At 34.8% G+C, this 140,125-nt stretch overlaps 17 protein-coding genes and 1 pseudogene across 35 annotated transcripts; 8 read left to right on the top strand and 10 right to left on the bottom strand.

Annotated features, from left to right (window-relative positions):
- Positions 1-1,222: 1,222 nt before the first annotated feature.
- LOC129301236 (uncharacterized) lies at positions 1,223-8,675 on the top strand. Of its 9 annotated transcripts, XR_008590939.1 has the most exons (20): positions 1,292-1,414; positions 1,537-1,761; positions 1,927-2,061; positions 2,520-2,836; positions 3,093-3,170; positions 3,306-3,526; positions 3,894-3,986; positions 4,206-4,289; positions 4,645-4,755; positions 5,206-5,320; positions 5,404-5,463; positions 5,596-5,649; positions 5,886-5,943; positions 6,244-6,320; positions 6,439-6,509; positions 6,585-6,645; positions 6,726-6,785; positions 6,899-6,961; positions 7,146-7,934; positions 8,018-8,675. XR_008590939.1 is itself a non-coding variant. In XM_054939829.1 (19 exons), exons 4-19 carry the CDS (start codon positions 2,549-2,551, stop codon positions 7,287-7,289), a joined length of 1,638 nt encoding a protein of 545 aa, XP_054795804.1. In that variant the 5' UTR covers positions 1,289-1,414; positions 1,563-1,761; positions 1,927-2,061; positions 2,520-2,548; the 3' UTR covers positions 7,290-8,675. The 9 variants fall into 9 exon arrangements, 8 of the variants coding, with proteins under 8 accessions (XP_054795821.1, XP_054795804.1, XP_054795794.1 ...); XM_054939829.1 differs by having other exon boundaries at positions 1,289-1,414; positions 1,563-1,761; positions 7,146-8,675; XM_054939851.1 differs by having other exon boundaries at positions 5,215-5,320; positions 7,146-8,675.
- Positions 8,042-12,528, bottom strand: LOC129301220 (probable LRR receptor-like serine/threonine-protein kinase At2g16250). Of its 2 annotated transcripts, XM_054939794.1 has the most exons (6): positions 12,131-12,528; positions 11,845-11,898; positions 9,772-11,751; positions 9,531-9,656; positions 8,982-9,004; positions 8,042-8,792 (listed from the first exon to the last, which is right to left on the bottom strand). In XM_054939794.1, the coding sequence occupies exons 3-6, from the start codon at positions 11,628-11,630 to the stop codon at positions 8,188-8,190; spliced, it is 2,613 nt and encodes an 870-aa protein (XP_054795769.1). In that variant the 5' UTR covers positions 11,631-11,751; positions 11,845-11,898; positions 12,131-12,528; the 3' UTR covers positions 8,042-8,187. The 2 variants fall into 2 exon arrangements, with proteins under 2 accessions (XP_054795769.1, XP_054795778.1); XM_054939803.1 differs by lacking the exon at positions 11,845-11,898.
- Positions 12,529-20,718: 8,190 nt separating this feature from the next.
- On the top strand, positions 20,719-21,387 carry LOC129303787 (protein RADIALIS-like 5). The gene is made up of 2 exons (XM_054943305.1): positions 20,719-20,986; positions 21,077-21,387. The coding sequence occupies exon 1, from the start codon at positions 20,734-20,736 to the stop codon at positions 20,977-20,979; it is 246 nt and encodes an 81-aa protein (XP_054799280.1). The 5' UTR covers positions 20,719-20,733; the 3' UTR covers positions 20,980-20,986; positions 21,077-21,387.
- Positions 21,388-21,531: 144 nt separating this feature from the next.
- Positions 21,532-26,414, top strand: LOC129303785 (uncharacterized). 4 transcript variants are annotated; one of them, XM_054943301.1, is made up of 10 exons: positions 21,532-21,706; positions 21,910-21,981; positions 22,051-22,125; positions 22,518-22,601; positions 23,656-23,736; positions 24,556-24,625; positions 24,786-24,877; positions 25,273-25,314; positions 25,837-25,917; positions 26,134-26,414. In XM_054943301.1, the coding sequence occupies exons 1-10, from the start codon at positions 21,680-21,682 to the stop codon at positions 26,203-26,205; spliced, it is 696 nt and encodes a 231-aa protein (XP_054799276.1). In that variant the 5' UTR covers positions 21,532-21,679; the 3' UTR covers positions 26,206-26,414. The 4 variants fall into 4 exon arrangements, with proteins under 4 accessions (XP_054799276.1, XP_054799277.1, XP_054799279.1 ...); XM_054943302.1 differs by having other exon boundaries at positions 26,052-26,189; XM_054943304.1 differs by lacking the exon at positions 22,518-22,601.
- Positions 26,415-27,697: 1,283 nt separating this feature from the next.
- LOC129301361 (probable U3 small nucleolar RNA-associated protein 7) lies at positions 27,698-32,815 on the bottom strand. Its single transcript, XM_054939928.1, has 8 exons — positions 32,515-32,815; positions 31,599-31,664; positions 31,426-31,515; positions 30,730-30,862; positions 30,107-30,225; positions 29,746-29,813; positions 29,289-29,337; positions 27,698-28,939 (listed from the first exon to the last, which is right to left on the bottom strand). The coding sequence occupies exons 1-8, from the start codon at positions 32,575-32,577 to the stop codon at positions 27,917-27,919; spliced, it is 1,611 nt and encodes a 536-aa protein (XP_054795903.1). The 5' UTR covers positions 32,578-32,815; the 3' UTR covers positions 27,698-27,916.
- A 5,608-nt stretch (positions 32,816-38,423) lies between these two features.
- LOC129302848 (sugar transporter ERD6-like 6) lies at positions 38,424-44,369 on the bottom strand. Its single transcript, XM_054941710.1, has 18 exons — positions 43,896-44,369; positions 43,610-43,672; positions 43,435-43,524; positions 43,286-43,345; positions 43,112-43,177; positions 42,961-43,026; positions 42,802-42,877; positions 42,032-42,096; positions 41,854-41,946; positions 41,672-41,752; positions 41,475-41,559; positions 40,666-40,712; positions 40,516-40,578; positions 40,167-40,226; positions 39,898-39,963; positions 39,754-39,813; positions 38,820-38,934; positions 38,424-38,724 (listed from the first exon to the last, which is right to left on the bottom strand). The coding sequence occupies exons 1-18, from the start codon at positions 44,076-44,078 to the stop codon at positions 38,612-38,614; spliced, it is 1,452 nt and encodes a 483-aa protein (XP_054797685.1). The 5' UTR covers positions 44,079-44,369; the 3' UTR covers positions 38,424-38,611.
- Positions 44,370-59,755: 15,386 nt separating this feature from the next.
- Positions 59,756-64,004, top strand: LOC129303571 (DNA-3-methyladenine glycosylase 1-like). Of its 2 annotated transcripts, XM_054942969.1 has the most exons (3): positions 59,756-59,912; positions 60,073-61,283; positions 63,601-64,004. In XM_054942969.1, the coding sequence occupies exons 2-3, from the start codon at positions 60,142-60,144 to the stop codon at positions 63,623-63,625; spliced, it is 1,167 nt and encodes a 388-aa protein (XP_054798944.1). In that variant the 5' UTR covers positions 59,756-59,912; positions 60,073-60,141; the 3' UTR covers positions 63,626-64,004. The 2 variants fall into 2 exon arrangements, with proteins under 2 accessions (XP_054798944.1, XP_054798943.1); XM_054942968.1 differs by having other exon boundaries at positions 59,756-61,283.
- A 1,555-nt stretch (positions 64,005-65,559) lies between these two features.
- On the top strand, positions 65,560-67,419 carry LOC129301787 (uncharacterized). The gene has a single exon (XM_054940377.1). The coding sequence runs from the start codon at positions 65,560-65,562 to the stop codon at positions 67,417-67,419; it is 1,860 nt and encodes a 619-aa protein (XP_054796352.1).
- Positions 67,420-68,353: 934 nt separating this feature from the next.
- On the bottom strand, positions 68,354-68,851 carry LOC129301785 (RING-H2 finger protein ATL2-like). The gene has a single exon (XM_054940375.1). The coding sequence runs from the start codon at positions 68,849-68,851 to the stop codon at positions 68,354-68,356; it is 498 nt and encodes a 165-aa protein (XP_054796350.1).
- A 1,297-nt stretch (positions 68,852-70,148) lies between these two features.
- Positions 70,149-71,413, bottom strand: LOC129302296 (uncharacterized). The gene is made up of 2 exons (XM_054941070.1): positions 71,140-71,413; positions 70,149-71,022 (listed from the first exon to the last, which is right to left on the bottom strand). Exons 1-2 carry the CDS (start codon positions 71,358-71,360, stop codon positions 70,542-70,544), a joined length of 702 nt encoding a protein of 233 aa, XP_054797045.1. The 5' UTR covers positions 71,361-71,413; the 3' UTR covers positions 70,149-70,541.
- A 2,105-nt stretch (positions 71,414-73,518) lies between these two features.
- On the bottom strand, positions 73,519-75,753 carry LOC129302297 (CBS domain-containing protein CBSX3, mitochondrial). Of its 3 annotated transcripts, none has more exons than XR_008591241.1 (6): positions 75,268-75,728; positions 75,106-75,181; positions 74,921-74,994; positions 74,747-74,807; positions 74,357-74,662; positions 73,519-73,570 (listed from the first exon to the last, which is right to left on the bottom strand). XR_008591241.1 is itself a non-coding variant. In XM_054941072.1 (6 exons), the coding sequence occupies exons 2-6, from the start codon at positions 75,523-75,525 to the stop codon at positions 74,520-74,522; spliced, it is 612 nt and encodes a 203-aa protein (XP_054797047.1). In that variant the 5' UTR covers positions 75,526-75,538; positions 75,619-75,753; the 3' UTR covers positions 74,286-74,519. The 3 variants fall into 3 exon arrangements, 2 of the variants coding, with proteins under 2 accessions (XP_054797047.1, XP_054797046.1); XM_054941072.1 differs by lacking the exon at positions 73,519-73,570 and having other exon boundaries at positions 74,286-74,662; positions 75,268-75,538; positions 75,619-75,753; XM_054941071.1 differs by lacking the exon at positions 73,519-73,570 and having other exon boundaries at positions 74,286-74,662.
- Positions 75,754-76,720: 967 nt separating this feature from the next.
- LOC129301880 (tubby-like F-box protein 5) lies at positions 76,721-79,306 on the bottom strand. Its single transcript, XM_054940505.1, is given in 7 exon segments — positions 76,721-77,134; positions 77,137-77,732; positions 77,815-77,852; positions 77,854-77,948; positions 78,465-78,552; positions 78,659-79,028; positions 79,118-79,306. Coding segments are annotated over 7 exon segments (1,440 nt in total). The 5' UTR covers positions 79,297-79,306; the 3' UTR covers positions 76,721-77,060.
- Positions 79,307-82,380: 3,074 nt separating this feature from the next.
- Positions 82,381-84,057, top strand: LOC129301775 (uncharacterized; annotated as a pseudogene).
- A 6,345-nt stretch (positions 84,058-90,402) lies between these two features.
- Positions 90,403-99,454, bottom strand: LOC129304046 (protein RER1B-like). Its single transcript, XM_054943671.1, has 4 exons — positions 99,105-99,454; positions 91,852-92,032; positions 90,958-91,737; positions 90,403-90,823 (listed from the first exon to the last, which is right to left on the bottom strand). The coding sequence occupies exons 1-3, from the start codon at positions 99,452-99,454 to the stop codon at positions 91,717-91,719; spliced, it is 552 nt and encodes a 183-aa protein (XP_054799646.1). The 3' UTR covers positions 90,403-90,823; positions 90,958-91,716.
- Positions 99,455-100,196: 742 nt separating this feature from the next.
- Positions 100,197-104,126, top strand: LOC129304028 (gamma carbonic anhydrase 1, mitochondrial). 2 transcript variants are annotated; one of them, XM_054943649.1, is made up of 5 exons: positions 100,197-100,484; positions 101,457-101,600; positions 101,874-101,999; positions 102,079-102,230; positions 103,408-104,126. In XM_054943649.1, exons 1-5 carry the CDS (start codon positions 100,370-100,372, stop codon positions 103,684-103,686), a joined length of 816 nt encoding a protein of 271 aa, XP_054799624.1. In that variant the 5' UTR covers positions 100,197-100,369; the 3' UTR covers positions 103,687-104,126. The 2 variants fall into 2 exon arrangements, with proteins under 2 accessions (XP_054799624.1, XP_054799625.1); XM_054943650.1 differs by lacking the exon at positions 100,197-100,484 and adding an exon at positions 100,540-100,838.
- A 2,558-nt stretch (positions 104,127-106,684) lies between these two features.
- Positions 106,685-110,822, top strand: LOC129301616 (uncharacterized). 3 transcript variants are annotated; one of them, XM_054940170.1, is made up of 9 exons: positions 106,685-106,820; positions 107,950-108,207; positions 108,296-108,367; positions 108,553-108,626; positions 108,708-108,786; positions 108,923-109,030; positions 109,324-109,421; positions 109,571-109,682; positions 110,249-110,822. In XM_054940170.1, exons 1-9 carry the CDS (start codon positions 106,704-106,706, stop codon positions 110,501-110,503), a joined length of 1,173 nt encoding a protein of 390 aa, XP_054796145.1. In that variant the 5' UTR covers positions 106,685-106,703; the 3' UTR covers positions 110,504-110,822. The 3 variants fall into 3 exon arrangements, with proteins under 3 accessions (XP_054796145.1, XP_054796144.1, XP_054796146.1); XM_054940169.1 differs by lacking the exon at positions 106,685-106,820 and adding an exon at positions 107,137-107,421; XM_054940171.1 differs by lacking the exons at positions 106,685-106,820; positions 108,708-108,786 and adding an exon at positions 107,142-107,421 and having other exon boundaries at positions 108,553-108,591.
- A 1,105-nt stretch (positions 110,823-111,927) lies between these two features.
- LOC129300689 (proteasome subunit alpha type-1-B-like) lies at positions 111,928-114,822 on the bottom strand. Its single transcript, XM_054939267.1, has 2 exons — positions 114,274-114,822; positions 111,928-112,770 (listed from the first exon to the last, which is right to left on the bottom strand). The coding sequence occupies exons 1-2, from the start codon at positions 114,622-114,624 to the stop codon at positions 112,279-112,281; spliced, it is 843 nt and encodes a 280-aa protein (XP_054795242.1). The 5' UTR covers positions 114,625-114,822; the 3' UTR covers positions 111,928-112,278.
- Positions 114,823-132,050: 17,228 nt separating this feature from the next.
- Positions 132,051-134,896, bottom strand: LOC129303142 (dihydroflavonol 4-reductase-like). The gene is made up of 6 exons (XM_054942237.1): positions 134,597-134,896; positions 134,334-134,503; positions 133,226-133,417; positions 132,881-133,040; positions 132,599-132,791; positions 132,051-132,492 (listed from the first exon to the last, which is right to left on the bottom strand). The coding sequence occupies exons 1-6, from the start codon at positions 134,712-134,714 to the stop codon at positions 132,306-132,308; spliced, it is 1,020 nt and encodes a 339-aa protein (XP_054798212.1). The 5' UTR covers positions 134,715-134,896; the 3' UTR covers positions 132,051-132,305.
- Between the last annotated feature and the right edge of the window lie 5,229 nt (positions 134,897-140,125).

Genomic DNA, 140,125 nt, shown 5'->3' with positions numbered 1-140,125 from the left:
AAATATATGGCTTTTACAAATTTATTAAAAACACATCCTAATAATGTTTATAAATAAAATATATAGAGAATAGAAATGAGAAGAAAGAAGAGAAGATGAAGAAAGAATATAAGTAATAGGAATGAGTATAAATTTTCTTCCATCATTTATAATACAAATAACATGCCATATTTATATGCATGATCTTACATCAAATATTAATAAAAAATAAAAAATAATCAATACTCATAGAATGATAAAAGTTTTATAAAGAAGATAGAAGGGTGAGGAAAATAAATATTCACATGACTCTTAATATTTATAATATGGATAAACATTTTATTGAGAGTCTTCAATTTTTCCCCCCCTCTTTGGAGCCCTCAGTATCTTCCTCCCAAAAAGCAACATGATGTCCGCGTTAATGAATAAAATATTATTAGTTTATAATCGACACGAGACAAAGCGTCAATGTTGCAAGAAAAAAAAATTAGAAGAATGGTAATGAAAAAATGGCGTGATGCGGGCGCAGCGCGACTTATCGTCGCCTGAATTCAGGAAGAGAAGGGAATAAAAAGGCCAAGCACTCGTCATCTAAACGCGCCACAGCTTCTTCATCCTTTAACCAAAACGATTGGTTGGACCTTGTAAGTTCAATTCCAGCGTGACTTGGTAAATAAAGGTTAAAGCCCAGTCATGTTCCTATATTTTTGGATGTTAAATATTTTTAATAATATCATTATTTTTTTTAAAGTGTCTATATCAATAAATGATTTTATATTTATTATAAAATATTTAATAAAAATAAATATAAAAATATATGGTTAATCTATAAATAAATAACTACTTTATTAAAAGATAATATTTAATTCAAAATATTTTACATTTTTAAATAAAATAAATATTAAAAAATATTAATATAAATTTTTTTTTTCGATGTCAGTTGTACAATTTATTTTAAATTAATAACAATTTTTTTAAATTTTTTATTTATATTCTAACAACAACAAGTTTTTCACTGATGTAACGTTTTTCTACCCGTACTTTGTTGCTATTTTCCCGATTATATTATCCAAATTCCAACTCTAACCGCGCCACCTTTCAACTTAAAGATGGCGGGTTAGATGTCAATTGCTTTTACATCTCGTAACGCTCATCATTATATATTGTACATTTTGCAGGGCATCCGATTCGCTCCACGTCCCCCCCCCCCCCCCCCAAAAAAAAAAAAAACACCCCTCCCTTGTCACTGCTTCCACCATCACCACGCCTATTTAATGACAAACGCAATGCAAGTGCCTAAGAGGTCAGTCTTGTTTCTCTCTGGCTTTTACCCTGAACTCGGACCACTTTCATCTTTCCTCCCTCCCCCTTCCCTTCCCTTTACTCTACGTACATTCGCAGCCTCATCGTTTCTCGCTCACCATTTTCCCAGGAGGTTCGTTTAGCCTCCTACTTTTTCACCTCTTCCACACTCGGTTTCTTCTTCGCCCCCGCTTTTCTTTTGCTTCGTGTGTACTGGTTTTCTTGTTCTTTAAGCTTTTAACTTTTCGCGGGCAGTTACTCTGTTTGTGGCTGTGCTGTAGATTGTTTTGGGACCCTTTCTCATTTTTTAGGCCTAATTAAAGTAACAGAGTGAGATGGTTGAGAATATTGCGAAGTACGGATTTGGATTGCTCTTCTTGATTGGGAAGTTGAACTTTTGGGTATTTCTTAGAGCGTGGCCTGGGCAATTCTCAGAGTCGGAACAGAGTCCAGTATATTGTGCACCGTTGTTGATTCAATGTAAACGTCATAATAAGATATCCAGGTTTTTCTTTCAAGCAGCGGGTTATTCCTTGAGAAAATATGTTTGATAAACAATTTAACTTTTTGCTGTGTTCATATGTTCATTGTTTCTGCTTGCTCTTAATCACGCTTGATTAATAACAAGAGAAAATCGGGTTGCAGGGCTGGCCAAAGTACCGAATTTGTGTGTGTTTCCCGGGTAAACGTACCAAATTTCTGTTGAATTGTGAACTATCTGTCCACTTTATTTGCGAGAAAGGTTGAACTTCAACAACCACCATGGCTCATTTCTTCATGGTACGGAAGTTTGATCATTTGCCAATTATCTGTAATCTTCCATATAGGCAGAAACTCTTTGCCTTAATTGTTCAATATTGGTCTGCGCGCGCGCGCACCCGTCTGCATGATATGCATGTAGCCGCTTTGTTTAAGTGTTAAGCCCTAATTGTTGTTGTTAGTGGGTCTCGTTGGGAATATTATTCAATAATGGATCTAAGCATCTCCAATGATTTGAAATCAATGAAGTAATGGCATATTTTTATCTTGAATTTGGACAAATGTCCAAAGTAATTTGCCTTTTTTGGGTTTGGTGACACTTGCGGAATCTCATATCTAGGTACCGTGAGTTACACTCCTCATTCATTAACACTTAATGCTGTCAAGATGCGTATTCAAGTAATTCCTAATTATTCTTGGGATATATTTTTGTCATATTCAGTTTTTCGTATTCATTTTGTGAATCATATATTTATCAGGAGGTAATCAGTAGCATACGCAATATTCAATGGACAAAAGCCATGAAATCAGTGTACAAGATCAAATACCATTGTACTTGCCTGGCAATGATAGTGGCAAAGATACTTGCACATGGTCATCATCTCCTGAGCCTGATCAGAAAATTGATATAGGCAAGCAGATATTTTGCAATCGGTCTCTGAATATGAAGAACATTGTTGCTGTGGGATTTGATATGGATTATACTCTTGCACAATATAAGCCCGAAACTTTTGAGACTCTTGCCTATCAAGGCACCATTAAAAAGCTGGTTTCTGATTTGGGATACCCTAAAGAGGTTTGTTTGTCCATTTAATTACCACGTCCAATCAGTCTTTGCTATTCTTGTTCTTGCATATTTAAATTGCTAGTTTGTTGTGGTTCATGATATGCGCTTACGGTAATTTCCATGCACACCACTCTCTCTCCATAAATTATTTCTCCAATATAATATTTTGTGATCTTATGAAGTTTTATGTATTGTCATTTTATTCATACACATAGACAATTTGTACCATGCTGTACTTGGCTTAAAGAAAGTTTATCTTCTGCAGTTGCTAAAGTGGTCGTTTGACTGGAAGTACATGGTCAGGGGCTTGGTCCTTGACAAAAAAAGAGGAAACATCTTGAAGGTTAAGGCTGAATTAATTTCTTTTCTTTCTCTGCCACCTCCATGAGAGAGAGAGAGAGAGAGAGAAAGGTGGGGGAGGTTTAATCATATTTAACTTTTTGTGTCTAATTGCTGGATTTCTGCTTATGCCTATTAGATGGATCGCCACAAGTATGTGAAAGTAGCTTATCATGGATTTAATGAGTTGTCGAAAGTAGATAAAGTTGGGACCTATGGAAATACTTTAGTACGCAATTCTTTTGACGAGCCAAACTACGCACTCATTGATACGCTCTTTTCACTTGCTGAAGCCTATTTGTTTGCTCAACTGGTTGATTTTAAGGACAATCATCCTGGAGAAATTCCGGAGCACGTTGAGTAAGTATTATTCATGTTGCATAGTGAACACTTGCATGTTTAGTATCAAGTGGGAGGAAAAGTTGGTTATCTTTTAAAATGGGGTGTTTGTAAATTATCCTTTATCAATGATGTATGCTGTTGAACCAGCTTATAGGAAGTCCAATGCAGTAGCTAGCTTGCTACTATGGTGCCATGGTAATAGCAGGCTGGTGAAATACAAGCAGTATTTATTTACTTAGAGCAGGGCAATAATACTTTTGCACTAGAATATTTTGTTAGTGTTGAAATAAAGCCAAAGGCTTATAAAAGGCCATTATCTGTAACATAATTGCATGGCTATTTGAACGAGCAATATATCAATATTCTTTATGAAATACCCTTCCAGTTATGCTCGCATGTACAAAGATGTTCGAGCTGCTGTGGACATGTGCCACAGAGATGGGACATTGAAGCAAATGGTGGCAAAAGATCCTAAAAGGTATGGTTAAACAAGAAATGGTACCATATCGAAGTAAAAGTAGGATTGTGGTGGAAATATAAGTTGTAAAAATTAAACAACCGAATATGAGTTATTAATGAGATTAAGTTGGTGGAAAATACTGCTGTTCCTGAGAAGTTAGACCTCCTTTCTTGAATATCATATATCATCTTTGGATGCTCGATGAACATTTTCTGACTTGTTCATTTTCCATGCAAGGTATATTAATGAAGACCCTTCAATAGTGCCCATTCTTCAAATGCTCAGAGCTTCTGGACGAGCTGTATTTTTGGTGACAAATAGGTAGTTATGGCTTTTCACCAGTTAAGTGGGAAAAAGGGGGGAAAATTATATTCCAACTGTTTTGTGTTTATTAAATGATGGAACAAGTTAGATGTATCACATTGTTAATGATACAAATCCATGTCTTTGCAATTAGGAATTCCTAAAATGTTAATACCTTTCGAATTGTCCGAACAATATAGAAGGCAAAATTGTCACACGTTGCAAAATTTCAAGATTGTAATCAAGAAGTATTTTTAAATTTGTCACGAGTGATCTCGTGGCAAATATTGGAAATCTGGAATGAATTATCTCAGAACATACTCATACTATTGGCTCAACTAATATTTTACGCGTTCACATATATCATTTGCAGTTTTTGGGACTATACAAACATTGTGATGAATTTTCTCTGTGGCTACCCTATGGTAGATGGCAGAACCATTTTTGGTTGGCTTCAATATTTTGATGTGGTCATCACGGGCAGGTCATGTTAATTTCTCAACGTCAAGATCTCTACTTTGTTCCAAAACTTGTACTGGTTTGATCCCAGGATCTGGAGTGAATTTCTTAATATTCTTGACTCTTTTTTTTTTTCGGGATTTGGTATGTGATTGCAAGTCGAACTCATGAATAGACCAATGAAAATATAACACTCTCACCTGCAAAACACAGGACCAATTGGCTAATACCCTTGACTCTTTAATTTAACTAATTGGCTGAGCCATTGTCCAGTGGATTGGTTTCGCAGTTTCATTCAGCCAGGACTTTTAAACATCAATTATGCATCATTCAGTTCATTTACAAACTTAGGTAGAAGCATCCAGTAAAATTATTTCCATTTTGCAGTTTTTTAAGCTTGAAAAATAATTTTTTGGGCTTCCACCTGTATGCATTAATGTAACTTAGTTTCATAATAAACTGAAAAAGTGTGTAGTCCATGCAGTGCAAAGCCAAGCTTTTTCCATGAGGAAAATCGTGCCAACCTATTTGAGGTTGAGCCTGAGACTGGAATGCTAATTAATACGGATAATGGCTCTCCTATGCCTCAGGTAAGCACCGCATCACATTAAATCATTTTATTGTTTCCTATGATAATCTTGTTTTATTATCTGTCTTGCCATTCTTGGAGAAGGTGGGTGATATCATGGCTAGATTATTGCCAGAAGACAAGGGTGTTCATAAAATTTTCCAGGTACATTTGGATAGCTTTATGCTAAACAATTTGAAGAAGCTTATAAATACCTGGTCTGAATCATATTAATATATTTATGGTTCAGCATATCACTATTTGTAAATTTAATATGGTTATGAACTTCTGTTTTAGGGGGGCAGTGTTGGTCATCTGCATAAATTACTTTCAGTAGCATCAAGCTCACAGGTGACTCTCTTCTTCTTCTTCTTCTTCTTTTTGGTATGGCATCATCTATGATTCCATGATTAGATTGTAGTAATTTATATTATAAACTATGTTGTCCTATTAGATGCTGATTACTTTCATATTTAAACGTTAAAGCTGTTGATTTAGGAATGTCAATACCTATATTGCCCAAAAAAAAAAAGGCATGTCAATACCTTGCAACGTTTCTTGAAATGTCTTGTGCTATGTTTGTGTAGGTTCTGTATGTTGGAGATCACATTTATGGAGATATATTACGCAGCAAAAAAGTTCTTGGTACATCATATAAATCCCCAATGCTGTCTTCTAAATAATTTTTCTTTTTATTTTTTATTTTTTTTTACTCGAAAGCTTTTGCATTTTTTATGATTGAAAGTTAAATTCCCGGGAGGAATATGAAACAGATATTACATTCCGTTAAGCTTTTACAGCCGAGTCCAAGTGCTATATCTTGTATGTAGTCGGCTGCTTGCCTGAGTAAAAGCTCCAATCTTTCAATTTTATTATGTATATTGGTAAAATTTCACTATTTTTAATGGTTTAATGAGGTTGTGATTTAAAGCGTTAAACGTGCAGGATGGAGAACAATGCTTGTTGTCCCAGAACTTGAGAAGGAAGTTAAACTCCTCTGGGAATCAAGAAATACCCGCAAGGTGCTCGTTTGTTGTTTTACTTCTGATCATCGTCATCGTTTGACATTTGATAATTATCTCAGCCTACTATTTCTAAATTTTTAGTGAGGTTTAGTTTAGGGTTCTGATAGTCTTGCAGGAACTTCAATTCTTGAGGAGTGAGCGCGATCGCATTGAGGATGAAATACATCGTTTGAAGTGGTCTCTCAAGTTAGTATAATTCTCTACCGTCTATTCTTCGCTTTAGAATTTGTGTGCAGTTTTAGTAAATCACACTTTGTTCAGATCCAAGAATCCAAATGACTATGTAGACCCAAAGATATCTTCAGAACTTGATGAATTGGAGGTTAGGCCTCTTTTCTCATGGCCTCATGTCAGGCACGGTAGTTCAATTTCATACCTAATCACGTGCGATATTTTTGACAGCTTGAAAGAGACAAGGTGCGTTCAAGTCATCAAGATGCTCAAAGAAAATTACACCAGAGGGTAATATATATTTTTTTATTTTCTTAATTTATCTTGCCAGCAGTATGGTATATTATAATGATATATTCAACTCTGTAAAAGAAATCTTCACCGTTTATAGTGAAACTTTGCAGTTCCATAAGGTATGGGGCCAGCTTATGAAGACCGGCTATCAAAACTCTCGTTTCGCTCATCAGGTAAAGCCCGACTTTCCTTATTGGGCAGTCAGTATATATGCAACCATTCTTGCACGAGTAATGATATTTTTGAAAATGAACGGACATTCTTCAAATGCTTGTTCAGATGGTAACAGATTAAATTGATTTTTTTTTTTTCCGGGTGTGGGTGACACTTCTTGTCATTGACTTGTGCATTATGCAGGTTGAGAGATTTGCCTGTCTGTATACTAGCCAAGTTTCAAACTTGGGGCTGTGCTCTCCAGACAAGTACTACAGGACCAGTGAGGACTTCATGCCGCATGAATTTAACATTGTAGCTTACGAGCTTCGGGACATGGAGATGTAGGAATTTGAGGAATCTTTGATTTTGGTTTGGGAATCTGAAACCTTCCCATCTGCCCTCGACCCCTAAACATAGCTTGGGTTAGAAATATTGAACTCGTAACTGTGATGTTCCAATTTTGGAACATCTGCTGGGACGTGTGAAAGCTGGCTAGGTTATACACGTTGTCCAACATAATATCTTCCTTTTACTGGGCAAATATACGTTCAGATTACATTACAGTCTACAGGCGGCCAAAGTAATTGCTAGAACATGAGCTGCTGTGCTGACGTCGCTTTGTCGAGGAAGTCAAGCTGCTGCAAGTGGCAAACCAACACCCGATTGCATGTGGTAAAATACTACACGTAATTAAAGGAGGCATTTACTTTTTCGAAAAAAAGAAATCACTGTGAAAAGTCGGTTGGTTTAGTAATTATTTTTTATTAAATTCCTTTTCCCCTTTTTTAAAGTCTTTATAAAATTATTATATAATTCCGTTGTTAATAATATATATGTTCGCTTTCATATCGGGCGAGCTCTCCATATAACATACTCGGGAAATTACAATAAAGACATAAGAAAATCCTCGTACTCCCAAATCCCAGCCAAACGCACATGTAGGTTTGTGACCCTGCGGAATGGGGACTTCTTCTCGAAAGGGGAAATGAAGTGAGTTCGAGAAAAATTTAACTGTGTCATTGTAAAATCGTAAATTTTCAAAACTAAATTTGTGTTTCGTTGTTGTTAATTAGCGGAAAAATAGTGACTCTCGGAAGTGAGAAGACAAGAGGTTGATTGCGTCAAGAGTCCTTTTGTGTAAGTAGCATGATTTACATTGCTTAGACAACGGCGATCCGGAAAATAAGCTATACGCGGAAAGCCTAACCAAAGGAGAATCACCAAATCCACCTTTAATGGATGCTTATTTTGCGCCCCCAGTTTCCACCTCTTGAATTTCCAATGGTTCAGGGAAAACTTCACTGGACAACCTTTTGTGGGAAGAAGAGTGATCATTTCCACCACTACCCTGAGACCCTACTCTTCCTGTTTGTTTAAAACCACTGGCAGTAATAACCTCTTTGTTCGCAGTTGCAGTGGCACTTTCTGACGAGCTCTGTCTCCAGCTACCGAAGAATGCTGTGCTCCAAGATCTCCTGGATGAAGTTGTTCTCAACCTGGCTGAGCTACTATTATATTCTTCCCTCACTATCTTCAAAGGATTTTCCAGTGCTTTTAGGACATGCCCTATTAGAGGGCGTTTAAAAGGCTTGGGGTTGAGGCATGATCTGGCCACAATTGCCATAGCCCATACCTCTTCCAACAGGTCCTCATCCACAATAAGAGATGGGTCTACCATCTTTGTCATCTGTTCCTTGTCATGTATGCTTATATAAGACAATGTTTGCTCTATCCACTCTCTTGTGTTGGCATCATTTGTCTTGCTAATTCCAAGCTTACCGGTAACGAGCTCAAGCAGGACCTTCCCAAAACAGTATACATCATAAGCACATGCCGCAGATGATGAACCTGTTCATAATTTTACGCCAAACAGAGAATATTATGTCAGATACTCAAATGAGTGCATGTTTCCTTTTAAATCACCAATTAGATTCAGCGTAAAAGGCTTGAAGATCATGTTTCGTGGATGAGCTGTTAAGAGTCCACATGGAATGTGATTAAAGTGATAACCCCAACATGGTTACGCAATTTACTCACCTGAATTGTTTTGATCAAAAGATCTGCAAGCCACAGGAAAAAAACAAAATGATTAAAATGAACTATAAAGAAGTTTGAACATCAACAGTGGATACAGGTCACTGAATGAATAGGAATTGACAAATTTGATGCCTTCATTTTGACAGACTTAATTGCCAGAGATATTGATCAAATCATGTAAACTGCATTAATCACTAGCTACGCTGATTTTCATTGGCATAAATAAATGAGATATTGTGTTTTGATTGAGGAGGGCAAACGGCAAGGATGATATAATTTTCATCTATACGATAAGTGCCAGTAAAAAGGCATATGACTGACCTACCAAGCTATTCTTGCCTGTAGGTACATCCAAACCCTGTGTTTTTTAATCATTGTGTTCAAACCATTCAAGGCTTCAACAAGTGCTGAAGTCTTGTAGCATTCTCCTCTTGTTTAATATTCATTCATTTTTTTAACAGCCATACTTTACAATTATGTGATACAGATATGACATTGATTTTTTTGGGTGAAATGTGGTATAACATTGTCAATGAATTCAACACTTACTGTGACTTGCGAAATAACCTTGTGATGACATTCTGGTGAAGATCTCCCTGGACAGTAACCTCACTCAAACTTCCAAGTCTAACTTCAAATTTATCATCAAGAAGTATACTACTTGCTTGGACATCTCTTCAAAAAGCAAAAGTAAAATTCAGTTCCAAGGAATAATCATATTTTGCCAATTATATTGAAGAGAGAGTCATAAAACACTCGATATTCTATAATAGATTACATGTGACAGTACCTATGGACAAGGGGAGGGCTACACTCATGCATGTAATATAGGCCTTCAGCAGCTCCTATTGCAATTTTCAACCTGGTGATCCAATCCAGGGGCGGTTCTTTATCATCAGAGCCACTCACTCTGTGCAAACAAGTAGCCAAATCTCTATTTGGCATATACTTGTAAACTAAAAATTTCTCATTCTCATTCTCCAAGCAGTGCCCCAGCAGCGGCACCAATCTTTTATGCGAAACCTTGCTTAGCAATTCCAATTCCAATTTGAACGATTCTCCCTTGACTAAGTTCAAGTCTACCTTTTTCACAACCACGCTCACTTCACCTTCCAGGGTTCCCTTAAAAAGGTCTCCGGAATGACCATGCTTGATGATATTAGCTTCAGCAAAATTACCAGTCAAATAGAGTATTTGCTCATAACTAAATGATTCTCCCATTTCGCTGTCTAACATAGGATTCTTAGGAGGCATAGGACTTTCCCCTTCTTGAACGGGTCCCTCTTTTGCTTCCCTTTTTCGAGTTTCAGTGCTATTACCACATTTTCCTAGAAGCAATACCGGGACCAATGCTAGAATTACAATAAACACAAGCCCACCAAATGTGCCTGCCAAAATGAATGTCACTCGTTTGTTGTTTCTGGACTCTGCTTCGACCAAAGGTGACGGCGCTGGTTCTTGAGCACCAAAAAAGATTAGGCTTCTCTGAGCATAAAACAGTCTACAATCTCTAGAAATCCTTTGTTTCGGACTCATTATTAGGCAATTTGTATCAAGAATAATATTACTTGAGCCATGATCAGGCACCTTACCTTGGAAATAATTACTGGACAAATCAATGATCCTAAATTTCTTAAACGAAGTATTAAGATATCCATAGAACAAATTGCTTGAGAGGTTGAAGATGGCACCGGTAGATTTAACATTTGTTCCAAATTTCGGCAGGGTGCCAGTAAGGTTGTTGCTGGATACATCAAGGAAGAACAGGTGGCTCATTGACCACAATGCAGGAGAAGGAAAGCCATCAAAAGCATTCCTACTCAGAGACAGGCTTCGTAGGAGAGTAAGATTAGAAAACAAATCACGTGGCAATGGCCCAGACAAAGAATTCTTGCTTAGATCAAGCTTAATTAACTGAGAAAGATTACCCAGTTGGTAAGGTATTGAGGCGATGAAGTTATTATCGGAAAGATTCAAAAACTGAAGCCTACTAAGGTTACCAAGATGGGCTGGAATGGAACCAGACAAAAAATTAGAAGAAAGGTCAAGGCTTGTGAGATTGACAAGAGACGAGAAAGAGTTGGGTATTGATCCAGTAAGCGAATTTCCTGAGAGATTCAGAACCGATAAGCTGGATAATTGCCCCAATGTGGAAGACATTCTCCCAGTGAGACTATTATCTGCTAGAATCAGATACTTCAACCCACTCAAATTCCCAAGCGACGGAGGAATGAGACCCGTGACTGAGCAAGAACTTAGATCGAGCCTTTGGAGTGTCCGCAGGCGCTGTCCGAACCAGTCAGGAATGGACCCATTTAGCACGAACCCAGAAGCTTCGAATGACTCTAAGAGTGTGAAATTGACAAGAGAATCCACCGCGAAACGAGCATGGTGAAGCCCGAGTCGTGTTCGTCTTAAACCGGATAAGTTGATCCCAACGACTTGCCCGTTCTGGCACCGAACCCCGGTCCAGTTCCTGCACGGTTCCGCTTTTATGGGCCAGTACTTGCTGCGAATTCCCAACGACGAGCGAAGCTGACGCAGCGCGACCCTTTCGATTCCGAAGCTCGAAGATATTCCTCGAGCTAGGCCAAACTGAATAAAGAGCAAGATAAAAGTTGTCTTCAGTAATACTAGCCGCAATTCCATGGCTATGTTTGAGAAACTGAGGCTTCCTTTAATTATCTTCTTGTTGCTCTGGGGAGTTTCATCTTCTACCTCCTCACCAACTTGACCTGTTGGTGAAGTTAACGTCTCGATGCATTTGCAACTGCGAATGTGAATTGATCAAACTTAGCGTATATCCCAGAAAAGACTAGTGACAGAAATCATACTAATTGCCTAGCTATTTAAATTCTCGCACCCAATCACTGGCTCTGATTCCGCATTAATGGTGCTGTGCTGCCTCTTGTAAACTCTGATCCAATCCAAGGAAAGAATTTAGTTTTCGAAAATATTTTTTAAAAAAAGGGTGGAATTAAGCTACTACGATATTTGAAGTAGTAGAAAAGTGTCAATTAAAGCGATATCTGACTCGTTTAAGTGCCCTATAAACAGAGAAGGGGCAGGAAGAACATAAATGAGAGAGATGGGAGTGGGTGAAGGCCTCTGAAGTACTGAGTGTGTGTGTGGGTCGTTTTCAAACTCACCGGACTTATTAATGCGCTTGGGAGGTGGTGAACAGTGTTGGCTTCCCCTTCAAGCCCTTCGAAAGTTGTGACGTAGTTATGGTGACTCTGGTTTTCGCTGCTTGCCGGCCTGCAGAGAGGCTCTGTTTCAGTCAGCTCATTTGAGGCAGAAAAGCTTGTTATGCTTGGTGAGAATATATGATTAATCAACTGTAAACCGTCCGATTCTCCGAGAAGTTTCGCGGAATTAGACAATCAACCGAGTTTTGAATTTTCTTTCTGTGATTGTGGTGTGCTCCAGGGATCAGATGACGACGATGGAATTGTCTCTTCACTCAGCATCATTCTGCTTTTCCGCGTACAATTTCCAAATGACGACGATGGAAATGTCATGCTTCGGTACAGACAAAAATCAGAACAGCAGCCTAGTACTCGGTCCAAGATATGGATGTGCATGCATGTCCTCATTTCTGGTATTCAGCCAATACTTTATCTAAGGCCAGAGCTGATAAACTATATTATCTTAGTTCCAGCAATTCCACAAATATTGCATGTATACAATACCTCAAAATTAAACTGATATTTGTGTATGCTATTATTTGTCCGACTTTCCTTTTCAGCGGGTACGGTCCTTTACATGTATCCATACATAAACTTATCAAGTGTATGGCTAGTTTTATCTTGAACGAAGTCTTTTGGTTGCTTTCATTGAAAGGTGGTTTTGACACTACTCATTATGAGACCAAACACATGTTTAGTGTAGCATTTGTAACTGCCGATAAAAGCTATGGATACCATCTATTAGATGTGGAAGTAATATTTCGAGATCCAGGGTATACTGGTAAGGATAGTCCAAAGTGATGATAATTATGCCTGTTTTTTTTTTTAAAAAAAAAAAACCATCCTGATCCCACACATGGTCACTATTTAGTTATTCATTTTCAACATAACGTGATCAGCATGATATAGTAAAGTAGCAAATCATTTAACGGTGTCATCGTCACTGCAGGAAACTCTTCTGAGCAAAGTTAGCAACACCTATCAAGTTGAGCTAGCAAGTCTGACCGTATACGTTTTTATGAATTATGAGCATTTTGGACAGAGCTAAGTTCATAGGAACATTGATTGAAAATATCTTACTCCAATATTTTTAAAAAAATACGGGGAAGAGGTGGTTCTGTAATAGTAATAAAAGAAGGTGATTTCGTTGCAATAAAGAATTTTAGCTAGGGAAATAGACATCAGCTTTTGATATTTTGAGTTGAATTGGTCAAGCATCCCGTAAAGTTCCTATCCAACAATTAATAATTGCGGGAGAGGCTTTGTTCCAAACAGCGAGCGTGATATAAATACACACACTTATGACTAGCCGACGTGGCAGGTACTTCCGCGTCGTCCTACGTGGAGTAGTTAGATGATTCTTAGTTATATTTGAGGGCTGGCCTTTCTAAGTTTTATTCCCCTTCAGCCCCTCTCCCTCTTCGATCGTTACATGCTACACAGATGAACTATGGTGACTTTAAAACATGGGTACGATTCTTAAATTTTACACCTTATTGCGATTCTTTTATTTTATATTGATTATTGATTATTGATATTAACACTGATGTGTCATTATCGTCGATTGCCATTGGACGATATTTAGATTTTGTCACGGTGCAGGCATTGCCATCCGGCATAATTATCTAATTTCCCCTGTTTATACATTGTATGGAATATTAAATTCATAGAGAATTAATTGATTTTAAAAACGCCTGATTTTATTGAAAAGTATGGTCTCAATTTGAAGGGAAAGGCCTCCTTTGCACTTTCTGTGGTGGCTGTTCTTTTTGTCAAAAACCGCAGTTAAAAAACTTTGAACTGACCTTTCTTGAATCTTATCAGGTTAAGGGATGTTTAACTCCATGGCTTCTTTATTTTATAACCAAAATAAATTTAGAAGATACCCTTGATCATGTCATCCACCAGACCACCACCTTGAAGTCCCCTCTGTTTCGGCAAAACAGAAAATGATGTTTTTTTTTTCATTTGCATTATTATTATTATTATTATTATTATTATTATTATTATTATTATTACTGATTTCGACGTCTCGTGATTATTATCAGTGGCACAGTTACTTGCAAGTGACAATGGCAAAATGGCCCACTTATTTTTAAAAAGAAAAAAAATTAAAAGAATATGTGCGGGGCATGCTGTGTTTTTATACTTGACCTCTGCTGGTTTTAGTATCTTGAATATACTAAATTTAAACAAGGGAAATTAAATTACTGTCGATTACGTGGGGTCCTAAGTTGACCACCAGTTATTAATCTTTTACTCTTCTCAATTTTATTTTTAATTACTTCTCATGTTCTAAATCCTAGCACAAGGTCGATTTAAGAATTTTGAGATAACTATAGATATAAGATCTCTCTCTCTCTCTCTTTGTCCCTTGTGTTAATTTTTTCTCTCCCATGATACCAATATTTATTAAAGTATTTTTATCTCCACACATTAACTTATAATCGCTAAATAATAAAGGATTTTTGAATCATAAATTCTGTATACACTATTAACCACAAACAACCATCTTAACTACTTTTTCCCCTATAAATTAGTCAAGAGAAGGTTATGCTCAATAAGACGGGAGGGAAGAAGAGTACTCTGAAAAAAAAGTTGAAGCGTTTGTTGAGTTATTTTTTTAAAAGCTGAAGATAACATTAATTAAAAAAAACATATAAAATGATTGGCACAGAAGAAAAGATGAGATGACATGTAATGTAAAGGAGGAGAAAAACGAGAGGGATGATAAGGCCCACTGGAAAAGAAGATGTGTGGAATGTGGACGTAGTGGATGTCGGCAACGTGGGAAAAAGACCGGAAGGAGCAGGCAGGCACTGACCCAGTCTCCCAAGCAGCCATTGTCCCACACGAGTCACTCTAATTGCTACTATTGCGTCTTCGTGCATGAATGCATCCACACACTCCTGAGCTGACGCTGTGTTTCATCCATTCTCACGCTTCAATTATTCAGCTCTTGAAAGCTACTCTTGCGCTCTCCTTTCCTTTCACTTGTCCTCTTCTCCTTTTTCCATTCCCCGCTCCATCCTTTCTTCCTCTCATCCCTCCGTGCATTTCCACCCAACTGAAGCAACCTCTCCTGCTGCATACAACTTTGAAACGTGTGGCCCCAGCTCCAGAGCCCTCTTATCCTTAAAATGCATGGTTTTTTTTTTTCAAGCTTTACTTTTATTTATCAGGCTCAAGCCCCCCGACCCGATAATCTTATTTTATTTTTCTTAAAAAATAAAGTTGCCATTATATCATAAATTAAAATGTTCTTGAATTTAAAAAAAAAGGTAATACATATTCTAATTTTAAGAGTAGAAACACATATTTTAACATTTAAATATAAGTTTAAGTAGCTTCAAAGAGCTGGGCTTACAATACAAGCCATTTTGTCAAAAAAACATTTCATTTTTTAAAGCTCGAACTGAAACAACAGTTTTAAACAGGTAACTCGATGGCACTATCTGTTTTCTCGATTATGCCCTGCACCCACCCCTCCTTTTTCATGCTCACATCTCTCCCCACGCGTTTAGACCATCAGATCTCCACACTGTACGAAAACTCAACCAATAAATTGTATTCTCTCCGTTAGAACAATGTAAAGTATGTTTTGGAGGGTTGATAAATTATTTTATATTTATTTTTATGTAAAATATCTTATTAAATCAATATAATTATGAAAGTTGTGTTAGTTTCGAAATAATTAATAAATTTATTGAAAGGTAACGTTTAGTTAAAAATATTTTATATTTTTTAAATTAAGAGAGTATAATTAATAACTTATGAATAATGCATTTGTTATATACACACTACAACTTTGGCCTTCCTTTGCGTTGGAACTATTCATTGTATTTTAATGATTCGATAATCATGTGATTTTAATGCAAACTACTCATTATATTTTTCTCCCAAAGCTTATCGGATGACACCATCATTAATTATTCATATCATATGCATGAATGGTAGTCGTAGATGAAGATAATTTGCTTGCTCATCTCCATCCGCTTTGAAGACGCCATAGCCTGGGAAAAAAGGCATTAATGACTGAGAAGTCAACCAAAAGTTTCGCAATAATGCGTAAGAATTGAATTAGAGTCGTTCTGATCAATTCGGCAATCGGCATCAGTCTGACAACGATTGGGGGCAAAGCCTTTTGTTTTTCTGGGCTCATTAATTGAGGCCCATACTAACATTGGCCAGCCCAGTAATCCTGCCATGCTCCAAATCCTCATGACCCCAATAAGGCAATAACTATTAGGGAAAAGATCAATAAAATCTTTTTAAATTATATAAACAATAATGTGATATTTTAAAATATAATAATTTTACTAAAATATTTAAAGATCTCTTTGTCAAAAAATTTTCAATTGAGAAGATTATTTGATCTTTTTCGCTGAATTATAGAACATCTTTGTGGTGTATCCAGAAACTATGTATGAGTGTCTTAATGATATTGACTTGCATGCTTTGACAGCTTCTAAGCTATACTGTCTGTTAGTGTTCATCACACATCTTTCTAAATGCATTTTTAGAAAAACAGAAACATCTATTCCTTGTGCACTTTTGTTTAATATATTCCCTTCCTCTTAAACTAAATTGATCAGGTGATGTGTGTTTGCTTCATTATTTGTGGTGTAACGTAAGAGGAAAAAATTTCTGCTCTCATTGCAAATGTCAAGCATGTTTGGCATGGGTGATGATTTCGGTGAGGATGCATTACTTGGGAAGCTTGAAGGCATGAAAGTTGTAGTTAAAAAAGTTGACATGCAATTCAAGGATCCAATAAGCCAAGAAGTTTTCTTCATTTCGTTGCCGTTTAGCTTTGAATATGTGAATTGATTTTCATATTCTCTAAATTATAACTTGTATTCTTAGATATTTTAAAATCTAGAAGATATTCCATGTGTTGTTGTTGTTGTTGTTGTTGTTAAACTTTCTGGCAAGAATAGCAACTGGCTAAATAGAATGAACCAAATCGCTGAAATAGGGTGCATGATATCAATTGAATCTCAGTGGAATGAGGTTAGGGAATATATTCAGGAATAGCTGATGAAATCAAAGTAAAAGGAAAAGATTTCGAAGAAGTGGAAGAACATCGAGGGTACATGAATAGAAGGCTTCTATTGCTGTAAATGTTGTTTCTATTATTAATGTACATTTGTAATTAGTCACATAGTTGTTGGTACGATATGATTTTGAGTGCCAGCACACAAGATGGTCTTGCTGGTTGCTCTGGCAAGTGACCCAAGTGAGGGAAGAGACCATTTGGGGAAAGGTTGATATTTAATCTTAATGACTAAGATATGTGTGTATTTAATATTTCATCTAAAACTGTCATAACTTTTGTCAAATACTTCAATACAATAATTTCACAAATTTTTTGATTTTTTTTTTTGCAAAAGATTTAAGTAATAATTTTACCATTACAAGATGAAACGTTGTTAGAGGAAAATTCTGTAATTAATTTTGCTTACCGTCATAACATTTCGAATGAAATTACCTTTTTTCAAAGTGTCGTTAAACTATTTGCTCTTTTTTTTGTTGTTGCTAATTTTAAGTCTTTGCAAAACACGAGATTAATTCTAGTTACTACTATACATTTTGTGTGTCTAATTACTATCATAAATTTCGTAAAGGCAATTACAAGTTCAACTTGAGAGTTCATCACTTGTGGTGTTTGTTAGGGTGATGAAATTTGGATCATTCAAATCTTTGTCTTAAAAATGATATTCCAAATTTAAAAGTTTTTATTTTTAATTTTATTTTATATTTATTAAAATAAAAAATATAAAAATTATGAAAAAAGTATATAAATCTATTCTTTATCAATTTGAACATATTTAATCTATATGATGTAATTTAATATTGTTATAAATTAATTATCCAGACTTATTATGGACATTTCAGATTTAAAATTTTTAAATCGCAATATTTAAAAAAATATTTTTTAAAATTTTCCCATTAGGAGAGTAACTTTATTTTTAATATTTTATTTATCAAAGTAAAAATTATAAAAAATTAATATTAAATATGGATTGTTCAAAATACATCCAGACAATTAATTTATAAAAATTAAATAAATTAATATTAAATTGAATCACTTAAATTAAATTAATACTGCTAAGATTAATGATGAACATATATATTAAAAAATATGGGCCATCCAAATTAATCTTACTGGTGAAAATTTTTTTAGGCTAATGAGACGGTGCGCAGCTATGAAAAGGCAAACCAGTTGATTACCATTAGGCTACTACAAGAAGGAAAAAATGCACGTTAAAGCCTCTGGGCAGCGGCGGGAGCACATTTCGTGCTTATCAGTTATCACATCACCTATCATATAATTTAGACGGTCTAAAATTACAAATTTTTTATTATTAAAATAAAAAATTTATTAATCTGATTGTTTAGATTGTCCAAATTTAATGTTAATTTTTATAAATTGATTATTCGACTTTATTCTCAACAGTTTAGGTTTAATGTTAATTTTTTTTATAATTTTTCATTTTAATGAATACAATATTAAAAATAAAGATAATCTCCCAACTCAATCTTCCCAAATTTTTTTTAAATTACAAGTTAAAAGTATTGGTTTTAAATTGTCCAAAATAAATCTATATGATTAATTTATAAAAAATATAAAAATTAATATTAAATTTAGACTAACTTATTAAATATGAACTGTACATATTGATAATTAATAAATTTATTAAAAAATTCATAAATTTTTATTTTAATAAAATAAAATAAAATAATAAAAATGAAAATATTTAAATCTTAATTTGAATAGTGCTGATGCTCATCACCTCAGTTGACCACCTAATGAGTGAATGTGCTCCCGGGCAATGGGTGCGAGATAGCGCACCAATTTTCAACCTACTGTAAATATGTTACTCCTTTCGTCTAAAAAATATTTTTTAAGAAATTAAATATTTTAAAATATAAAATATTTTTAATCTTTTAAAATATAATAATTATTATTTTTTTAAAAGTATCCTTATTAAATATATCATTTTATATTTTGAAAAAACTAATCATTTAGTCCTTATAATTTGACCTGATTGTAACTCAATCTATGAACTTTGACTCGTTATAATTCAGTCTTTGAAGTTTTGACTCGATGATAAATCCACCCCTGAACTTTGCTTCTTGTAATTTAATTATTAAAATTTTAACATCTTAAACATTGATTCCTATATTTTAAAAAAAATTATAAAGATTAAAATGGTTTAATAATTTAAAATATTATTAATAAATTTTAAATATTTTAAATATTTTTAATTTTATTTTTTAAAATATAGGGACTAATATTTAAAAGGTTGAAACTTCAGAGATTAAATTACAAAAGGCAAAGTTCAGAGACTGATTTATAACTGAGTTAAAACTTTAGGAACTCAGTTATAATGAGTTAAAGTGTAGGGATTGAGTTACAACTAAGTCAAAACTATAAGAATCAAAAGATTAATTTTCTCTTATATTTTAAATACAAATAAATATGAATTAATTTAAAAATAAGTAAGTACTTTATTAGAGGATAAAATTTATTTAATTTTTTTTTATATTTTTGAACGGAATGAGTAATTAAATTCTAACAAATGCAAAGTTCTTTCAATTTTGACGTTGTCTATGCGTTTGTATTTCAAATTTTCAACTTGCAGTAGAAGAAATAAAGTAGTATAACTGTACAAACTTAATTAGTAGTTAAGTTATTTTTTTTTTAGGGCTGTTTGGTTGGGTAGGAGGGGAGAAAAAATTTTAAACCTTTCCCTTAGGGATCCATCCCTCCTCTCCTCTCACCTCCTTTTTCCTCCCCTCAAACCAAACGAAACCTTAATTTATCTGAACGAAATAGAACATTTGTTATCGGTTACCTTCGGTCGCTCAAATTGCAAGATGTAACGTTATTCCCCAGCTCGTACATCACTCACGCACACAATAACTGAGCAATCAGGAAGTTAAGCATATTTGAAGCAATCAGAAGTTAAAAATGAAGGGAATTTACTAACCCACACTGTACCGAGTTCTGCTTCCCTACAATTTCAAATATCAATCAGAATGCAGCACAAAAGATAAAAGCCATACGTGAAGCACTTCTCAATACAGGTGAAATCAAACAAATATTTCTTTGAAGTTTTTGTTTTTTAAAAAAAAAACAGATTTCACATTGCTAGCAGTTGGCAGCTGGTGGGCGCGAGACAACTGTGTCAGAATCAGTTTGCGAGTCACGATCTACGAGGATATAGAAACGGCCCCTGATGAGATGACATTTAAAAATGCAGAAGCAGAAACGGAAGGTTTGGAAAGCATGCATGTGAGAAACTACTAGAATGCAGATAGAAATAAAAATGAGGGACTAGCTTTCTCGGACATGAGAAAGTCGGCTTGGATATTTCGGGGATATCAACCGTAAGCTTCATTCGCAAGTTAAAACCCACGAGGAATTGTACTATTTTGGTTGGAAAGCCACATGCATTCTAGCATGAGCCGCGAGTTCTGCGCTCTCTAATCTCTTGACTAGTATAAAAAGGGGATCCATGGAAGCCTTCTGCTATAACACCGCATAGCGTACATCAATGGCATCAAGCTCGAGTAATTGGACGACGAGGCAAAACCAAAGGTTCGAGAATGCTCTGGCAATCTACGATGAGGGCACACCAGAAAGATGGCAGAAGCTGGCGATGGCCGTGGGAGGGAAGACAGTGGACGAAGTAAAGAGGCACTATGACAGCCTCGTGCATGACCTCAAGCAGATCGAGGAAGGTCAAGTGCCTTTGCCCAAATACACAATGCCTGGCTATACCCTTCATCTACGTGGATGAACAAAAGGTTCTTTGATTATTTAGTTTTCATTTTCACAGTTTCAGAGTGTTTATGCCTCGGCGTGTAAAATATGTCTGGGTCTGATGTTGATGGCAGAATGAAGGCTTTGAAACTGAAGTGAAGTGTGACTACTGACAGCAGCAGAAGCGGCGGTGGGGAAGATAACTGATGACCAAAATGCATTCACCTAACTAGTCAGCTCCTTTTCTACATATTCTCAAATGTAATTTGGTTTCGTTTTACAAGAAAGGATTGAAGATCCAATTCCCTCCATTCCAGAATAATTGTTCTCTTTGGATATTGACTGTTTCAAAACAATTGCCCTTATAATAAATAAAATTGTTTTAGTAAAATATTTAAAATTCAAACTATATATTTATTAGTTTTTTTAGTCAATATGTATAACTTTAAAATGATTAATTATAATGTGATTGAGGGCTGCAATCCCAACCCTATGTATTTAGTTGGACAAATAGACAAAAATACCTCAGAAATTATTAGTTAAAAGCATCTAATAATCTGAAATGGGGAAAAAAAAAATTGGTCGGGTAAGACCTGTATATTGCTCTCGAGTCTTGGCTCGCAATCAACAGTCACAAAGGCTGTATCCAGTATCTAGTCGCAGCGGTGCCCTGCTCCATTGCTTTGGTTCCCGCTTCCTCTATTTTTCAACTCTGCTGATATACGTGAGAGCTTGCAATGGAAGCTGACACTTCGTCATACAAGGTACTGAAATTATAATCTAGGGTTCCACGACTTACTTTCGCCCTGCCTGTTTGTGTTGTTGAATTGTTTCCTCCAAAATAAACACATTATTGGCATGTTCCCTCTTTCCGGTTTTAGTTCAGTTCTTTGTCTTTTAGTTAGTTCTTAATGAATTCCTAATTCACCAAACCATTGTTATTCTGACATTTTTTGGCCATGTGCAGATTATACTGGGCTCATCTTCTATTGCACGCCGGAAGATATTAGCTGAAATGGGTTACCGATTCACGACAATGGTATATACCTGATTGGGTATTTCTTGGCCGACATCTCTCTGGTATTTGTGTTAATCTTCTTGTGCTTAGACTGCAGATATTGATGAGAAAAGCATCCGAAAGGAAACTCCAGAAGAGTTGGTCATGGCTTTAGCTGAAGCCAAGGTCTGTATTGTTTGCTAATATTTGTTATTTGCTTCTGTAAAGTGAAAATACTGATAATACCTGATTCAATTCTTTGGTTGATACTTGAAACGTAGCTTTATCGGTTTATAGATTTTCCCTCCTGGTGACTGGCCAAATTATGAAGGGACATTGTCGTTAGAGCTCAAGTGAAGGAATCTTGATGCGAGTCAGACGTGGGATACTTTTTTATTTTGTATAGGAGATCTTAAGGAGATATGTTATCTCATCTTCATGGAGTCACCTGAATTACTGTTTGTTCTGTTTCTGCCTTGTTTGTTTGCTTGTTCATTTCACTTTTACTTTCCAGACCCTAATGGAAGAACGTGTTTAGATAAAGTATTCTCTGATTCTGGATGTGAATTACATGTCAGGCTGATGCCATCATCTCAAAACTCCAAACAACCAATAGTCAAGAGGCTGTTGATGAATCAACAATTTTAATTGCAGCAGACACAGTATGTCTTGTTTCTTTGTCTCTGATGACCTTGGATTTAGTGTTGCGGCTATTAGGATGGTTTTCACCAAGGCCATTTATGAATCAAGGATCTATGATTTCCTTGTAGAGGATACATTGCATGCCAGTTTCTACTTAACAGAGCTTGCTTTTTTTTTTGGGCATCCGATGGGGAGACACAAATACTTCATTCCTGTTGCATAATTAATGATCCAAATGTCCTCTTGTTGACCTTATTATTTAGGACTGACGAAGCCTGATGAAAGCTAGAATTGTACTGACAGTAAAATGTTCTTCTTTTATTGAATTGGTATAAGATAAGATAGAACCATGTTACATTCAGAGGAGTGGATGAAGCTGGATGCACAACTCAACTGGAATATAAGACAGAAAAATATAAGCTACAAAGAAAAATAAAATGCTCCCCTAATAGCGTCCCCCCCCCCCCCCCACTCGCACATGTGTGTGCACCTCACCTGACTCGTGAGTTGTGATGCATGTAACAACCCTCAGTTCCCTCTTTTTTCCGTCAAGCCACCTTATCACAAATAATGCAGCCATGGTCAGCCCCAGCATATTATCTTTGATCTTCATCTTCTTCACGTTGTTCTTGAACCTCCCTGGCCCAAAAGTTGTGGGTCTAATGGAGCCTCTCTGGTCTTTTATCATTATCACCCTCCCCCCATTGCACCTTTTTCTTCTTCAACTCCCTTATCAGAAGCTTGATGGGATTGATAAAATGTCACCTGAAATTCTGAATTGTGCTAAAACTTGCTACTTCCTTGATAATGGAATGCAAATGGCAGATTATGCAGTTTATCCATACTTTTTTGGTTTGGGTTCTGTATGTGTATTTGTTCTTTATTTTAAGTCAGTGTGCATTTTTATACCCTGTTTTCAGTGCTTGCATGGATTCACTTCTTTTTTTTCTCTCTTGTTGCTCTTAACTGACAATTTCATATGATCATCAACTTCCTGCAAAATCCTATTCTTAGGCAGTTGTCCTGCAGCTAATCCTCAAGCACTTACTTTAACTGATCATAATTTTTACATAGGCAGAAGCTATTTTAAAGAGGCTCCCCGTTGATGATCACATAAAGGATGCTGAGCCGACATTATTAATTACTTCTGATCAAGTACACATCATATCTTCTGATTAATTCTTTTCTGGATCATCCTTATGCATCTTCTGCTCATCAATGTTCATAAATTATCATAACCTTGGGAATGGGATTTTCTTAGGGAAGAATTGCAATAGTGGTATATTTATTTTGCATAAATTGGCCAATTGGCTGAAAAATATCTCGTGCCCAGAAATTATGGATCAAATTTTTAAAAATTTGAGAGCGTGGCGAATTCACATTGATATACATGGAGTTTAGCATTGGTATACAGTTGATATATATATAATGGGTTTATTATCAAAAAATTGAAAATTTACAAGGATTTATCATTGATATACAACAGTATATCATTGACAAATATAATAAATCAGTTATAATGCAAAATATAATAAATGTTATAGGTTGTTTGCTTGACTTGGTTCTATAACATAGGCTATATCTGCAAAAGTCCCATTTATTTTTTGCCATTGCAATAATGCAATCATAAAATACTGTCAGCTGTGTCATTGCATTTTTTGATTACTTCCTGATTTCTTTTACCTCTCCTTTTATGCTTTTTTTGCCAATTTGGTGTATCATATAATATTAGTGTCATTACCAGCCCAAAAATATTTAAGACTCTTAAATTAATTTGTATATCCTGGTATTTTGGCTACAATCCTAACTAACCTCCATTTTCAAGTGCCCAAACCTGCACTTCTATGCTCTGTATCCTCATAAATAAAAGGCCAACTGGTGACAACCTCTTGCAACATAAGAATTGCAACTTTCTTTTCTTTCTCTGAGACAAAGCTTGCATATGTCTAACATGTGTTGTTAAATGGTTTCGAGGTGGTGGTCTATGAAGGCGTGATAAGGGAAAAGCCATCGAACAAAGATGAAGCTCGGCAATTCTTGAAAGGTTTGCTCAATGTCATGTTCTCTTCATTTATCAACAACGAGGAATGACCACTGTTCCTTCCAACTCCCTCTTTCTCACTCACGTCCTCCTGTGGCTCTCATTTGGAATTCTAATGACCTCCTTTATATATATATTTTAATGATTCTGTGCATGTCTTCAGATTATTCTGGAAAGTGTGCAGCAACTGTGGGATCTGTACTAGTTACAAACCTCAAAACAGGGTTCAGAAAAGGAGGATGGGATCGTGTGGAGGTATTGTTTTTGCCCCACAGTTTATCATTTCAGAAACAGGGTCCTGCCAAAAAATATTGACAGGAACAGAATATTCATTCCCTAATGACTTGCTACTAATGATTCTTTGTTGGGGTCACAATGAATATGCAGTTGGTCACAGTTGATTACATGACATTGGGATAAATCTATGATTCACTATATTTGAGGATAAAATTTCTTAGATAGGCTAAAGTAAGTCCTCATTAAACTGACCCAGGTAGCTTTGGTTTCTACTCATTTGCTTAAGTCAACAAATGTAGGGACTTTCCGTCAGTTTTCTATTTGCTTATACATAGATGTGCACCTTTTTCTTGTTCGCTCTCCCTCTGTTCTCTTACCCTATGTGGAAACTGATTTTGTTTTGTGATTTACAGATCTATTTCAATGAAATACCAGACGAGATCATCGAGCAGCTGGTAATCAATTCTTTTATGATGTGTTTGGATTAATAAGGATTTGAATTTGAATTTGAATTTGAACCAAATCTCTTATTTGGATACACAAACATTTATTAATCTAGATTTGGTTCAAATCTAAATTCATTTCAAATTATGATTTCTTTGTTGTAATTACAAATCCTCTCTGTATTTTAGTCATTTAAAATTTTAATTATTTAAACATTTTGTTCTTTTTGCATTTTTACTATTTATATTTTTATGACCCTTGTATCTTTTTTCATCTCTTGTTGATTGAAAAATAGAAATAAACTCATTATTTTTAATTTTTTTATTTTCATTTCAAATCTTAATTCATCTCTCCTTTTCATTTGAAATTTTTTATACTCTTTAAATGAAGGATTTTAAATATATTGATTTCAAATGTGAGATTTGAAATCTATAAATTCAAGTGGTGCTTGAATAAATTGCTCCGTCATCTTCAATTGCTGTGCAAAGTAAGTTGATGCGCATAAATATTTTTTTTCTTTTTCTTTTTTTTAGATTGACGAGGGAGTTACACTCAACGTTGCTGGGGGTCTTATAATTGAGCATCCTTTAATATTGCCATTGGTCAAAGAAGTGGTAGGTTAGCTCATCTTATATGATTTATTAATTAGCAATCGCAATGCGAAATAACTGATGGCCTGGACGACATCACAAAGTGTCGTGGCCTGTCCTTAGCTATGTTCATGTGCTAAATGGTTGCTTTTTTGCAGGTATGAAGGTTTTTGGTAGTCTCGCCTTCCTATTCCTACAGTCGGGAGTGCATTCTAAGCGTTGGTTTGTATGTATTTGCAGGTTGGGACAACTGATAGTGTGATGGGACTTCCTAAAGCTCTGACTGAAAATCTCTTAAAGCAGGCTCTGTAGCCGTTGCTGCCCTTTCCCCTTGGCAGACTTGTTTATTAACATGCTATGAATCCACATACCGCATTTTCTAAGAACACAATTTTTTTTGACTGAAGGAAGTGTGTGTCATTAATGGCCTGAGGACGCTATATTCTGCCGGAACGAATTGGCAGTTATTTCTGGGCTTGCTTCATTCCTATTTTTATTTATATTATAATTTTAAAATATTCCATGCTCATTCATATTTATTTTTTTTAATTGAATTGGTTTGTTAAATAATTAAATAAATAACTTTAAGCATCTCCATATCTATAACTTCATTTTTTTTAAAGAAAAAGTATACTAATAAAAATGAACTCTCCTACTCATGTGAACTCTTAACATTGATTTTGACAGCAACAAAAAAAAAAATTGTAAGCTAATAAAAAATTGGCTAAAGTATTCATTTAATTCTTTAATTTTATTTTTTGTATCTTTTTAGTTCTATAATCCTAATATTGCTAGCTTCATTTCAATAAATTTTTACAGTAAATTTTTAAATATTAACAAAATAGTTTTAAATGTTGATATATTAAGTTTAATTTTTTTTAATAACAATGATTGACATAAAATATAATCATTTAAAATTAATAATGTTAAGGTTAAAAAATTAAAAAAAATACCTTATAGGATTAAGGGGTTAAATTAAAATTTTTTATAAAATTAGAGAATTAAAATTATATTTTAACCTAAAAAATTTACGTATTTCAACTCTAATATTTGAAATTTATGTATTTAAAATTATTTATTTCAACAGCAAAATAATTTACACTAAAAGTTAACTCTCCTACTTGCTTGAATCACATAATTGAACTATAAGTCCAACAGTAAATGAGCTAATACTTAATAATCTTTTTAACAATATAAACTTAAATTAACAAAATAATCATTTATAATAAAAAAATATTTAAATTTAAATATATACTCCCTTCATCTTAACTTATAAAATAAAGTTGAAAAAGATCGTGCATATTAATAAAATATAATAATGACATTTTACAAACTTTAAAATAAAATTATAAACTTTTAAAAATACTCCTACACATATAATCATTATATGATAATATTAAAAAAATTTTATTAATAAAATTTTATTTTTTTAAAATATCTTTTATTTTAAGACAATAACACACCCCTAACTTTATCTTATAATTTAAAATTAAAATGAAGGAAACATTCTGTAGCCGTTGATAATCTTGAACTTTCATCCAGTGTGTGTGCGTGTTAAAATACATATATATGTGCACGTTTCTTTCATGTATGTTTATTTGTCTTCCTTTCTCAATTAGGCATGCATAAATCATAACTTATAAACATCAATTAAAATTTTAAAAAATGATATTAAAATACTGTGATTACCTCGACCATTTGAAGTACCGGTTTCACTGATTCTGACCAATTCACTGCTGATTCTCTCCCATACAAGTCTAATCAATTGAATTGATTGGTGCCGTACAATTCTCAGAATATTCGATTTATAAACTCAAATTTTGAAATTTGATGACTAATCAATGTTCTCCTGAATTTGATTTTTTTGGCCTTTTCTCCTGTTACTCTTTAAATTACAATCCTCTTGTCGAAACGAAACATAAATGAACGAAATTTGGCGACAAACACCTAATGAAAGGCCAGAAATCACAATGCAAAAACAAATTTTTCAGATATGAATAAAATAAAGATCTAGGATTTACGATCATGTCGCTGGTTTTCTACCAGCAAACCTCTTTAAAGATTTTGGTAAACTACCTTCCTCGTCGATTTTTTGTTTCTTTCTGGAAATTGCTTCCTCCTTAATTTTTTCTTCCAAGAAAGGCCTTTTCACTTTCTCAATTGCTTCCTTCTTCTTCTTCACCATCTTGCTTGGTTTACTTCTTCCTTTAGTTTTTTTCTTCATTTTAATGTCCTTGGCAGCTTCAACAGCAGCTTCCATCTCTGCCCCCATATCCTTTGTCAGCTTCTCTTTCTTTGTGGGCTTTACTGTACCAATTTTGCTTGGGTCCAGCATGATCGTCTCAGGCGGCAGCTTATCCAGAAGTGAGCGAACTTCTTTCTCTCTCCTCTGTTTAGATGTTTCAAATGGATTGGCCACCCACGTATCAAAGTTAGGTTCTCCTGATCCTGGAATAAGAATGCTGGACCAACCCATGGAATGCCCTATGCCTAGAACATCTTCATATGGTCGAAACATTAACTTTGCTATTTGGTAACCTTTAACCATGGAATGAGTCATATACCTAGAGTAATTCTGAGAACCAGAAAGATCACCCAGAACCTGTATAAAAGATCCAGTACCACATGCAAGTAATCCTTTTTGACTAAAATCCAAGGTGTTGGCATGGCCATGTAGTGTCTGGAGAACCTCAAATTTCCTCAAGTCCCAAAGCTTTATTTTTTTGTCCTTTCCAGCTGTGGCCATTAAGTGGCCATTTGAGTGAAATGCCAGAGCTGAGAGAGGACCATGATGACACAACATCTTGACAAGAGGAGCTGAGCTTGCTGGCTTCCACATTGTGACTGTACCGCTTGAATGACCCAAAGCAACAACCCCGTTGAAGGGGTTCACTTGCATCACATCAGTACGACCTAAACCAGTCCGAATATTTCCAACCATTGCACCCATCGTAACATCCTGATAATGCAGCTGCCCAAACTTGTTTATTGAAGCCAGGAGGAAGTGGTTTTTTAGAAACTGAAGCCTTAACACAGCACCATGTTCCTGTAACAAGGGAAGGGAAGCAATCAGCCGCATAAGGATGCATCTCATACTAATTACTTTCAGCAGATTGTGAATGGAAAAACCAATAAAATTTTTCTCTGCACGAAGCAGAAGAACACCCTTGCAAGGGATGGACATACGTGATAGCGCCAGCAAATGCAAAGCCATTTTGAGTCAATAAAAGCAACCAGTAGGGCACTTATGTTCCAGTTAGGAAGAGTTCAAGGTAACAAAAACCAAATATTGAATTCAAGTGACAATCTTCAAAATAATTGTTAGCCATATGCAAGAGATTATCAGAGAAGCTGACGGGCTCAAATTCAACATATTACAAAAGCAATATACGAACCTCAAGGCAATGAAGCTCAGTGCCATCACGGTTATAGATGTAAGGGTACCTGTAAAATTCAAGAATTTTCAAGTTATATATCACCTGAACAAGAGTACACACTCAAAAAAAAAAAAAAATTAATGACTCCATTTGGCAAGAAATAAATCTCTGAACAAGAGTACATACTAAAAAATAGATTTTTAATGACTTAATTTGCTAGGAAATAAATCTAAACAAATTCTCCAAATGGTAGATTTCGCACAAAAACAATCACATAACATCTTGAGCCTCTTACCGCATGGAATTTTGTCCAAATGAGCAGAAAATTAAGCATGGGAATAAGTGATAATTAAACCAAATCAACTAATCATATGAATAGGATCAATTAGCCATGTGAAAATAAGATGCAAAAATTTTTGTAAAAAAATTTACAATCTACAAGCAAACAATTAAGTACTAACTCAGAAAAAATTACTTTTTCTGCGCAGCAGCAAAAAACAGCTCATTATGTAAGAATGTCACATCACGGACTGTTTCTCTAACCTGGAAAAGACAACCACCAAAAAAAAAAAATCAGAAACTGGATATAATTTGAGACAAACAGTAAGAATTTCTCTCTAGTTTGATAATCATGAGCTTTCAACAAGAAGATACAATTACTAGGAGCATGTTTCAAAGAGTCCCCCTCAGGCGAATTAGCACTAAACCATGCCTTACAAAGATGCACACGTGTGCACCATGGCATGCCTTAACAAGATGCAAGAAAACATATGATTAACAAACAACAAAGATGATGTTTAGGATCGTGCTATAGTGCAGAAGTATAGAGAGAATACCTGAAACTCTCTGATTAGGCTCATATTCATCAAGTCCACAATTCCCAAATGACCCTTACGCCCTCCAACAGCCATATGCCGGCCACTTGAAGTAAATTGCAAAGTGTATGGACCAAGTTCTGCAAAAATAAAATATACCGAGTAAATAGCAAAAAAAGGATGAAGGTCAAGGTAAATAATTTTTTTTGCAGAGTTATGGGATAGTGTCTATTTTCATCAACTTTTAGGAGAAAGTATTTCAAAACTTTATGACTACCTTTTCTATTATAGAGGACATCCAAAGCTTTAGACCAAGCCTAAGTTTGCCTCATGTTACTTTTTCAAGATTTAATTATGATTTTTCCAAGCTGGATGTAAAATAAGGAAAAAGTGAAATGCAAGCAAAAAGAAAATTGCAATTCTACATTTTATTACTACAATCAAATTCCTACTTGATTAATGATTAAAAATTATATGAAAAAATATTGAATGAAGTAAGATATTACAGGGATGCACAAAGAAAGATTTAAATTTGACTTAAGATAATTATAACTCCGACCCCACCTAACAGGATAAAGGCTTGCTGTTGTTGTTGTTGTTGCTGTTAAGATAATAATTATAGCTAGCAAACAGTTGAAAAGAACCTGGTAAAATAATATCATATTGGTTTCTTGAGCTTAAGATATCTACGTCTTTAGCTATTGCCTCTTGTTTGATCCTCCATGTCTTCTCTATGCCTTCAGCCTCTAGATAACCTCCCTCACTGGGCACAAGCCACTGCATATATGAAATTAAGGATCAGGGAAAATATGAAGGTCGAACCCTGTAATTGTATCATTGTACCCACAATAACTAACATCTTAAACTAAGTTGCTAACATCCTTCAAATTTGATTTAAAAGTCCCCAATAACTCTCGATTCTCAATATGAATTCAATCTATAAACATATGTGACTCAATATCGAATAATAATGATCCAGATATCTTGAAGATGAAGATCCGTTTAAAAATGATCCGTGTATTTTTGATGTCTAGCTCATACTTTTAACTCTACAGAATAACAAGGGTAATAATAGTCCATCAGGAATGGTCAGAGAGCATAAGGATTCTTTTAATTGGAAAAAGAAAAGAGATGAACACGCTTTGTTTGTAGAAAATAGATAATGATTGCAAACATTCTAAATAAAGATGTTATTATGACAAGTTATACAAATTTCATTTCAGATGAATCACAGCTTTCCCCTCTGGTACTATTCTTCAGAGGCGCTGAGGGGAAAAATGTCAACTCAGCCTCTGGAGGGACCGAAGAGGAGCTTTCTAAAGAAAAAATAAAAAACTAACCTTATCCGCCTTGGCAGCAACTTTAGCAGATTTACTATATAACTCTTCTCTAACAGAAAGTAGACCCTTCAGTTTTTTGTCTTTCAAAACCTGCAATTTATAGTTCACAATGATGATAAGATGACATTATCAAACATCTATGTCTAGATTCTTGAAATCCAAATTGTTCATACCTCCAAATTCGCACCTTCTCCTCTCAGATACTTCTTTATTTTCAGATCTAACTCATCAGAAATATCCTGCAAAGCAATATCATGTATCAATAATAAAAATTTAAAATACAATGCAGAAGATATAGAAGAAGCAATCAGTATTTCCAAACTAAAAGATTTGAATAATATCCTGGTGAATGTAATCTAAAATGTCATTATTAAAACCGACACCTATTTCTTTCGGGAGAACCAAAGCTATTGCTTAGTTACGACTTAACACCATTTTCTGTCAAAAAAATTAACTTCAGGACGGGTGAAAATGCAAGGACGTCCTTGAAATATCCTACTCCTGCACTTGTTGTTCTCTTCCTTTTTATTTTTCTACAAAATCTTGTTTAAAAACGGATCTTTAAGTTCTCGACCACCCTTGGGTTTCGCTAAATGGTTTTTAACGGCCCTGAACACCATAGATTTATGAGGGTATTGATGTACTGGAAAGAACTTTTGAGATAGTCTTAGTTTAAGTTTTTTATACGAAATTAGGGAGGCTTCCTCGTTGCTCTGCACTTGTATTGCCTTCTCTGACCATTCCAATATCATTTTTTCTAGTTAAAAGCTGACTAAGTATCATATACATAAAACGTTGCCAGAGAACTTCAACAGAAAAACTTCAACTCTTTGCAGATACTTCATAATAACTTTGATCGCCTCCCATTGGCAAGCCTTCAATTAAGAAATTCAGTACAAAAACATATAAAATGGAAAAATCACGAACACTTAATATACAAACACAGTCATGACAAAAAAAATATCCAAATACGGTCTCAGTGACACCAACTAGTCTTCATATTGAGCCAAAAAAGAAATAACTAAATGAACGCAGTGAATCCCCTTTTTGTCCATTCGACTCGATAAATAGCAGCTATTTAACTTGTACCAGATCAGTGGAAGGCTTGACCCCTTCAAGAGTGTCATTGTGTAGCCCCTCCCCCTCAGCCATCTTGGCAGGAAACTGAACTAATGGCGGCAGAGGGCACCGACGGCTAAAATCGAATATCCTCTTCCCGCCACGGCGTTGGTTCAGCTTCAAACGTTGATAGTGGAGACAGACTAGAGAAAACTTTTGCAGAGACGGCGGACGAGAAGAAGGCAGGGAAAACGTAACGCAATGGAGGACGGTAGAAGACGACGTCTTTTGGCCCTTGTGAGGACTTGCGAGGGTATGTTTGGGGTTTGGGTTTCTTCATTTTTTGCAGTTTAATTTTTTTTCCTATATCTTGGCCCAATATTCTCGACCCTATTTCTTCGTTCCACTTTTCCCCCGTTCATCTGGGCTGTGGCTCTGGGTGGGTGGCGAACTGATCAAAAAGGAATAACTCCTTTTAAATGTCTTGACACTTGAGTCTCAGGTCTCAGCATATAATTTTAGTTTAAAAAAACAAAAAGTTACCGTAGGTTTCAAAAATCGAAAGGTATATTCTGTGAACTTTTCTTTGTACTACAAGGTAAATTACAAATACATTTGCTTAATTAGGATATATATTATGTATAGAATTTTGTGAATATTTTATTATGAATGTTTGATATCTATTAAAATAAGTGTTAAGGGCCATTTATGTTCCTGAACTATATGCAAAAGGTCATTAATATTTTTAAAGTTAATTATGGGATCAATTTTGTTTCTCAACTTTAATGATTCTCTTCGTCATCATCTTAACATGAAAAACACTTAACGTCCGTTCATTATCAGTAGATCTCACTATTTTTTAATATTTTTTATTAGGTTAAGGGTAAATTTTACCCCTTAACTTCTATTAAAAAAGTTATTTTTACCCCTCAACACAAATATTTTATAATAAAAAAACATAGTATGGGGCTTACTAATAGTGAAAAAATGGTCATAATAAAAAAAATATTTAAAGTTGAAGGACAAAATTGATCCATAGTTGAGTTTAAAAACATTTATGATCTTTCGTGTATAGTTCAAAAATAAAAATGACTCTTAACTTTTAAAATAATATTCATTATTAGCTTGTCAGCTTGTCCAACTAGAACATTTCAACCAAGGTTGATATTGTGTGTAGAAATCTTAATGATGATGCTCTCTGAAAATGAGATCTTTCATGTGTGTTGAAAATGGCAATTTGCATAGCTACAGAATGCAGATATGGTGTTAAAGACCAAGGGGTCCTTTTTGAGTTTGATTGACTCTTTTTTAAGATAATCCTGTGAATAGATTGCGTCCCTGAATTAGGTGGCAATATGCTACCCCCGTGAATGGCATTTTCGTTAAATATGTTGCGTCAGTCTAGATCTGTTGCTCGAAAACTGAGTCCAAGTTCTTAAAGATATATTTTATAACGCAACGGCTGAGCTGGAGCTGTATCTCCTATTCCTTTTCTAGTCTTGGTTATGATTAAGCTGAGAAAATTAAGTTGAACTTAAAATTAATTCATTTAATCCATTAAACTTAATAGGTTGGATTAGGCCAAATTGATCTGTTTTTTAAAACGACTAAGCTAGCCCAACTTATAAAAATAGTAGGCTAACCCACAGGCTAGCATATTTTTTAAAAATAATTTTTAAATTTTTTAATCATATTATATATTTTTTAAATTTATAATAACAATAATATTTTTTAAATATATAATTTATGACTCTCAAATATGTTCTTTACATTTGAAAGATAATGTAAATCTTTCTTACAATTTACAAATAAAATTTTTGTTATAGTTTGTAAATCGATTATTTATTAATTTTTATAGAAATATTTTGAATATATATTATTTGATAATCTCATAAAATTTATTGATTGAAATCACAAATATAAATTCATTTATAAAAATTATATGAATTTATATTCAAATTTTCTTTCTCAATGAGAAAGATAACACACATAGGCAAGAAGATGATTAATAATAAAAATCTAGTAAAATAATTTATATGAATTTATATTCAAATTATATGAATTCTATATTTATTTTATTTATTTATGTTTTTAATTGCTAATTTATTTTAAAATGTAAAATAAATATATATATTTATATTATATAAATTTTAAATTATTAAAAAAATTCAAATAACTTTTTATAGGCTAGCCAGCCCATTAAAAAATGGGTTGGGTTGAGTTTTTCAACTCGTTTTATCTGGTGGGCTAGCTTAACCTAACCCGTAAAAATGCCAACTTGCATAGGCTGGCCCATAGCCTTTTTGCCCAGTGCTAGTTATGATGCAAGTAGTTACCAGCATGGTGCACAGAGTAATAATAAATTAATAAATAATAATGCGGCTTTCCATGAGATGTTTTCATAAATTGATAAATATAATAATAATAATTAATATAGGGGGATGTGCGTCATACTAAGCTTTCTCTATTATGTCATGACCCTAGTTGGTGCTCATTTCCTAGAGTCCCGGACCCTCAGCAGGTGTTTTCATAAATAAATCTTGAAACTTGAATGAATGAATATGGAGTTCTACTGCTCTGTCTCCACTCTCAATCTCAAGTGCCGACACCCCCTCTCGCCTCGTGAAGTGAATCACGATCCTTTCTCCTTTCAACTCTCAGCGTGCATCTTGTTTGTTATTTACTTCTTGCCCACTTCTTTGCTTTGTATGAGAGGTTATAGGATTAAATCATAGGAGTACGTGTTATGTCAAACCTTTAAAAATTTGATCATTAGGAAGGATGTACTACCAGCATTACAACGTACCTTGTCCTGAGTAAATTGGGCTCAAAAGGGTCTTACTTTTCGCCCTACCAAGGACACTCAGGGGATAAACTCTAAGAAAAAGGAGAGCGAACAGGGAGTTTTCCTTAAGGAGAGGAGTAGAAGTTGAAAATCCACATGATATAGCTGCCATTTGGAGCTTGACAACTTGCCTTTATTTATTTGTCCCACTTGTTAATCGAGGGACCCAAACCTAACTAGTTTCTATCAGTTCATGAAAAAGGTTAGCTTAGAAGCATGACACCCCATGGTTGTTGGTGTTTGAGAAACAATAACTATAAATGAATGTAGTAACCTTGGCTAGGCAATTTCTCACAAGTGCAAGAATTAGATAGGATGATTTTAAGGACAAAATCCACTAATTAGCCAACGATTTCATGTCAAAAGAATCAGGAGAATATAAAGATGTCAGTAACTGTGCATATAATATTATGACAACATGGTCAACATTATTATGGTCCTGCATTTTATATTGAGGGCATATGGTTGTTAATGTCATGACCCTTTTATATTATTATTATTATCATATCACATGATTGTACGTATTATGATGATAATTGATGTGATGCTCATGGTTGTGATAAATATGTGAACACGTGTTAAATTGAATATGCTACTTGCATCATTATGATTGATTAACATTCATTTGCATAGATTATATTAATCTTCATTATTGTGTGATTGTACTTACCATCTTTCTTCAATATTTACAAATCTTAGCTCAAGCCAAGACAAGGGAACAGTACTAAAGGCTTAGGGCACTAGTTTCTAATTTATAGGCATCTTTTGTCAATAAGTGTATTTTGATTAGACAATTGCCAACTAGAAAAATTATATTATTTTGACTCACTTGCACTATATAATGATTTGTGTTTTGTTTATTTTAAGCCCTAAGTGGTTTGTATATTGAATGTTGATTTATAGACAGGGTCAAAATATTAATGCAAGTATAACATTAATGATGTGAATGACCGTAAAGGAGTATTTTGACATTTTATAGTAAATTGGCTCCCTTTCATGTTTTTGTAATTAAGGGTTGAGCATTAAAATTATGAATTATAAGTTATTGTATTGTCGTGGTGTATTGCATTGATATGTTGTAGTTTATTAAGTGTGATCTTAATATTGATACGAGCTTTTGGCACTTGGATATGAAACTTGACACCTTAGTTGTGTTTGGATTGAAAAAGGAGTAAGTTATGCAAATGGGTATCTAACTTTTTAATGAAATATAATATGTGGGTGAAATAAGTGACATTAGCTAGTGCTCTGAAAGAGTTTTTATAGACATCTAAATCATCTTAATTGAATGTCAAACGAAAAATAGGATGCGTTAAAAATTTACCATAGGGGTTGTCATTTGACAACAATTTTACTATCATGATTTGTGCAATGTGCTGTGGCTTATGGCACAGAAAAGATGTGTCACAGAGCACCTATGTCTATTACACTGAAATGATATTTTTCAGTCTTTATGTAGATGCTTTGATGCAAATCGAAATCCCATACTTTTATAAAAGCATTTCACTTTGATTTTCATTTATGAAATGATTTTAAAACATTTGATGAGTTCAAGAACTTAAAAACCCATTTATGTGAATTTTACAAACTTACTAGTCCAATTGGATTAGTCTTATGATTACCTTGACAATTGGAGGTAATTGTATTGGTAAAGGAGACTTTACAACTACTCAATCGTTCACAATATTCAAATCTATTAATTTGTTGTAATCTAAACAAGCTCAATCACTAATCATAATAATCAACATTTGTATGGAAGGCCTTTCTCCCAAAACACAAAGGCCTACAATAAAAATTACCCAAGTCTACAAATAGAGCTCACATGTAAATGATCTATAATTCAACATATACAAAAATATGTCTAATCCTACTATTGTAAAAATAATCTCAATTATGCATAAGTCAACTAGAGACTTTACGAAATAAGATGTAGGTTTTTGGCATCGATGCTCTCCCTTTCCCTTAGCATTATTCTCTCTTAGAAAGATATAACAAATGAGAATGAGATTAAACAATCTTAATAACTAAGAAACTTAATTAAAGTATATTAAAGTGTGACAGTTACAAGCAAAATAGACAAACTATATTACATAGGAACAACCACACATTAATCACATTATAACATAAGATATTATGCCGCATGATCAATACAATCTCCTTATATCCTTTCTCATATCTTCTAGTCGAACTCATAGTCTAACAACTCATATAGATCTAGTTCGGGTAACTAGATTAGCCTTGCTTTTCAATTGTGAGGGATTACCGGTCAAAAATTTCCATACTCACTCTCGAACAATTAATTCTCATTGGTTGGATTTCAAGGTGTCATAAGTGCTTAACCCACACCGTCTAATCTAAGATCGATGATATTGAGCATCATGCTAGTCCCATGCTACACCCATAAGTTATTAGTAATATTAAGCACATTAATAATGCAATACATGAACCACTGTGTGCAAACTAAGTGGAGGCTACATCACGTAAATTTCAAATACAGTTTACGTTAAGATTTAGGAATTATATGGAATCACTCATTTTTTTGATTTATCTCGTGTATTTTAAAATGTGTTGTGTTTATATTGTCATAAAAAAAATATTTTTTAAATTAAAAATTGAAATTGATATTAAAAAGGAAAAAAATAAGTTTAAAAAGTAGGTGTTAAAATCAAGCTTGATTATATAAACTTTTTATATGTTTGAATAATTCAAGTTCAATTTAAATAAATTTAACTTGAATGAACCTGTCTTACTTAAATTACTACCTCTACAAATGAAGTGCCGGTTCCTTGCATTAAAAAAGAAAGGGGGGGGGGATTGAAGGTGCAGGACCAAGGCTAGAACTTAAAAGCAACGTAGGAACTCCTCAAATTTTCCCCTCAAAGCCATTTGCTGTAGTAGTGCAAAAAATACATTTTAACATTCAATACTTGGTTCCCGTTTAAAAAAAAAAAACATTCAATACCTGGAAACTACTATTATTCAATTTGGAACTTTTGGCCATCCTTCCTTTTCTATCCTCTTGTTTTTCATCAATCATAACCCATAAGTGCAACTGGATTTGGTTGTTATAATCTAATTGATTTCCATTCCGATCAAACCCAGAACTTTAATGAATTGAACCATTGAGGGAAGGTCACAAGATCCAACAAAGCTTTCCAACTTTCAAGCAAACGACTCAAATAAGATTACATGCACCACTCAAAAATTTGCGAAATGGTGGAAAACGGGATTCCTGAAATCAGTTTCTGACAAAATAAAACAGAAGCTCGCTAAGAAGAAAGTTCATCTGAAAGCCCATTGAATTTCTTCAAGGGTTTTCCCTTTTGTCTCTGGGACCCAAATGGTGACAAATATCACAGTGAAAGCACATACAACCGCATATATAGTGAAGGTCCCTGCAAACAAAGTTCCTTTTGGTTAATAAAAAAATATGAACCTCAAAAAAACAGAGAGAGAGAGAGAGAGAGAGATCAAGGGACAGCATACTGACCTCCAGAGCTCCAGTCCAAGAGCCAATTTGCCGTCAATGTAACCAACCAGGCACAGAACCAATTAGCAAGGGTAGCAACACTTCCGGCAAGGCCTTTAATGTTGAGTGGAAGAATCTACAATACCATTTTTACAATGCATTAGATCTCACTGAAAATGCAACCAGTAACAAAGACTATTATTTTACTTTTGCAAACTGTAGCATGCCAACAACGAAGCACCATCCCAGGAACTAGAAGTATAATCTTGCACTGAACAAGAAAATTAAGTTAAAAAGTATGATACATGCAATTTTTCTTTTTTAGCAAAGGACATGTTCTGCAAAGAAATTCAAACAGCATCAACGTGTTAGTGAAAAAAACACTAGTTAATCCTCAAGATCCCAGTATTGGAGTAGCTAGAAGCATATATGTAGGTTCACAGAGATTCTTGATTCCACTATTCAAAATACATGAGTGTAGGAAACTACGCCTGTTTGGTTTCCGTTCTTATTTTTTATTTTTAAAAACTGTTTTCCAATATAGTTTTTAAAATTGTTTTTAAAAAAATAAAATAAAAATCCATCTGGTTACATCAATTAAAAATTTTAGAATTAAAAAATTGATTGATATAGGCAGTTAATGGTGGTAATTAATAAAAAAAATTGGTCAAGGTAAATATAATTTCTAATAATCAAATGTAGTATACTTTAAAAATAAGAAAAATAAAATGAAAACAACTTAAAGTTGTTTCCATTTTTTTGTTTTTTAAAAACAAAAAATGAAAATAATTTTGGAAATAACTAAATGAAAAACACTCATTCAAACAAATTTTTTAATTTTTTTTTGTTATCAAAAACAAAAAACAGTTTTTAAAACAGAAAACAAACAGGTTCTAAAACTTTTTCCAGGGAAAGAATCACTATTTCTATTAAGGAAAATCACAAAATGCAGTACCTCAGACATTATAATCCACGGAATGGCTCCCACTCCCACAGAGAAAGCAGCAACCATAGCCTGAAATGACAGGAGGTTTAAAGTAAAATACTTGAATTAAGCATCTTAAAGGTTTTTTGTCTGACACGTGAATATTTCACATACCACAACTCCAACCACTGCTATGATGCTTAATATCTTATATAAAGAAGACTCATCTGATAAAAAATCCTGAGAACAATGAAGGAAAAATTACTGGTCACAGGAAAATATTCAGTAACGTAAAGGACATTGTCTAAGCTGTTCATAGAGTGCTTGTGATTTCATTCTCTGAATTAACAGCTAATATATAGGCACACATGCCAGAATACACAGATACTTGAAGTAGATAATGTATCTTATATGAATCACAATAAAGTTAGCTATGTTATCACCTTTATATAGAATGAGACAGCAACAACTATGAGACTAATGGTCATTCCAGCAGAAGAGACCTGCAATAGAAACATGAATAATCAAAATCTTATCCGCCAAGCAGATACATATTAGATTCAATTACTAATTTAGTCCCCAAAACATCACGCTTCTCTCCATTTGGTACTCCAAATACATGTTGGTAGACTTTGTCTTTGGATGACCAAATTGAGAAAAGAGTGAAAGTTCAGGGACTAAATAAAGAGGCTCTGCCTCAAAGGACCTAATTGAAAGGACAGTTTTTTGAAGGATTAAATCATTAATTTACCCCATATGTTGTTAAACATGATGAAAAAAATTCAGACTCACAATAAGAAGCAACCTGCGACCAGATTTGTCAGCCAACCACAGAGTTACACAGGTGGCAAGAACCTAAATCACATGCATATATAATCAGATCGTGATTCTAGGGTAAAAAGAAAATAGTAAACCATGTTACAAGTTTTCTTTCAGCTAAACCTGAACAGCACCAAGGCCACATGTGGCTACATTACTTGAACTTATCCCTGTTTAAAATATGTTAAAATGACGAGTTAAAGCATTTTATATTGAACAGGACTAGAAATGGAAATATCCTAATAATATCCTGATGCTGTGAATTTGGGGAACTCAGACAAATTGTTTGTTCTTAAAACTAGAAAAACGTTAAGATTATTATAGGGGAATAGCCATTACCAGACACCCGATGGGTGCATTACATAATTGTCCTGAAATTTGAACTAAGCAGTTGATAGAAAATATGGGAAGCATTATTCTAGGAAAAAAAAAAGTTTTCTTTATGTTATTTTAATGTTTTGTAAGATGGGAAATCTGAAACCTAGCTTTATATGGATATGGTATTAAGGTTTCTTTTTGTGTTATTTTGTTAGAAGGGAAATCTGAACATTAGCTTTCTTTGGACAAGTGATTAAGATTTCCTTAATAGGTAGGAAAGTTAGTTTAAATAGACTAGCTTGAATTTGTATTGGGACACCTCGATGAATGTAATATTTGATTGAGATTTCTGATAACTCTTCTCTCCCTCTCTTGCTTCCCTACTGTTCTGTTCTTCGTTCTCATTTCTCCCTCTCTCTGTTTCTATTTCTCCCTACTCTCTCCCTTTGTTCAGATCTGTGCAAGTGTGTGTTACATCAGCAGTTCACTGAATTGTACAGGGTTTGCTTTAGGCCAAACAACCACGAGATACTTATATCTGGTAAAAAAGAGCCATGGTTTAATTATATTGCACCAATGGTCTTCGTATGATAATTAAAAATAGTCTAACCTACCAGCGCTTTCAAAGATGGTGCTGGCATAGAACAGAACGCCATTAATTCCAGAAAGCTGTTGCAGAATGAGAAGTCCAATTCCAATCTATAAGAGACGAGTCAGAAGAAAATGTTTAGTCTCTAATAACTCATCCTTCCACAAACTAACTGTTGGGTAGATGGATCGAAACCAATGCTTTTAGACAGATAGTAAATACCATTAATGGAAGCCAATATCTTCGTTGCTTGAGTTCTGCAAATCGAATTGTAGTTCTTCTGCTAGCAGATGCAACAGCCCTCTATAACATAGCTCCCAAATACAATTTAGCCCTATGACCCAGTAGATGCACACTGGAATGTGGAAATGTAAGGATCACACCAGATTGTAAATTCATATTACCTTAATTTCACTAACTTCAACAGAGATATCAGTATCAAACCCTCGGAGCACTTGTAAAGAAGTTTCAAATTCTTCTGTCATGCCCATTTTTGCCTGCACTTGGAAAACAAAATACAGATCAAGAATGCATGATGTTATGTCAGATGACACTAAGAAAACTTTGATTTGAGAAGCTTACCAGCCATCTAGGAGATTCGGGAATGAAAAATAAACCGGGTATTAATATTGTGCAGGGCAGAATTCCTGTAGGAGTAAGTGCATAAAATTCCTTAATTTGAATTTTCTTAATTTTTTTTTCTTTTTTCAGTGCAAAGATCTTTTTTTTCCTTTTTTCACTTTGCATGTGAGTCAAAATTATGTTGTAATGCCATTCTCCTTTCGGAAGAATAAGCGAGGATATTTAATTGTCATAAACTAAGATTCTATAACAGCATGGATATGCTTATCTACATTGGCTCATTTTCACCCTTTCAACCAGTCTGAGCTTCAACCAAACCAAGATGCAGAAAGATCGTGATTATAAGTTTATAACACACTAGCATGAAAGTAAGCTCAAGTTATAGAGTTAAACGTTCAGTGTAAACATATATGTATAGAAATCAGAAAAAAATAGGCAAAATGTTGTTTTCAAATTAGAAAGCGATTATAGTAAAACATGTCTTTTGGAGCTACAATATTAAATGAGAAAATTAATAAAACAATTTTGTCGAGAAGAAATGCCCCAAATTTTTATATTTTTATGCTAGTAAACCAATGAATGAAACAGATGAGGAAATATCAAGTACATCGATGATGAGCCATTACTGTTTCTCACAATCCAGTAGGTAAAGAATATCAAGATTTACCAAAACTCCACAACTTTGGTGTGTCAAAATATGGTTACAAAAACCACATCCATTCCAATGAAGTGGACAATTCACCAAACCACTAAATCTTTCAGGGGTTTACCAAGTACAGCAAGTATTCTCCATTGAACAAAAAGCCCCAGCAAATAAGCCAGCATAATTCCAATGGTGACAGAGAGCTATGAAGAAACGAGAATACCCTTCGCATGAGTTATCCGTCACCAAAACATCAATACAGTAACTCTAGGTGATATTAACCAACCTGGTTGACCGAAACGAGACCTCCCCTCAAGTTTTGAGGTGATATTTCAGCTATATATACTGGTACCTGTGATTTTTAGCAAGAATAGGCACTCAAGAATTCTGTCTCACACAATGCCACAACCATACTAGAGAGAAAACACTTGAGTTACCGTATAAGATATTACTCCGACACCAAATCCTTCCAACAGCCTTCCTAGATAGAGAAAAGAAGAATCCTGCAGGAGGATTAATAAGTAAAGAAGATAAACTGACGTCTGCAGTTTAGTTGGCTTTAGATTACCCATATGAAATAAAACCAGAAAACTTAGATGAAAAATACTTACTTTTGCAAATGAGATTATCAGCCAACCAATTATATTAGGAACCGAAGCAATCATTAAAGCCTGTAATTTAATGCAACGAAGTCATTATTAACCCAAGATAGTAGCCACCAAAATCTGAAAGGAAATGATCTCACAGAAAAGATTCCTACCCCTTTTCGCCCTATGTACTCAGCCAGCTGGCCACTAGTTATTGCTCCGACCATGGCACCTACATTGGATAAAGAACCAAACAAAGAAAACTGCACAGGAAATATCAGTAAGGACCTAGAAAGCTAATATTTTACAGACTCGGGTGGAGTGGAATCAATCGACAGGGATTCAAACCTCAGAGATTGAAAGCCTGAGATCTTTGATGATAGCAGATTGGATGGGGGATGTATAACCCGCCTGAGAGAAGTACCAAAGTCAAAAGCAAGCACCAATGGATTTTAACATTATTGTTGGGAATGGTCATAAACAGGGAAAAAGGTCAAACCAGAATCAACGAACACTTGTTCTTATAAATCTAACAAAATAAATGGTGCGAAGCTCAGTTGTCTGGGTAGGCAGTTGCTTTTCTAGCGTGAAATTAAGCTGCATCAACGAAAATTACGGGCATAGAAATTTATACCGTAAAACCAAACTGAATAGGACCCAAAGCAACGATCAGAACGCATGCCATGACGGAGATGGCGCTGTCGCGAATGGCCTGAGAAGAACCCATCAAACTGGATTGCCTCGAACTCATTCGGTACCAGCTTCCCGTGTGGAGGAATGGTTTCCTGAGATCTCTTGCTTCATCGGAGTCACTCATGTTTCTGTCTGATAAACTCCTGATCAAAGAAGCCCGAATGGATTTGTTCAAGTCAAGTTCGCCCAGAGGCGAGGAAAGAGTTTATATGGATGAGTAGGGGGCAATTCTTTTTTCCCTTTTGGACCATGAATTGGAGTAGTTCAAGCAACAATTTAATACTGAATTCAATCTCCGACAGAAGAAAGAAGCAAGGAGAGCTATAGTAAAACAAGCAACTTTCGTACGAGGGGATCAGCTGCCAACCCTTCTTCCCCATCTGATATTCTCAACCATGGCTCTGTAAAATAGTAAAATTCACTATATTCAACCAGAGTCCCCCATCTGTTTTTTTTTTTTTTTAATAAAATAAAATCAAGGAGCCCCATCTGTTATTCTCAACTGTGTTTCCGTAAAATTTACTGTGTGCAACCCTCCGGTCTACTTCCACCATGTATACAACCAAAAAGGTTCAATATTATTACCAAAAAAAAAAGTGGGGGGTTCAATATGTTCAACCTTACGGTCTTTGGTCAAAATATCAAAACCCTACGGTCTACTTCCACCAAAAATGGTCAGTTAAGGTGATGTTGGGGTAACATGTTTTTTTTTTTTTTGGGCCAAAAGTTCTAGGCTCTCGCCTCTCATGTTTCATTCTTTTTGTAACAAGACACTTTGTTTAGCGAAGTACAAAATTCGCCGTTACTCCAGCCGCCGTTGGCCTTCTTCAGCTGAAAACTTGTCCAAAAAACAAAAACAGATGGAGAAAAGCATATTTTTTGACCCCACGCTTTTGCTTGTATTTTATTATAAATTTTTATATATATATTTTTTATGTTCTAGACTTTACACTTTTATTTTTTAATATTTTAAATTAAATAAAGTATAGGAATCATGAATAAATATAAAACACAAAAAAATTTAAAAATTTATAACAAAATACAAACAAAATGCAAAAATTAAAATATATTTTTTCCAAAAAAAATGTTGAAGAGCAAGATTCTCGTGTATCACATTCTTTCTTTCTATTAGGAAAAGATAAAAAATGGGGTGGGTTGTGTTGCGTATCAGAAATATTGAATCTCAAAAAGATAAAAGAATTTAACTTCTAATGGCAAAAAACTTGGAATCTTTTACCACAGTTTACTCAAATATAAGAATACGAAGTAAAAAAAATTAATGTAAATGTAGGAAAGTATAGATACATTAAATAAAGAAAGAGGTGGCAGGCTATATCGGCCGCACAATAAAAAATAAAGATTAAAACTACATGATAAAAGAAAAAATAAAATAAAATAGTAGATTTGAAGTCTAAGAATTTAATTGATAGTTTGTTGATGATGATTCTTATTGAGAGATGACTCATCTATTTATAAATAATTCTGACTTGATGCCTAAATCCATAATCCTCACTTTTATTGAATTTAGGATATACTTTCTCTATCATGATCATTCATTATTGATGGAGTGTGAATGATCTTGACTTGATAGTTAAAATTTCATAAATATTCTTTTTTTAATTATTTTAAAATTAATTAAGTTGAGTTGAGCTTGTACTTTAAATTTATAATTTTGGTTTTTTTTTGGGCTGAACTCGTGTGTCATTTTCAGATTATCACATTCAGGCGCAATTTGGCGGCATTTTCTTTTTTTGAATGGCAACACATTTGTTTCTTTGGTTTCATCTATCTGTGCTGTCTGACTTGGTTGTTCGTTGTTTCTTTTTCTATTGATAAAACCATCGAGCCATTTATTAGATTTTGCTGAAATGTTTAAATGGACACGTGATTCTTGATACCATTCGAGAAAATATTATTTCATTCTTTTTTATATAAATGACTAATTCTCAGCAATCGTCTGTAGCCATGTTTTTTTTAATAATTTACTAAAACAAATATACCTTAGTTTGCTAGTTTCTTTTTTTTGCTGGTTGTTACTTTGTGGATTTATGCCTTTTTTTTAATGTGTGTTTATGCGTGTTGAATGCAATTAGATTTATGCGAGTTTTGTATCATTAGCTGAGATTCAAGAGTTTTATGTCTTTGTGGGGGATTTTTTGCCGTTTGATTGGAGGTTAAGGGGAGAAAGAAATTTTTTTATGATTTCAGTTTTAAAAAAATAATTAATAAAGTTATGAAGTTTTAATAAAGAGAGTATGTAAATTACAATAACAAGGAAAATTAATTAATTTTCTTAGAATTATTGGGCAATACTTATGTATTTAGTTCTGTATATTTGATATATTTTAATCCAATCAAATTAAAATAAATAAATTTTAATATGTTAATAATATTAATAATAATAATTTATTTTAAAATAAATAATATATAAACAATTATTGTCTTAATTTAATTGAAAATAAATATTTTTAATATATAAAGTTAAGTATATAATTTTTTTCTCTACTTTTTTAAAAAACCATCAAATCTATCTGATATTTTGATATCAAAAAAAGCATAACTTGTTAATCTATGTCTTATCTCCCTCCATCTAAAAATAAAAAAATTTTAATTAAATTTTATTTCTTAATAAAATAATTACTTGTCTTTAAATTAATCCTATCTATCCATATTTATTATTATTTAATACAATATTTTATATTAAAATGAATATAAAGTAATTTATTTAGAGCTAGAGAAACACGTAAGCTCGAACCTTATGGGCCTACCCTTAGGGACTTACCTGATTTTTCACTTTTTTATTTTTTTAGGCCTGGTTTTTATTTAAAGAATTTAAAGCGGGGCTCGTAAGCCCTATTTTAAAAAATAAAAAATTAAAATAAAATTAAATACTATAAATTAATTAAAATATTTTAAAATTTTAAAAAATAAAAGTGCTTATAATTTTTTAGAAATTAAATAAGACAAATTTAGAAGTTTAGTAAAAAAATTTAAATCTTGATTAAAAAATTATTTTTTATAAATATAAAAACATAATAATTATAGAAAAATAAAAAATATTAAAAAAATTATATTGTACACTAATATTTATTAAATTATATTAAATTAATTTTAAAATAATTTAAAATTAATAATAATATAATTCAGGTAGGATCAAGGTTCGAGATGAGCAGGTTCTTCTTGACATCAAATACGTGTTTCACAAAAAAAAATTAATAATAATATAATAAAATTTAAAGGGCTGCCGAGCTCCAGCCTTTTTTTGATAAAGCTTATCAAGACTAGGCCTTCAAGTTCTATTACTTTAAAAGAATTAATCTAAATTTTTATTTAAATAAAACCTTGAAGATCGACTCTAAATTTATTTAATGGGAACATTTTTAAAAAAATTAATAATTATATTTTAAAATATTAAAAATAACTTATATTTTTTACTATTCAACTTTTAAAATGCTTTAATAAAAGGAGCATTGTATACGAGTTATAATAACAGGTTTGGATTAAATTAAATGTTATCGAAGCCACCTTCAACCGCGACATGAAATGATCGGCTTGCAATTATTGTAGCGACTTTACATTTCCACAGGTGATTGAGTGACTTCTTTCAATTTCCGTGCCCGGATGTGCAGGTAAAATCCTTTACCATACGAACTAGACTGATTCCCAAGCTTTGCACGAGAATGTTTTAGCATCTAAAGGAAAAATAATACCTGGTGCTGGGATCAATTAATTTGGCTTAGCCAAGTATTTTGAGTTTAGTGAGAAAAAATGCCCTCCCTTCATTTTTAAATGTAAAATATTTTTTAAGGAGAGTTAAATATTAAAAAATATAAGTTATTGTGAGCCTTTTAATATGTAATCATTTTTTTAGAAAGTAACCGTATTAAATATATTACTTTATTATTTTTAGGGTGAAACACCTCATTAAATAAAAATAAATATAAAAAATAAAGTTAATTTTAAAATAAGTAACTATTTTATTTAAAGTAAGATTTAATTAATAATGTCATATATTTTTAAATGAAGGGGTAATGTAAGTTGTCAACCAAATCAATCAAAATCCCCAAGCTTGGAGGTCACACAAAAAATGAAAAAAAAAATTGAAAGTTTAAACTTTATATTAAAATATATAAGATTTTTCTAAATTTTAAGACAATTGTATAAAAATTCTTCATATTTAAAAGTTTAAAATTAATCTCTCTAACCTTTTTTCACCACAGACTCTCTCCTATTATTATTATTATTATTTAGTTATCTTAGTAACAAAAGTTGTTATATTATATTCAAAAGAAAAACACATAATAGCTTGTGAGGCTTTCAATGAAAGTTAATAATGATTTTATAAAAAATTTATCCATATTTTTCTATTATGATTAGCCTTTATCAAATGCCACATAAGCTACTATTTGTTTTCTTTCAAATGTGTCATAACAACTTCTATTCGTAAAATAGTTGATAAATAATAATTGTAGAGTTCATGATAAAAAAAATAAAAGGTTAAGGGGTTAATTTTAAACTTTTAAAGATGTAGGGGTTCTATGTATCTATCTTAAAATTTAATAAATTTATACTCTCTTTGTTAAAAAATATAAGGCATTTTTAACAGAATCATACTCCCAATAAAATAGTTACTCACTTTTAAACTAGCTTTATTTTTTCATATTTACTCCTATTAAACATCCTACAATAAATATAAAGCTACAATAAATATAAAGTCATTCATCAATAGGAGCACTTTAAAGAAAAAACAATGATTACACTTTGAAAGACTAAAAATACCTTACATTTTTTTAACATTCAATTTTTCAAATTAGCCTTTATTTTAAGGATAAATTAGCCCATTGACAACAAAAAAAAAATCTTATGCCTAGAAAATAGAGAGCAAATTTTTGAAAATTTAAGAGTATAGCCAATTCATATTGATATATATAAGGGAATTATCATTTATATACAAATAATTTATTATTGAAAATTTAAAAAATTATAAGAGGTTTTTATTGATATACAATAGTATATCATTGATAAATATAACAAATAAGTTACAATGCAAGATATAATGAATATAAGGTTATTCGCTTGGTTTGCTCTTATAATACTCCCTCTGTTAAAAAATGTGAGGCATTTTTAACTGAATCTCACTCTCAATAAAGTAGTTACTTACGTTTAAACAAATCTTATCTTTTCATATTTACTCATATTAAATGTAGAATCTCACTCTATTAAACACAATTGACTAATAAAAATTTATGGTAATTAAAAGATTAACTCATAAAAGCAATTATCAAGTTTTAGTTCAATTTTAAAGGATCTCAAGTTTTCTTAATTAGAATGAGTTAAAAAAATCATAAACTCTTATATTAGGGTAAAAATAAGTTATGAAAGCATGAAATACCTCAGAGGAACGAAAGAAATTGAAAATGGTTGAAAAACAACTCATGTGCTATGAAACAAGGCATTACGCCGTGGCATGTTGCTTTTTGTGCCACGCATTATGGTTCAGACACCATGCACCACAGCATGTTGCATAAAAATATTAGCAAATTCTGCTATCACTTGACAACAAAATTAGGAAACCTTTAACGCGTCCCGATTCTCCATTCGACATCAAAATGATGTGATTTAGATGTTTATGGAAATCTCTTTACATGAACTAGCTAATGGCATAGATTTCACTTCTAAAATAAGTCACATCAAAAAGTTGGACACCTAAACATATTTTGACTACTTTTCACAACTTTCACATAAAAAGAGTGTTCAAAACCTTTAATAAGTATTAAAAGTTTTTCTTAACACCTAGACCATGTTCATTAAATCTAAGACTATTAGTATAACACGTCTCAAGCACTAAAACACAAGTATAGCCTAAATTCACTCCTCAACCTTATTTCACCAAAAATAAAAAGGGGAGGCATTTTTAATTGCATTACATCCCAACCAAATAAAACATATTCAACACAACATTCCTATACTTGCAATACTATTTTTGCCATATCTATAAATCTATATAATCATACATAATTACTCAGGACCTAAAATACAAATCAGACATTTGCAACAATACAATAGTGCAAGTGTGATGGCAAGCAACATAGAATTGGCAATCATATTCTATTACAAAAATAAGTAGATACAAGAGGCATACTAAAAGAATACACGAATTCTTAAGCCTTAGTAGCTTTATCCCTCTCAACATCAAAGCTAGAGCCTAAAAAATGTTAAATAAAAAGGGTGAGTTTAACCACTCAATGACCAAGGTAAAACCTATCCCATGCAGTTATATATCAATTATAAACCAAGTACATGCATATGAAATCAAGTGCTTAAAACATGTTCACACACGTCATAACTCATCATTTCTCATTTACTAACATATTTATCTCACATATACTAGGTACATTATTACAATACTCTCAGATATGTCATTATAACCCATTATTCACGTGACTTACCACAACTCAACATGTGTGACACGTCATAAGTTTATATAAGTAATGATCAACCAATCTTATACCTTCCTTATTTTTTTAGATTGAAATTATGGGCTATAACACTGAATAAAGCTATGCCAGTATGACTGGACTATCTAAGTTCACCAATTGTGAGGTGTGACCTAGTTAAAGATTACACGACTCACTCTCAGACCATAGTTTTCCTCATTCTTGATTTTTTAAGGTGTCTCATACCTTAAGATATTCTCCTCGTTAAATTGGTGGAGAAAGCTAGGTTATAGTCTCTCAACAAACTATGGGATAGTTTTTGAACAAACTATGGGAGGAGGCTACACTCCCGTGCACCGAAAGGCATCCTAAATATCATATGAATTTTTTCTACTCATAATTCCTAGATAAACTCTCGCCCACTAATCATGCTATAATCAATACTCATTCATTTTTACATTTTCATTTATTAAAAATCAATCAACACGTTGGGCTCATGACCGTGCGCTACCTAAGTGAGCAAAAAATTTCATTCTCCATTATAACATATAAACACCTCACTTTTAACCTCTTATATTCCTCTTTAATATATTCATCATCAATCACTCATTCACAACACATTGGTAAGGGAAATGATTTTCAAACACCACATTTACTACTTCAAAACCCATTTTGAAACACCTTTCATTTGTTTAATACACACCACACAATTATAAAAACACCAAATTTCAATGCATGTAACCCAATTTCACAAATCATAACTTTTATGATAAACACACAATTCACATTACAATTAATATACAACTACCTAAAGCAGGGCTTCCTCGGTTACCTCAATCCTTTAAGAGGTCAAAGGTTTATCCATTAAGCTAAATAGGTGTCTAAGAGCCAAAACTATAATCAATCAAGTTGATCTCCATTAATATAGCTAAACTTAAGCATTCAACTCTCATTTCCACTTTTAAATTGTCCAATGTTCACTCTACCTGAGTTTGAGTATGTCCTTGGATTTATTGATTATCTTTAATCCTCAATATCATTAATGAGCCATTGAACTCCTAATAATAGCATCACACTCTTCCAACCACTTGTATTAGATGCAAATTCGGATATTTATGGTGCCCAACAATTCAAAACACCAAAATTTATTATACCTATGTCTAAATACTCTAAACAACTTTCATTAACTCCATTTGAATCAACAGGTTCAGACCCATAACTTATATAGACCGAAATCACTATCCTCATCCAAAACCTAACTCAAATGCTTAAGACAATGAAGGAGGAAAGGAAAAAAGGGTTTAAGAATCTTATCTTGGATGATTTGAAGCTTCAGACATTCTTAAATCCTCCCCTAGATCGTGCTTTAGCATAGCTTGGTACGTCTTTTCTGTTTTCTTCTTTCTTCCTCTCTATTTTTGTCTCATTTTCATGATTGATATTTATAAAATTTGCACTATGCACCACGGCATGTTGTACAGAGAAGGTGTAACCTCCTAAAGATTAAACTGTAATTGATTTCAAATCATGGTAACCTAGCGTTTAACCCTCAAAGGATTACCAAATTATAAAGTTTTATAAAAGAAATTTCTCAAAATTCTTTTAAATGAATCTCAATCTTAACATTTCAAATTTTAAATATTATTTAATAAGTGCGTATCAGAGTTTAAAATAAAGTGGAAGCTTGAAAATCAATTGAGACTCAAAATAATGAGTTTTAAAACTCAAAAACAGATTTTGTGTTGAAAGTGTCACACGCGCCGCGACTTACGACATGTGCGCCACAGTGTGTCTTCTCTATGCCATGCACCACAGCGTAAGGTACCGTGCGCCTCGACGTATTGTATAAAATTTGACAATATCAGTACTGTCATTTATCAGCACAGGGAGTGAAATTTTGATACGACCTAAATCTCGATCTAACGTTCAATTAAGGTGGTTTTAGTATCTACACGAAACTTTCTCCTAATTCTAACTAATGGCATCGGTTTTACACTCAAACTTATTTTCTATAAAAAGTTGGACACCAAAATACATTTTGATCACTTTTTCACAAAATTCACAAATGGGGTGTCCCAACTCAATCACACGTGCCAATAGCTCACACTAAACATCCAACCATACTCGATGAACTCCTGCAGACTCGGCAATACACCACACACATAATCAAAAATACTTATCTCTTAAAATTACCACTCAACCTCAAATTTCACAAAACAAAAAGGGAAAGGAAAAGTTACACAAAATTAATAATTTCATTTCAAATTTTTCAAAATATATATGTTTCTACTTGCATAAGTATTTTATCCTTATTCATAGGTTCATAATCAAAACTCACTAACCCAGGACATAAAATACACTAGTTATACACAAAATCATGTAAGTAGTGCATAAATTATGTCAAATAATCCTAGTCGGCAATTACATTAACAAATACACATGAAAGTAATAAAAGTGAGGCATATAAAGGATTACTCCGTAATCCTAAACCTTTGTATGTTTTCCTCGACTCGAATCTAATGAGCTAGTTTTTGAAAATATTGAGAATTGAGGAATGAGTACAACTACTCAATGACCAAGTTTTACTTAACCCATACAGTTATATATTAATTGTAAATAGATGCAATTAGACAATTAAGCACAAATAACATGTAACACTTAGCCACGGTTCACAAAACTAACAACTATATGATCGAGCTTGCCACAAAACACTTTATCATATTATTTAGCAAAAACATAACACAGGCTCATAAAAATAACAACCATGCGCCCTCAATACATGCCGAACCACAAAACTAATAACTATGTAGCCGGACTTATATGCATAATTATATGTCAACCTTATATCCTTCTGTTACATCCAACACAAAACCGATGGCTACGTCATTCACGGACTAACCCAACTTCTACTTGTGAGAAGCTACCAGGTCAGGGTGAACTCACTCACTTATGTAATCTAGTTTTCCTTAATACTAATAACCATGGGGTGTCGTACCTCTAATCTAGCCTCCTCATGAATCGGTGGACACTAGTTAGGTTTGACTCCCTCATATAATAAGTGAGATATTCCTGAATCAATCATAGGATAAGGGCTTCCTCTAAATTCCAACGGTCAGTGCAAAGGCTAGTTTCCAATTCCAACAGTTACTGCCAATACCACGTGGATTCCAACCCATCTACTCCTCTCCTTAGATAAATTTTCGCCAATGATCATGCTATGCACATTTCTCATATAATATACATTTTAACAATCAATTTATAATACATGAACTCATATAACTCAATACTTCACAATTCAACATATAATATATAACAATTCTCTACCTATAGTAATAAATTATAATCAATTTCATAAAACACCAAGGGCGGCAAAATCAAGATTTTCTTTCCAAAAACCATTTTATAAATCAAATACTTTGCCAATATGCATTATTAATTTAACTCACAATTCACATTTTACAAACACAATTAACATTCAATTATAAATATTAAGTTTTTCTTAGTTACCTCAAACTTTTGAGAGGTCAAAAGTTTACCCTTCGTTATACCAACTTTTTAAAATTTGAACAAGTTCGAATGATGCCAAAAATGAACTTCATTGCATCCATACCAAAAGAATATTATCATTATCTAACTCTTAAAATTTTATCAACATATAACTCCACACACTCTACTTTATTAACTTATAGTCATTACCCATTCATACCTAATAGGCTCATTAAATTTCATTGATGTACATTATCACTAATAATACCTCAAACCATCATTAATGCACATTAACATCTCCTAACTACCATATTTATGTTAATTTTTGGATAATAAATGCTTTCATGGACCAATCACTTTTAAAATCATCAATGTAGTGTTTCAATACATTAAACAACTCTCATTGTACTTATTTGAACCGATGAAATCGGACCTATACTCTTATGAACTGAAAATCCATTTATCAAGTCAAACCCTACCATAAATCATCATACATGAGAGAGAGAAAGGAAGGCGAAAGCATTATAAACTTACCTTGGGTGTTTGGAAGCTTCAATCTATCAACAATAGAACCCAATGTTGTCTTTAGTGGAGCCAAAGTTGAGCCTTTTGTTTTCTTCTTCTTTTTCTCTTATGTTTTCACACAGTAAACGAACTGATTTATTAGAAATTTTACACCAAGGCGCATACTGCCCTCTGCCACGACGCATGGCATAAAGGAGCTCATTATTTAAATTTATCTTTGTTTGTCGTAGTAGACCAATCACGCACCACGGCGAGGGCACAAAGAATAGTTTTTTATTTTTTCTTCCTCTTTCCTTACCGAGTGGCCCACCATTGATTCGGACCCATTTTAGGGCTGAAATTACAACAATTACGCCAAGTTAAGTCCCTCTGGCCACACATCTCATTAACTCACTAATTACTCTCATTAGGTTAATAAATTAGGGTTAAATTTTTTCAGATGTTACATGTGGCAACTCTCATTTTGTGGCCTTGTAACACACCAAATTTTTTTTTAAATAATTTAACTCAACCATAGTTGGGTTACAGCCACCCAACATATTTTTTTATATCAATAATTTCAATATAAAATATTTTATAATTGGCTTCAACTCACACAATATAACATTTTAGATAAATTTTTACCTCCTACATGCCACTAGGCTAAATCACATTTGTCCATCTTATACTCCCAACAAGTAAAATAAACAATTTAGTCAATTTTCAACACAAGCCAGTTATTTGGCCTCATAATCATGCCATTTTAACTAATCCAAAGTAAATCAAATATTAAAATTACAGTCATCCAAAATATACCAAAAATAGAAATAGTTTGAAAGGCATGATTACATTTATATATTCATATAATTGTCAATAAACAAACAACCCTAATATTGGCAATATAACACATTATAAATCATAAATCAAATACCTAAAAGAGACAGTGGATCTATGCCACTAAGCCTTTGGGACTCCTCCACGTGTCACTCGTGGCTCTTCTCCTAAAAATTGTTAACCGCATAATGAGACTTAAAAGTCCCAGTAACAAAGACAATTTATGATAGTGTGTACAAACAGTTAAGTGTTTGCTTACTAAGTGGGAATCAAAAATAATATAATTCCAACAAAATATAAGAAATATTACAATACACACAAACAACCATCCTTATATCCCTTCATTAACCTCGAGCCGTAGCCTCACTCGGTGTTAAATTACCCAGCCAAAGGTAGATTAGCCCGAGCCCTTACAAGCCACCTATTGAGCTCCAATAGGGGCGTACACGTGGCACATAAATACAACAACAATAGCAAGTCTCCCAACACCTCTCACAATAATCAAACAAATTCATAATAATATTGCACAATTATAAATATTACAAAATTCATAATTTTCTCAATAATCACCCAATTAACATGAAGTAACACTAATCACAAATTAAAAGCATGGTTACCTTGTGGCTTTTTCAATAAATTATTCCTTAAAATTTTTCTCTCACCACAATCTTCACCAGTAATACAATCTACAAATAACATATTATTTATAAATATTAGTTTCAATTTTTGAAACTAATAAAATAATTCTAATAATAAAATTAAAAATATAACATAATTCCTAATCTTAATCTTAATACAAATCTATAGTTAATACTATTAAGTAAAATTTTTAACTCCTCTTTTAATTATCAATAAACATTAATAATCTAAAAATTAAATTTTAAACTAATTTCTATTATCAATTTTTTTTATCTTATAAATTCGCACCTAAAATACCCAAAAATTAAAAATTGAGTCTCTAGCTTAGAATCATAATCCTATAGCCATAATAATTCATTTCCCATCCCAAATAATCATCTAAACCTTAATAAATCAACATATATTTTCAGATCTAGTTTAGAATTTGATCCATAAGCCACAAATTCAAAGATCATCAATAAATTTATACTCTAGAACATTTATTATACTACTAACAACCTCAAAAACCATATTTATTCAACATAAATTCATCCCTCTTCCAGATCTTAAATTTTTTACCACTACAAACTCAGAAACCAAAGAAGAAGGATGACTAAAAAATTTTTTTAGAACACTTACTTAGTCTTGAAAAGCTTAAAATCACATCCTAAATATCCTATTAAAAACTCTTACCTTAAAAACTTAGATCTCCGCACCGACAACTCACGCTCACTCTGCCTCAGCTCGCGCACAAAGGAATGAATGAAGAGACGAAGGAACATGTGAGTTTTTATAAAAATTCAGTGGGTCTCACATTTTTTTTATTATTTCTTCTTTCCTCTCTCTCCCTTTTTTATTATTATAATATATACGTAATGATTGCACCGAAAGCCGATTGCGTTTTCTTCTTTCCTTCCTTCCTTCCTCTTTCTCATACCTTTTCTCTTTCTTTCTTTTTATAATAATAATAATAATTTAATAATATTTATTTATGTATTTTAATTAATTAATATTTTTTTAATAATTTTTTTAATTTAAAATTATATCCTAAATTAGATTTAATAATCATTTTCTACTAATTTGCTTACCTCTAAATATTTTTTAAAATTTCTATTAACCAAAAATTAACTATTAAAATTTAAATTGAGATGTTACAAGCCTTTTGTGCCATAGCACACCACGCATGCATCACGACATGTAGTATAAAGGCTTTTTCAACTTTTTTTTTTCACTTTTTGGTCACCAAGTGACTCAAATTCACTTTGGACCTAAATTATACATGAAATTTCAACTAAAAACACTTATTATTCTCCTTTAACCACATACGCTTACTTAATTATTCTAATTAAGCTTAGTAAATCATAGAATTAAAAATTGAGATATTACATTAAACACCTTACAATAAATATAAAGTCATTATTAATAGGGGCACTTTTGAAAAAAAGGCAATTATTATGTCTCGAAAGACTAAAAATACCTTATTTTTTTTAACATTCAACTCCTCGAAAAATGCCTTATATTTTTTAATGGAGTGAGTATGAATTATATTTGCAAAACCCCCATATTTTAATATATCCTTTACTATAGAAGGATAACTTTTTCCATACATCATGCTCAAACTTAATATCTTAAATCAAACAAGTGTCACATTATGTATGAACAAAGTATCATTAGATGTACTGTAATGCAAAATTAATCAGCAATCTTTATAATTTTTTAAAGTAAGCATCATACCATCAGGCCACTAGAAAAAAAAATTATTATGTGTGTTTTTACATGCATATATTTCAGTCAACATTCAACATAAGACAAATTTAATTAATTTTGTATTTATTAAAAAAGTAATAGTTATGTTATCCAAATATTATGTAACTTTTAATTTCATCATTTGTTCCAATTAACAATCATAAAAAATTGCTCCTATAAATTCAAACAATAATAAATAAACAATGGGTAAAATTTTAAAAATTAATTACTTTATCTTTATCTTATGTCAAGGACAAAAAAAAATAAAACTTGCTCTATACCAAGGAAAAAAGGAGTATATTTATAATAGTTTATCATGCATAAAATTTCTTCAAGCACTGCATAAAAATTGAAAAAATGAGCTTTTTTTTAGGGTGATTGAAAAATGAGTCTTTTGTTTGTTTACAAAGGTATGCAGTTATGAATTATATGTCTTACAAGATGCCTTGCATCATTGTCGCTAAGATCAAAAGCCTTGTTTGAAGGGAAGATTGACGTGGCTGATAAGGTTGTAAGAGAAGCTCCTCCTAATCCTATGTCTCTAGATAGACCTTTTTCATTATAACTCCATGAGTGAGTAATTAATAGGGGTTGAGTTTAATGAAAAGGGTCAGTCTCTTATAACATAACAAATTGGTGTTTAAATTTTCATTAGAAGGGGTGTCTTCGTTTAGTATTCAATTGTATTGAGACATAATTGTTTTCAAAGGAAGCATATTTGTGAGAGAGAGAAAAAATCACAAGTGAATTCTATATATTCGAGGTAAAGAAAGACTAAATTCTATATAGCGTTAAAGTGCAAATTTACCCTAAACTCTTTTAGGAGGTACAATTGATATCCTAAAGTCTTAAAAAGTGCAATGTCCCCCTTGTATTTTCAAAACTAGAGCAATGTCACCCAATTTTAACATATTAAAATTGTTGACCATTGGTTGACTTTATCATGATTACCTAGCATGCCACATAGAGTCTGCCTTATTTGAACAACATCTGTATATGCTTTCTTTTCCCTCAGCTTCATTTCAGCTTTGTTATCCCAGTAAAGGATCCTCCATGAAAACAATGTAAAGCTTTTTTGTCCTTCTAGACACATGACATTAGTTGCTTTTCTTTGAGAAGGATAGCCAACTTGAATAACTACTTAGACTCGAAATCTAACATTTGATCCTCATCTTATGCCTCAATATCAGTCATAAAAGCAAATGTTTTTTTATTACTGGAAACCTATTTTTACTGAAATCAAACCAGTTGAGGGAGGGAATAGAGGTTTTCCAACTTGAAAATTAATTCTTGTTTTATTATTTGGTTTTTTTATTATCTGGTTTTTCAAAGATTGATTTTTTTTGAAACCCATCTCTACTGAAATCATATAGATTGAAGAAGAAGAAGAAGAATAGTAGAAAGCATGCCTCGGCTTTTAAGACCCATTTCTAAAAGATGGATCTTTTTTGAAACTCATATTTGAAACCAAATCTTCACTAAAATCAAATAGGTTAAAGCAGGAAATGCAGGTTATGGATCTCAAAGAGCTAGGAATCGACTATCGAAGTCTGTGCTCTACTATGATTGAACACTCATCCTTCTCAACCTCTTAAACTCACAATCTCCTTCACCGTCAGCCACGCTCGTCCTCCTCTATCATCGACCCTGAATCTCCCCTTCTCAACTCACTCACTTCACCACCGAGCCCTTCTACTCCGTTGAATCTTCTACTCAAGTCCATTACATTGATGGCACACATTAAAAGAAAAGGTGACCTGCATCATGGGAAAAAGAAAGCATGTGTGAATTTTTTTCAAATGGGGCAGACAACACGTGGCATGCCATATAATCATAATAAAGTCAACTAACAATTAACAATTTGAATATGTTACAATTGGATGACATTGCTCTGACTTTGAGAGTATAGGGAAACATTATATTTTTTAAAACTTTAATATATCAATTGTGCCTCTTAAAAGATTTCAAAAATAAATTTATACTTTAACTCTTTTATACATTACCCGAGAAAAATAAATTCTATATGAGGATGCGGGGGAGCCTTGTGACCCAGACAAAGCCCAAGGTCCAGCCATCAACGATAACTCTTCAAGTATTGGGCTTGTGTCCAGGCAACTAGACTCGATGGGAACAGGTCACGTGTAACACGCGCTGCGAGGTGGCGTTGGAGGAGAGGAGACCACCCAATTGGTGGAGGAATTTGGTGTAGGGCGAGAAGCCGCGCACCGAGCTACGTTCAAGGCTTCAAGCTAGTGAGAAGAGAAAGAGAGGGGAAGGGGGATTGGATTAGAATTGAATTTGCACGAGGGATTACATCAGAAGTTTCCGAATTTGTAACTTCTCGTTATTGCTCACACTCTGAATTCAATCACGTCATCATCTCGCATATCCTTTTTTTTTTTTGGGTATCGCTAACCCTTGTCTTTGTTTTGACATCGCCGACGTCGCCGTCGCCGTCGCCGTTACCGTCACTGTCACCGCCGTCATCTTTAGCCTCCCTGTCACTGCTGGCTCGTCCATCGTCAACCCGAGTTTAGAGGGTTTTGATTGAATCCCTTGCAAATGGGCGAACAAACCCAAGGTCAAGGACAGACCCAAACCCGAACCCAGAGTCAGCCTCAGTCTAGCCAGGATTCTACCCCCACGTCCATTACCACCGCCAATTCAACTACCACAACAACTGCCACCGTCGCCACCGCTACCATTGCACAGGCTACGCTAACAGAGTCCGAACTAAGTAATGCCCCTTCGCAAACCTATTCTCCGCCTTCCAAAATCCCCTTACGCCCCCGAAAGATCCGAAAGCTTTCTCCTGACCCAAGTAACTCTCAAATCGTCCCCGTGGATAACCCAAAACCTATCTCTTCCACCACCTCCTCCGCTAAGACGACGGGCGGCCGGAACAACAAGAATGTTCAACAACGAACCCAAATGGTTCCCAGAATCGTAGCTAGGTCACTATCTTTCGAAGGCGAGGTCGAGATTGCACTGCGCTACCTCCGAAACGCCGATCCACTTCTTGCTCCTTTAATTGACATTCACCCGCCTCCTACCTTTGACAATTTCCACACTCCATTCTTGGCTCTAACGCGTAGCATTTTGTATCAGCAACTCGCTTATAAGGCTGGCACGTCAATCTATACCCGCTTCATCGCTCTCTGTGGGAGCGAGGCCGGTGTTCTTCCAGAAACAGTTCTTGCCCTAACTCCTCAACAGCTTCGCCAGATTGGGGTTTCGGGCCGGAAAGCTAGCTATCTTCATGATTTGGCCAGGAAATACCAGAATGGGATATTATCAGATTCGGCCATTGTAAATATGGATGATAAATCGCTTTTCACAATGCTCACGATGGTTAATGGGATTGGATCTTGGTCTGTTCATATGTTCATGATTTTTTCTCTCCATAGACCTGATGTTCTTCCAATTAATGATCTCGGTGTCCGCAAAGGGGTTCAGCTTCTTTACAATCTTGAGGAGCTGCCGCGACCTTCTCAGATGGACCAATTATGCGATAAATGGAGGCCTTACAGGTCAGTTGCTTCTTGGTACATGTGGAGATTTGTCGAAGCAAAAGGAACTCCTTCAAGTGCCGTGGCTGTGGCTACCGGTGCCAGCTTGCACCATCACCAGCAGGAGCAGCAACAACCGCAGCACCCATCACAGCCGCAGCTTCTGGATCCCATAAATAGCATGTTTAATCTTGGGTAAGACTATATATCATAGCATGCCGAATATTGGTTCTATGCTCATTCTTTTATGCATCTTTTGGTATTGGGACTGAAGCATGAACCGGGTCTGTTTAGTGCACAGAATGGAATGGCAAAAAATGAGGAGAATGAAAAAAAGTGATTTTGGGGATGAGAAATATCTTTTGTGGATTTAAACTGAAAAAGTAATAAAAGGATACGTTATTATTAAGTAATGATGCCAGAAATATTATAGAGATTGCCTATATTGCTTTTCGTGCTATCTGTGCCTTTGGGGATATACTAAGCGAGGCCAACATGGTTGCAAATAGATTTTTATGCATTTTGAATTCAGAGAATAGGTCTGGAACCCTCTTTTTTACTTCCCAGTGGGCGAGGTTTGTAACTTGTTTTGGACTATCAGTTGTTCTATAAGTTATAACCTTCCAGAGACGGTCATTTAATATAACGTTCCAAGTTGTCAACTTTTCATCCTTTTCGTGGAGGTATATCTCCAACATCTACACTTTCAAACCTGCCATCTCAGCCACGAAAATCTCTGCTCCACCAGTTACTGGAAGAAATGTAGAATGGACTATCTCTTTATTCCTGTTCTTCTGGGGATCGATATAATTAGAGAATTCAAATGGTTTTTCAATACTACCCTTAAAACAGAAATTGGCGTTTTAGTGGCCATAAGGATCATTCTGAATTTATCAATTTGACAGTATCATATCCTCCCCCTATGATGAATGAGAATAGGAGTCTCTTCATGCAATGCTTTGAGAAATGTCTTGTCAAGCTGACGGACTTCAACCACCAACTTCCGAGAGACTCTAATCAAATGTGACCTTGTCTTTCTTGGAAGTTCTTTCTCTGATACTTTTGTTTCTAATCTTAGAAATGGCCGTTTTCCTTTAAACAAATTCAGTGAATTGCCATCATTCTGTAAACCTCAATTGTTCAATTTTAAAAGCTGTTCAGATTCAGTTTTCATTCATAAGAAGAGTTGTGCCCAAATAAATAAAAACTAGATGGCTTTTCCTGTGCTAGTCTAGTCTGTCTTTATCTTCATTGCTGAAACTGCTCTTTAACCCTCATTTATTCTTCCCTAATCCTCCTCACCCCCTTTCATAAATGATAAAGAACCTCATGTTTGGTTCCATGAACTTCTGAAGTCCTGTAACTTAAGAACCATTACATTTTCTGCTTCAGCTACTGTTTCCTAACATATGTTTTTTTTTATATCACATCTCAATGCTTCCTGACGAGGAATTCTGTTTACCATTCATTAGTTCTACATGTTAAAATATTACTTTTGTCTTTTGGGTAGGTGGGCCTTCGACTGTTGGTCAATTTTCAATTTACCAGAAAAGAATCTAATCTATAGAGCTCTCAGAGCTCCTCATGCAGGCATTGTGACGTGGCATTTGTATTAGATTCTTGCATGAGTACTTTTTATTAGCAGAATATTTATGTTTTTTCAGTTCAGGATGCTAGTTGCTTTTAGTTGGTATCTTTAGTTGTTAGTTATCGATTGAAAGGGATAATTAATTAAGTACTGGCCGGAGGGGAATTAGCTGTTGCTATTCCAACCTACTGCTCTAGCCATAAGACGGTGTCATGGCGGTCAGTGAGCCTCTGATGAAGAATGAATAAACTTGGCTGGTAGGCATACCACAGTTGGACATCCACTGTAGCAAGCATTCTGAATAAATTATAATGTTTTTGATGTGTCCTTCGCCTGTAAAAAAGGAAAAAAATAAATTGACTTGAGTGCCGCTTTTCAGCTTCTAGTAATCGCATCTTTCTTCTAAAATGAATAAAATGGAAGAGATGCTTGATTCAGAATTGAATGTTGGTCAAACCCTCATGTTTTGTTTTGGACAACTTGGCCATAATTCTAGTACTCCAAATGCACTTCAATTCCTGGTTTTCATACACATATATGTTTGAAACGTTACTTCTTTTTAAAGTATGGATACTTAATTACTCGTGCTAGTGTAAATCCCTAATTACTTGTTTTTTTTTTTCCTATGCCATGTTCCTCTTTTTTTAATCTTCTTGGTCTTGCTTTATGGCTCTGTTAGTGTCAAAATTATTTTCCCATGTATATTTTGGATCTAATTTCACCCGGTTTTGTTACCGCAAGGACAGGACTGATTGGAGTGGAGTTTCTTCCTCAGATGTTCGACGCTTTATTATTATACATGTTTGGTGTCTTTTCAGTTGTCTATTTCCTATCACGGTTGATTTCGTATGTTTATATATGTAACTTGCCAACACATAGCGTGCTCATGCATGGCTCTCATCTTCGGTGTTATGTTATTTACAGGGCTGCCTGTGCTTGGGGACAGTGATTGCCGGTTGAAATGAGAAGTTTGTCATAAGATTTCATCAGCCGTCTTTGGTCATACCAAAAGTGCAAAAGCCAAGCCATGGAGTGTGTGTACTTAATAGAGGATCTTGGTGGTATAAGTTGGATAGTCTGGGCATTGAAGCATTTGTGTATTTTCGGTAAATCTGGTGCAAGATTCAATAAAAAGACAAACCTTAGGTTAGGTCTATTCTGTTGTCGAAATTGTAGGACGCCTGTTTTAAGTTGTGAAGTCGTCTTTCATAAAGACAGGTCTGATTAGAGTGCAGTGCGTCTGCCCCATCGTGATGTGGTTTGGACCAGGTAATTCTTCAGGCCTTGTACGTGGTCCTGCTTGTGCTAGTGGATGCCCATTTTCTGCCTATGGTTTCATTAGATTATTCGTTTATCGCCTTTCACATGCTTCCTCTCTTATTGTGACCGACAGTTGATGTCATATGATTACAGTAGAATCCTAAAAAATAAAAAATAAAAACAAAAAAATTAAATAATGCAACCGGCGACGATGTTCGATAGTTTATGTATACACGTAACACAATGAAAAGCTTTTTTTTATTTTTTTGTTGAAGGTGAAGATGTTAACCTATTCGAGTTTTAAATGTGATTTGCTGTAATTTCAATGATATATTTTTGATTGATCATTGATGATGATGATAACAACATGGCTTGCGTATGATCTTGTCTTGGTTGAAAAGGTTTACCAATGAAATTTAAACTCAGATGAATTAATTAGATAACTGAAATTATTCTAATATAAAAGTAGTTTTAAAACATTTGGCAAAAGTTGATGTGTGTAGTATGTGTTTTCATCATTCAATTATGTAGTTGAGAGTTTGGATTTCAGTTCTTGTGTATCTATTGCTATTATATTTTACATTGATAGGTTGTCTTGTATCATCTCAAAATTTTCTTTGTAGATAAACCTTTTAATACGATGTGATCTTAGGAGCCACTGGAAAGAAGAAAATGAAGCTCCGGTGGAGTCAATTAACAAAATAATTTTGTTACAAGCAATTGACTTGGTGATTGTCCAGTTGAGGACAACTGCAAGTTTATTTACTCTCCTTGGCAATGGAAAGAGGGGGGGAAAAAAGTTCAAAATCCGTGTCAATCACAGTCACTTAATGCCGTTGTCTGTTTGACACGAAAACCCATGAATATGCTTTATGGAAAGAGACTGGATACATACGAAACAAATCGCATTTCTAATTTCTTGCAATAAGCGTCCACTTTGTTTAAACCAAAAAAAAAAAAAAAAAAATCCTTTCTCGTGTCGTATGTAGCTGTTCAGCCATTCATAAAGCTCTCAAAAGCCTGCGGGAATTGGACTCCTAATAAATAAAAAAACTTCGAAAAAAATTATTTAAACTTCGAAGCATGTCTGCTTGGGCAGAATTTTTGAGGACGTAACAAAAAATAAGTGATATTGCAATAATTCATTTTTTACCCATTCATTTATTAAAAAAAAAAGAAAGAACAATACAAAAAGAAATATTAAAATTGGAATTCAAATGAAGGAATATTTTCCTAGCAGTTCATCAAAAGCCAGAGGTAACAAAAGAGGGCGACTAGCTAACCACGGAGACAGGTTGGTTATATTAAATAGAAATTTAGAAATGACTTTGGCAGACGGCAAAATGGATTGCAATCTCAGCACATAGCACATACAACAGCAGCTATGAGACGAAATTGTGACTTGTGAGAGCAGCTCGAGGACCACCCACTGGGATATTCTCGCGGAATATCTCTTCGTTCCTTTAAGGTTTTTCTTAAATATATATTTATTCAGAACTTATCCACCTGGATGATGTAGCATGCAGGGCATGCAACCCGGAATCAAAATCCAAAATCACACTATAAAATGACACAGTCAAGCCTCCCCTGTCTAGCCATTCCCAAGCAGAGCACACTCCAAAAATGCACCACGAGAATTATGATCCTTGCTTCCCCGACCAACCCGTGGTCCACCAATACCTCCCTGTCTGGGCCAACCTGCCGTCCTTCCGCTCCAAGCCGGCCTTCATTTGGTCCGATGGAATCTCCACCCCCACCACTCTCCTCACCTATTCTCAACTTCATGCCTCAGCGAATCTCATTTCCTCTAAGCTCCTCATTCCTCTACAGAGACGCGACACTGTCATCATCCTGTGCCCTCCGGGACTCCAATTAGTGAAGGTCGTCTTTGCGTGTCAAAGGGCTGGCCTTCTTAGCGTTCCCATCACCCCCCCTCATCCTTCTTTTGCTCGTCACAATTATCACCATCTTATCAGGGTCCTTTCCCACACAAAACCCAAAGCTGCCATTGCTCTGCCTGACTACATCTCCAGTGTTGAGAGCTACGTGTCTTCTTCTTCCCCCCACAAGGATGAGAACCTGGCTCGCATGTTACAAAAAATACGTTGGATCTCTGTACACGACGATGACGACACCAAAGATGCTAATGGCAAGATTTTAAACAACCGCGCTGATTCTACGGCATATGATGGTTGTGGGGCGAATGAGGTGTATTTGGTTCAGTACACTTCGGGTGCCACCGGGATTCCGAAACCCGTGCTTATGACTGCTGGCTCGGCTGCTCACAACGTTAGGACGGCGAGGGCTGCCTATGATCTTCATCCGAACAGCATCATCGTTTCGTGGTTGCCTCAATACCATGATTGTGGTCTCATGTTTCTGTTATTGACCGTCGTATCCGGTGCCACATGCGTCCTCACCTCCCCAACCGCTTTCGTCAACCGTCCAAGACTCTGGCTTGAATTGATGTCGGAGTTCAAGGCCACGTGCACTCCCGTTCCGACATTCGCGCTGCCCCTCGTCATCAAGCGAGGTGGGCCACAGCAGGGAACCATTCCCATAAATCTTTCCCACTTAAGGAACCTTATACTCATCAACGAGTCAATCTACAGAGATTTAGTTGAAGAATTTGCCCATGTTTTTATTCCATTTGGATTGAACCCATCCTCCATCTCTCCTTCCTACGGGTTAGCGGAGAATGGTACTTTTGTTTCCACTGCTTGGAGGGTCAATGATAGGTACTCTAGCTTTCCAGGGCTTCCGACTCACAGGAAGCTTCTGCCAGTCGCAAGGCTCTCTGATAATCCATCTCAAGAGGACATGGACATTGTGGTTGTAAACGAGGAAAGCGGTGAACCGGTCGAGGACGGGATCGAAGGAGAAATATGGGTGTCATCACCAAGCAATGCATCTGGCTACCTCGGACATCCTTCCTTAACAAGAGAGGTATTTCACGCGAGACCGGGAAACACAGTTAGAAGGTGTTTTGTTCGAACAGGAGACACGGGCGTTGTTAAAGGGGAGCTGAGGTTTCTGTTCGTGACCGGTCGGTGCCATGACGTTATTGAGGTCGAAGGTGGTCGGAGGATCCATCCTCACTACATCGAGACAGCGGCATACAAGGCGTGTCGGGAGTATCTGAGAGGAGGTTGTATTGCAGCATTTCAGATGTGGAAGACGATAGCAGTGGTGGCAGAGATGCAGAGGATTGAAAAGGACAGTGGGGTATTGAGGAGAATTTGTGAAGAGATGAGAGAAGGTGTGGCGAAAGAAGAGATGGTTGAGGTGGGATTGGTGGCTCTGGTGAAGAGTGAGAGTGTTCCAAAAACAACATCAGGGAAGGTAAGGAGATGGGCGGCAAAGGAGAGGTTCATGGCGGGCAAAATGACAGTTATGGTGGACGTTGCATTCGGAAATGCAACCCATGGAGGTGCCCGAGAGATAAAACCACCAACTCCTGTGTCATTCATCTCTCTTCTTTGACCTTGAGGATGTGGATTGCGATAATTTTTGCTTTGTTTTTGCTTTGTTTTGTTTTCCCCCTTTTTTTTTTACTAATAAATAATCAGGTAGGATAGGATGTGGACTGCGATAATTTTTCGTATTGCTGTTTGTATGCTGGATTATGACTGGGGATAACCAGCTTCTGATTTAAATAAACATTTAGATCAGCACATCTTCTACGATGTAATCGAGTCTGGAATAAGTTTGCTAGGTTTCGACCATCATGACATTATCAATGCTATATGGCTATATTCCTAATTAATGTAAATGATTTTCCTAACTCTTGTATTTAAGTAAGAGAATGTTTTGATAAGAAGAAAAAGACCAAACAAACAATTTTTTTAATCTCTATGAATTAATTTGACAACTTATTAGGGTGTATTTGGGTGCCTCACGTTTCACATTCCAAGTGTGGTTTTTAATTTTGGGATGTGAAATGTTGTTTAGAGTATTTTTTTTAAATGAAATGTGATTTGTAAAAAGACTTTTAAATGAGTCTGAAATTGAAAAAATGGAAAGCTTCTTCTGGTAACTTTTGAAATGCGAATCAGGCATGTGAGCATAAAATGATTGATTGGGACCTAATATTGTAAAAGACTATGATACCCTCATATTTCTCCTTCTTCACGTGCAACCGAGGTTGGCCTCTCTCTCATTCTCCTGCTTCTCACTCGTCGTCTGTCACTCCTCCGTCGCTCCGCGGTCTCTCCTCCGTCTCTCCTTCACCAGCTAGTCACAGATCCCGAGCTCCTCATCTCTTCCTTCCTCGAGCTCCTCGTCTCTTCCTTCGTTGTCGATCGCTGCCATTCCTCTGCCTCATTTCTTCATTTCCACCTTCAATCGTTCACGGATTGAGCTCGTTTTGGGACTTGTTTCAAAGCTCGTTTACTTCTTCATCACCTTAGATTTCATATTAGGACACTAAGCAACAAATAAATTTATCCCTGGAAACAGAGGCTTGTTTCAAAGTTTGTGACGGCTCAGCCAGGGATTGACACTCTGAGCAGATGGAGTGAGAACGAAACCACATATCAATATAGTGAGACTGAAAGCTGTGGCTGCAATTTGGGAGGGTGCGAACTTCATCTCCTTCTTCCAACTCCGACAAGCAGATGGCACAATCATTGAGTGGAAGATGAATGGTGGACGAGTAGGTGAATGTGGGAAGGAACTTGAAAAGAGAAGGATCCAGACGACCCTTGCTCTGGGCGGTGGCTAAGATGGTCGAGGAAATGTGAAGGGGGAGAAGCTGTTGGCCGCTGCCATGATGACGACTGCGCCGACGAAAGGTGGAGTAAGCTTGGTGAAGGTAGATGAGGACGATTAGCATCAAGAAGAGAAAGCGACAGCCAAAGGCAAGCATTTTCATGCCATAGTCAACATCCTCTGCATGATCGGTGTCTAGTTCCATTTGTCAGGCAAAACACAGCTAGTGAAACACCCGGATAGGACTGTGTTATCTTGGGAGAAGATATGGATTATTATAGGAATTGGGAAGGCTTGTTTTATCGAAGGAAACAAATCAAGTATTAATGAATGTTTAACTATTAATTATTAAATTTAATATTAAATCTAACATTTTAAATTTTATATTATTTTAAATTTATTTAAATTTTTAAAATATTTTTAATATATTATATTTGTATAATAAAAATTATAAATTATCATAAATTAATGTCCTTTTTAATCATTGCATATTAAAAAATACATTTTAAAAGTATAAATTTTTATTAATCCAAACAACTTTCAGTTTGTCAAATTAATTTTTTAAAAAATGTATCTAAATATAAATTTTATTATAATAATTAATTTTTATCAAACTGACTTTTATCAAATAAACTTTTATCAAACTGACTTTAAATAAATTAAAAATTAAACACACACTTAGTATTTATAAGCAACGAATCATATGTTTTGAGAGAAAATTGTTCATGAGGACCAAATAACAAACATATTTATCATTAAGGACCCCATATGTACAAATGAAAAGGATTGAATGAGGCCGTCCATAAAAGAAAATATACTATAACAAGTAATTTTGCATTATTTATAGGGGGCCTCTTAAATTATGCCATAACCTCTTTTTTTTTCCTGCCAAAAATTATGCTACAACCTTAACACACGTAAACTGAAGCCAGGGGGTTTCAAGAAGACCCACGCACTCGATCACGTTAAAAGCAATATAAGGTCTGTTTGAATTTCAATTGAGTATAATTAATTATAAAAATAATTAATTAAATTATTGATTTTAATTATAATTGATTATGATTACAATTTTATTAAGAAAAAAATAGAAGAAAAAATAATTTGGATTTATTTTTATTAAATTTTGTGCCTTTCTTATAATTTTTTTGGAGCTTTTCTTGTAATTTTCTCACATATGTCTTGTAAAATTCAAATGCAGAAGCTGATTCTCATCTCATGGCTTATGGAAAAAATCAATTTTTCCTCTAAAATCGATTACCCAATTCAGCGACTGTTTGGGTAGTTTTTTAAATAATCGATTTTTGGCCCCAAAAATTGTTTAATGAGGCAGTCCAGACAGGCACAGAAATTATGGTTCATGTTCACTGCTCATTGCGGTAATGACTAATGACATCATATACTCATTGATCACTATGATGAGGTATAGGTCGTTTAGGTTTAAAATTTTTGAATGATAAATTTATTTATTAAAAAGAGACTGTTATACAATTAGAAGATAAAAATTAAATGAAATCACATCTCAACTATTCAAAATTAATTAATCTGTACTACTGTGTAAATTGATGATGAGCAACTAGTGTGGTTCTAAAAATTGACATATTCCAAAAGCCAAATAAACAAGACATGAGCCTCCTTGTTTGCATGTGGGTGGCTGTAACATGAGCTGTGCAAACCAATTCGCCAAAAAAAGGAAGTAAATGAAATAAAGTACTATAGTTCTATGTCAACATTGGTATATGAATCGTACCCAATCATCAGCAATACACATGGGGCGGAGGGGTGTTGTCAACCCAATGCAATTCTCTGTCCATCACCCCACTCTCCACATATCAATATATACACATCTCGTTTGAGTCAGCGTGTGTTGATTGCTCGTGTCTATATGCACACACACCCTATGCTGCACCAGGGCTTGACGCTCCCGGAGCTTGTGCTGATGATGTGGTTGTGCCAGGTGCTGCAGCCTCCACGGGTGCCTCTACCGTGGACGTGACCGCCCCTGGCGCTTCAGCCTCTAACTTGGGTGCAGTTGCTTCGGTTGATTGTGCCTCCGGTGTCGTAGCGCCGGGTGCGTATGCCTCGGGTGTGGCGGCGCCAGGTGCGTAGGCCTCGGGGGTAGGTGCTTCTGGTACGTATGCCTCCGGTGCGTCAGCCTCTGGTGCCTGAGCCTGGGGTGTTGCTGCGGCCAGGGCCGGTGCTTGAGGTTGGGGTGCATATGTAGGGGAATATGTCGGTGATGCTTCCGCCGGAGATTCTGCGTCTGCAGGTGAAGATTCATCCACACCTATGTCTGCAAAGTCTGCTGCTTCTGGTTCGTCGGAAGGAGATCCGTCAGCTGACCCCGTGGGTGCGTTTTCATCAGTGTATCCCATATTGCTAAATTGCACGACATTAATTATGCACACAGTTAAATCCCTTCTTGTTTTTGTTAGCAGGAAGAAAAAGCAAAAACAGAGAGAGAATGGACATCAAACCCCTGAAATTGAAACTTACTTGGCGTTGCCTTTAATCCAGTCAGCCCAGACGGATGATTCGGAATCATCAGCGCCTCCACGCAGAGCAGCCTGAGCATCATCTATGGATTGCTGAGAGATACCCTGCGATGCCGCCTGGTCTGCCAGACTCTTCCAAGGATCATCCTGACCCGCTGCCCAGCGCCATGGCAGAGCCACCAGTAATGATATTACTAACACCAATGATGATATTCTTGCCATTTCCTTAATTTCCAGTATTGAACGAATGGTTGCAATTATGCAACGCTGAATAGTCTAGCATTCGCCGTATTTATAGCCCTACTAGATTACTGGGTTGCCCAAGTTGACGGCTAATCATGTGGGACTCGTCCCCTAACCGCATCTCGCGTCTCTCTTTGTTATCTTTAGCACACTTCAGTTGTTCACCGTAGATCAGTAGCTAACCCCTTATCTTACAGCATTTTTATTGGAAAACCTCCTTTTCCGACTTTACTCATAATAGCTTTTGTCAAGTGGTGGCCTGGCTTTCCCCTTATTTCTTATTGACTCATATTTAGTTACATGCATGCAACATTCATTCGTTATTCTTCTCTCTAATATCTCCAATCTCTCAAACATTGAATATGATAATTTCATTTCTTCTCCCCCCTCCTCTCTCTCTCTCTCTTACCCCTTAGTGACTAATCCTAAAGTATTCACACATTTTATTTACTCTTCCACGATGCAAAGTATTTGGATTGCTCCCTAGATTTACGCAAGGAGAGAAGATACTTGTGTAAAAGAGAGGAAAACGAAAGGATGAAAGTGTTAGACAAAGTATTAAGCTATATTTCGTCATATTTCTTACAACGAGTAAAAGGGGAACATGATTACATATTGCACATAGACACAAGATTACAAGAAAGACACCAAATGAAACTATACATCGAGGCAGCTGGGCGGCATTACTCCAGTGCATAATGCCTTTTATAAATGTCTCGTACAATAGCACCATCCAGTAACTTGGTAGAGCGCAAGGAACTTGCTTCAACAAAGATTTAGATTCCTCATCATCCCGTTGAAGAAAACATACTTATATTAACCAAGTAAATGGTCGATTCAAATCAAAGATGATATGGGCTCATGATTAATAAAAAACGAGGGGAGCGTCATCGAATATCCGAACCCTGCTTCAAATAGGAAATTTAAATAGATCCTAGAATCACATATGATTTGAAGAAGGAGATGTAGGAATTTTGTGCATGATCATATATACATGCCAGATCGGGTTTTGTCGTAACGTATGCATTAAGGTGGTCGATATCTGGACTAAAAGGACCATGTCGATGTGCCTGAGCCTGACTACCCCGTGATCTAAAATTTGAAGGATTAGATTAAAGTGGATCTTCTTTCTCTCTACCAGGTCATTAATTTAATGTTTTCACGATTTGTGTAAAATCTAGTTTTGACTGCATGCATATGATTGATTCCCATGCAAAAATCCAATTACTTGGAAACATTTGTGACCAATAACTAAAGCTCCATCTCCTTCAACATAAACAGAGCGTTCTACGTTCAAATGTTTGGAAGGACTATTCCAAAAGCAATGAATTATGGAGATGATGAGGCAATAAAAGCAGCAGATATGAAGTTAAAGGCACGCCGGTCTGATACCAACAATAGAAAAGGTAAGACAGAGACATTGAAATAATGGGATGAACAGATCATGCCTGGAGTCTCGAGTAGTTAGCCTGGAGTGAATGTATCTGGGCAAAGGGACTCAATCATGCTTAATTCGATTGACGTCCTCCATAAGGATCTCATAGTTCCTCTTCACTTCTTGTGTCGACTTTTCGGCCACCATCTTTGCCACGTGCCGCCACCTATCTGGGTCTTCCGGCCCATACACTGCAAGTGCATCCTCAAATCTTGCGTTCTCGTCCCTCGTCCAAGCCATTGATCCCAAACATGAGAACGTGCTTAGTTGTGGCCACACCCATTCTTCATCCTCAAATGAGGGAGGATCCAAATTACTGTTCTGTGCAAGTTGGGGAATACTAGAATAAGATTTGATTCCCACGATGCGAGGGCTCCCAAAGACAGAGGGTCAATTACTTGGCTTTTCATTGCCCACTGGATCACTCATTCATTAGCCAGTAGAATTTCTTCGGAGTTTTTCTAGCGTGGTGGGGGATTAGATCCTTAATCCTCCTTGATATGGATTCCCTGGCTAACAATATAAACCTCCACCCCTAAAGCAAGGCTAAGATATTATGTGTCGTCTCCTTTTCATTTGCGACAATGCGCGAATTTCCACCCCTTCTTTCACTTACATGGCAACTTGCCGTAATGTACCATCTTCAATCTTCATGGAGTGAGTAATATTCGACTCTCAAGAAACTGCAGGAATAATCTTGAGTTTTGGTTTTGCTCATCTTTTATTCGCGTGGCCTTGATGTAGCATGAAACTACTAGCATAGTACATTTGAAAATTAGGGTTCATGACATTCGCGTCAATGACTTTTTGAAGCTACCCAACTTGCGAATCACATTTGCTTTTGTTGCTAACATCTTATTAAGTCAGATTTATGGATTCTCTTGTATCGATACAAGACTGCGATATCGCAGTCTTTCTCACGTTCCACCAATTTCGAGGTATGATGGTTTTTCCATATTGGTTGGGCATCAAATACAGCTGGTGTTTGGATTTTAGAATATGCGGTGAGAGTTGGCATGCTCCCTTAATTTATTATACAAGGAGCCCAGCAGATGCGCTAATTTACTAATTCAAGAATCAAGAGTCTCATTAAACATTGATTTTTGTTCATTTTGTCAACCTACCTTTATATTTAAAGGTGATGGGTGATAAAAATTAAAAAAGGAAACGTTATTGTAATTAATTCATTGGTTCTTTTTGGATCGTTTTAGTTATTAATAACTTCAATATAATTAAAAAAAATGAATACACCATGTGAGATGTTGGGATTACCAGCCATTCTACTTCTCATATCATAAGATGTTTTTAATTAATTTACATCTCTCTAATAATATTTAAAATTATATATTATTTTTGTTTAACATGCTGTATTAATTAAAAAAATTATTAATTAGAACTTAATTAAAAATACTTTTAAAAAATGTATTAAGTATATATACCTCAAAAGACCAAAATGGCCATCCAAAAAATATTATGGTCTATCACGTGTAAAGATAATTTTTCAGATTTATAGAAGATGTAAATATATTTACCAACATACCAAAGGCGAAATATACTCGAAAAGTACATGTGATTGAGTCGCTGAATTTGTGCCTTGTAGAAACGGGGATGCTTGGAAAAGATCTTGAATTTTGAAACACGCATGTGTTTGACACAAGCGTATCGTGTAAAAGTGTTTGTTTGGTCAAGGGAAGAATGAGCCCCTAATAGTATTCTCCTCTGATGTAATCATTGAGTCGCCTCAGTTCTCCGCTTTGCTGCTCCATCACTGCTCTCACCACATCCACCATCGAAATCATTCCCACCACTTTCCCATCAATTACTGGCACATGCCTTATGTGATTCTCTGCAATCAAAGTCTCACATATTCTTTTCATCTCTTCCATCTTGTTTTACCTTAACTCCCACTAACAACGAACAAAAGAAATACCTGTCATAATTCGCATTGCTTGCAGAATGTTCATATCAGAGGTCACCGTCATTAGGTTTTTCTGTTCAACATAAATCATTAGGACGAAGGTCAGCGAAAATAGAAAGAAAGGAAAGAGGTGCATGGTGATTCCATTGTTCAAAGGGATTTCTATGAATGTCATGAAATAATAACCTCATCAGTCATGATTTCACCAACTTGTGTGTACACTGGAGATCTTCCTTTCGCAACTATTTTCCTCAAGCAGTCTATCATTTCATTTATGCCACCGCACACAAATTAATCACAATCTTTCAACTTCAGCACATTGAATCCAGGCTTTGTTTCAATGGTTTTTGAAAATTTTAAACAGAAATTACCTCTTTCTGTGACGATTCCTGCTATGTGACCCTCGGGCTTTAGCACCACCAGTGATCCAATATTGTTCGTAGCCATCTGAAGTCTTGCAGAAACATAGTCAAGATATATAGGTATCAAAGGAAAAGGATGGTATATATGATCAACAATTCCAACTATCTTACATTCTTCATTGCATTAATAACAGCATCATCAACTCGGCACCAGAGCCATGAACCCACTTTTTCTTCTCCCTTTGAAAGGAGAACGTCAGAAACTGTAACATTCTCCAACCCTTTCTGCTGCATTGGTGGGGACGCCGTCACACATCCAAAGCGTGAATATATGCTTTCCATGTTGATGATTCCATTCCCATGGAACTGTAATATTGCAGGCCTTGGAGGGTTTTGGCGCAACCTTACTCCCCGCCAAATTCCTAGCATCTTGTTTATTCTCCTATTACAAAATCAAAATAGATATCAACACATACACAGAAATAAAACAAGCGTAGGAGATGATAGCGTTGCTAGGGATACTTGGAAATTGGAAATAATCTCTACTGGGGGATAAGGCACGTTATGGAACTCGTCGACTCTTGGTATTTCAATTTCAATTCATCATAAAAGGTAAAGAGAATATCTCCCTGCTATTGTTTACTTTGTGAAGGTGTCTTCTCCCACAATTCTTTTCTTCGTAATGTGTATGAAGAAAGGCACTTTCTAATTGATGAAGTTAGCATATAAGCCTCCAGTCTCAGGCCCTTCATTCATACAAGACACCAACCAAAATAAATAACTAAATACTTAAATGACAGCATATTGTCATAGCTTTGAAACTTCTTTGTTCTCTTTATTAAGTCAGCCAAACCTTTAATATAGAGGTAAAAGAACGGAAAAACTTGAATATAAGAGAGAGAAGAAGACTTGAATGAGAGAACTTTAAAACTTAGAACTTTGTTTAAATTGTTTGTTTTGCTTATTAGTTACAAATAGGGATTGGGAGTATTTATAGACTTTTCCCTAACTTTCCCACCTTCTTAATGAACGATAAAAATTAATCCAATCTAACAATTTATAATGCTTTTTTAGAATATTTATAATAATTCCTAGGATAATATTCTAGTTAATTTACAAAGACTATTTTAAAACATCTTAAAATATCCTAAAATATTTAAATATCTTCACATTTTTTCATAAGTTTTTAAGACTTTCTAAAAATTTTTAAATTTATCTAGATATTTCTAAATTATTCCAGATGCTTCTAGAACATTTTAAAATATATTAAATTTTTCTTGAACATTTTGAATTCTCTTAAATTTCTTACATCATCCTGAATGTCTCCAAAAATACCTTGACTTTGTAGGTTCTCTTCTTTTTGAACATAGGCTGTGACAATATGCTAACTAGTTATTGGCTTATGCGATTCAATTCAACAATTAAGGCTCTGTCTTCTACTTGGTAATATGAATCGCAACACGTGGGTAAATTGCAAAAAGAACGCCAACCGAGAAAGCTTACCATGGGGCAAAGTATACGCTTGGAAATTCATTCTGTGAGAGGTAAACAAAATTTCCTTCCTCCTGCCTCACAAGATTAGAATAGTTTGCAGACATGTAATAAAAAAATTGGTCAAACGAAGAGCACAAGGACAACCTTTCAAAGGAATAAATGCCAAGGCTCCGGCCAAAGCAAAAACAATTCTGCACTTTGCAAAAATACGTAACTGGGAAGATTATTTTTGTCATACAAGGTTAGCTACGATATGCATGGAGAAATTAATAACTTGGTAAACTTGCCAATTAAACACCAAGCCTGACAGCCAGGCCAAAAAAACTTGTAACTACAGGTAAAGGCATTCATTGGCGTAAGAGTAGTATCCCAGATGCCCCCGGGGCCCTTGTCTTTTTCAAGAATATATTTGCATGTGCAGAAATGGAAGAGTAGCACAGCGTTATTCCACAGTGAAACAAGGGATATGATCACTCGCAAGCGGGTTTGGTGTCAAAGCTGCTCAAGCAGATTGCGAAGGCTTGAAATGCAGAGAGGGGATAACGTAATCCATGGTGAATATGTCCTTTCCAATTTTCCCAAATTGTAATATTACTCTATCGTGTTCTGCTGCTGAAGCATTTTGTCGAGGTTCTGCAGCTGCTACGAGCTGGAAATTCTTTACTGAGGCCACTGTAACACGTCCCTTAAAATTCAAGCACCAACACTGCAGTTGTTCATGCCACCTAGGAGCTTTATTTTTCAAAATCAGTGGCACCCTTGTGATGTGGTTTGATTCTGGAGGCTTGTCTTCGCTGTTGGAGCCATACTCAACTCCTGGCTTTCTTTCTTTCGAAACAGCCGTGGTAGATGAATGATCATCAAGGCATCTAGTAAACCTCAGAGGAGTAGGAGCAGTGCCCCCTTCTTGAATGGCAGAAACTGGAATAGAATGCATGGTACACCGCATTCTCCTGGGACCTCTTGTGCGGAGAACATTGAGTTCGTAACATACGGTGGCCACATTATACTTTGCAACAGCAGCCCTTGGAAGAACCTGCTCTGAATAGATTCTTTGCTGCAATTTACCATTCAACGGTAGGGAAGAATCAAGCGGGAGTTGACTATCCAAGATCATGAACTTGGTACCAAGAAAATTAGACCTGCTCATTGCTCACTGATCAATTTAACAATAGAAGAATGCAGCAACTAACAAGATAAGGACCTTGCAGAGGTGTGACTAACCTCAACTTTCCAACGTATGCACTGCTTGCTTTAGAAAAAATCGTCCGCAACCAAGGATATTATAAACTCTGTACATGTTGTCCGTCTAATCTTCTTTGCTGCCAATAGCAGTTTACTCATATCCCCAGAGAGAGCTACAAACTAACGAGAGTTATATATCCCAGTAACAACAATACATATCCAAGGAACGGGAGGAATTTTCGTCGTAAAGAAAAATGATATATGAGACATTGAAATAAAAGACCAGATTAATAAAGGTCAGGAAACAAAATCTGGTCTTCATGGCAGCTGCTGCTGTTACTTTAGACCGAGCAGCATGGTTCAACAGAGTACTTGACAGGAGAAACTTAAGGAAAAATAACTATTGTTTGAAGGAAAAAGTTTTGTCTCCCAACCAAGAATTATTATTGTCAAACCAAGGGATAAAAATTTAGAGTCTTCACCATAACAGGTTTTTATAATGAGTAAAACTGTATGCTCACTTAAACTAGATGATCGAAATAATTTGCTCAGGTTGGAGATTGCAAACGAAGTGACTATCCACAAGGATGATTCGACAATTTCAATACCAATGTTTAAACTTAAAAGAAAAAAAAAAAAGATTCAACTCTTGACAAGAGATATATGCAGAAACAGAACAACCAAATTACCTGGACTTGGACCAAGATATAAAAGATAGTTCGAAGTCACACTTTCTCTCTTTATAAAACACTGGATGGGAGTCTCTCTTGGACCAGGCTAGCAGGAAGAGAAGCGATCAGCATAGATTAATATGGGTGAATCACAATCAGTACTCCGTGCTCATGAATTTAACGTAGTATATAAATTACACGGGAGATATTACCTGCTTCAGCGATATGGGGAAGGTAAGCCAACCACACTGTTCTGGTGTCTTTACCACCTCCTCTGTTATCTTTCTCCATGACCTGCAAACTGAGGCACAAACAACAACCACCCGCCGGGCAGGCCAGGAAGATTCGCTTGCTTCCACCCTCTGAATTATGTCTAATAACAACTCAGATGGTAAGTTAGCCCAGGGGCTCTCCCGAGCCACTAACGAAGCTAGTGAGGACAATTCAGGGGCAATAAGAGATCTTCCACGGCAAGGGATACGATTTGCTTCTACCCCTCTTATAGATATATTGCCCATGCCATCTCGAACATCCCTTAGGTGGCGAACAAAATCTTTGAAAGGCATTATGATTGGACTGACACTGCAATTTAAGTTGGTGAAAGATAAAGAGAAGAATTTAGCAAGTTTAAAGAGATTTAGGACACATCTAGATAAGTACAGTGGATCTACCAGTGAAGCCGTGAATCACCAATGGATAATGGATAGTTATTAATTAACCAGTTGACATTGTTCAAATTGACATAAAGAACAATTCTGGAATATCGAGGTGGGGAAAGGAATTTCAAATTAGCCGAGAAAGAAGTCATGACATTATTAAAGGAAGTTGTCAGCGCTGACGACGAGAACATCAAGGAAGTGTTCTCAACTAGTAAACATCTACCAATAAAGATAAATCCTTTATCTATCTCGAATTAAAAGGCGACACTGTTATTCACAGGTGAGGAGGCCATGCATTTGGCCGGCAAACCAGTCTTTCTGGAGAAAATGAGGAGAGTGCTTCCAAAACTGAACCACTTTCCGAAGCCAATGTCTCGGCGAAAGCAAAAGGCTAAGATAAGAGCGAGGGACGAAGAGATAAAACTAGGAAATGGCGATCAAATCGTGAAGCCTTTGATAAATTACAGGGGAATGTGAGACCATCCTCGACGTCTCTGCAGCCATGCGCTGTGCCCGGAGACGGTCATCGACATTCAGGTTATAGATTGGGAGAGAAGGGTGGCGGTTGGGAATGGTCATACAGAGGAGACAAGCGAACATTTGGGTCTTTGGTATTTAGGCGGGGCCCACGCTGGACTCTACTTCGTTTCCGTCAATTCACCTCAGCCATTACACTATTACAGCACGCATGGTCAAACCGTCAAGCGCACCTTCAACGTCCTTGTCATCTTCTTCTGTTCACCCCCCAAATGACACTTTTTTTCGCCAGTAATTTTGTATTTTAATATCTATTTATCAGTTTTCGGTTGCTCCACAGCCAAAAAAAAAATTAATATAAAGGAATCAAATCAGATCAAATTAAATTCAGTTAAACATTGTGCACATATTGCAATCTTATTAGGATTTTAAAAGCAAAAATGTGAAGCAATTGAAATAGGTGCCATCTCGTTTACAACGTATCATTGACTTTTTCATTGTTGTTTCAGTACAGGTGTTCTGTTACTTGATACTTAATATATCGTTTTGTCAAAAATAAAACCACGTGGGTGCATCATCGATTAGATAATTCACAGCGATTAAATTAAAGATTTTATAGACTTGTCTTTGTGAATTTTATAGTTAAAACTCTGTGGAAATAAAAAATCAGTATAACCTAACTAAAAATGAATTTTTTTTTTTGGGCGGACCTGGATTATTAAGCGCGTTTCATGTATTTGGGCATTGGAAGATATGCAGTGGAAATTAAGAATGAGAAAAGTGACGATGATCCACCGCACTTAGTCGATCGTAATGAATGAAGCAATGTTGATGGTAGTCTTAATCTGTAACGCCCACTTGGATGGTGGAATCAATGTGCGGTACTGAATTTGATCTGAACAAAGAAAAACTAACAAAAGGAGTAGTGGGTAATGATGGATACATATATATCCGATACTGTGGATGATTCATTCACCCATTCACTGGGTGTGGGTTAAAGTCGAAGTTAAATACAGATATCAGAGTCAATTCGATCACCAACTCGCACAGCCATCTGTTGGGTTGGTAGGAGAGCAAAACTCACATTAACGGATCGGTCAAAACGTACTGGGAATTAGAAACACCACCAAATAATTTGCTAAACGCCATTCTGGCAATTGCGTGATTGAATGTGGATCGTTTGGTGGTAGGTACGGTAGTTGCTCAGGCCGCGACGTTCAGGATACAAAGTTAAGAGACAAGGGACGAGGTGAATCCCGTACGCAGTTGAAGCCATACATATATATCCGATACTGTGGATGATTCATTCACCCATTCACTGGGTTGGGTTAAAGTCGAAGTTAATCCAGATATCAGAGTCAATTCGATCACCAACTCGCACAGCCATCTGTTGGGTTGGTAGGAGAGCAAAACTCACATTAACGGATCGGTCAAAACGTACTGGGAATTAGAAACACCACCAAATAATTTGCTAAACGCCATTCTGGCAATTGCGTGATATGAATGTGGATCGTTTGGTGGTAGGTCGGTAGTTGCTCAGGCCGCGACGTTCAGGATACAAAGTTAAGAGACAAGGGACGAGGTGAATCCCGTACGCAGTTGAAGCCATTATTTCACTGATGATGATGATAATAAAGTAGTGGAGACAGCCCAGCGGCCCACTAAAATAGAAGGGAGCCAAGAGCACGATTTCAGGGACAGATGATGTAAGTCAGACATTTGGAATTTTATGAATGAATGAAGGAGCAAAGCCTGGAGTTGAGGCAGATGCATGGTGAGGAATGTTCTGGACACGTAGGCGCTGGGAGCATGCCCCCACTCTCATGAGTAGTAAATTAAAGTGTCAGTCACATAGCTTGCGATATCTGAATTATTGCAGCGGCTGAGTCTGCATCACCTAATTAGAGTCATGTGGATGATATAATTTGTGGGAGTGAGTGGGGTGGATGTCATGAAAAGGACAACAAGGACACAGACGGACGCCTGTGCCCTGCCCGCCATCATTGATCCCGTAGGTACTGTATTAGTTTATCCACATGTTAATGTTATTGTGGGTACGGCACGGGTTTCAACCCTGAGAAGGGGAGCTGGGCTGCGGTTTCGAGGTTGGGATGATTGATTACTTCTACAAGACAAGGGTCTGGGGCCAATGGGCCGTGTTTGATTTCCTCTTTGCAAGACCCGAATCCATGTTAAAGCCGAAGTAATTATGAACTTCCCCATGCGATTTTCGTCAATTCATGTTTGAGGCAAAACAAATTTTTTATCTAGACCCACGCTTGACTTTGAGTCGAAGCACTTATAATTTTATGTGTTCATTCTGCATTTAAGCTAAACCCACTTTTGTAAATTCTAATCCAAAAGTCCCCATTCATTCAAATAAAGTAGACTACGCACCGATTTTCATCTTTAAAACAAAGGACTGCGCACCGAAGATGAGGGTAAGGCGCAATTTTTATTTTTTACGGGAATTAATTAATTGACGGAAACAAACAAATAAATCAATCACACGGAGTAATTTTGTTTTGCACGGGTGTCAGTCCCGAGTTAAGTATGGTGGAATCTGAAGAATCCTCAATCTTAAACAATGATTAACTGGCCAAAAAAATCTTAAATAATAATGTAGTGTAATCCAACCCGTGGTCTAGGAACAGAGGGGTTATCCATTCCTCCTGGATCGATCCTCTTTTACTGGTTAGCCAACTGAACATTACAAGAGGACAAAATCTGGCATAAAAGGAACTAAATATTAGTTGCTTATTCGTAAAAAATGCATGAGCTGGTCCAGTGATCGCAAAATGGTGGTGGTGGTAATAATGACAGATGATAAAGACACAAAGAAAAGCATAGAAATCAAAAGCAAAGTTCGGTGGCGATATTTTCTTCAAGATAACATTATTCGGACGACGTGGATCCCATTTGGATTGAGACGTCGCCATTCAAAGCGGAAAGTTTTGTGCTGCTCCTGTTCTTTTGAGGTCGTTGCCGATAATGCAAGGACAGCAAAGTTATGATGGAGACGAATAAAGAAAAAGAAAAAATAATAACTTGAAACAAAATAAATATTTACACATATGCAAATAAATTAAATTATTGTTATTATTAGTATTATTCTGATAGTGGGCATGCAAATATATAACGCGAGTCTTTTGTTTGGTTTTGCTGGAATTAAAACAAGGTAGAAATGGTTGAAAAGGAGTTGAAAGTTGAAAAAAGAAGCGAAAGTGTCGGGGGGTTTGTTTTGTAAATCTGTGGGCAGGCTGAAGCAAAGCCTAGACCCTGGAATGTGCAGTTTATCCGATGCCCAAACTAATCGGATCTTCATCACAGTCGTTGGATCGCCCTTTTAAAGCGGGTCCCATCTCTTCCTGTTTTTTTCAGTCCCCAACCGCATTACATAAGTAGCAGTACTCCACGCTTAAGGGATAAGGATCAATACGCAGAGATCCGAAGCTGAGTATCTCATTAAAAACATCACCTCTTGGAGGATTCTTGTGTTAATCGACACGATCGAGCATTATACATGGGTTTCTCTTATGGCAGGATGGCACTCTCCCACCATCGATCCTGAATCAGGTACTCGTTAAGTGTTTACTCTTTGTTTTGTTCCAGTTCCGCTGGTCGTTGCACATAGTTTGATGTTTACTTGGGAGCCAAATCTCTCCAATTTCAGCCAAACTCAAGAGCCAAATCTCTCCAATTTCAGCCAAACTCAAGAGAAATCGCTCTCACCAAAGAAGAAATCGATGCTTACTGGAGATTAAAGAAGAAGATAGAAGAAGATCACCTCAGGGCTATTTCCGGTTTACCACAAGCCATTCAGGTTGGGGACGACCGCCAGACATGCACACACCGACCACTTTGATTTCTGAAAAAAACATATTAATTACTAATTGATAAAAGCCTGTGATACTGATGATGCGTGCAGGACAGCAAATCTGAGGAGTCCGAGAACAAGTTACAAAAGTCAACTAGCATGCCCTCGACCCGCACGAAAGAGTCCGTGGATGTGGATGCGGGAACGAGTCTGGAGCAGCTTATCAAGAAAAATGTCTGGTAATATATATATTTGAGTACAATTCAGCCTATTGTGTTTAATTAATTAAGTTGTTTTACTTTACATTCTAAATCGTACGTGGGTAATAAAATGGTTGAATGTGAGGGCAGGTGGACGAAGAGTAACTGGGCATTCCTGAATGAACCTCCGGTGACTGAGGCTGCTTCCAGCAAGTATGCGTCACAGTTCCACGTGGCCAACTTGGGAGCACCAAAGTTCAACCCCGGCGATGGCATTAGTGCTTGATACAGACTCTCGATAACAACTGTGTGTGCGTGTGCGTGTGTGCGCTCTTGTGTAATAACTGCGCGCGCGCGCGTTTGGTCTACTTTGTTCCAAATGACGGGCTTCTGTGTTAAATGGAACTGCTTTGAGTTGTTTTTGCTGGTTTAACGGGAAGGAAAGGCTGCTTTAATTTTTTCGACTCTGAAGAACCTCAGCATGTTAATGTAGCTGCAAAGTCTTTAGTTCAATATTTTTATATTTTAAACTTACAAAACTGTATCAACTCACTTATAAATTTAAAATTTAGATTAAATATAAATATAGTTAAACTTAAAAATTTATCTTTGAATTTATTTTTTTGACATTTCTAACTTATAAAATTATGCTAATTAATTATAAATTCAGACTAAATAAAAGTTTTTATGAACTTGTTAAGCTTGTTAATTTTTTTTAGTTTAACGAGTTAAGTATATACTATAAAAAATTTGTTTTATAAAAATTATAGGACCTGGTTTAAAAAAAATTTGAAATGAAAAAAAATAATATTAATTAAAAAAAGAAAACAAAAATATTAAAAATAAATTTTTCTGTTTTAAAATTTTTATGTTTTGTATATTATAATTTATTAATATAGATGAGTTTAATTTCAATAGTTTATATTTTTAATATATTTAAATTAATTACAATTATATTTTAATAATTATTTATTAATAAATTTAAATTTTTATGAATTTTTTATTTAACTTTACGATGTAAGTTTATCTTCTCATCATAAGTTTACTTGAAAGTTGTTAGTTTAACAACCTTAACGTTAGGAGTACACTATTGCGGGATGATTACTATTGGCGTTGATGTATGTGGTTTGCAATTGTGCGTGATACCAAACACTAGTTAGCAAGCCATTACGGCATTACTCTTCACTCGCCGCTTCATGTCTTGTCCCCTTCTTCTATCTTATTAATTGCGGGCTTATAATCGATCGGTTATTTAAATTTTCTTACCCGTATAATTAGGAAGAATTATAATTAAGGAATTTCTAACTAAAATAATATAAAATCAGGACTTCTTAAAATTTTCAGGTACTAAATTTGAGAACATTAAAATTTTTGAAAACAGTATAATTTAAATTTTGCCATTAATAAAATGAGATCCATTCAGTGGTATAAATTCAAAGCTTTAAATGGATGAAAATGCCCTCACCAAACTGTTGTTGAGTGAATCTCGTCAATTTATGAAAGTTAAGAGTGTTACTCCCATGGCTTTGAATTTATTGCATCAAGAACAACTGTAGAACTCTAAATTTATCACCCTTTAAAAAAAATATAATTTTTCCTCTATTTATTTGAACGATAATTTTTGATACCTTAAAAATTTTACACTTGGTATTATATGTAGGATCATATGTGACTATTTTTTTTATGATGTGCAACCATCTTTTAAGGAAGTATAATTTTTTTTTTTTATTCAAATAATAATTTTGAATATGTTAAAAATTGTATACTTGGTGTCATATTTTAGGATCACATGTAGGTATTTTCAATCCTATGCTACTCTTCTTTTAAAATATGCAACCACATTTTAAGAAAATATAATTTTTCTTTCATTTATTCGAATAATTATTTCAAATATCTTGAAAATTTTACACTCAATGTTATATTTTAGGACCATATACACCTTCAACCATATATGACTCTTCTTTTATGAAAATTTAATTTTTCTTCCATTTGTTTGACTTTGTTTAACATATTAACACTGAAGGGCCATATTTTATATATTTTGTCATCGAATTATGGACAATGAAAGACCTCCTGCTAGTATATTGATAACGAAAAACCTTGTTCAACTATTGTTTTTAATTTCATAAGGGCAATCTAGTTATTTTAAGCTTAGAATTAATGTCAGGGAAAGACGTTATGTCCCAAGTCCTTCTCAACAAAATGAAATTTAGTGGAGTCCTTTTTAACCATTTTTTTCTAAATTATTTGGGAATTTGGTCAGGGAGATCAAGTATATGCGTGAGTGTTAGCATATGTTTTTATTTCAAGGTGACCTTAAAAGTTAAAAATAGCGCGAATACTATGATAGGCTAAGACACCAAGTCATCTGAGATATTTTCAGTCTCTTTTGATTTTGGAAAACCATTGTGAATTTTAGGCTTGGCTAATTTCCATTGCAATAATGCGATAGGTTATTGTATTTTATCAAGGTTTTAAAAATTAAACCGATCATTAAATCAGACTAGCTACTGATTCATGGTTCATTGGCTCAACCATGGTTGAATTGCTTGACATTAAATTAATATATTTTTAATTTATGTATCATAAATAAATAAAAATATATGCAAATATTTATATTTTTCAAAAAATTATTAATAAATGCTTGGTAAAGTGATATATTATTGATAAATACATAATTAATATTAATTATTCTCTTCATTTTAACTACTTTAAAATTAATTTTTTAAATGATTCAGACTAGTTTTTAAGGAAACCGATCCAATTTTTAATCGGTTATTTCAATTTTTGACAAGTTTTTTCAGTTGTTGATTGATTTTCTTATGGCTGATTCTGAAAGGTCAATCGAATCGAATCAAGAGCCTATTCTTGATTTAACCGGTCAGTTCAGTCTGATTTTTAAAACACTAGATTTTATTAGAGTAACAATATTGGCCCATTACTTCACTTGAATATTATTTATACACAGCGCACATTCTTCTTCCACCACTAGAACTATTGTGATTTGTATTTAGAACCAGAACCAGAGGATAAAGTAACAAAACATCCCATGGGTTGATACAAAAATATCAACAAATATGAACCCTATATATCTCATCATTTTTTTCTCCCCAAACACTACACTTAGGTCCTATTCTTTGCTCTACTTTTGTTTTAGATATTTACATTTTTTTCAGTATTTTAAATTTTTATATTTTTTTCCATCTGCAACATTAATTATTATAGTTTTTGAAGAATGTTAACATAATAAAAATGGTGTTAAGATTGCTGACATGTCTACTAACTCCACTAAATTTGTGCTAATGTGTTAAATGAGTGTTGGTTTGAACTTTTTAATAAGCAAAATATGTGAGATAAAAAATGTTGATATGGAGTTAAAAAATCTCTCAACTTAAAATATCTCACAAAATAGTTAAATGTATTTTAATCTTGATTTTAAAACTTTAAAACTCACATTTTTTTTAACTGGAGCCTTCTACAATTTTTAGTACCCAAAAATATATTTTACATTTTTATAATATAAAAATAATTAATTTTAAAGTAAAAATTAATTTTAAAATTAGTTTTTATATTATAAAAATATAAAATATGTTTTTAGGATACTTAAAACAAAAGACTCAATTTTTTTTTAAAAAAAATTTGCGATCCTTTAAATTTAAAAATCAAGATTAAACTATATTTTAAATATTTTTTGAGATATTTTAAGTTGAGGGGTTTTCTCAACTCCATGTCAGCCTTTTCTTTATGTAGCTTTTTTAATTTATTTTGCTTATTAAAAAATCTAACTCCATATTCATATAATACATCACCACAATTTAATGGTTTTGGTGAACAACAAACACATTATCAATTTTAATATCATTTGTATCACCTTAACAGCTCAATGTCCCTCTAAAACTAGAAATGGTAATTCAGACAAAGCTCGACAGGCTAGCCCGAACTCGCTCAAAAAAATCAGGGTCAAGTTTGGTTATATAGGCTTTTTAAAAAGGGCATGACACTTCAAGCCTGATCTGAATAAATCTGGCTTGAATTGAGCATGACTCGAATAAATCTGACAATTGAAATTTATAATTATATCTGTATATAAAGTTGGTAACTTTGGCCAAACCGACGGGCCAACCCGAACTCGTTAAAAAAAAAATCAAGGTCAAGCTTGGCTATATGAATTTTTTAAGAGAGTAGGGTACGTTAAGTCCGATCAAAATAAGTCTAGCTTGAATTGAGCCCAACCTGCTTAAATTACTAGCTCTGTCTAAAACTATACAAATAAGTACATGAATATATAACAAAACTTGAGCTTAGTGTATAGACCAAAAATAATGTTTTCCCTCATTTTTTTTAAAGATACACTGTTTTTTTATTTTATAAGTCATCAGTTATAAAAAACATAAATTTTTGCATTCCACATCATTTGAGATAAAAAAATTATTAAAACCTAACAAGAAATTATAAAATTTAGATGCACCAACCAACAAATTTAATCTTTGTGATAAGTTATTGAGGATTTAATTTAAAAGTCTCGAGCTCGACACCAAGAAAAATTTAGATGCACCAGGTCCATGTCCTTGTAGTTACAAGAAAAATCAAATGCACTTGCAAGAAGCATTGCTTTCGTGCTTCGTGTAGCATTACGGGAAGATTAAAATCTTTTGGGAAAATTAATCAGCACATCTATTTAGTTGTCATCAATTTTGATTTAAATCCATGTAATTTATTTTGTTTTAATCAATATCTTATGGTTTGATTGATTATACATATATATTGATCCCTGGAACTTAAAATTATTATGAATGATCAACTTTTCAAAATAAAAACATGTTTAAAATTTATAAAAAAAATTTGATTGAACACTACTAGCAAAAAAAAAAAAATTTATTTAATGTAATGTTCAAACTTTTATTAATTTTTCATGAAAAAATGTGTGTATAAATTTAAAAAAAAACATAACCATATAAATTTTTGTGATAAAATTATATAGTTAATTGTATAATTATATAATATTTTAATAAAAATATAAAAAGATTTTAATTTCACTTTTAAAAGAAAAAATTCAGGGATTTCAACCTTTAAGGATTAAAATATTTAATCAATCAAATTATAAGAATTCAATTGAAATAAAAATAAACTATAGAAATCTAATTTAAAATTGAGAGAAAATAAAAGGACATGGAGATTAATTCTTTATATTTTAAATTACTTGAATAAACATAATTCTTTTTCTTTTAACCAAAGAATAAACATAATGAACTCCCCTCTTTATCTCTTTTGGACCAACTGACCAACATATAAAGCTTGTTATTTCGTAGTGAATATTAGAAGCAGTGTAACAAACAGGCCCAAAACAATGGTAACTGTTTCAACGAGGCATGAACCAATGGGCCGAAATATGTGATAAGTTACAATTGGGCCTAAGAGAGGTGGTAAGGGATGGAGGTACTCGCTTTAGTCTTATTTATAAAATAAAGAGAGAAAAATTTTTTTGATCCTATTTATGAGTCATGTCATTAAATTTTTATCATAAATTTCTTTTTTTACCTTCCATTAATGTTGGAAAGAGAAAATATGTTATTAAAATTTGTATATTTAATAAAGATAAAGTTAAAAGCTTATTAAATTTTAAGACAAAGTTAATGAATTTTAAAAATTTTTCTTAACATCGATAAAATATATTAAAAATGACTTATAAATAAGATCAGAGTAATAGCACGGAAGGCTATAGATGGAGAGAGAAGCCAGGCTTCATGGAGGCACAAAGCAAATTAAATGAAAGTATGAAACCGACCTCTGGCGACATTAATATTACCACCTGCCATGGTCGGGAGTTGCTTCCCTCTCCTCCGCTCCTCTGGAGGGATAGTGGGACAGATAATATTTTTAATTTTTAATTTTTATATTTTTAAAATAAAAAAATATATAAAAATTATAAATTTTTTAATAAACATGGTTATTAATCTGACAATTTAGATTTAATATGAATGATTTAAATTTAATATTAAATTTTTTTAATAAATTTACTGCTCTATTCAAAATATAACTGTTTAGAATATATCTAAAAAATTAATTTAAATTTTTAATATCAAAATTTGAACTATTTATATAAAATCTAAACTGTTAGATTAATAACCATATTAATTAATTGTTGTATAATTTTTATGTATTTTTATTTTAAAAATATAAATTAAAAATATTAAATTTAAATTGTTCAGATTAAATATAAATAGCCTAGATTTACCCTTCTCTATCAGTGGAGGAGTGGAGGAGGCTTCCCTCCGACTCCCAAGGCTCGACCTCTAAAATGCAAAGGCTTGATATCAGTGAGCATGACTTGACTTGTTTTATATTGCAGGGGTTCCCCATAGCTTTTTAATAATAATAATAAAAAAAAAAAAACAGATACCCTGGAATTTCTGGCGAGTCTGATGCAAGAAAGCTAACCTTGTTAGTAGGCGGTGGTGTTAGGAGGAAGCTAAACATTTACGTGAAAACATATCAAACAAGCGGGGCATAAATTAATCATGATTGAGCAATGCCGCAAGTTTTTAACACCTACGCTTACCCACAATGCATGGATGACTGGATTCTGCGAGCCAATCTCTAATCGCGACCAGGGATGGAACTAATTAATCATACCAACCAGATTTACGTCAATTTCTTCTCTTTTTCACAAACCATGGCATTATTTGTGCAATTATACCCGTAGTGGGTACAAAATTTGGTGAGACTCTTTTTGTCCAATTGTTGTGCCATCAGGTGATCCACCCCCCCCCCCCAAAAAAAAAAAAAATCTCCACACCAAGAAGGCAACAACAGGAAAGAAATGTCCCTTTGCTAAATAAATAACACATGCCAAGCCACTGTATAACATCTAAACTTGAAGCATTGATGCTATAAATTATTGTTTTATCTCACCAATTTACATTCAATCTGAGATCCAAAGCCATTCTCATCAGCTGCTAGCTAGAGGACTGAATTTTGTTTGCTTGAGGTGTTTCCTGGGAAACACCTGCGCAAGTCCATGATCACTTTTATTGCTTCCAAGGCTTCGATTATGGTGGGACGCCGTCAAGTTAGCTCCGCTTGGCAATGATACTATTGGTGCCTGTGCCGGTGCAGGACTCAACTCCTCCGCTGCTACAACCGTCACGCATGGCGTTGGTTTTTTGATAGGATACTCTCTCTGACCGGTCATTCTCCTATCATCTGCTACCTCCGTTGAATTTCCTGTAGATTGGAATATATATGAGAGAGAGAGAGAGAGAGAGAGAGAGAGAGAGAGAGAGAGAGAGAGTTACAGGTGTCGGTGACAATATTCCAGCAAGAAGAGAAATAGCAAATCGTCGAAGGCCGGTGTTTACCATATAGATCGAAGTCCCGCTTTGCATTCTCTGACAAGAGAACAAGGGTCGGTGTGATGACTGTGAGGAAAGCCCAGAAGACGAATATTGGAACCAAGGTTCTTTCACTCATCTGTTGAAATAAAAGTAAACAACCAAACTTATTTCATACGCCTTTGTGGATTATATAAGACAAGAATTTCCTGGTTCGCAGAGAGAGAAGAGAGAGATGTGGAAGATGATGTTCTTAGCTGGCCATGTTTAACAACATTTGTATAAGAAAATGTGAAACTAGCATTTCATTTCACAATGATGCTATTATTATAATATTATAAGCAGGGTCAAGGTTTAACAACTAAACTAGTGATTTGTTTTCGCGGTTGTTGGATGGTTGTTATAGACATCGCTGGTTTAATCAGACACCTCTCTGGCAAATTCCTCAAGCCAGAATCTCTTCTTGCCGAAATCGTTCTCAGATAGCGTTCAGTGATAAAACTTGAATCATGTAAACACTCAATTTATTTACAAACGGAAAATAGAAATGAAAACCTTAAACTTCATAACTCCCTTCTCAACCAGGACAGGGCCAGGATACTTGGACAGACGAAAAAAGTTCCTAAAGAAGTCATTATTGGAATCAATAAAATATTAAACCATCTCTGTGACTTCTAACGAACGATTGACCTACACAACAACTACTAAAGGCCCACAACCTAAACTGTGATTTCCTGTCCAGACCTAATTAAGGAGTTCTTCGAAGTTTTAGTCCCCAGAAATGCCTCACTTCTTCCCTGAGTATCTCTGTCAAGAATCAATAGAACAGGATTCACTCAATTAGGTAGACAAAAGAAGATCAAATAGAGATCAAGTTAAGGTTGGTGATGGCATGAAATGCCAAACAGTCAGAGCTCTCGCCTGCTTTCCAATGCTGAACGGGACATACTTGTACTTAATCATGTGCACAATTTGGCGCTTCATGGTGAGGATGAACAGGGCAATCCAATAGCATAGAAGAATGGGCCAAAAAATCGGGACATCGAGCACAGATATGAATGTCATAAGGAAGGCAATGCAGAAAGCCTTCGTTATGGCATACCTGGAACAATGATTAATGCAAAATCAAAATAGCAGAAATCAGAGTCTTCCATTTGAAAAATGTTTAAATCAATTTGAAAATCGCAAGGTCAATTTAATAAAACGAGAAGTGAGTGACACGTCACCCTCACCATAAAAGATTAGTGACAACGGACAACTAATGAACCAACATAGCCTTTTCTTGGCCTTGAGGCCTTTTCTTTTAACTAAATCCATGCACTTGATCTTTGCAACTCATTTTTGAATTCCTTATTTGCCATTCAAACTTCAAGAAAGCTTCCCACTAAATATACCTTAAATCAATACATCATTATATAAAATATAAAGGCCCCTATATTATTCACAAATTATAGATAGTGTAACTCATTTTTGAGACTTAATATAGGAAAATATATCTAGTTGTTCTCATAAAATAGGATTACTAAAACAAACCTTTAATATATATAGCATAACAAACCTTTTGACCGGCAAACTTATCTTTAGGTCCATAGGCTTGTTTACGAAAGATAAATGAATATAAAGTAGCTAATTACAAGCACCAAAAAGTTTCATCTAGCAATTAAAAAAATAGATATAAGCACAAAGAATCCGAAATGATTGTCTTAAACTGTGTGCTCAAGTATAAACCTAAATTAAAAATTAATAACTCCAATATACAATCAATTTTTTTTTTTCCAACCACAAAAATCCAGGTCCAGAATTAAAAGGAAAAGGAAAATTGAAACAAAGAACTTATAAACATGGCAGAAGTTAAAATACACTCCTCAATGATTAGCGTATACTGGGGCATGTCAATTTTAATACAAGATTGACAATAGTCTCCAACAAGCATGGACGAACTTATGTCTAATCTACACAGATAGATAACTAATAATAAGCTGATTAATCATATCCACCCTCCTCTGTTATCTTCATAAATAGAAACTCCGCAGCTGGTTTGCATGTCACGCATATAGAAATAAGTGAAAGAAATTAAGAAAACCTCTGCAATGAATAAGGTTCATGAACATGCAGTACAAATTTCTAATAATTTTCATTTCCATTGCCAACACAATCTAGTCATCTTAGTACACCTGATTCAAGATGTAATGAAGCATCCCAGGGTTTAGCCATAGGATATGGGTCATCAAGCACCAAAGTATATCTAGTAATGTGTTTCAAAAACCACACCATCAATTGTCCACGGATTTATATTCTGTTTTACAAAAAAGTTAATTGTCAAAAAGTCAGTACAACTACTTCTGTTAGAGTAACAGCATAAGGTGGCCATGGGTACCATGATACAAAGGACAGTTTGCATTCTGATGTTAGTTCAATAAACAGAAATTATGTAAACATTCAGTTCACAACATTTTGGTATCAGAACCTTTCTCTAGCACCAAGCCGCCAGAGACACAATCCAATGATCGTTTTAGTGATCTTGAGCACCACTTGGATCTACACGTTGCTGTCGTTGAGAGCAGCTGAGCTCGCTTGGAGCAGAATACCAATGATATTGGCGATCTCAAACAGTCAATCTCCTGAATCGAAGCTTGTTTGGGTGATTAGGATTCTAAGATTTCAATTCTTGCTCATAACCACCATGGTGACCATGCAGCGGGCTCGTCTGGCACTCCTAATCGAGGTCAATTAGGCCCTCAATTTGGCACTTATGGTTCTCCTTCACAACTTTATTATGCACCGATGAAGCATAGTAAGGTGGAATTTCCTCGTTTTGATAGCAAACTGACTTCTGCGTGTGGGCTTATTATTGTTGCCAGTTTTTTGTTGTCAACGGCATACCAGTTGACTAACAAATTCGATTATTGAGTATTTATCTAGAGAAGAAGGCTCTGAAATGGCATCTTAATTTCATGGCGGGTCATAGATAATTCAATATTGCGTGGGATGATTATTTTCACTGGATGGAGGCTTGTTTTGCAGAGGTTCATCAAATTAATCTGATGGTTGAACTCAAGAAACTCCAACAAACTACCATCGTTGACGACCATATCAAAGCATTTGACAACTTGCCAATGGAGGTTTCCCTTCCAAACAACGTCGCTTTAGATTGGTTTTTGGGAGGTTTGCGTTCTGACATCCAATCTTCTATTGATGTTTTAAAGCCTTCAAGTCTTGCTAGTATGATGCAAATGGCTAGACTTCAAGAATGCATGACTCAGGCACTTTTCGAACACACTCCAGTTTCTCGTGCCACTTTTGCTCCGGCTGTGCATTGCTTCAATTCATTTTTTACTTCGTCTGGCCCATCAGGAGATACTCAAAGATCCTCTAGTTCTACACCTTTTTGAAGAAGTCTATCTTGGATACGAGTGGGACTTCTACATCTTCTACCTTTCCTCCAACTAAGAAAGCAGCACTCAACTTGACCAAGAAAGAGATGGAGGAGCGTCACAAGAAGGGTTTGTGTTATTGGTGCAACGATAAGTACACAACCTCTCATAAGTGCTGCAAATCTCAAGTAATGATGTTGATTGTTCAGGATGAACTGGAGGAGGATTTCTTGGACGCATCCGACAAACTTGATCCACCAGTTGGCAGCAATAAGGTGGATGGTGTCATTAACGCTGTTGAAGGCAAGAAAGGGTGTTCTATGTTAAAAATTTGCAACAACATAAAAAAAACAGCAGGTCTTCATTCTTGTTGATGCAATTGGCACCTACTATGTTATCAATACAACTATTATAAAGCGCCTTCGCTTACCCATTACTGAAGATGGTGAGGTTCGAGTGGCTGTTGCTAGGGGCTGTAAGCTCACTATTAATCGATTTTGTCGACAATTGAAATGGTCCATGGCTGACCATGAATTTTTAGATGATTTTTTGGTTATAGATTTGGCGGGCTTTGATGTTATATTGGGTGGCCAATGGTTAAAGAAGTTGGGCCGCATCATTTTGGATATGAATGAACAATTCATGGGCTTCTATTTTCAACATAAGTACTTTGAGTTGATTGGGCTCCATTCTACTAGTAGTATTGTTTCAGAGGAAACACTACATGATAATGATCTTGCCTTCACTCAACATGCCTTTCTGGTCCACGTGTCAGACAAAATTGATGGGTCCATTATGTCTCTTTCAAATTCAGTTTCACTACTCGATAATCTCCAGTGCCAACTTGATGATCTTCTTTATTCTTTTTCAAATGTATTTGAAGAACCATATTCCCTCCCACCTCCTCAGAATTTTGACCATTAGATTCACCTTCATCACAATCAACCTATCAACTGCACACCATATGGGTATGAAACTCTTCAGAAAACTGAGATTAAAAAACAGGCTCAACAGATGCTTGCCAATGGCATCATTCAAGAGAGCCACAGTCCCTTGGCTGCCCCTGTGGTTCTTGTGCAAAAAAAAGATAACACTTGGCACTTCTGTGTTGATTATCAAAAGTTGAATGAGAACACTATCAAGACTAAGTTTCCAATTCCACTTATTGAGGAACTCTTTAGGTCATATTTAGTACATTAAAATTGGGTCCAAGAGAAATGGAATTAGAATTGGAATCATGCTTTTAATTGTTTGGTATGCATGAATCCAATTCCTTATGGATTCCAATTCTACCAAAATACCTAAAATTCAATTCAATCTCCATCATGATGGAATTGCCACAATTCTATGGAATTGTCATAAGTGCCCCACATACACACTCCATCATGATGTCTGAGTTTTTTATTTTTTTTTTGTAAGGGCATTTTGGTCTTTATCTATTTTAAATACATATATTTATTAATATTATATTCAGATTCCATCTTCATACCAAACATACATTTATAACTCAATTCTATTCTGATTTCAATTCCAATTCCGATTCCGATTCCATCAAAAACTCTTCCATCATACCAAATGAGGCCTTAATGAATTATAAGGGCCACCTACTTCTCCAAACTTGACTTATGTGCAGGGTATCATCGAATATGTATGAATGCTCTTGATTTTCATAAGACTGCCTTTCAAACTCATGAGGGCTTATATGAATATCTTGTAATGCCCTTTGGTCTTAAAATGACCCCAGCTACTTTTTAAGGGTTGATGAATTCAATTTTCAAACCTTTTTTAGGGAAGTTTATTCTCATATTTTTTGACGATATTATAGTTTACAGTAATTCTTGGGATTCTCATGTGCACCATCTCAACAACACCTTACAACTTCTTCGCCAGTATAAGCTTTTTGCTAAGGCTAGTAAGTGTGTCTTTGCTTCTACTCGAATTGAATATCCTGGCCATTTAATATCTGTGCGAGGTGTAGAAGTTGATCCTTAAAAGATTAGTGCTGTCTCTGCTTAGCCTGTTCCATCCTCATTGCGTGCTTTACATGGGTTTTTGGGTTTGACCGGCTATTATAGAAAGTTTGTCAAAAATTATGGGACTCTTTGTAGACTTTTAATTGCTCTGTTACGCAAAGGTGACTAGTTCATTAGTCTTTCAAAGCTAATGATGCTTTCTCCGCTCTTAAGGCTGCCATGACTTCGACCCCTATTTTGGCTTTGCCTAATTTTTCTGAGCAATTTGTTATTGAGGCAGATGCGTCTAGCATTGGTTGGTGTTGTGCTCACTTAGAATGGCCATCAGATCGCATGTGCAAGCAAACCTTTTAGCCCACGGAAGCAATCCTTATCAGCTTATAAATGAGAGCTTATGGCTATAATTTTTACAGTAAATCAGTGGCGTTCTTATTTGACAGGGGCCACTTTTATTATTCGCACAAATCATTTGCCTTTGAAGCACTTATTGGAGCAAAAATATGTTTCACCTGATCAGTTGAAATGGTTGAATAAGCTTTAAGGCCTTAACTGTGAGATTACTTATACTAGAGGGCGTGATAATCTGGCTGCTGATGCTTTGTCCCCCCAATTTAAAGCTTCGCTACCTGCCATAATAGCTCTTGTCACTGATTTACATGACAAAGTTAGACCTTCTTGGTCTTTGGATATTGTTTACAGCAGCTCATTCGTGATCTTGAACAAGACCCTTTGTCTCATCCACAATTTTCTTGGGACAACCATACCTTGAAATGACGTGGCAGGATAGTGGTAGGTGCTGACCGTCACCTTTATAATGACTTGCTCACATTCTTTCACAATGACGCTACTAGTAGACAGTCAGGTGTTACTTTTACCTACTGTCACTTGGCTTCAGTTTTCTATTGGAAAAAGATACAACGGGATGTTTGTAAATTTGTTTGTACTTGCACTATATGTCAAAGGTTTAAGGTCGAAAATGTTGCTTCCCCTAGCTTATTACAACCCTTGCCCATTCCTAATCACATTTGGTCTGACTTATCCATGGATTTCATTGTTGGGTTGCCTCCTTCGTATACCAAGACTACTAGTTTGGTGGTGGTTGACTGTCTCAGCAAGGCCACCCACTTCATAGCTCTTAAACATCCATTCACTGCTATTAATGTTGCTCGTGTGTTCATGGATAATGTAGTGAAATTACATGGTTTTCCAAAATCTATTGTCATAAACCGTGACCCTATTTTTTGTGGGAAGTTTTGGTGAGAACTCTTTCATCTATTCGGTATCAAGCTTTACTACTCTTCTGCATATCACCCACAATCAGACGATCAAACAAAGGTTGTTAATAGTTGTTTTGAAGGGTATTTAAGGTGCATGTCTGGTGACTTTCCCAAGCAATGGGCCAAATGGCTTCCCTTGGCTAAACTTTAGTACAATACCTCTTACAATTCTGCAATTGGCATGACTCCTTTTTAAGCTGTCTATGGCGTCTCTCCCCCTATACACTTGCCTTATCTTCCTGGTGACTCCAATAATGAAATGGTTGACCTCATGGAGCTAACTTTATAGTTATTGAAAGAACACTTATGTAAAGCCTAGCATTGCATGGTTCAACAAGCTAATAAGCATCGCTCAGAGCGCAAATTTGCAATTCGTGATCTCATTTTCCTCAGACTTCACCTTTTTGGAAAAATTTACTTAATAACTCTGCTTTACATAAGCTTACTACTCGATATTTTAGTTCTTTTGAAATTTTGAAGCAAATCGATCAGGTTGCATATGAATTGAAATTGCCAGCTAACATTCGCATGCATCCTGTCTTTCATGTCTCCCTTTTGAAGTGCTATGTTGGTCCTGGTGCTCCTATCACTTCGGGCTTACCATTGCTTGATCATGATGGGCAATATCTTCTTGAACCTTTGATTATTTTCAGCCGACGAATTGTTAAGTGCGGTCACCTTTCTATCACTCAGGGGCTGGTTCAATGGCAGCATAGCAGACCTAAGGATGCCACATAGGAAGATCTAGCTTCTGTGCGAACCTAGTTTCTTAAATTCTCCACTTGCACTCCGTCTTCCAACACTATTCTTGTGGACAAAGATGTTTCAATGAGGTGTATTTGATACATGTATAATTGTCCATGGATTTATATTCTGTTTTACGAAACAGTTAATAGTCAGTAAGTCAGTATAACTACTTTTGTTAGAGTAATAGCATAAGGTGGCCATGGGTACCACGATATAAAGGACCCAGTTTGTATTCTGACGTTAGTTCAGTAAATAGAAATTACGTACACATTCAGTTCATAACAGGGGGACTATAGGCTCTTACAGCTCCTTCAACTAGCATTCAATTTCAATTACAACCAGGGGAACTCCACAATCATTTAGTCCTTTGATTTGATTAAGGAAAAGTATTTATCAGTTGCCTCTTTATGGGAAAATTGTCCTAGAACAAATTTTTAAGTCGATTATCCATTGGGCCCTCACAACCTAAATTGAAGCTCCTCGAAGTTTATAAATTGACATACTTTGCAAACACTTTTCATATGGTTGGCTTAAATAGTAAAAAGCTGAACTATCTTGTAAGAGTCTTATTGGTTAACTAACACATATTTACCAATTAAAACTCACCAACATTGAGGGTTACTTTATGAGAGTCCCTAGAAGTGGGAACAGAACATACGCAAGTAACAGAACCAAAATTATACTAAAGCATCCTCACTGGCTAGTTTGCTGCCCTCGGCCAGCCACGTAAGCAATAGCAGAAGAAGCATGCAAGCTCAAAGTTTCATAATAACTTTCCTAAAAAGGATCATATTAGATATTACCAGAACTTGAACTCCGGAAGCCAACGAACAAATGGCTTCAACTCATCTGAGTCCTTAGTAGGCAATGAAGCCCCATCCAAGACTTCGAGCTCGGGATCAACTTTGGGTGACATAAAACCAATCAACAGATTCAGGATATAGATGCCTAGGCCATAGGACACAATGTAGAAACCTCGAACACAATAAACCCTTAAGACATAAATAGCAGCCACAGCAAGAGTTCCCAGCCACCTCTGAACGGTGTGAGGAGCAGAGCGATCCAAGTAGTACTGAAACGCCTTAGAAAAATCATGCCTCCACTGAGCTAGAGGTGCCACTGCAGAGGAGGCATCGCTTCCAGCTCCTTCCATGTAGAACTACTAAGCTCCAGCAGGTAACTTCCCATAATAAACTTAAATGCCCTCAAAAAACCATGATCATAGTGGGAGTAAAGGTGACAAAATAGTCAGCCGTGCAGGTGAATCATAATCGGGTAATGAAATGCAATCCCGGGAAAAGAAAATTTTCTCCCTAATTAGAAGGATTAAAAGAAGGGGGAAACTATGAACAAAAAAAATCATTTTTTTTTGAACGATTCAACTAGAAGAGTAACCGAGTAAGCTTGAACACAACCGACAAGCTTACAGCCTTTTGCGTTCGAAGCAGGGTTCAATTTTTATGCAAGCCCTACAATCAATCAATGTCATTAAATCCACCGGTAAGATGAATCATGAAACTTCCATCTTCCAAAAGGAGGCAAAAAAAAAAAACAATTCCGGTAAAATTTCACATTTTTTGACAAAATCCGAACATAAGTCCATCCAAGGATCAATAAATGACAGAGTCAAAATTTCACCCTCAAGCAATCTTTGGACTGGGAGCAAGCCAAGGTCGGTTCTTGTAATGGTGTTGGGGTAAATGAACCAAGGGTCGTTTTCCATACGGTTTCACAATTTCGATTTGCTGCTTCCCCGGGGAAACAGAAACGCACCGTTTTCCATTTGAAACACACCAGGCCTCCAACTCTCCAATTGTATTGCCTTCTTTTATACAGAACGGTAGCATTTCGGTAATTTACCAACATTGAAACCCCATTTTGCCCTTCCCATTATGCGAAATATACTACCCTACCACTCAAACTAGGAAGAAGCCTTCTGGCCTTCCACGCTCTCTTCCATTCCCTTCTCTGATTACGCATCGAACACGCCGAACTCGAACAGAGCTTGCGCTTGCAGAGGCTTGTGTCCCTTAGCGACTCCACTGACAGTCGAAAGTGGAAATTGCACATGGGAACTTTAGGGAAAGCCATATACACCGTTGGATTCTGGATTCGTGAGACTGGGCAAGCTATCGATCGGCTCGGTTGTCGCCTCCAGGGCAACTACTACTTCCAAGAACAGCGTAATACCTTCTTTAATACTCTGTTTCTGAGCTTGTAGATCCAATCCCCTATTCAATTCGTTTATGAATCGGAAAATCTATGATACCCTTTCAAGGTAGAATTTTTTCGGTTGATTTTTTTTTTAAATGCTATCTCGTTTTTATCAACGTCATCCTACGAAGTTAATCATTGCTGTTCTAGATCAATGCTTATTGAGTGACGTTTGGAATCGCATAGCTGCATAAACTTTGCGAGGATGATGAGCGTTCATTCTAAATACAAGACAGTATCTTATACTAGCGTCGCTTTGTTGGATTGTCAGTGCTAACACCTTTCCGTGTCTCCGAACACATTGAGACGTCAGTGAAAGACCGGTAATACCAAAAGCTTCTGTGGCATAATACTGAGATGAACGATTTTGTACGATGAATACATCGTCGGCAAAGGATATTTTTCCTGGCACCGGAAGTTTCTAGTTAGCATCCATGACTATGATTATGTGATGGATATTGATGATTGACAATAGATTGCTTTAATTTTTTTTTTTCTGGCAAAAAAAAAAAAAAACAAACAATAGATTGCTTTAATATTCTTTTCTTTTTCATACCAAATTGTGGTTACAGACATACAATACTTTAAAGCTACATTTATTCATGCAATGCGGCTGGTAAATAGTTCCTTTCAGTTCAATAATTTGAAATATTGTGACCCTAGCAATGTATTATCTTGCTTGGACTTTTTAGTTTTCTTAATTCGCTAATTTGTCCTCATTTTTTGTTCATATGAATACTTTTCCCCCTCTTTTAATTATCTTCGCATCATGACGTTGAAAGAGATATGAAGAAAATGGAGTGATTTGATTTATTTCCGTTTCTTTTCTTTCTTTCTTTCTTTGTGTGTGTGCTGATCCATGTTTATGGTTTTCATTTCCTTCACCGGGATTTATTTTACCATGAAAAATGTAAAGTAATCTTATTGCTTGTTGTGTTTAGTGTCTAGGCACCGAACTCTGATGAACATATTTGATAAGACTCCTGTTGTTGATAAGGAGGCATTTGTTGCCCCAAGTGCCTCCATCATTGGAGATGTTGAAGTTGGAAGAGGATCATCAATTTGGTATGGATGTGTTTTGAGAGGTAAGATTGTTTGCTTGATCAATGGAAAGTACAAGAATTCTAAAGATCTCATTTGTCAAAAGCTTCTGCAATCTTCTTCAATAATCTGTTGTACACCATGTTTTATGGGGTTACCGTTGCTGCAAAAAACGAATCTCAAAATTCAGCAGCTTTCTTATATAAGGAAGTTGTGTGGCTTTGATTATCTAATGAAAATCAAATCATGAGATCCTGTCAGGTCTCTGTTTTATAGATACACATGGTGGTAATATTTTATGTTCACTTTTTGCGTAGGAGATGTGAACAGCATCAGCGTTGGAAGTTGGACTAACATACAGGATAACTCCTTGGTGCATGTTGCAAAGTCAAATTTAAGTGGGGAAGTGTTGCCAACTATTATTGGGGACAATGTTACTGTTGGTGAGTGAATATTCTTCTGCAATGAATGATCACAGATGCTGCTACATTGTGACCAGATTTCATATTTTGCTCTGGGCAGGCCATAGTGCAGTTTTACATGGTTGTGTTGTTGAGGATGAGGCTTTTGTCGGTATGGGTGCAACACTGCTTGATGGTGTCATTGTTGAGAAACATGCCATGGTTGCTGCTGGAGCCCTTGTGAGACAGAATACTAGGATTCCCTGCGGAGAGGTATGCTATCAGTAATCACATTATTTCCTTTATCTAAAACTTATATCCTATTCATGGAGCAAAATTAGAGAGAATTTTGCTTCTTTGTCCTTCATTATTCTTAACAGTTCTTCTTCTTCTTCTTCTTCCTCTTCTTTTTTAAATTTACTGTCTTGCTTTCTAGCATATTACTAACCTAGGCTAGAGGTCCTCTAATGTGCCCTTCTCTAATGCTCTTTGTCCCAACTTTTCAATTTTGTTTTTCATTTTCTTTTTGGATCATTGGCTTTTACATAGAATAAAAGACATTTTGATATCATTGGCTTCTACACCTTTTTATTTTTGAAAAATTATAAAAAAATATAAATCTTCATCATTTTGGGACATCGAGATATTAAAATATCTCTTATTTTATGTAGAAGCCAATGATTCAAAGAAAACTGAAAAATGAAATTAAAAAATCAGGGCATTACAAAAAGCATTAGAAAATGGCACATTAGAGGCCCTTAGCCCAACTAACCTAGTGAAGCATGACCTACAGAAGCTAACTTGTCTATAATACAAACTGGATATGCATGCAATAGCATTAGTGGACAACCTTGCTAATCTCATTTATAATGCTTTCAAATCATAAATTGATTTGTCTAAATGTTGTTGGAATAAAGATATAGGTGGGCAAAGGTCTATGTGGTTGGTATGCCACATTGAGCTATACTTTTGTATGTAATCAGAGTGCAAGATTTTTTGGTGTTTGTCTGCTATTCTTCTTTATTATTATAATTTTAATGTATTAAGTTTATATATATTATCATTGGTTAAATTGTGCAGTGACTATTTTCAGATCATTAAATTATGAAGCAGAGAACCTTCACCTATTCAAGAATCAATCGGGTTTTAGACATATTGCTCAGTACAATGTTATATTTCCAACTTAACTTCGTATAAAGCTTTCCAAGTTTAAAAGCAGATATCTTAATATTTTCATATTATTTGAATGCCCTGTGCAGCATTATTACGTGGTTGGATTGGGTGGGGAACTGAAGCTATTTGAGTGCATGATCGTGTTATCCTAACAAGTGCTTGTAGTTCTGTTTGAAATATAATTGTCTTCAGACATGGTTCATCAGTATGTGTCGTGGGATGAAAAGCAATACTCAGTTATGCTTCTTTCATTAGCACAAGCTTGCCTTCGGTGCAGGTATGGGGTGGCAATCCGGCAAAGTTCCTGCGGAAGCTCACCAATGAAGAGAGAGCATTTATCTCCCAATCGGCCACCAATTATACAAACCTTGCACAGGTCCATGCAGCTGAAAATGCCAAGCCCTTTGACGAGATTGAGTTTGAGAAGGTGCTGAGGAAGAAGTTTGCACGCAAAGATGAAGAGTACGATGCAATGCTTGGGGTTGTCCGTGAAACCCCACCAGAGCTTATTCTACCGGATAATGTTCTTCCAAATAAAGTACAAAAGGCTTCTTAAAAATGAGTCTGCCTCAAAGAATGTTTCTTCTAATTCCTATCTTGAAGTGGCATCAAAGCCAAGAGAAATTCTTGTTTTCGTTCAAACTTGTGGAAGAGGGATTACCCAATAATATCATACATGTTTTAGGCTAGACTTACGGCTCCTTCCTATTCTGGGCATAAGTTATTCCATAATATTTCAGCTTGTTTTATACTTTGGAAGCGGAAGTCGTTTGAAGTTTGAAGGAGCTTATTTGCTAGTCTCTAGTGTTTAATGTATCCAATTCAATTGTAGTGATTATTAAAGGACGTGGCCTGATTCATGAAGCTGTTGAAATAATAGTGATCTTATTACACGTAGCTTAGGTGTATCAAAATATTGTGTACGTGCGACGTTAATCGTGAAGTCAACATTCAATATCACATCAGAGAAGTGTCTTGCAGCCAGTTTATCTTTCATCCTCTGTCGAGCACTGTCTTTTTATTATTACAATGCATATGAGGTTAATATTTCAGGCTATCACATAATGGAGACGAGGAAGTCAAAGGAGTTGGAGTACAAAGTGAAGGAAATTTGGTGGGATGGGCTTGCCCATAATTAAAGCTGTCAATAATAAATGGTGGCCAATCCTCCTAGTTCAGCTCTTAAGTGCTTAAGTCTATAAGTTCTCTTATTTTAAAATTAACACTTTTATTAAGTTCAACTTTTATTGATAGAGCCAGGCTCAAAAGATTGCATAATTTTTTCAATTAAAATTTATGATTATACTAACACATATATAAATTACCAAGTACCTTAATTAAACATTTAAAATATGAATATTTTTTAGCCATTATTATCACCAATATTTATTTAAAAATAAAATGTTAGACCCTTTAGAAGAAGTCTTATGTGGAGGAGGCTGTGCTATTTCAACAATATCACTGACTTTATTTTTATCACGTGTAATAAATATTTTACAAATTATATTATTTTCTATATTAATAAATATTTAAGCCCAACCCTTGAAAAACATAAAATTTAAAGAGATAGTTCACCAGCCTCAACTCTTGTTGATGGCTACGCATAACATAATGGAGGGAGAGGAACACGTGTGAAACCTTGAAATGCCAGAACATGTTCTAATTGTGAGCCTCGCTTGAATTTGAAATGCTCACATTCTTCTCTAATGTAACAGCAACTTTCAACCAGACAGTCACATGCCATTGTTCCCGTCGTTCCCTGGCAGCACCATTCCATCACTAGTGTCAGTGGGTAGTGGTGTTGTGTGTTGGAAGCACGTGGCTTGGGCTCATAGGGTAGGGGTAGGCGTTAGTAGACTAGGCTATTTTACACCAATAATAATAACAATGACAGCATGACGGTGATGAAAAATGGGAGATTCACGGTACAGTAACCTTCACAGTCGTTTCGTTAGTGCGTTAAAAATTAAATACTGATTGACTGGAGTCCTTTCTTTAAGGTTGAGCATGAGCATAGGCGTAGGGCGCTAGGATTTCAGAATTTAGGATCTAATAATTGCTCAATTAAATGATGAATTGAGACTCTTGGCCGTTCCTTTTGAATTTAATAAATGCCCCTCTAACCTCATCGTTCCCAAGTTGCTCAAGCCTCGAACCCATCCCTGATCCACTGGAGTGTTTTTTTAACAATATAATTTATCAATAAAATTGTAGAATGATTAAATACAGAGGAAATTATATTGATTGTTGAGTCGTTGGAATTCTATTTCGTTTATAATGACATCAGTTGGACTGTCTTCAGATACACAAATATTTGCTTGGCCACTAGATTGATAATGGGATAGAAAAAGCACAGAATTTAATTTAAGAAAATTGATAATAAAAATCTTTAAATTACACAAATGATATTTTAATTTCTTAAAGTGTCATAATTTTTAAAAATTTTTAAAAATTTTCTATCATTAAAAATTAAAGTGAATGATTAAATTATCCTTTAATTCAAATTTGCAAGTTCCGAATTCTTGCAATTTAAAAAAAATTGTGAATTTTAAAATAAATTTTATTAATGACAATTGATATTTATAACACTTAAAAAATATTAAAATTTAAATACAAACTTATAAATTATAGTTAAATTTTTGTAATTTTAAAAAAAAAAACTTATGAATTTTAAAATAAAATTTATGAATGATAATTAATATTTGAATTAAGAATAATTTAATCAATGATATTAATTTTTTAATAACAAAAAGGTCTTTGAAAATTTTAAAAAAATTATAACATCTTGAAAAATAAAAATTTCACTTATATCATTAAAAGGAATCTTAGTTATTATTTTTCCTTAAATTAATATGGGAGCTGCGGGAGTACTTTTTGGATGGAGGCCGCCAGGCCGGTGAGAATCATCAAAAGCGTTGGCCAAAGGATTCTCCGTGATTTCTGCCAATAATCATCCTTTTCCTTTCCTCCTGGGATAACTTAATAGCACTAAATTCCAATTCAATTGCCTGTTTGTTTTTTTCATGCCATCGCCCATGGACTTGGAAATTACCCTCAAACTGGAACCCTAACAAATGATGCCGTTCATTAATTGTATACTCATAACAATAAATGTTTGATTAAAAAATATAAGGTATTTTTAATTGAATTTTATTCTTCAATAAAGTATTACTTACTTTTAAACTATTAAAAAATGATAATGATTACACTTTGAAAAATTAAAAATAATTTATATTTTTTATTTTTAAATATTAAATTCTATAAAAAAAATTTTATATTTATAGATGGAAGAAGTACGTTCGATTGATTATTCGACCTCTTTTACCCCCCCCACCTTTTTTTTTAAATTATTGATTCGATGCACCTGTCGGCCGAGAAACTTTAATCATCAACAGTTACTTGTTTATCCGAGGCTATTGTCTTTCCCCTTTAAGTGCATATGGGCAAATCCGTTGCTTTTAGGTGAAACAAACGTAAGGAGGGGTCAGAGTTCTTTATATCACTAATTCATTATGCACCCTGTAATAGTGATAGTGGATAATATATTATATCCCTATCGTCCATGCAGCAATCATGCTGGGAAGAATTTCAAAGTTATATTCTTCCCAGACAATCTTGGCGCAAAAAGGGAGGCGTGCATACAAGCACGAGGCATCTCAAGGGAGAGGCTGCCTCCGGGGACCAGTAATGGTAAGTAATAATGAAGTATGTTTGGCGTCAACGGAATCCCACTAGGGCAATTCGGGCACCAGTAACAGTGCTCACTGGATACACAGTCCCTCTGCGAAATTTGGCGTTGCTTGGACTATTTTGTTTATTATTTTCTGATAGATCAAGACGCCAGGCCGGGTGATTCATCCCTTCAGACCAGGCCATCAGATTTTAATTCACTGGCGAGAGCTAATGTATTAGTTTTGTGGACAAAGTGAATCCGAAAAAGTGAAAAATATAATTTAAGTATTTTTTATTTAAAAAAAGAAAAATAAGAATAGAGACCGAGAGATGCCGCTGAGCGGCGCTTGAGAGTATATAGGAAAGCGAAGGAGGGGGATGAGTGGGAGAAGCAGAAGTTGTTGTCATCACTCCAATCGGATCGGATCATCGGAGAGGGAGTGAGACAACGCCGTCCGTCATGGGATTCGAACCCCTTTTCAACCACAACAACAATAACAGTGACGCTCACGTTCCTCTCCTCCTGGGCCTCCAGCCTTCTGCTCTCGTCGACCACGTCGCTCGCGTCGATTGGTCCTTGCTCGATCAGATCCCCGGTGAACGCGGCGGCTCCATTCCTGTACTCCCTCCTCCGTTACTTGTTCCTCCTAATTTCTTGCCTTTCTCTCTGCTTTTTCTTAAACCTCCCCCCCCCCGGGGGTTTCTTGTTCACTATCTGCTACGCCGGCTGTATTCCAATTCATTTTGGATCACTCATCTTTTCTGCTCGCTCGACCTTGCATCAATTTTGCTCTCGATCACCATCCTTCTCCCTTGTACCCTTTGCTTCTGTCTCTGCTGGAATTCCTCCATTCTTCTCGCGAGCTTCTTAATCACTTTCCTTGAAAGTATAAAACTTCATCGATGCTTATTTCCAGCCATACCTCAGCTCCATGCTTAGCAGACAGGGACTGACTAAAATAGGAGAGTCTAATTCTGTAAAATTGTGATGATTAACACGTTATATTTACCAACGTCAATTATTGTTGTTCCTCGATACTCGTGTTGATCATTCTCTCTTGTTGCAAAAGGATGCTTGAGCACCTAATTTGGTTAACTTTGTTCGGCACTGTAGAATGGACTGTAAAGAATTATGTTGTGCATGTAGGTTGCAATTGAGGAGCTTGAATATATATTGAAGGAAGTAAAAACTCACCCCTTACCTGATGATCCAACTCCCATTAAGACAATGGCTGGAGGCAGTGTTGCGAACACAATTCGAGGGCTTACTACTGGGTTCGGAATTTCTTCGGGAATTATTGGGGCATATGGGGATGATGAACAGGGGCAATTATTTGTCAATAACATGAGCTCCAATGGAGTAAACATCTCGAGACTGAGGAAAAAGAAAGGACATACCGCGCAGGTTAGCTCTACATCGCATTCTATATTCTATATATAACAAATGAGTTTCGAAAAAAGTTGAACGTCAACCACTAAGTGGCCTGGTGCAGTGTGTTTGCTTGGTTGACGAATTGGGTAACCGAACAATGCGACCCTGTCTCTCAAATGCTGTGAAAGTTCAGGTTCGTGAATTTATTTTCTCAAATGTGTGGGTGTATGCGTACTGTGAGGCTGGACGTGGATACGTTATACGCATATGGTTATCTGTTATAATTTGTTTGTTTATATATATATATATATATATATATATATATTAGTGTGTTTGACATTCTCTTTGTATCTCTTTTTATTTACTTTCTATCTGCAGGCAGAAGAATTGAAAAGAGAGGATTTTAAGGGCTCCAAGGTTGACCTCTTAAACAGCAAAGACATCTTGGATATGTTTGTGTTTAGCTTCTTGTCTTGTATATTCCGTTTATCCACTTGACTCTTTTTCTTAATTTTTAAAAGTAACGATTTTAGGCAATCTACTCATAAAGGACTAGGACGACTGAATTATCCTTCCTGTCCATTTTACCAAAATACATTGTTGAATGAAGGGGTATTTGCCACAAACTTCATACTGTTGGCATACTGAAAGCATACTTTGTTTTGCTATGGTCTGCACTGCTAATAGCAAGTCATCTAGAGGTATTTTTGTGAACTTAAATGCAGAAATATGTTTTTTTTTTTTTTAGTGGTTGGTGATGAGATACGCTAAGCTCAATTTAGAAGTGATACAAGCAGCCATTGATTTAGCAAAGCAGGAAGGCCTTCTTGTTTCCTTGGACTTGGCCAGTTTTGAGGTATTCCTTCTCACTCATTGACATTCAGGATTCATCTCGTTCTAGTAAATTCCAATGTGGGTTACAATGAATCTTATTCTGAGTTTACTCAAATCATTTATATGTTTGCTTTCTTTTCATCATTTGCTGCATAAAGAAATTGTTATCTATTTCTATGCTAGCAACTGCATGCGGCTGTTAATTTTTCAAGCAATGTGAAAGTATTTCATTTTTAAGATATGTTTCTTATCATTTTTATTGCATGGTTGTACTTGAATATCAACAATTTTATATGGTCTCTTTACTTTGACAAGATGGTCCGGAACTTTAAATTACCTCTTTTGAAGTTGCTGGAGTCTGGGAATATAGACCTTTGCTTTGCCAATGAGGATGAGGCAACAGAGCTGCTAAGGTGGATAACCTTTTCGTTTTGAAGCCAGCTTCATACAAGATACATTTTCCAAGATGTTTAATGTCTTTTTTCACTTTATGTTTTGTGCAATGGATTTAGGTGTATATCTTTTGTGTGCATGATGTCAATTTATTGTGCAATGGATTTAGGGGCGAACAGAACTCTGATCCAGCTGCTGCTGTGGAATTTTTGGCCAAGTATTGCCAGTGGGCTGTCGTGACATTAGGTGCTAACGGATGCATTGCTAAACATGGAAAGGAGGTGTGTTCATTATTTTTGTGAAACTGTCAAATATCATATAAAACCTCCCTCCCAAAATTTGTATACTCTCCACCCCCCCCCCCCCAACCCTTTTCATGGGACAATGAGGGGCAGGTTTATTGCACGGTTGGGCATGCTGTGGATGTGAGCTAAGTGGGAAGAGTTAAATCTTTGTTATTTGTCAGATGGGACCATAATTAACTGTACTTTTAAGCTGGGGTTATTAATTCCACCTCAATGGAACAAGGATAAGTGGGTAGATTATGCGCATTGACCACGTACATAGATATGCAAGCGAACTAAAAATGATTAGTCCTCTGCGAAGGAACGTTAAAAAACCTCCATTCTGCTTGACTTAGACTGAACCTTCAATGATATGTACCATACCCATCGGCATTGATTCAGTAACAGTAGAAACATGACAACTATCAAGCAGAGCGCTCAAAAAATCTTGGGGGAAGGGTTGAGTTTTTAGCACTAGGTTATCAAGTCAGCTAAGTAGCATTCTAGTATAGATTCTGAAAGATCAGTGTCTGACAAGGGAAGTTGTTTGTTTGAAATGTCAGATAGTACGCGTGCCAGCCATAGGGGAAGCAAAAGCAATTGATGCAACGGGAGCTGGGGACCTTTTTGCGAGTGGGTTTTTGTATGGAGTGATAAAGGGACTGTCCTTAGAAGAATGCTGCAAAGTAGGGGCCTGCAGTGGAGGGGCTGTCATTCGCTCTCTTGGGGGAGAGGTGACCTTGGAGAATTGGCAGTGGATGACCAAGCAGATGCAGATAAAGGGCCTTCCCACTCCCTCTCCTGACGTATCCAAATGAAATCTCCTGCCCCCATTTTACTTGACTTTTTGTTTTGCTATAATTCATCTTTCACCATCGAACGTGGCAGCTATTCCTTGTTGGAGCTGCCTGCTTTGATTCAGGCGTGGAAGACTAGATCTTACATAGGATATTAAAGTTATCATGATAGTATTGTAAGGTGACATAGATCATGATTTTTTTTCAATCTTACGAGCATGTATTTTAACTGTTCATTTGTCCAGATGAGGCTGTTCGCAAGATATTTTCATCTGGACGCGCCGCCCTCTGATGCCAGCACCAATTTAAAGTTCCGCCAGTTATCTGCTTTGAATCTCAACTTTTTTTTGCAATGACTTTGATCTTTAATTCAATAAAGAAGGATGATAACATTGCCATTGACTTGCCACTTGCATGGCTCCATCTCTAATCACGGTCGATGATTTTTCTCTAGATCAAATGATCGTGTTACATAATTAAATCAATGTCATGTCATTAATGCTTTCTAATTTGTAAAAATCGATCAAAAGTTCACAATGTCTTACCTTCAAATGTTTTTAAATTTGTTAAGATTAAATGTAGAAGTAAAATAGATGTTAAAATAACAAATTAACATGTAAATTTAAATAAAATAAAACTTCAATAGCCATCACAATATTTCCATTTCACTATCAATTTAAATACAAATAAATGGACTTGTAAATCAAATTCACAAAAGAGGCATGTCAGTACCTTCGAAACAGCAAACCGTGGTCGTAACATATAATAGTTCTAGTTTACAAATACTGATTATTGGCGGAGACATTCACTTCACTTCCTTCTAATGAAACTATTAACATCAAATAAAATATAATACTTCTAGTTTATCAACACACACACACACACACATAATAGTTCTAAAATTTTGGGGGGGGGGGGGACGAGCTGCCTTAAAAATAATAGTTTCAGAGACGAGTGCGTTTGAAAATCCGTTAATCTTTCAACTAAAAGAATAGAAGAATAGTTATTTTAGAAGTTAAAAGCTCCGAAGACCCCATTTCCAATAGTTTCCGAACGTAAAAAATAAATTTAGAAATACGATTTGGAGTTACCTCCGCAGCTCCGCTGACACCGATCTTAAGAGGCAACCAAAATTGATATTCCGAGTGAAAAGACGGACATTAGAAGCCTGAGATTATTTTATTTTATTTAGTTTTTTTACAGTGAAAGGGAAGCAGGCAAGCAAACCAGTCAAGCAGCATACGGGAGAAGAATCTCTTTCATTTTTTCCCCCATTCAAATTATTTTCTTAAATAATTTTTTTAAATGACAACATTAATGCATGCATCATCGGAAAGGATACTTCAGCCATATCATGACTAGATCATTATTTTAACTATGAATTTGGGCATCGAATTTCATTTAAAAAAAAAAACCTAAAACTTAAAAGGCATGAGAAAAAGATAAAGTCCTTAAACAACAATTTATAGCATATAAAAGAGATGACATCCGAATGAAAATGAAAATTATCATACCAGATAAAGACACTGTTAAGTCTGGCCAACTTTTCCAAAATTCAGGATGCTACAACCCAAACACCGGGTTGCCTATCATTTTTTACCGCATATTGTCAATGGATTATATCCTGTACTGTAACTTCGATCGCATCTTTTATGTCCATCAACAGTGGCATTAAATCATTTTCAATAATGTGCTGCGGTAAAATTGCAGAAACAGAAAGGACTGGCGGCAAAACCACCAAACTCCCATAATGACTGCTCATCTCTAACATGACAACGGTTTTTGTTTTTAAATCATCAAATATCCATTGGAGCAACACCTCCTTGGTCTGCTGCAGCACCCTGAACTGCACTAGAACCCTGATCAGCAGCAGCAACCTGCTCAGCCGTTGGCTGAGGTTCAGCAGGAGGGCTTTCTTCCTCTCTCACAATCTCAAAATCATCAATCAACTTTTGTACAGTTCCTTGATCCAATATGTGGAATGGCTCACCAACTCCAACCACAGCAATAGTACATATAGAACTCCTGAGTTTTTCCCCTTGTAATGCTTCCCTTGTAGCAGTGAGTGCATCCTTGATCAGATCATCCCGTGAGGAGACCGTGAAGCTCTCAAATCTGCGTTCTAAATATGTCTTTGCAGCTTGTGAACGAGATCCAATTGCAAAAGCCTGATATTCAAAGTAGTTCCCGCTGGGGCAGTTGTAATAGAGGTGAGCTCCAGAGCCATCTAAACCTGCTACCAAGAGACCAACTCCAAAAGGCCGTTTCCATGACCGTTGCGTGCAAACCTGCCGCATAATTGTGTCACAAACAACCAAAAAATGAAAATAAAATTGAAAACTAGATATCACAGACCAGACCAATTTCAGTTTCGGGTCCATATAATCACATCCAAACAAATACATTAACAGTGCCGACATTTATAGTTTTCAACAAAAGAAGATGATGTACGCAGATTCCTGCTGTAGTTAGAACTAGTGGCCAATGGCTAACCCATCCTGACCTAATTGCAGTTCAATTAGATCGTCATTGACCAGTCCGACAAAGTTTTAATATCCATGAAAGCTTTTGGCTTAATAAGGACAACTTAATCAAGATTTCGGCAATCAAACTAGAGAACTACTAAATTCAAAGTTATCCTAGTCATCCGTTTTTATTGCAATTTTTTAAACCATTATTTCCAAATGCAGAGATGAATCCAAACAGTTAGGCATCAGGGTACTTCCCTTTATAATAGAAACACCTTGGTCAATGGCCATGATTTCCTTTTTGTTTGGTTTTGGGGGCAGGGATGGGGGCGCAGGGAGAAAATATCATTCACATGGTCACCACATAGAATGGAAGATCAACAAATGTCTGGCGGTGTTAAACACAATTGTAAATCTACAAATGTGCACGGATCCCTTGCTTGAGATAAGGACTCCAGAGTCCAGAGACAACAGCGTAACAACATATTACGTGGGATTCCAGCAGAAGGAATTGAACGTTACCTTATAGTACTCTTCAGCATAAATAGTTTGATTGCTTCGGGAAAAAATTGTTTAGCGCAAGAAATTTCACACTAACACTATAATCAACGTCAACTCTTAGAAATAATTCGAAAATAAAACCATAAGGAACTAAAAATGCAATAACATACCCCAACCCGTCAGGTCTCTTTTATCCCCTAGACAAACTAAGGCGGGCATCTTCTGGTTTCTGAATGCAATATATCCAAAAGTCCTGGAATTTTTAATTCTTTTTTTTTTTTTGGGTTACATGAAGTGCGTTTGATCTTGAACACTGCCCAAGTTTCCTCCAAGTGACCTAATTTCCACATTTTAAAAAAGCTAGCATTGGTGATTGATGGTTAACTGATGTTTCCCAAAAATTTGAAGACCATCAACCCTGTAATTTCACTTCAGCTGTACATAGAAAACAACCAAACTCCGCATACTGATCCTAGTTCAAGTGCCTAACTGGACTATTTGCCCTTAGAAATCCAAGCTGCACAAGAAGTCCAGCGTTTGGTTCTTTTCTCAGCTCAATTATTTACAACTCCCCCACTCACCGAAGACATTGGCTCCAACATCTTAGATTCTTAGAACTGCCTCTCATCCCATGGTATTTAAGTGGATATAATACAATGGAAGGGGGAGAAACTGCTGCTCCAGCCCAAAACCTAGATGTAGTCCGCGATTTAACGACCAATACTACCACGACCCCCTCATTGAATTGTACAAGAGTAAGCATAAAAGTTAAGGATGGGGAAAATTGAACAGAAAATCTACGGATCATTGTAAGAAACGGACCTGAGCCTTATCGGCGAGTTGAACGACGAGGCGACCGACAGGAAGCGGTGAATCGAAGGTGTAGCTGTAGTTGATGCACTCGGATCGCATGTAACGGGAGAGAACTCGACCGTCGGCGGTGAGGCCGGCAATGGCAACTCCGATGTGGTCATCGACCTTGAAGATCTTCTTCTGATGAGAGGAAAGCTCGGAGTTAGCCTTGTTAACGCAAGCGAGGACCACATGGGTCTTAGATCGGAGCCCTATTGCGGCGGACCCTTGTTTCACTGCCTCCATCGCGTATTCCACCTGGAATAGCCTCCCGGCTGGGCTCCATGTCGTCACGTCCGTGTCGTACTGGTTTCTGAACATATTCTACGATGCCGCTTCCGTCTTTCCGATTCAGCAAGGGCTTTCCGTTTCCGTTTCCGCTCTGCAGTCCCCAGTTACATTCGAGTTGGGAGTTTTTCTTCTTGCTCAAGGCAATTTTCTCCCTCTCCCTCGCTCTCTTCTTTGTTTGCTTTTCTTTCGTTCTTTCTTTTCTTTCTTTTTTCTTTTTTGATGAATGGAAAGGCAAGCCTGAGGCTTGAAGAAAGTACAACAAAGTAAGTAATATTTGAGCTATCCGCAACATTGCGTGCAAATCAGGTGATATTACATGAAGGAATTCAACTATTATATCAATCTAATAGCTATGTTTTGCCAAATAATCAGCACATTGCAGTACTTCTCGGTAAGCATGATGAATCTCCACCTCTCTGTTGCTATAAATGAGATCTCGTATATCATTGATATCAATCCTCCAAGAATGATCTACTACATAGTCTCGTAGTATCATGTTAATAGCATTCAATGAGTTATATTGAAGAATAATTTTGCTAAATCCAAGTTGGAAGGCAACTTAAATCTAGTTTTGATGGCCATCATTTCTGCAAGTACAATTGGAATACCTCCCACTACACGTTTAAATCCACAAATCCATTCACCTTTGTTGTTCCGAATCAAACCACCACATGAGGCATTCTTCCAAGGTGATATTGAAGCATCCACATCAACTCTTACAGTATTTTCTGGTGGTGGCATCCAAGTATTCTCCATTGCAACGAGATTGGAAAAAACATGTTTGAGATTCCCAAAAACTACATGTTCATGAATGTGAAAGAGGCAGCTATGAACTAGCTCTTAGGCAATGAGTCTTGCTCCTTCAAAAATGGCTTTACACCTATTTTCCACAGTAGCCAGCATCCTGATCCAAATATTCTCGTCCAAGGCCATTTAGAGAAGGTATTGTTGGCTGAATTGTGCTTGGAGTTCCAATTGAACCAACCCTGCAAATTGCATTGAAAGAAACTAGGGTACTGGTTAGTCGAAATCAAGTGTTTCCAAAAATCTGGGGCAATTTGGCAGTCGTGAATAATGTGTATGACACTCTCCTCACTATGACACTCAAAGGGGCATTCACCAGTGGGTGAAAGCCCAAGTTTGGCTCTGAGTGAGTTAGTATTTAATCTCTCATAAAGTGCTTGCTAAAGGAAGAATTTAATTTTCTCCGAGATCTGACATTTCGAAATCTTTTTCCAAATGGGTTCTCCCACAGGTTCACTGTTATGATAGATAAATTTATAAGCGGATTTTACACTAAACCTGCCATCTGCAAAAGGTCTCCAATAATAAGAATCTTCATTAATGGAACAAGGGGGAGGTATGGAACAAATTTTATTCACGACCCAGTCCGATAGGAAGCATTTCCATGCATTGATATTCCAAAAGCCATTAGGGAGAACAAAGTCTTTGACTGATGCACAAGGATTAAGAAGATGATGATTTTTGTCTACAAAAGTGATAAGGAGACGATTTAAAAGGGACCACAGATCCTACCAACATCTCATATTAAGGCCATTTCCCAGTCTTCGACCAATACCTGAGGAAAAAGAGTCCCAAACAGTCGTAATACTCTTCCAAATCCATGAAAGGCTGTATTTCTTGCATATAGACAGAATGTGATCGTCTTCACATCTTTATTTTGCTTTCAAGCATTTAACCCAAAGGAGATTAGGTTGTGTGAGGGGCCCCCAACAAAGTTTCATGATGAAAGCCTTATTCTGACTAAATAAGTCTCTGAATCCCATTCCTCCGTGTTGCTTGCTCTCTTTTGCCATCTTCCAAGATATTAAGTGCATTTTCTGTTTAGAAGGGTTTTGAGACCAAAGGAATCTTTTACTATATCCTTCAATTTCTTTGATGATGCCCTTAGAAATAAGCAGAGTTGCATGAAATAGCAAGAAAGCGCTGAAAGAACTGATTTAATAAAAACTGAGCGACTAGCTATATCAAAAAATGTCCTTGCCAAGAAGAGAGCTTCTACTGGACTTTTTGGAGTATAGGTGCAAAGGTCAGCTTAGTTACTCGTGAATGAATCAGAGGCACCCCTAAGTATTTGCCTAAATCAGGTGTGAGATCAATACCTAAGATCTGGCAAAGGGCCCAACCACGGTTGAAATGCACATTTTTTGAGCTAAACGCTTTAAATTTTGCCAAATTAATCTTGTGGCCAGAAGCAAGGTAAAACTTTGCCATGATATCTTCAATCAGATGCATTTGATCAGAGGAAGCTTCTACAAATAAATGAAATCATCGGCAAAGAAAAGATGGGAGATAAAAGGCCCTCTTGAGGAGAATCTGAGTGGTTTCTATTTTTTCATAACACAAGCATCCTTTATGAGAAAACTAAGTCTCTCTATGCATAGAACAAAGATATAAGGACTAAGGGGATCTCCTTGACGAACACCACGGGATGGTCTAAAAGTTTCAGTTTCTTTCCCATTCCATAAAACATGCAGAGAAGTAGTAGTAATACAGTTCATGATAATCCGAATGAGCTTGTTGTTTAGACCGATGATGTGAAGAGTTTGTTCAATAAAATCCCAGTCAAGTCTATTAAAAGCTTTCTCTATATCAACTTTAATTGCCATATAGCTCCGTCCAGTTTTCTTACGTCTCATTGTATGGATGGCTTCTTGAGTAATGATAATGTTGTCACAGCTTTGTCTTTCCTTAATGAAGCTACATTAATAAGGGTCAATAAGGAAATCCATAACCTGTTAGAGACATCTGGCTAGGAGCTTGGTAATGATTTTAAAGCTAACATTACATAGCGAGATGGGCTTGAAATCCTTGAGTCTAGAAGGTTGTTCATTTTTAAGAATCATTACAATAGTGGCTTGGTTTATCTTCTTCAAGTGTTTAGGATTTTAGAGGCATTCTTTCACAAACTTGCAAACTTTGACACCCACTAAATTCCATTGGTTATAAAAGAAGTGTGCTTGAATGCCATCCGGTCCTGGGGCTTTGAATGCGTCCATTGCAAATGCTGCATTTTTTATCAATAACATCAGAATTGAGATAAAGGAAGGTCTGACTATCAATTTGAGGAAGTAATTAAGCCATGATGAATCAAGTATGACATTTAGATCTTTGGAATATAAATTCTTATAGTACTCTAAGGCCATAGATTTCAAGGAATCAGAGTCTTCTATCCAGTCACCGCGTCATTTTTTTAATGCCTCAATCCTTTTTCTCCTTTTCTTGATAACAGCATAGGCATGGAAGAATTTGGTGTTTTTATCACCCCATTACAACCATCGACATCTAGATTTTTGGTACCAAATTAATTCTTCCTGTGTGGCTAGCTTTGTGTATTCCATCCAAAGCTTCTTCTCAATTTTAGCCAAGCCATTAGACTTGTTTAAAGCCCAAGCATGATCAATTCCATCTAGCCTCCTTAAGATTTCTCTTTTGTCCTCGGGGTACAACCCACCTTCAAATCGTTCCATGAGTTTGCAGAAGATTGAAAAGAAGAAACACCATCAACCCAGTCACAATTCAGCCAGGCATTCGAAATAAGATTTACAAAGTCAGGTTCAAGATTCCAGGCAACTTGGTATTTAAACTGGGCAGGTCTATTGGTAAGTTATGAGTAAGTACATCCAAAATGGCAATTGCTCTGTGATCTGATTTAAATTTGAGGAGATGATGCACTTTATTGTTTGGATGATTAAGTTCCCAGGATAGGTTATAGAAAGCCTAATCAAGTCGTTCTTTCACATTGTGACCCTCCCAAGTGTATTTGTCTCTAACAACTAGTAATTCAAGTAGCCCCAAGTCATTGATGCAATTATGAAAATCTAAAAGGGAAGACCAAGTTAGACCTGAACCACCAAGCTTGTCATCAACACGTAAGAATGCATTGAAGTCACCAAGCACAATCTAGTCTTCAGTAATTCGGTTATTGAGATATATGAGTGAATCCCATAAGATTTTTCTTTTATTCGAGGATGTTTCTCTATACACAACGGTAGAAAGAAATTGCTTATTTGTAGAAAAGTTAGAGATTTGACAGTGAAGTAGTTGGACATTTGAGGAGATATATTCAACATTAAAAGCATTACTATTCCACAAAATCCAAATACCACCGGCAAATCCAGTGGCTTCAAGTCTAATCCATTTATCAAAACCCAAGCGACGAACAACACAATCAGCCTTTAAACCACTAATACGTGTTTCTTGAAGACAGAGGATGTTAACTTTATACTTTTGAATAAGATCTTTAACGATACCTGAGAAAGCTTTGCATCCTGCTCCCTGACGGTTCCAAGAAATGATGATCATTAAGGTCAACTGAAAAGTAAAAAGGGTACATACTCGTTTCAGCATTTCTCTTGGTCCCAGACAGGGCTGGCAACATCCTTCTTATAATAAGTTCCTTTTGAATCAAATGAGTCAATCTTCAATTCCAATTAAGCATGTCCTTTATTCAATTTCAAGGAAGAGATAACGTTAGGTGGTTGAGGTGCAGGGGGAAGACAATTTGTTGGAGAAAGTGGTGAAGAGGAGACCGAGAAGTTAGTTTGAGGGCTAAGAATTTGTGTCACCAAATGGGTTGAGATAGGGTGAGGTAAAGAAGGGGTCGAGATAGAGATTTGCTGTATGGGGAAGGTTGGTTGAATTTCTGGTGGCTTAAGATTGACTTGGCATTCATTTTAGGCTAGAGATCCATTAACCATTACATGGGCACGTTGGTCCGCTGCTCTCTTTTCTTGTCTTTTTTTCTTTTCCCAAGAAAAGGTGTATGATGCTTCATTTCTCCCTTTCACATTAGAGATTGAGGCTGACTCATTTAGAGATGTTGGGTTGGGCCTAATATTTTCTTTTCCTTTGGGTACATAAACTCCTTTTCCTCCTTAAGTATCTTTTCCTCGCTGGTTATTTTTCAAATTTATGTCCAGCCCATTTTTACTCTGAGTTTCCTTTTTATTTGCAACCATTACCAATGCTTTTCTTGTGTTGACAGAGGTGGCCTTTCCCCTAGTAGTGTCAGGATTTAGCTGACTTATTGCATCCTTTTCTTGATCTAACTCTACAAGAATAGCATATTGTGAAGTAGTCATTTTACTATCATCTTTTTCTCCATATCCTGTATGCCTACCTCGGTACTCATGTCTGCTTTTGTAGTTGTCAGACCTCGAGAAATGAGGTTTTGTTTAGTCAGAAATGAAGTTCCAGGTGCCGTAGACTTCTTCTTCTCCAGGGAGTTTGGTCGCTGGTGTAAAAAGGGGAGGTGAACTGGTTGAGGGTGCACACTACGAGGATTGGTTCACTTTACTTGCTTTCCATGGACAGGATTCTTTTCTATGCCTATACCTTCCACAGTGGAAACAAATTAAGCCTAATCCTTCATATTCCACGTTGAACAGAGATGAAGCTAAAGATTATTCTGGGTACCAACTTTTTTCACAGATCCAGTTCAATACATATTCTTGCATATCTTTCTCTCTCTACCTTGGTCCTCTGAGCATCTGGGTCTACAATGGTATTCATATCTACTTTGATAGTTCGACCGATTCTATCTCTTAATCTCCAGATAAAACTTTTTGTGTAACAGTGAATGGGAATATTTAGAATGTGAACCCATGTTGCAATGTGTCCCAAGGGATTATGGAACGGATCAAAGTAGGGAGTCCACCTTTGAACTTGAACAAGCACACAATGTTGTGCCACTACCCATGGTCCCTGAAGGAGAACCCTTATATAGTGATGTGCCCGGTTGATTTCATCTGTAAAGCAGATGACATAGTAGTTATTTAGTAAATCAATCAGTTTAAAATCTTTTAGTTGCCAAAGTTTACTTAGTCGTTCTTTGAGCTTATGCAGAACGAATCTGGTTCCAAGTATTGTAATAACTAAGGCATTATTCCAAGGACGACACCAGTCATTGAATTCATCTTGTGAAATAAGGACTACTGGGAAGATATTCATCAGTTTTTTTAGCTCTCCCGATGGTGTAGGTATCTCCCACTGCTGGTCAAGAAGATCTGATATCAAAGGATCATCTTCCATGGCTGATGATCCATAAGCCACTCTATTGAAATCGATTCCTTTAAACCTAAGAAGAGAGTCTTTATAGGACCCTTGTTTTTGGTTCGTCGGAATACTTTGTTCTTCATCAGATTTCTGTGCATGTTCGACACAGCTTTTCGCGTCTTTTATTTTATCAGACATAATGGCATCTTCTTTGATCTCCTTCTTTGTTTTCTTCAATCGATCATCTAGTGAGAGCTCCTCAATGGGTCTATCCGGTGGCATTTTTTGATTCAGTGGTTCTTCCATTGGCGCTGCACGATTTTCAAGAGAGAGAAAAGTCAGGTCGTACGGACGATCTTTTGCTCACTCCCTTTGTTTGCTTTTCCTTTTCTTTCTTTCTTTCTTCCTTTTTTAATTTTTTGTATTTTGTTTAACGACATAAAATAGGATTTTAACCTGCTGGACTTTACTGGTTTTATTGTTGTGCTCTCACGTCGTCTTAACTTCACTGCTGAAGCAAATCGACAAATTTGGTCCACAAATATAAACGGACCAACTTTCTAGCTCTGTTCTGCCCAATAAAACTCTAACTTTATATAATATTCAGTTTATTCGCCCAGCAAAGAACTAGACAAGGCATAGGAAAAAAAAAGAAAAAACGAATGGGTTATTGGTTTGACTGGCCAATTGCGACTTTTCTATATTTTTTTGACTTTTCACATGCAAATTTGGGATCCCCTTTGGACAATCAAAATCTCACCAAAGTTTTTCCTTCCCTCTTGAGAATGCTTAAACAAATGTATTCCAACAAAAGATGTTCTTGCTCTACAAGTCAACATCATATTCTTAACAACAACTATTGTGTCTTTGGATGTGATGCTTATGAATTTCTCAAACATGTGTTCATGCACGCAATTCCTCCAGAGCGGTCTGGTTTAGAATTAGAACTAGATTTATGGCCGTGCGACTTGCGAAAATATTTTAGTTTTTGAGAATAAAAATAAATATCAATATTAAAAAATTATTTTAATATCCTTAAAGTAAAATACATCATTTTTCCCTTTATTTTATCTTAATTATAAATATTTTTTATTTTAAAAATTTATACGAATTCCTCTTAAAATCAATAGTTAAGAGTTATAAAATATGAATATACCTTCTACTTTTAAGTTTTTACTTTCACTTATCTAATCACTAACTGATAAATACTATTCATGATATATTCTTTTAAATTTTTATTTATATTTTAAATTTATTAGTCATACAAACTAATTTATTCAGTATTTTTTTAAAAAAATTAAATATATACTCCATCTTTTAAAAAATGCAAGATATTGTTAATCAAATTTCACCCCAATAAAGTAGTTACTTGTCTTCAAAATAACACTATCTTTCTATACTTACTATTTAATTGGGTGTTTCACACTAAAATAAATATGAAATAATTTATTCATTATGGACATTTTTGAAAAAAAATTAATGATTACACCTTTAAATACTAAAAATAATTTATATTTTTTAACATCCAACTCTTAAAAAATAACTCCTAAAAATGAATGGAATACGTTTAGTAAGGCAATATTTCAAACACGTATATGCAAGTAAGAATAATGTTATGAAAACTAGACTAGTCATTGAATCATTCATGGTTCAATGGTTTGACCGCAGTCTAAACTGAGGTCTAATTGGTCATAAATAATTTAATATATTTTAAATATTATATATTTAAAATAGAAAAAAATAATCATATATAGTAAGAAACATGAATATGTAAATTTTAAACAAGATAATTTATAATTTATGACATCATTTTCATCCAAAATATATATAATTATTTCATAATTTATAATTTATAACTTTAACATATATACGTGTATACATAATTTATACATATTTCTTGTATTTTTTTTTCATTTCATTATGCTTATTGGGTATAAATATGTATAGATTATACTTTAGAAATATAAATTAAAAATAAAAAAGTAATATGGCTGATTCAACCGGCTTTTTCACCAGTTTTGGCCAGTTAGCAACCGATTCATGAGTAGTTTGCAAGGAAGATGACTTTTAGGTGTGACCGAACCGAACCTATGACCGATTCTCGATTCAGTCAATCAGACCAGCTGGTCCGCTTTGATTCTAATAACAATGAGTAATACAATGATTGTAAAAAACAAATTAGGTGTGCAGTGGAAGATAAATTTATTAATATTGCACAATTAATCCCATAATTTTTGTTGCTCAAACTTGAGGCATATAATTACATTAATATTTTTCATAGGTGTTCAAATCATAATCAACTTTTACATGTAAATAATAAAATAATAGATTTTTATTCCTTATGTATTCAAAAAATATAAGCAAAAACTTGTTCTATACATGCTCACACAAATTATTTTAATTCGTTACCCTATGTTAGTAATAAATATTCCCTCCATTAAAAAATATAAAGTATTTTTCACTTAATCTCACCACAATAAAATAATTACTTATTTTTAAATTAATTTTATTTTTTTATATTTATCTCTATATAATAGGATGTTTCACTATAAAATTAATATAAATTAATTTATTTAATAGGGACACTTTTGAAAAAAAAAGCAATAATTACACCGTTTTTTGCCAGTAGATTATACCTTAAAAGATTAAAAATACTTTATATTTTTAAAAATTAAACTCCTTAAAAAATGTCTTACCTTTTTTAATGGATGGAGTATATAATTATATAATGCCTATTATTTTACTAAAAGTATTATATTTACTATTAATTTTTAGTATAAAATCCTACATGATTTCTTAAAATATAAAAACTTTATTTTTTTTACACTTAGTTTAAATTTTTAAAATTTATAATTGTAGATCCCACTCATATTTTTTAATGGTAGGTCCTACACACTATTTTTTTAAACCACACTACTTTAATTTTTTAAAAATCAAATTTATTAAAATATTACATTCCTTCTATTACCTTTAAAGCCTCAAGTTATATCGAGTTTAAAATATCTGAACATATAAAAAATTTATAGTCAAACCTAACTCTTAACGCACTTGACTTTTGAGTTTATTTATGCTGGTTTAACTATCCCACATTATTAAAAATTATTTTTTTATTTTTCTCTTTGCTAAGTCCATACATTGCGTCTTTGAATATATTTTTTTTGGCCCATTTATATATTTAATTTTTTAAAAAGTTTTAAAATAAATACATTTAAATAATAAAAAATTAATTTCTTGGTAACTTAAATGATTTTTGAACAATATTTATATTTAAATGAGGGTACTTTGGCTCAACACACATGACTTAATGGTCAACTAGTTATTAAATGAATAAAAATAAAATTTTAAAAATAAAAGAAGGGTTTGTATTTTATAACCATCCATACTAAAAAATATTTATATAAGTTTAAAAAAATGAAAGAGAGGTATTATTAATTAAGATAAAATATTTTTCTCATTTTTAAGTATAACTTTCGTGTGCACCATGCTCATTTGAAGAAAGAAGGAAAGAAACAGAGAAAGAAAACGTTAGATTTGTAACAATTTTTTTTTTCAAATGAAAAGGTCGGATGTTACTGTAGATATACAATACCATCCGACAGTGTTATAATATACTAGATTAAAAAAGGAAAAGATTGAGGGCATTTTTGGTAAATCACTATTTATTTACTGTTCATCCAAAAAATTTAAATTTATATGGATATAAATTATTTCTTTCAAAATAGACCCTAGTCACCCTACCAAGTGCCAACCACACTGTCGTGGTCTCTTGGGTAAAGGAATCTTTCCAACTTTGTACACTAAAAGATCAATATAAGATAATCAGTATCATTATCGATCTGCATGATACTTTTTTATTTTTATTTATAAATTATTTTTAATATATTTTTTTATAATTAAAAAAATTTTAAATCTCATTAATTTTATTTTAAAATTTAATAAGTTTTTATCTTTACTTTTAATAAATATTCTTAAATTTTATTATTGATATCTTTATTTAAAATATTTAATAAAGATAAAAATGTAAATAGGTATATTAAAAATTGACAAATGCCTCGTGAATAAGATAAAAAAATTTCTTCCCTACCTCTATCCTATAAATAAGAACGGGAGAGTATCTAGAATGCATTCATAGAGGAAAGTCACGATCTCCCCTCGTCACGTTTTCCTCCGCCATTACTACGTACTAAATCACTAGCCAGCTTTAATCTTCTTCATATTCCTTTACCTATGCCATCAAATGAGGAGAATTCTTCTCCTTGTCGTCCTATTAGGTCCCAGTATTAGATATTCAAAGATTATTCTTATTAAGGTTCATCTAAAGGCTCAGTCCCCCAAGTGGATGTCTCAGGCTTCAACACAATTTTCTGACAAGCATCAAGGCTATTCTCCGTCTAGTGTTAACCTGGATTTCAGAAAAGTTAAGTGAAGGGAGAATTAAAAAATTGTAATCTTCATATTTTTTGTCACAATAAAAAGGTTTATATCTTTCTTTCCTTTTAAATCCAGGTGTTCCCTGTTGAGAAATTTAACCACTGACAAGATTTTTAATGAACTCGTTATTTCTGTTTGTAAGTAGTCCTCCTTCAAACCTTTCTTTCGAAAGCAGGCCTCTGCTTGTACTCCTACCTTTTAATTAATTAAATGAGTTAAAATTTATTTTTACTTTCAAACTAAACCCTCAAAAACATTTAGTGTCCTAAACCTCACTTTCATACATTCTTCCCCTTAAAAGTAACAAAAATGGATCATTTTTACCCCTACTATTAATTTTAGCTAAGTTGACCGTTAACTTTCTTTTTTGACCAAAAAAAATTACACAAGCATCCAACTCAGCGAATGACTTAGATTTTCAAAAAAAAATATATATATATATATATATATATATCACTCTCTCTCCCCTCAATCCCAGCAAACGGATTAGGCAAAAGATGTGTCGGCCTTGTGACCCACAAGCCACTCCGTGTGGTTCAAAAAGGAGATGACAGAGATAGAGAACTCAATGGTTCGCCCAAACAAGCAGACCAATATTCAATATGAACTCTAAATTTGCTTCCAATTCCATGTCTACCGGTCTTGCGCCTCCACCTACGTCATATCTCCCGATGGTTGGTATCCTTTGTGATGATATTGGTGCAGCCTCTTACACTATTGAGACTGCATCCCAATCTCATTTCTGGGCACTAACAGATTCTACAAAAGAGACCCAAATGCAAGCGCTGGAGAACCCAACAGAGGAAGCCAAGAACAGAGACTACCGAGCAAAAGAGAGAAAAAATGAAATCACCATATCTTGAACCCCCACGTTCATCTCCTCTGCGTTAGTTTCTTAAAATCATCCCCAAAACATAACCTCGAGAAATCAAAGACCCAAGAAGCAAAAATCAACATCCAATCTAGAATAGAGTAAATCTATTAACAAACAACCTGAGAAAAATTCAATAAAACCTGTGGTACAACGTGAGAAGGTGAAATCGGGATCACCAGATATTCAATTTACTGAGCAAAAACAAAAATGAAATGGAAACCTAGCCTCTGTCTGTTTTCATCACACCACCGTGACCGAAGACCAGCCTTGTTAGTTTTCATCATGCCGCACAGATCAGAGCCCTATCGTCGCTACTTCTGCACCCGTTCAAGTAGCCGGGTTCGTCGTGAACTGGTCCTCTACTGTGTTGCCCGCTACTGTCGCGCTTGTCTTGGAGTCGAACTTCTATGCCTCCACTCCATCTCATCTCATCTCGACGATGGAAGATCTAGTGCAGCGGCGCTCCATTGAAGATCTGGCTTAGACTCCCTCTAGTTCAACTCTGAGACAAGCTGGAGATAGTTGTGTCGGTGGTCAATCCTCCACCGAGGGAGGAGAGAGGGCAGACAATTTTTTTTTTAAAAAAAAAATCTGACTCAGCTGCCATGCAGATGAACGCGGCACATGTAAATTTCCACATATGCAATTTTGGTCAAACAAACGGTCAGACGTTTCCTCTTTTCACGGCAAGGGCAGATTTGAGCCATTTTTGCAGCTTTGAGGGGAAGAATGTGCCTGAGTAAAGACACTAGATGCACCTGGAGGTATAGTTTGAGGGTTAAAATTTGGGCTAATTTGAGCCATTTTTGTAACTTTAAAGGGAAGAATGTACAAAAGACACTAGACGCACCTTGAGGTATAGTTTGAGAATAAAACTAAACTTTAACCCTGATTAAACTGTGAAAAACATTAACAATTTCATATTTAATATTAAGTTATGAAATTTATTATTAATAACTCCTTTTTAATACTGTATGTGCTACAGATTTTATTTTAATATATAAAATTAAAAAATTGTCAGTTTAATTGCAACAAATTTAATCATAATCAAGCTGACAAAGCCTTAAACTAGAATTTCACTTTTCAAAACAATACTGCAAATACACTTTGCAAGAGTTTATTGAAGGATCCTTTCAATGAATCAAAAGTTCGGGCGGCCCTCCAACTTCTCCATCGTCACTTCGTCAGCTGACACGGTAACGCTATAACAGGCACAGCAATGTAATTGTATAATTCCTTAAAACATTTTAAAAGTTTTTTTATTGAAATTGGGACATTACCAAACTGATAATTTTTCTTCAAGAACGTTTCATTAAAAAAAATTTAATAATTAATGGTGATATCAATGACAGCATATGCAACTAAAATCTCATATCAGCCCGGTTCCTTTACAAACCAATATTAAGACTTTTCTTATGTTACGTTTGGATGTATATAAATTTAAAACAACAACAACAACAACAAGCCTTTATCCCACTAGGTGGGTCGGCTACATGGATTGCAAGACGCCATTGTGCTCTATCATTTATCAAACTTTTAGGAATATTACTAATTAAGAGATCGCATTCAACATGTATATAAATTTAAATTTAAATCAAATTTATTATTTAGATAATTAGAAATATATGGATTCCTACCTCAGGCTCTTTATCATTTAAAATTTTTTATAAATCTATGTTATTTCAATTTTTTATGAAAGCTTCTCTCTTATTTCACGTTTATTCATTGACTTTTCTGCCTTCTCAATTTCAACATTGTCGATCGAGACTGGACAATTGGCATTGATTAGGATCAAACCACTAGCACCAATCTAGATTTGATGGCCAACTTTAACCAGGATTGGACCACAAGTGCCGACTGGGACTAGATGACTAATGCCAATCAAGATTGAATGGTCATCTTTGATTGAGATCGAACTACTAGTTTGACTAGGACAGGGCAGTGGCTTTCCATTGAGGCAATGTAACATCTTAAAAATTAATTTCCTGACAATTAATTTAATTAATGATGATTAAGTAAAAGTTGTGTGCAGTCAAAAGGACTAATGAGTGTCTTTGGTGAGAATTTTAGGTATAAATATGGATCCAAGGTGAGATTAGGTCACTTGGACATTAAAAGTGAAAAAAAATCTCCATGCCACATGTCGCAACGCGTGCATGGTGTACTGTGGCACAAAAGGCCAGAACAAGTAGAGTGGTCATCTCTATATCACACACCGCGACGCACGATATGCGTTTTGTGGAAATAAGACGGGAATATGAAGCAAAAAACAAAGAAAGGAAAAGAGGGATCAGGAGAGACACAAAGAGGACGAAGAGGGATTTGCTAAGGCTTCAATTCCAAAAAGATTGGAGGTGAGCCATCTAACCTTATGAGTAAGTCCCCTCGTCTCTTCTTCTCCCTTTCCAACCAATTTTTCTCATGTTTTGAGAGTTAAGGCTTTGTGATAGTAGTGATTTTCGGTCCCTATAAGTTTTAAGTTTGAACTCATTGACTCAAATGAAGTTAATAGGAGTTGTTTTGAGCATTTAAATCTAAAAATTGTGGGCTTTGACATTTTTGGTTAGTGAGCATCATTAATATCCCAAAATGAGCTATTAATGTGGGGTTTTTTAGATGGTTGGAAGTCATCAATGACAATATGAGAATTTAATAAAACTATATAATGCTAAAGAGAGTTAACGCACCTAATAGGTAAGCTTAAATGTGAGAAATAAGGGCATTGGATATTTTAAAATGGAAAATAAGAGTTGAAAGTATTTGTAGCAATGTTAATTGAGTTTGAACTTAATTAATTATAGATTAATCATTCGACCACCACTTTAGGCTTGAAAAGCAAGGTTGGAAGCATATATTGAGAGGTAAATTTTTGACCTCTTAAAGGTTTGAGGTAACTAATGGAACTCTATTTTAGGTAATTGTTTGTTAATCGAGTTTCTAATGTGAAAAATGATTTATTTCAATATGAGATTGAAATTGTAAATGTGAAAGCATACTATGAATCATATGTTAGTATGATAATCTTCATCTTACATAAATGTGAAAATGAATGTGAAATGAGTTTCAAAAATAGGAATGCATATTGAAATGAGATGTTTATTATGGGTGAAATGATTGTAATATGCTTGTGTTAACATGTGGGGATTATATGTGAGGCTAAATGGGAATTTGGAATGTGTTGTGGAATATAGAGTTGAAAAGGAGAATAATTGTAAATGTGACATTGATGCTTACTTGGATAGCATCTTATCTTAAGCCTAATATGTTAATTTTGAATAAATGAAATTATGAAATTAGTAAGCACTGTATAGTGCATGATCGTTTCGTGGGAGTTCGCCTAAGAAAGAGAAGTAGATAAAATTCATATGGTACTTATAGGTTATGGCTACCTTTCGATGCACGAAGGCATAGCCTTGTCCCACAGTTTGTTGAAGGACTGTCCCATATTTTGTTAAGAGACTAAAATATAGCTATCTCTACCTGTTTATCAAGGAGGCTAGTTTAGGATATACAACACCCCAGAGACTTGAGAATAGGGAAAGCCATGGTCTAACAGTGAGTTCACACCTCATAATTAGTAAGCTTGGGTGGTCCAGTCACACAGACAGAGCCTTGTTAGATGTTATAGCCCACGGTTTCAATTGAAAAATATAAAGAGAATATAAGGTGAAATTGATCATACATATGTGAGCTTGGGTGGTCCAATCACACAGACAGAGCCTTGTTAGATGTTATAGCCTACGATTTCAGTTAGAAAATATAAGGAGAATATAAGGTGGAATTGATCATACATATGTGTTTATCTAGCGTATTTCATGATTGTTAAGTTTGTAGCAAGTTATGATAGCGAATGTGACATTGTCACATGGTTAACTAAATTGTGGCAATAAGCAGGAAACTAATGAACTGGGTCATTATCACATGTATGTGTGTCTTATGGCAATGCACCCTGTTATTTGAGGTGAGAAATATGAAAATAAATTAAATTGTGAAATTTTAACTTGTATCATTTGTAAGTTGATATCTTTAAGTAATCAACACACTCCTATGTGTTTATATCAATTGATATATAACTACATAGGGTAGATGTACCTTAGTTACTGAGTATCTTGACTCACCCCTCTTTTTCAATATTTTACAGGCTCCAACTCTAGTGTAGAAAAGGGAAAGACTCTGAAGGCTTAGGAATTCAAAAAATTCCTACTATAAAGCATCCCCATTTTATTTATTTCATGTGACGCATTAGATATTGCCAATTAGGTTATATCTTGCATACACTTATACTTATGGATATTTATGATTTTCAAAATGTATTTTGGGCCCTGGGATATTGTTTATAAGTTGTTTAATTGTTCATTAAGGCCAAAATACTAATATAAATATAAGGTTGTTGATTTGATTTTAATTGTGGATGTTAATTAGAAAATGCAATGCTAAAAATCTCCCCCTCTGTTTTTGATATGAAAGGAATTTATGAGTAAAAATTTAAAATGATTGAAATTATGTGCATGTGATGTGTTATACAGGTAGTTTTAAATTCATTAAGTATAGTTTGGGTGTTAGGAATAGCTTTTGGCACATGTGTGGGGTTTTGAACATTATTGAGTTGTGAAAATTGTGAAAATAGTTGAAAATGTATTTGGATATCTAACTTTTTTTTTTGTGATATAATTTGGAAGGAAAGCCTATTCCATTTATTAGTTCATGAAAAAAGCTTTTCGTAAATACCTAAATCATTTCATTTGAATGTCAGAAGAAGAATTGAGACACGTCAAAAGTTGCTCGAAATTGCTATCAAATGACAACAAAGTTGTTGTCAAAAGCGTGCAACATGCCACGGCACATGGAGCTTGTGCCATGGCGTGTGGCATAACGCAAGACAGTTGCAGCACATATGCTCATGTCACGGGCTCACAACGCACTATCATGCTTCTTAATTCTTGATATTTTCAAATTAGTTTTGAGTCTTTTCACTCTTCCGAGATATCTCATACTTTCAAAATATTATTTTACTCTGATTGAAAGTTTTATAAATAATTTTGAATTATTTTTAAACTATGAAAACTTATAATCTTTTTTCTATAATTTAAAAACTTGATAATCTAATTTAGGTCAATCCAAAGATTATCTTGAATTTAATTGCTAAATGTAATTAGGCAAGGGAGATATTTGAAACCACACGACAACTTCAACCAAGATTGGATTGTCAGCACCGATCGAGATCGAACCGCCGATGCTAACCAGGAATAGTTGGTCGGCATTGACCAAGACCAAACAGCCAATTTCAACTGGGACCAAATGGCAGGTGCCAACCAAGATCGAAAGACGACCTTCCACAACGACTACAAGATTGATTTCGACCAAGACTGGATCATTAGCAGTGATTGGGATTAGACTGTAGATACCAACCAAGACCAATGGCCATCTTCAACCAAGACTAGAAGGCCATGCATGACTAACTTCGATCAGGATTGGATTGCCAACCTTGATTAGGATTTGACAGCTAACTTTGACCTACAGACTGCTGCCACTATCCCGTGGTGATCCATCTTATCCAATCGATGTTAGTTTGCCATCACCGTTACTGTCCAACACTGATTTATGATCACTATCTTTGATCTGTTTATCATTCGGTGCCAAACACCATTATTAACAGTGAATGGTCTGGTGACATCATCCAAGTACAATCCATAAACCTCAGACTGTTGTAATTGTTCCATCCTAATTCATAAATGTTGTTCAGGATCAAACCGCAAACATTAATCAAGACTAAATTGCTATTGCAGATCAAGACTACACCACTAATGTCGTTCAAATTCGTACATTCATAGTCGACCTAGATTGTTCCACTACCCATGATCTAGACTAGACCTCCTACGTTTTCTGCGTTGTCTTTAAATTCAAATATAAAATTTAAAATTTTATTTAAGATCCAAACAAAAGATTTTAATATTAAAATTTATAATTTTTTATATCATCCAAACAAATAATTTAAAATATATGAATTTTAAATGTAAAATTTTCAATTCAAATTCACCAATCCAAACATAGCCTTATTGCTTTGGTATGCTTGCCATAGCCAATCAACTCCAAAATCCAAATTCACAGTGCGGAGAGATCTAAACAAGTGACAAAATCAAGAAAAGATCCGATCTCCGAAGAGTAAAATTGAGCAAGAGAAATACACAAAGTTGCATCGAGTAATGTGGAACGAATCCAAGCGTTAGACGAAGACAACAACAGTTTCTTCGTGTCCTAAGCCATTCTTATTTTCGGAACCACCCCACACACACACACTCTCATATCCCAAACCATAATTTAGAATACCAAAAACTGAATAGAAGAACCAAGACTACTGCGAACACGCCACGAGGGTACATATCCCAAATCATTTCTGATCAGCGGCGCCATTGACAGGGATTTCTGCAGGCTTAGGAAGAAGCCCTTTCTCTCTACAGGTATCAACAGCTGCGGTGAACATGTCCTCTAAGCTGTATTTAAATTGGAATCCCAAATCTTTTATCTTCTTGGAAGAAAAGCGGATAATCTCCAACTCATCTGGTATATTCTTAAACCTACAAAACGATTCACGTTCACAATTAGCCCAGCAATGTCCATCGATTCATTCACGCTTGCAAATGAATCATAGTTAACTACAGAAAGAGTGGGGGAAGGCTATACTTGGTGGGGATATTGTATTCTGGGTATTTTTGACTAAGCATTCTTGCAACGTCATGAATGGTGGCATCATGGGAAGAGCACATGTATCTTCCTTTTGCTTCAGGATGCTCTAACAAGAATATATGACCCATACAAAGGTCATCTAAGTGAACAAATTGGCCCTGCTTTATGATTGAATAATGCGCTTCATTCCCTACAATTATAGGATATACATTAAGTTAAAATATGTACTGTGAGTGATGGCGAGGCTGAAATTAAATAAAAGCAAAATATTAGATGTACCGGTGATGAGAGAAAGGCCGGTAATAAGACTAGGAGGCATTGAATCCATGAGAAACGGGCCAACCACGAGAGGAGGAATTATAGAGATGAAATCCATGCTATGCTCTTCGGCAAACTTCCATGCCTCTTGCTCTGCAAGCGTCTTTGAAACGAAATACATCTGCAAGATATTTGGTTTTGTAAATGCTTGGGATAATCTATCTCAGATGTCCAAGAGGGAAGCAATCCAGGCACGAATAAAAAGTAGATGGTTTTGTAAATGCTTGGGATAATCTATCTCAGATGTCCAAGAGGGAAGCAATCCAGGCGCGAATAAAAAGTAGAGGAAGAGGAGAAAGCACTAACCCAACCAGTCATCTTTACTCTGCGACAGAACTCGACATCACTCCAGCAAGTCTCGTCGAACACAGGTTTTTGGTGCTCCGTGACATCAACGGTTCCGGCGGAGGATGTGAATATCAATCTTCTAGTTTTGGCCTTGAGGCATGCTTTCATGATGCTTATTAAACCATTGATCGTTGGTTTTATCACTTCATTCTACAACATCCCAATCAAAGTCAAATTGTTTAAACACGTGATCAATGATATTTCCATCAAGTCATTTATGTGCACTAGGACAATTGAATGCCCCTTGCGCGTGCCAATTATCAATGGTTAGAAAATTCTGTTTCAAATATTAAGGGGAATAACAATTAGGTCACGTATCAAAGTATTTTGAACCGTAATCACTTTCCATGAGCCTACTTCAGAACTTCTTGAGCTTCTCAGGCGTGTGGTATTTGTCCTCGATTTTTATTCCGCCTTGGACTATTGAAAATTTCAAGGATCGCCAACGCAACACACATTATCTTCTCTTAATTTTGTCCATATCCTCACTTAGATTTTTTTTCATCTAATCAGTAGAATGTCCGGAATGTACGTTTTCCGCGAGCTAATTCAGTAGTAATTAATGTAAAGATGTTACGGGATACGAATTTGCTGACTTTCTTAAAACTCTCATCAACTCAGTTATTTAAATTAGACTAGCCTGAACTCGTAGGCCCCAGGAGGTTGAATTCTGTGCCCACTATCCACACAAGATTTCGATTTTTTAGAAAATAATTTGAATTTAAATAAAATCAAATTAATGATTTAAAAAAACGAACAAACACATAAACACAGTAAACAAACTCACAGATTTTGCTTGTTACAATAGATGGATTGTATGTTAGAAAAAAAACAGATAATTGGGTGGCTTCTTTTAATTTCTTAGTCCAGTCAGAATAGCACTGTATAAATTAAAGAAAATCTTACACCGTGACTGCGTGAGTTATAATATAGATTATACGCGTGCGACTAGTTTTTCACACAAGCAAGATGCAGAAGCTAAGTTCATGTTGCTTAGTTACATATGCAGAGGAAAAAAACAAAGTGAATAGTCTGTGCGCGCGAGCGCGCACGTGTATATACCTACCTCAGGATCTTTGGATTCGAAATCCATAGGAGTGGCGACATGGAAAACTGCGGCACAGCCGTTGATGGCGTCGTCGAAGCTTCCCTCGTGGGCAAGATCGGCCTTCCACAGAGTAAGTTGCACGTCGGCTTTTGGCAGCTTCAGCAAATGCTTCACCTTCTTCACGTTACCTGCGCATCGAATCAAACGAATGGATGAACAAAGGTGTCACGATTCATGAATATGAATTGAACGATGATGATGAGAGCGGGGAGGAATGGAACCAGGGTCGCGCACGGTGGCCCGAACAGTGTAGCCGCGCTCCAGCAGTCTCATGACGAGCCACGAACCGATGAAGCCGGATGCCCCGGTGACACAAACGGTCTCCGACACTGAACCCATATGATTCTCCTTCACTCACTCTCTCTTTCGGTGTTAAGTTATATATTGGGAACGAAAAGTCAATTGAAGGTTAAGGATGGTACATATATATATGTGTGTGTGTATGGATTGAAAAGGCAGGGCTTTATAGAGATGGAGTCGTTATAGTGTGAAGTTGAGCGGAGTGGAATAGATAAAGACTGTCGGTCTCTCTTACCAAAACAAATGCTCTGGGTTCGGATGCTCTTTTCGTCACGTGTTCACCAGAAGGTTAGTTATGCCCCTTTGTGTTAGGTGCCTGCCTGCGGACTTGCGGTTCCTAGTTAGTCCTTCTCCCCATCTGTATTATTTACTTCTCTGATTTTATTTCCGGGACGGGGAAAATGTTAATTTTGATCTTATTTATAATTTAATTTATTATTTTTTTAATACTGAAATCACTTATAAATAAAATTAAAGGAAATATTCATTCTCTTTTATTTAATTTCAGTTTAAACTGACTCTTATTTTATTTGTAAATTATCATCTTGTTTGGGTTAAAATATGGAACATGGCTAAAATAAGTTACAAAGCTATTTGGACTGAGTAACTGAAGAGTTAGGCCCAATCTAAATAAAAGAGTCGGCCCCTAACTCAATAGAAAGTCACGATAGAATGAACATGCCGAAATTTTTTTAGTTACAAACATTATATCATTGACACATAAAGGCACAATTTCAAATAGTTTTGAAATCTAGTCCTTTTATATTTCAATAAAAAATTAAAAATACTTATTTTATCAAGTCTTGTGTATTTTTTCCATTCGAATAAATTATAGTGAGAGAATTTGAGACCTTTTTGTTATCCACTGAAATTCAACGCTGATATACTTGATATTTATTGTTCACGCACAAAAACATCTCAATTTTTTTAAATAAATATGTTTTTCGTATTTATTTTTGTAAATATAAAAGATTCAAATTCTTCCGTAATTTTTTTGGCATCCCGAATTCTTTAAGCTACAATGATGGAGTCGTACAAACTAAAATATCAGAGACCATTGCGTCGTTCAAATTAATGAAGCGAGATGGAGTCGATGAGAGGAAAGCAAATGTAGAGAGTGGGTGGAATAGACAAGCCATTGAGGAAAGGTAGCTTCTTCTAGAAGGTATGTTGGGATGATTGCGGAGAGTTGAATTTCCTCCTCAGGTCCGTCTTATGATATGGACCATGTATTTAGATTTTAATTCGGTCGGACTAGATTTAACGTATTTATTTATTTTACATTTATTATTAAAAATTAAAAATTATAATTTTTTATGATAAACCAATTTATTCTATGTTTAATTTAAAAAATTCAATTTAGATATTTTATACTTTTTACATATTAACTATAAAAATATAATTTAAAAAGCCTAAATTTTATATTAAAATTTTTTATATTTTTTATTTCAATAAATATAATATTAAAAATTAAAATAACCTTTTAACTAGCACTTTTTAAATGTTTTCAAAAAATTACAAGTTAACAATTTTAAATACAAAATTATTTAGAGTAAATCTACATAATTAATTTATGAAAATTTTAATATTAAATGAAGCCCCTTCAAATTAAATCAAATTTAAATTAATAATAAATAAATTTATTAAAATTTTTATTTTCATTAATAAAAAATAAATATTTTAAATTTAAACTGTTTAAATTAAAATTTAAATAGTTTATATCACATGGTCATGGACCAGTGAAGAGGGATCCTTATATATTTAGAGCTGGAATGAAAGGTAGGGGTTTTTAGGTGAAATTAAAAAACATGGGCTCTTAGAGAGGGAGGGAGGGAGGGAGGGAGAGATCATCATAAAAAAAACATAATTTTGTGTGTGTGAGAGAGAGAGAGAGAGAGAGTGAGTTCACCACCACCACTTCTTATAGAAAAAACATAATTTTGTGTGTGTGTGTTCACCACCACCACCATTTGTAGAAAAAATATAATTTTGAATTGCTATATTTTGTTTGAATTTTATGATAGGTTCCTATATTTTTTTAATACTCTAAGTCTCTCCATGAGAGGTGTTATAAGGATTTAAAACATTAAAAAATAAAAATATAAGGACTTAACATATAAACAAATGTAAAGACTTATAGTAAAACTCAAGCAAAATATAGAGATATAAAATTATATTTTTTCTTTTTTATAATGTAATAGTTCACCATTATTGCTGTGTCTATAATAGCCTTAAAAATTAAGACGAACTAACTAATTCAATTAGTTGAATGAAGAATTAGCTCTTAATTCGATTGGATTAACCCTTTAAAACTAACCATTAGGAAACTGGTCAATAATCAGGAAAATCATACCAGTTACTTTTAAAAAATCAGACCAAATTAAAAAATTTAAAAATAAAACAAACCATAATTTAAAATAAAATACTAAAAAATTTGGGCCATGAGCTGTGATTTTTGTAAAAATAAAGCTCAGCCCTCTCATACACGTCAGCGTGCTCCACCCTTTTTTATAGTTATGCACGCCTCCTTGTGTATGTATAGAGTCAAAAATAAAAGTTGAATCTGCAAGTCGCTCGTTTAAATTCATTTTTAGAAGAATACGAGCTTAAAAAAATAATTTTTTTAAAAAAAATTGGATTTTCAAGCCCAGCTCTAATAAGCCCTGAAAAAATAAACTCGGACAGCCCTTTTAAATCCTTTTTTGTTTTTCCTTTAAAAAAATATTTTTAATTTGAAAATTAAATTTAAACTTTAAAATATATGTTTATATTTTAAAATTATAATTTTTATTATTTATTTTTAATTTTTAAATATTATAATTTATATTTTTAAAAAATATATGAAATATTAAAATTAAAAATTTTAATTTTTAAAAATAAAATAATAATAATAAGAACTTACAAGCTTGACCCTGAGCCCTTTTTATAAGGGTCGAGCTTTAAAAAATAAAATATTTTTAAAAAATCAAGCTTAAGGGCTCGAGCTCATATGGACCGAGCCCACCCATTTTCCAACTCTATGTATGTGGGGCACAAACAAATATTATACGCTTACAGTATATTCTTTTTATTAAAAAATATAATATATTTTTAATTGAATTTCACCTCCTAATAAAATAATCACTAACTTTTAAACTAAATCTATTTTTTTATATTTATCCCTATTAAATATCCTGCTATAAATATAAAATTATTATCATTAGGGTACTTTTGAAAAAAAGATAATGATTATACCTCAAAAGATTAAAAATGCCTTATATTTTTTAACATTTTTTTAAAAAATATATTATATTTTTTAACGGAGAGAGTACAATTAAATGAGTTCTTTCTTCTTCTTTTTTTATTTCCTTTTTCCTTTTTGATTTTGGTTTTTTTTTTGTTACATATATCTTGATGTTCTTCTAACGTAGGCACATCTTTTTAATTTTTATACTTTTTATTTTTTTTATATATTTTTTGTTTAAACTTGATCTTTTTAATTTAGTTTAAACATGCCTTTAAAAAATATCTAATATTTATCATTCTATCAACATATTTCTTTATTTTTAAATGAAGAGCTTCATTTATATTTGATATTAATTATATATTCATCAATAATAAATTATATTACCAGACATTTATAATCTATTTTTTAAAAAAATGACATATTCAAACGTATTTTTATTTAATTATGATACATAAATTAAAAATATATTAATTTAATATCAACTGCTTCAATCACTATTTGATCATGGTTCGACTAATAAATAGTGAATCAATGCTTAGTCCAGTTTAATGAATGATTCAATTTCTAAAACTTTTAACTTCCCTCATGCTTTGTGCATTTTATTGCTCTTTCTATTTTAAATTATGAAATAAAGTTAAAGAATTTTATTATTTTAAAATATAAGATAATTTAAAAATAATATTTTATTAATTATAATATTTTAATATTGTCTTTTAAGTGGATACAAAATTAAAATGATATTGTAGCATAATGATTAAATATTTAAGAATATTTTTTAAAGTTTATAGTTTTATTTTTAAAAAAGTAAGTTTGTTGAATGTTATCATTGTATTTAATTGATATGCATAATCTTATTTTAAATTATTTTATAATTTGATATGGAGTATGTTTTAGGAAAAAATAATTAAAAAATTGTTCATTTAGGTCACTTTAACTGGATGGAATCTTTTTTTTTTTTTCAAAAAAACAAGGAGAGGGGGAAAGGGAGAGAGGAAGGGGGAGAAGTTTAAATAACATTTTTAGTGCCATGGGGCTCAAGCATAAATTTTCCTTTGGCATGGGTAGAATTATACTCCAATCCTCCCAATACAATTATATATAAAGGAAATTTCAATAAAACCCATTGACCATAGTTAATAAAAAAGAGAATTTCATAAATTATGAAATTTCACTAAAGTTCAAGAGCACTAAAATGAAATTAAAATGCTAAAAAAAATAATAAAATTCACACTTTTCACAAAATATCCTCGGACGAAACAAATACAAGTTGTTTGTTTCCTTATTATCCATTGTTAATTACCTTATATTAAATTATTCATTGCCTTACTGCATATATTGTCTGTCCATTACTTTTAGTTGATTTCATTTTAAGTATTGTCATTATGCTAATACTAATTGTTCATTTTCATACATACTGTTATTTATTACCTTAAATTAAATTATTCATTACCTTACTATCTGTTAGTTATTTATTACTTTTAATTGATTTCATTTCAAGTATTGTCATCTTATTAATATTAATTGTTTGTTTATCTACATATTGTTATTCATTACTTTACATTAAGTTATTTATTACCATACTGCCGGTTGTTTGTCCACTACAAATGACAAAAAATAAGAAAAAAAGTTTATTATTAACTAAAAATAACGAACAAATAACAAACAATGAGATAATAAATAACTTGATGTAAAATAATGAATAACAGTATATATAGAAACAAACAACTTAAAATAATGGGTAAATAGCTATCTTTCAATAGGAACAGTCAAATAATTTCTCTTGACACTTTAATTTAATTACAGCACCTTTGTATAGCATCTTAAATTTTAATTTTTAGATGATAAATTAATTATAAAAAATTTTAATGTACAGGAAAGGAATTTTGATACATAAAAAATTATTGAACATTAGAAATTTAGAAAGTAAGTTAAATAAGTTGTTTTTTAAAAAGAAAATTTATCCAAAATAATAAATTACACGGATCCATCTTCAAGCATTAACGACGACGATGACGATGATGATATATGTATATATATATATATATATAAGCAAATGCATGAAATATTAAAAATAAATATATTTATTTATATTTTAAATTTGTAATATAAGATATGTCGTGTGTGTGTGTGAATAAATAAAAAGAAAACAAAAGTGCATAAACGTGCGTTTGTGTGCGTGTCAGTGTATGTGTGAATATGTTCATATTTATAATTGTAATGTAAA

The sequence above is a fragment of the Prosopis cineraria genome, unplaced genomic scaffold (assembly GCF_029017545.1).
Source record: "Prosopis cineraria cultivar Desert tree isolate PC_DT_omini unplaced genomic scaffold, ASM2901754v1 PC2, whole genome shotgun sequence".
In the NCBI taxonomy this organism is placed as follows: Eukaryota; Viridiplantae; Streptophyta; class Magnoliopsida; order Fabales; family Fabaceae; genus Prosopis; species Prosopis cineraria.
The sequence above is the reverse complement of the archived record's forward strand: the minus strand, read 5'-3'. Positions and strand labels throughout refer to the sequence as shown.

Excerpts from the sequence above, each read along its gene's own strand:
- LOC129303142 (XM_054942237.1), bottom strand. The coding sequence starts at position 134,714 with ATGGGTTCAGTGTCGGAGACCGTTTGTGTCACCGGGGCATCCGGCTTC. Across the intron at positions 133,041-133,225 it reads GAGTAAAGATGACTGGTTGG|ATGTATTTCGTTTCAAAGAC; the intron begins GTTAGTGCTTTC and ends AATATCTTGCAG. Across the intron at positions 132,493-132,598 it reads GAATACAATATCCCCACCAA|GTTTAAGAATATACCAGATG; the intron begins GTATAGCCTTCC and ends ATCGTTTTGTAG.
- LOC129303785 (XM_054943301.1), top strand. The coding sequence starts at position 21,680 with ATGGAAGCTGACACTTCGTCATACAAG. Across the intron at positions 23,737-24,555 it reads TATTAATTACTTCTGATCAA|GTGGTGGTCTATGAAGGCGT; the intron begins GTACACATCATA and ends AATGGTTTCGAG. Across the intron at positions 25,918-26,133 it reads TGCCATTGGTCAAAGAAGTG|GTTGGGACAACTGATAGTGT; the intron begins GTAGGTTAGCTC and ends ATGTATTTGCAG.
- LOC129300689 (XM_054939267.1), bottom strand. The coding sequence starts at position 114,624 with ATGTTCAGAAACCAGTACGACACGGACGTGACGACATGGAGCCCAGCC. Across the intron at positions 112,771-114,273 it reads AACTCGCCGATAAGGCTCAG|GTTTGCACGCAACGGTCATG; the intron begins GTCCGTTTCTTA and ends ATTATGCGGCAG.
- LOC129301236 (XM_054939846.1), top strand. The coding sequence starts at position 2,549 with ATGGACAAAAGCCATGAAATCAGTGTACAAGATCAAATACCATTGTAC. Across the intron at positions 3,987-4,205 it reads GTGGCAAAAGATCCTAAAAG|GTATATTAATGAAGACCCTT; the intron begins GTATGGTTAAAC and ends TTTCCATGCAAG. Across the intron at positions 5,650-5,885 it reads CAGTAGCATCAAGCTCACAG|GTTCTGTATGTTGGAGATCA; the intron begins GTGACTCTCTTC and ends ATGTTTGTGTAG.
- LOC129304046 (XM_054943671.1), bottom strand. The coding sequence starts at position 99,454 with ATGGAAGGAGCTGGAAGCGATGCCTCCTCTGCAGTGGCACCTCTAGCT. Across the intron at positions 92,033-99,104 it reads CTTCCGGAGTTCAAGTTCTG|GTATGCCATAACGAAGGCTT; the intron begins GTAATATCTAAT and ends TCATTGTTCCAG. Across the intron at positions 91,738-91,851 it reads CGTTCAGCATTGGAAAGCAG|AGATACTCAGGGAAGAAGTG; the intron begins GCGAGAGCTCTG and ends GATTCTTGACAG.
- LOC129303571 (XM_054942969.1), top strand. The coding sequence starts at position 60,142 with ATGGGCGAACAAACCCAAGGTCAAGGACAGACCCAAACCCGAACCCAG. Across the intron at positions 61,284-63,600 it reads AATAGCATGTTTAATCTTGG|GGCTGCCTGTGCTTGGGGAC; the intron begins GTAAGACTATAT and ends TGTTATTTACAG.
- LOC129302296 (XM_054941070.1), bottom strand. The coding sequence starts at position 71,360 with ATGGCAAGAATATCATCATTGGTGTTAGTAATATCATTACTGGTGGCT. Across the intron at positions 71,023-71,139 it reads TGGATTAAAGGCAACGCCAA|CAATATGGGATACACTGATG; the intron begins GTAAGTTTCAAT and ends CGTGCAATTTAG.
- LOC129301220 (XM_054939794.1), bottom strand. The coding sequence starts at position 11,630 with ATGGAATTGCGGCTAGTATTACTGAAGACAACTTTTATCTTGCTCTTT. Across the intron at positions 9,657-9,771 it reads AGCCCTCCCCTTGTCCATAG|AGATGTCCAAGCAAGTAGTA; the intron begins GTACTGTCACAT and ends TGCTTTTTGAAG. Across the intron at positions 9,005-9,530 it reads AGGTTATTTCGCAAGTCACA|ATCTTTTGATCAAAACAATT; the intron begins GTAAGTGTTGAA and ends TGTGGCTTGCAG.
- LOC129304028 (XM_054943649.1), top strand. The coding sequence starts at position 100,370 with ATGGGAACTTTAGGGAAAGCCATATACACCGTTGGATTCTGGATTCGT. Across the intron at positions 100,485-101,456 it reads CTACTACTTCCAAGAACAGC|TGTCTAGGCACCGAACTCTG; the intron begins GTAATACCTTCT and ends TGTTGTGTTTAG. Across the intron at positions 102,231-103,407 it reads CTAGGATTCCCTGCGGAGAG|GTATGGGGTGGCAATCCGGC; the intron begins GTATGCTATCAG and ends CCTTCGGTGCAG.
- LOC129301616 (XM_054940169.1), top strand. The coding sequence starts at position 107,263 with ATGGGATTCGAACCCCTTTTCAACCACAACAACAATAACAGTGACGCT. Across the intron at positions 107,422-107,949 it reads AACGCGGCGGCTCCATTCCT|GTTGCAATTGAGGAGCTTGA; the intron begins GTACTCCCTCCT and ends TTGTGCATGTAG. Across the intron at positions 108,368-108,552 it reads CAAATGCTGTGAAAGTTCAG|GCAGAAGAATTGAAAAGAGA; the intron begins GTTCGTGAATTT and ends TTCTATCTGCAG.
- LOC129301785 (XM_054940375.1), bottom strand. The coding sequence starts at position 68,851 with ATGGAACTAGACACCGATCATGCAGAGGATGTTGACTATGGCATGAAA.
- LOC129301361 (XM_054939928.1), bottom strand. The coding sequence starts at position 32,577 with ATGGCTGAGGGGGAGGGGCTACACAATGACACTCTTGAAGGGGTCAAG. Across the intron at positions 31,665-32,514 it reads TCAAGCCTTCCACTGATCTG|GATATTTCTGATGAGTTAGA; the intron begins GTACAAGTTAAA and ends ATTGCTTTGCAG. Across the intron at positions 30,863-31,425 it reads TTGCTGCCAAGGCGGATAAG|TGGCTTGTGCCCAGTGAGGG; the intron begins GTTAGTTTTTTA and ends TCATATATGCAG.
- LOC129302297 (XM_054941072.1), bottom strand. The coding sequence starts at position 75,525 with ATGCTAGGAATTTGGCGGGGAGTAAGGTTGCGCCAAAACCCTCCAAGG. Across the intron at positions 75,182-75,267 it reads TTATTAATGCAATGAAGAAT|ATGGCTACGAACAATATTGG; the intron begins GTAAGATAGTTG and ends GCAAGACTTCAG. Across the intron at positions 74,663-74,746 it reads AGCAATGCGAATTATGACAG|AGAATCACATAAGGCATGTG; the intron begins GTATTTCTTTTG and ends CTTTGATTGCAG.
- LOC129303787 (XM_054943305.1), top strand. The coding sequence starts at position 20,734 with ATGGCATCAAGCTCGAGTAATTGGACGACGAGGCAAAACCAAAGGTTC.
- LOC129302848 (XM_054941710.1), bottom strand. The coding sequence starts at position 44,078 with ATGAGTGACTCCGATGAAGCAAGAGATCTCAGGAAACCATTCCTCCAC. Across the intron at positions 40,227-40,515 it reads GTCGCAGGTTGCTTCTTATT|GTCTCTTCTGCTGGAATGAC; the intron begins GTGAGTCTGAAT and ends TTTCTATTGCAG. Across the intron at positions 38,935-39,753 it reads CGTGGATTATAATGTCTGAG|ATTCTTCCACTCAACATTAA; the intron begins GTACTGCATTTT and ends ATGGTATTGTAG.
- LOC129301787 (XM_054940377.1), top strand. The coding sequence starts at position 65,560 with ATGCACCACGAGAATTATGATCCTTGCTTCCCCGACCAACCCGTGGTC.